This window comes from Rosa rugosa, chromosome 3 (genome assembly GCF_958449725.1).
Source record: "Rosa rugosa chromosome 3, drRosRugo1.1, whole genome shotgun sequence".
Lineage (NCBI taxonomy): Eukaryota > Viridiplantae > Streptophyta > Magnoliopsida > Rosales > Rosaceae > Rosa > Rosa rugosa.
The window spans coordinates 12,119,833-12,252,770 of NC_084822.1; the positions used below are offsets into that span (position 1 = coordinate 12,119,833).

At 39.4% G+C, this 132,938-nt stretch overlaps 11 protein-coding genes and 4 long non-coding RNA genes across 15 annotated transcripts; 10 read left to right on the forward strand and 5 right to left on the reverse strand.

Moving 5' to 3' along the window:
- Nucleotides 1–4,331: 4,331 nt before the first annotated feature.
- LOC133735509 (uncharacterized) lies at nt 4,332–5,131 on the forward strand. Its single transcript, XR_009859072.1, has 2 exons — nt 4,332–4,580; nt 4,678–5,131. It is a non-coding gene; the product is annotated as an uncharacterized LOC133735509 (long non-coding RNA).
- Nucleotides 5,132–6,632: 1,501 nt separating this feature from the next.
- Nucleotides 6,633–11,177, reverse strand: LOC133737238 (uncharacterized). The gene is made up of 3 exons (XM_062164841.1): nt 10,782–11,177; nt 9,746–10,344; nt 6,633–6,678 (listed from the first exon to the last, which is right to left on the reverse strand). Exons 1-3 carry the CDS (start codon nt 11,118–11,120, stop codon nt 6,633–6,635), a joined length of 984 nt encoding a protein of 327 aa, XP_062020825.1. The 5' UTR covers nt 11,121–11,177.
- A 9,148-nt stretch (nt 11,178–20,325) lies between these two features.
- LOC133738838 (uncharacterized) lies at nt 20,326–20,989 on the forward strand. Its single transcript, XM_062166511.1, has 2 exons — nt 20,326–20,575; nt 20,708–20,989. The coding sequence occupies exon 2, from the start codon at nt 20,710–20,712 to the stop codon at nt 20,881–20,883; it is 174 nt and encodes a 57-aa protein (XP_062022495.1). The 5' UTR covers nt 20,326–20,575; nt 20,708–20,709; the 3' UTR covers nt 20,884–20,989.
- A 6,995-nt stretch (nt 20,990–27,984) lies between these two features.
- On the forward strand, nt 27,985–29,544 carry LOC133740391 (uncharacterized). The gene is made up of 2 exons (XR_009861194.1): nt 27,985–28,581; nt 29,198–29,544. It is a non-coding gene; the product is annotated as an uncharacterized LOC133740391 (long non-coding RNA).
- A 5,746-nt stretch (nt 29,545–35,290) lies between these two features.
- Nucleotides 35,291–37,084, reverse strand: LOC133740829 (methyl jasmonate esterase 1-like). Its single transcript, XM_062168768.1, has 3 exons — nt 36,324–37,084; nt 35,871–36,002; nt 35,291–35,784 (listed from the first exon to the last, which is right to left on the reverse strand). Exons 1-3 carry the CDS (start codon nt 36,489–36,491, stop codon nt 35,476–35,478), a joined length of 609 nt encoding a protein of 202 aa, XP_062024752.1. The 5' UTR covers nt 36,492–37,084; the 3' UTR covers nt 35,291–35,475.
- Nucleotides 37,085–44,512: 7,428 nt separating this feature from the next.
- LOC133741015 (uncharacterized) lies at nt 44,513–49,027 on the forward strand. Its single transcript, XM_062168946.1, has 5 exons — nt 44,513–44,639; nt 45,185–46,633; nt 46,727–48,297; nt 48,374–48,451; nt 48,522–49,027. The coding sequence occupies exons 2-3, from the start codon at nt 45,400–45,402 to the stop codon at nt 46,804–46,806; spliced, it is 1,314 nt and encodes a 437-aa protein (XP_062024930.1). The 5' UTR covers nt 44,513–44,639; nt 45,185–45,399; the 3' UTR covers nt 46,807–48,297; nt 48,374–48,451; nt 48,522–49,027.
- A 4,149-nt stretch (nt 49,028–53,176) lies between these two features.
- On the forward strand, nt 53,177–53,701 carry LOC133736056 (uncharacterized). The gene is made up of 2 exons (XR_009859390.1): nt 53,177–53,310; nt 53,421–53,701. It is a non-coding gene; the product is annotated as an uncharacterized LOC133736056 (long non-coding RNA).
- Nucleotides 53,702–58,413: 4,712 nt separating this feature from the next.
- On the forward strand, nt 58,414–59,581 carry LOC133737239 (uncharacterized). The gene is made up of 3 exons (XM_062164842.1): nt 58,414–58,734; nt 59,132–59,302; nt 59,354–59,581. Exons 1-3 carry the CDS (start codon nt 58,414–58,416, stop codon nt 59,579–59,581), a joined length of 720 nt encoding a protein of 239 aa, XP_062020826.1.
- Nucleotides 59,582–63,801: 4,220 nt separating this feature from the next.
- LOC133738949 (MLP-like protein 43) lies at nt 63,802–64,969 on the forward strand. The gene is made up of 2 exons (XM_062166643.1): nt 63,802–64,088; nt 64,494–64,969. Exons 1-2 carry the CDS (start codon nt 63,896–63,898, stop codon nt 64,766–64,768), a joined length of 468 nt encoding a protein of 155 aa, XP_062022627.1. The 5' UTR covers nt 63,802–63,895; the 3' UTR covers nt 64,769–64,969.
- Nucleotides 64,970–66,737: 1,768 nt separating this feature from the next.
- On the reverse strand, nt 66,738–69,243 carry LOC133740929 (uncharacterized). Its single transcript, XR_009861523.1, has 3 exons — nt 68,650–69,243; nt 67,899–67,974; nt 66,738–66,966 (listed from the first exon to the last, which is right to left on the reverse strand). It is a non-coding gene; the product is annotated as an uncharacterized LOC133740929 (long non-coding RNA).
- Nucleotides 69,244–75,495: 6,252 nt separating this feature from the next.
- On the forward strand, nt 75,496–80,284 carry LOC133741306 (MLP-like protein 43). The gene is made up of 3 exons (XM_062169240.1): nt 75,496–75,713; nt 78,659–78,672; nt 79,823–80,284. The coding sequence occupies exons 1-3, from the start codon at nt 75,521–75,523 to the stop codon at nt 80,081–80,083; spliced, it is 468 nt and encodes a 155-aa protein (XP_062025224.1). The 5' UTR covers nt 75,496–75,520; the 3' UTR covers nt 80,084–80,284.
- A 731-nt stretch (nt 80,285–81,015) lies between these two features.
- Nucleotides 81,016–82,094, forward strand: LOC133741307 (mediator of RNA polymerase II transcription subunit 11-like). The gene is made up of 3 exons (XM_062169241.1): nt 81,016–81,176; nt 81,260–81,376; nt 81,583–82,094. Exons 1-3 carry the CDS (start codon nt 81,123–81,125, stop codon nt 81,757–81,759), a joined length of 348 nt encoding a protein of 115 aa, XP_062025225.1. The 5' UTR covers nt 81,016–81,122; the 3' UTR covers nt 81,760–82,094.
- Nucleotides 82,095–100,775: 18,681 nt separating this feature from the next.
- Nucleotides 100,776–102,516, reverse strand: LOC133735781 (protein DMR6-LIKE OXYGENASE 2-like). The gene is made up of 3 exons (XM_062163215.1): nt 101,978–102,516; nt 101,331–101,658; nt 100,776–101,181 (listed from the first exon to the last, which is right to left on the reverse strand). The coding sequence occupies exons 1-3, from the start codon at nt 102,448–102,450 to the stop codon at nt 100,927–100,929; spliced, it is 1,056 nt and encodes a 351-aa protein (XP_062019199.1). The 5' UTR covers nt 102,451–102,516; the 3' UTR covers nt 100,776–100,926.
- An 838-nt stretch (nt 102,517–103,354) lies between these two features.
- On the reverse strand, nt 103,355–111,839 carry LOC133735779 (protein DMR6-LIKE OXYGENASE 2-like). The gene is made up of 4 exons (XM_062163214.1): nt 111,232–111,839; nt 110,835–111,162; nt 110,405–110,669; nt 103,355–103,493 (listed from the first exon to the last, which is right to left on the reverse strand). The coding sequence occupies exons 1-3, from the start codon at nt 111,702–111,704 to the stop codon at nt 110,415–110,417; spliced, it is 1,056 nt and encodes a 351-aa protein (XP_062019198.1). The 5' UTR covers nt 111,705–111,839; the 3' UTR covers nt 103,355–103,493; nt 110,405–110,414.
- Nucleotides 111,840–112,508: 669 nt separating this feature from the next.
- LOC133735778 (jasmonate-induced oxygenase 2-like) lies at nt 112,509–114,403 on the forward strand. The gene is made up of 3 exons (XM_062163213.1): nt 112,509–113,053; nt 113,171–113,498; nt 113,893–114,403. The coding sequence occupies exons 1-3, from the start codon at nt 112,581–112,583 to the stop codon at nt 114,160–114,162; spliced, it is 1,071 nt and encodes a 356-aa protein (XP_062019197.1). The 5' UTR covers nt 112,509–112,580; the 3' UTR covers nt 114,163–114,403.
- The last annotated feature ends 18,535 nt before the right edge of the window (nt 114,404–132,938 follow it).

Consider the following 132,938-nt stretch of genomic DNA (forward strand, 5'->3'; position numbering starts at 1 on the left):
TAGAGACACACACGTTAAAATATTGAGGAAATCATTGCAAGAAGTATGAATGATACAAATTAAACATGAGCCACTAATAAGCCTACTTATAACAAATCATCAAAACAATCCACCAACCAAGTTCATAGACATATCTGCTCTCCTCAAGAACTTGAGATCATATATGCGTCGTAGAGTGAGCCTCTTCCTTATCTTTCTTCTTTCCTAAACTGAGCACTAACCTATAACTACATCGAAATCGAGAGCCAAATGCGGGCTATCTTCACAAGTTCTTTATAACAATTGGTTGGGTGGAGTGTAATGAGTTCTTTCTGGGGTGCAATTAGTTGTGGTCTAACCAAATTAACAAAGTTTTTGTATTAACGAATAAGTTGTACGATATGGACTCTATTATTGGATATCTAACGAATATTAATCATAATTCTTACCTACAACAATACAACATAGAACTTAGGACATCAAAGGCAGAGGAAATACCATTTGATTTCAGGTTTTTCAGGACAGAGAGAAATTAATCAAAATTACAAACGAAACCCCTTCCCGAACTTGAGGTGGCCACTGGGGAGAGCAAAGGTGGAGGCGCCAATGGAGCAACGATGTCGTCCTAAGGGTATATATATGTATGTGTGTGTGTGTGTGTAAATACATATCTATATATATATATATATATATATACAGGCCTGAGAATGATATATCCGCACCTGAGAATGATTCTATATCAGACCTTCTCCACTGCGGACGTCCGTAGTTTTTCATTGGTGCGGATTTCCAGTTTTGACCCACTTTCCGATCATATTTTCACATCTTAACCGTTCAGTTTTTAGGTCCTAATGTATAGATCACCTCTACAAAATTTCAGCCAAATTGGTGATCGTTAAGGCATCCAAAACTGCAATTTACAACAATGTACACGAACGGTTCCGGTTCGGCAGATTCGGTCCGTTCGTGTAAATTGCAGTTTTAGATGCCTTAACGATCACCAATTTGGCTGAAATTTTGTAGAGATGATCTATACATTAGGACCTAAAAACTGAACGGCTAAGATGTGAAAATGTGATCGGAAAGTGGGGAAAAAATGGAAATCCACACCTTTTTTCTTAGGTGCGGATATCCGCACCTGAGAATGATTATATATATATATATATATATATATATATATATATATAGAGAGAGAGAGAGAGAGAGAGAGAGAGAGAGAGAGAGTTCAGGGAGAAGACAGAGAGAGTTGAGGAAGAGAAAATGCGTCTCTTCGGTAAGGTTTTCACAAAGAAAAGTTGAGATTGGGTCATGTAATTTCTTGAAGTTCATGTGGGTACCCATTGGTATTTCAAAAATTTCATTAAACCATTGCTACAGTACGCATATCTGCTCTCCTCAAGAACTTGAGATCATATCTGCATCGTAGAGTAAGCCTTTTCCTTCTTTCTTCTTTCCTAAACTGAGCACTAACCTATAACTACATCAAAATCGAGAGCCAAATGCGGTCTATCTTCACAAGTTCTTTATAACATTTGGTTGGATGGAGTGTAATGAGTTCTATCTGGGGTGCAATTAGTTGTGGTCTAACCAAATTAACAAGATTTTTGTATTAAAGAATAAGTTATACGATTTGTACTCTATTATTGGATATCTAACGAATATGAATCCTAATTCTTACCTACAACAATATAACATAGAACTTAGGACATCAAAGGCAGAGGAAATACCATTTGATTTCAGGTTTTTCAGGACAGAGAGAAATTAAATCAAAATTACAAACAAAACCCTTACCGAACTCGAGGTGGCCACTGGGGAGAGCAAATGTGGAGGCGCCAATGGAGCAACGATGTCGTCCTCAAGGTTTTAAATATCTGCGATTTTTCCGATATCTCCCCCGATATCTCCTTTTTTCGACGGACCGATATATCTAGAGGGGTAAATATCTTATGTTTTACCGTTTCTGCGAAATTTCTCCGACATCGTCAAATATCCCCGATATATTATATATTTGCGATATATCCCCGATAAAGTGAAGAAATATCTGTAAAATTTGAGGTAAAAATAAAAAAAAAAACTCAGTAATTCTCTAAATGAAAATCTGTGTGAAGAGAGATCTCCTAAAGGCAAATCTGAGTGAGGAGAAATCCCCTCAAGGTGAATCTAGGTGAGTAGAAAATCCCCTCAAGGCGAATCTAGGTGAGGAGAAATACCCTCAAGGCGATTTTGGGTGAGAAGTAATTCTCTAAAAGTCTAAATGCAAATCTGTGTGAGGAGAGATTTGGTACTGTGTAGTTTGTGACTATGTCTGTAACTCTGTATGTAATTTGTAATTTACCTGTGGATGGAGGATTCCAATTTATGAATATGGACAACCTTCTGTGGATGGAGGATTCCAATTTACCTGTGAAGGTAATTTTGATCATACCACCCAAGAGGAAGACCACAGAGTGAGAACAGCTGGTCATGGTGCTCAAGAGAATACCCGATATGGGAGGAGGACTAAAGGTGCAACTGATGATCAAAGTACCCCATCTGATATTTTTTTAATCGCCTTAAGTTTTGACTCTATCAGTTTAGGCTCAGAGCGCAGTGGGATCTCAAATGAATCTCATGAAGGCAACAATCAATTTGGTTATGATGCTTATGGATATAATCAATATGGAGAAGTATATGATCAGTCATCCAGTTGGGTTCATCCTTATTATCCCCTTATAGGGGAAACAATCGGCAGCTCTAAAGAGATCTATAACTATCATGTTCCTCACTACAATTCGCACTATATGGGTCATATGTCTTGGTCTGATTATTGCATTTTCGTAGACCAGCGAGCGGCTTTTCAACCGCCTAGAGTCTCTTTTTGGATGTAGATGAAGTTGACATTCATATGTATTTATATGTAGTTCTAAATTTCTAATAAATTGACTTTTTTTCAAAAACGACATTTTGTTACCCTGTATCCCCGATATCTCCCTTTTTCAAAGTACCGATACATATGAAGATACCGATATTTAAAACCTTGGTCGTCCTAAGGGCATATATATATACAGTTCAGAGAGAAGACAGAGAGAGTTGAGGAAGAGAAGATGCGTCTCTTCGGTAAGGTTTTCACGAAGAAGAGCTAAGATTGGGTCATGTAATTTCTTGAAGTTCATGTGGGTACCCATTGTTATTTCAAAAAAAATTCAGGAAACCATTGCTACAGTACGCGCAGGACTTCTACTTCTAAAAGGAAGCCCAGGGCTAGCTGCTCCTGCTTTTGCTTTCAAAAAGCTAAGGTTTCCTACAGACAAGGTTCTTAAAATCGGCATGGGCGGCGCCTAGGCACTAGTCGCCGGTGTACCATTCCAATTTTGGCCTGGGCGAAGGTATTAGGAGCTGGCCTCTTAGGCGCTCGCCTAGGCGAGCTAGGCGGAGGTTAAGCGGCTTGGGCAGAGGCTGGACGCTGGGCGCTTGAATTTTTTTATTTTTTTTATCCTCATTCGTCAAATCAACGATTCTCTTCTCTCATTCTCTTAGTTCACCGACAACCCAGAACTGAAAAATCCATATTCTAAGCTCACAAATCACAATTCAAAATCAAAATCATCTATTTGGGTGCAGAGATAACATGGGATTCTGCTCTTTGGTTCAAGAAAAGCGAAAGCTTCAATCTTTACTATAATCCCCAGTTTTCTTGACACATTTTTTGGGCAACGAAACAGAGAAAGAGAGTAATAGCTTATTGTTAAAGATTGGAAATTAGGTTGAGGTAGGTGGAGATCTTGGAGGTCTCATATAGTCATATCTGTGGTGGCCTTGCTTTGGGTTTTGACGCAGAGAATGGAAGAGAGAGAGAGAGAGAGAGAGGTGGTTGGTTTGGTTTAATTAGTACTTTAGTGGGAGAAGTTGGAATTAAGCCGAATAAGTTGGGATTTTTTTATTTTTTTTTTATTATTTTTTTTAGGAGAAAAATATCAACAAACAAACTAGGTGGAGGCCCAACCCAACTTATTGCTCAATTGACGTCTTTGTCCATGCCATTCTTTCTATTTTCAAACATTATCTATATCTTATATTTTTATTTATATAATTATAGAGTTAATTACTATTTACTCCCTATACTTATAGGGTTTCGTCATTTCAATCCCTGACCTTCGAATTTCACCTAAAAAGTCCTTGAATTCTCAATTTCCTCCCAATCGGTTCCTGCCGTCAACTTCCGTCCAAATTGTCCGTTAAATTGCTGATGTGGCATTCTTTTCAAGTGAAAATGTCTATTATACCCTCACCTACTATTTTTTTAATATATTTATTTATTTTCTTTTCTCTTTTTTTTTTTCTCCTTTTTCTTTTTATGTCTTCTTGCTCTCTTTCTCTCTCTCTCTGTCTCCAGACCTTCGCATCTTCCTTAGGCGCGGCGAGGCCGGGTATTAAGCAAAGTCTTGGCGCCGCCGCGTCTTTGCCTTTCCCTTCCAGATTGGCCATGAGTTGATGACTTCCGACGAAGCTCGTCTTTCAGATTACTGGCCCTCACCATTACCTCCTCAGCCATCATCTTCTTCTTCTCCCTCACTTTCATCTTCACTTCCCCAACCGGATACTCCTCTAATCTCGGCAGCTTGGTAAGTCTTTCTTCTTCTTTTTCGAGTTGCATTTCTTGATCTAAATCGTTGTTGATTCCCAAAGTTTGATTCTTTTGTGGTTGATTTGGGGATTTAGGGTTTCAATTCGGGTTCTTTTGGATTGGGATCCACAAGAAGGTCTGTGCTGGCTCTGAAATCCGACCCGCTAAAGCCCCAACTCGAGAAAGCCAAGTTGGTCAGTAAACCGTCCCGAATTATCTTTCGCCGATGATCTCTTGTTGAACATATTGTTTTGTTCGACCATGGTTGCCTGAATCCGGCTCCTCATGGATTCTCGATCTTCGAGTGCTTCTGCAAAAATACCAACAACAGTCCGATCTGGGTTTTATGAAAATCTAACCTTGTTGCTGATCTGAGTTTTATGATGGTAAATGGTATTGTTGTTCAAATTTGTAGTTGATTTAGGCTTTTTAATTTGTGATGAGGTAGCCTCTTGCAATTGCTCTGTATCTAGTTTCTGTTGTTGTGAGAAAGGCCAGGTTGGAGTTTGTTGACTAATTGCTTGTTTGTTTTGTCAATTTTGAGTTTTAGTTTGTTTGTTGCTTGTTTGGGGTGAATAAAATCTTTAACCTGACATTGAATTCAAATGTGCTAATGGTTTGTTGGAAACGAAAATTGAAAGGAGGATTTTTGCAAAGCCAATGGTATAGTTGTGACTGCCTTCTCCCCATTGGGTGCTATAGGAACTAGTTGGGTTACCAATCATGACAGGGGCTCTGAGGCCACCGCTGAGGGGTTTGGAGGTGTCGAATTCTTTGACGAATTGTTTGGAAACGTCGCCGTTCTGGCGGGCGAGCGTTGGTGTCGTTGAAGGTCTGGAGATGGAGAGAGAGTTGGCTTTGCTTTTGGAAGAAGAAGATGAAGATAAACAGAGGAGGAGAGAGATGGAAGAAGAAAAGGTAAAGAGACAAAAAAACAGAGAGAGAAAATAAAAAAAAGAGTTACTGGGGGTATAATAGGCATTTCGGTGTGTAAGGAATGCAACGTCAGCACTTCACAGACAATTTGGATGGAGGCTTGACGGTAAGGACTGATTGGGAGGAAATTGAGAATTCAGTGACTTTTTAGGTGAAATTCGAAGGTCAGGGACTGAAACGACGAAACCCTATAAGTATAGGGAGTAAGCAGTATTTAATCCATAATTATATGTTATAAAACTAAAAATAAAATATAAAAATAAAAAACCGCCTAGGAGGGGTGCTAGTCCTCGGGTCACGCCCGACTAGCGCCTAGCGTTTTTTAGAACCTTGCCTACAGAAGCAGGTTTATAAAGAGTTTACCTAACACCAAATTGAGCTGTGCTTATAAGCACAAAAGCTTGAAAGCTCCCCCAAACGCACCCCTAGTCACTATTTCAAAGCTAGGACCAAACACCAAGGAAAAAAAACTCATAAAGAAATAGAAATTTACATATAGGAGAACATAAACGACTAAGAAAATTCAAACAGCAAAAGAACACCTTAGAACTAGAACTATAGAGCAAAACCAAAAAGTTGAAGAAGAAGTCATAAGGGGCTACATAATTGTACGAAATGATTGAAGTTTCAATGATCTTTTTTTTTTCTTTTTAAGAAACTAAAGAGTTGGTAGCATCATTTTGAACTCTTTATTATTATGGGCACTTCATTAAATTCAAAGGGGTGTGTTAAGTATTTCATAATGTCAAAATGAGATGTAGTACGACTTCATATGAGGTGCAAATAGTCACACCCTAAATTTTAATCTTAGCGGATTATCCAATAACATTAGCAACTGTTTTTTTTTTAGGGGAATAACCGAATAAATATCCAAAGAGATATTTAAGACTTCACTGAGTCACTGCCAGAATATTACATAGACCAGAGCAAAAGCTCCCGAAGCATAAACCTGCTTTAGTCTATTCGGCCTAACCTGGAAATAGATCTCTAGCAAATAATACTCATTCTAGAACTGCTTGCACTTTTAAGAAAATGAGTATTATCCTACACTAATCAAACTTTGACCAAAATGATGCTACATAAACCAACTAGGAAGCTAGTACTTCCGCCTAATTTAAGACCTCAATTGGGGTATTTCCAAACTAGCCAATGGAATGAACCTGCCACACATGTAGCATCACAAAGACCAAGGTATAACAAAAAGACATAAAGTGCATAGCTGGGCTAAACCCACTGTACCCACTAGAAAAGGTGGTCTTATTGAAAAAAAAAAAAAAAATATATATATATATATATATATATTATATATAAAGTGCATAGCTGGGCTAAACCCACTGTACCCACTAGAAAAGGTGGTCTTATTGAAAAAAAAAAAAAAAAAAATATATATATATATATATATATATATATATATAAAGTGCATAGCTGGGCTAAACCCACTGTACCCACTAGAAAAGGTCGTCTGATTGAAAAAAAAAAAAAAAAAAAAAATATATATATATATATATATATATATATAAAAAGTGCATAGCTGGGCTAAACCCACTGTACCCACTAGAAAAGGTGGTCTTATTGAAAGAAAAAAAAAAAAAAAAAAAAAATATATATATATATATATATATATATATATATATATATATAAAGTGCATAGCTAGGCTAAACCCACTGTACCCACTAGAAAAGGTGGTCTTATTGAAAAAAAAAAAAAAATATATATATATATATATATATATATATATATATATATATATAAAGTGCATAGCTGGGCTAAACCCACTGTACCCACAAGAAAAGGTGGTCTTATTGAAAAAAAAAAAAATATATATATATATATATATATATATATATATATATATATATATATATACAGGCCTTCTCCACTGCGGACGTCCGCAGTTTTTCATTGGTGCGGATTTCCAGTTTTGACCCACTTTCCGATCATATTTTCACATCTTAACCGTTCAGTTTTTAGGTCCTAATGTATAGATCACCTCTACAAAATTTCAGCCAAATTGGTGATCGTTAAGGCATCCAAAACTGCAATTTACAACAATGTACACGAACGGTTCCGGTTCGGCAGATTCGGTCTTCGTGTAAATTGCAGTTTTGGATGCCTTAACGATCACCAATTTGGCTGAAATTTTGTAGAGATGATCTATACATTAGGACCTAAAAACTGAACGGCTAAGATGTGAAAATGTGATCGGAAAGTGAGGAAAAAATGGAAATCCGCACCTTTTTTCTTAGGTGCGGATATCCGCACCTGAGAATGATTCTATATATATATATATATATATATATATATATATATATATATATATATAAAGTGCATAGCTGGGCTAAACCCACTGTACCCACTAGAAAAGGTGGTCTTATTGAAAGAAAAAAAAAAAAATATATATATATATATATATATAAAGTGCATAGCTGGGCTAAACCCACTGTACCCACAAGAAAAGGTGGTCTTATTGAAAAAAAAAAAAAAAAAAAATATATATATATATATATATATATACAGGCCTTCTCCACTGCGGACGTCCGCAGTTTTTCATTGGTGCGGATTTCCAGTTTTGACCCACTTTCCGATCATATTTTCACATCTTAACCGTTCAGTTTTTAGGTCCTAATGTATAGATCACCTCTACAAAATTTCAGCCAAATTGGTGATCGTTAAGGCATCCAAAACTGCAATTTACAACAATGTACACGAACGGTTCCGGTTCGGCAGATTCGGTCTGTTCGTGTAAATTGCAGTTTTGGATGCCTTAACGATCACCAATTTGGCTGAAATTTTGTAGAGATGATCTATACATTAGGACCTAAAAACTGAACGGCTAAGATGTGAAAATGTGATCGGAAAGTGAGGAAAAAATGGAAATCCGCACCTTTTTTCTTAGGTGCGGATATCCGCACCTGAGAATGATTCTATATATATATATATATAAAGTGCATAGCTGGGCTAAACCCACTGTCCCCACTAGAAAAGGTGGTCTTATTGAAAAAAAAAAAAATAAAAAAAAAAAAAAAAATATATATATATATATATATATATATATATATATATATATATATATATATATATATATATATATATATCTTACAGCAACACTTGGCCTAGCCCAACAATGACAGGGCCCAAAGGGGATCCAACAACAACATCCAACATCAGATCCGGACCCTAAACCCTAAACCACCGCCGCCAACGAAATCTGGCATTTCCCCTGCCAGCACAGCGCCTGCCGTACCCCAGACCATGCCATGCCATCAAAGGAAGCACCAACATGGATTCAAAAGAAACAAGGTCGCCAACCCAACCTCCCCTAAGAGCAAGTGCACCCGTAGTCAAGAAAAGGCAAAGTCGAGAAGTCAAGAATTCGACCAGTCAAGCTACTATTCACTGCCACTGGACATGGGTTTGCACCCGTTGTTTTTCTTGCCCGGACAACACTGTTCACTTTTTCACTGTTCACAGTACTGTTCACGTAATTCACTGTTCATTCGTGCTTCACTATTTAAATTTACTGTTTTTGTACTGTTCATAGGTTTTTTAAATTTTTTTTGAAAAATAAAATATATTTAATGATAATAATGAATATTTACGGATAATTAATGTCATAATTATGAAATTTAATATTTAAATTCACTGTTCTTTTTTATGTTTATTATGTGTTATTTATTTGAATATAAGGTGTGTGCTTTAATACATGGAATTTCCAAATACAACTTTTATTTCATTAAATTGTCGCTTACATAAATGAAAAACTAGGAAAAAGTACAATACAATAACAAACATGCATAATAACCTAATTGTTCAAAACATAATCCTCATCCTCTCTAGAAAGGTAATTTGTGTTTGAAGGCTCATCATTAGGGTTAGGGTTAGGGTTGGTGGACTCACCCGTAGAGAAAGGTGAAAATTGTGGTTGTGTAGGATATCCCCCGGGGTAAGGTGGTTGCGGATAGTATCCACCGGGGTAAGGGGGTTGTGGGAATCCACCGGTGAAGGGAGGTGGTGGGAATCCACCGGTTAAGGGAGGTTGTGGGAATGCATCGGGGTAAGGTGGTTGTGGGTATGCACCGGAGTAAGGAGGCGGTGGGTATGCACCACCAAAATTTGGTTGTGGGAATGCACCACCAAAATTGGGTTGCGGATAGTATCCACCCATAGAAGGTGGCGGCTGCTCGTCAAGATCTTCTTTCTCCGTTATCTTCTTTTGTTTTCTTGACCAATAACGCTTTTTATTTGGTGTCATTTTACTTGTATCAATCTCCATAATACGCTCTTCCCTCTCTTTAATACGCTCTTCCATCTCTTTAATTTGATCTTGCCTTTCTTGAAATAGGAGTTGCTCTTTTCGCATTTCGATTTGCAAGAGGATACATGCTCTTTTATCTTCCTCTTGGAGACTTCGAGCGAATTCGTCATCGAGTTTTTTCTTGCCCTTCGTTGCCTCTATTTGGTTGTTCGCTATACTCTCGAGACTGCTTGAGTAAGGACTTCCTTCTTTCGCTGCCTTCTTGGCTTTCCGGATTGCTTCCTTAGCAGCCTTCCTTCCTTGAGGCCTCACATTAGGATCTGCAGTTTCACCTGCAATTACCTCATCTACATCCATGTCCAAGTTGATGGGGGAATTTTCAGCAATTGGTTGTGTGTGCGTATGTTGACTTCCTACATTTGATGTTCCTCCGGATGTATGGCTAGGGATGTCTTTAAATTGTGCAAAGCCCTCCACAACAGCGTAACTATCAAAACTCTGAAACAGGTGTCTTTTGGTCTTCCCTTTTTTCTTCATCCCGTTATGCCACAATTTCTGTGCTTCATCTTGCTACGTAATTTTAAAAAATAATAATAACAAATGCAATTAGTACAAATATAAATATCGTTGTAATTACATCATTATTTATCAACTAATTATTTTAATTATAACGAAAAACAATTATTACAATTAAAACGAGTTTATAATTACTACATTATTTATCATGTAATATTTTACTATAATGTATCAACAAATTAAATGATTTATCAAAAAATATAAAGGTCATAATTTTAATAAGAAAGTATCTCACCGTTTTACAATAAAAATCAATAAGTACAAATATAAATATTGTTGTAATTACATCATTATTTATCAACTAATTATTTTAATTATAACGAAAAACAATTATTACAATTAAAACGAGTTTATAATTACTACATTATTTATCATGTAATATTTTACTATAATGTATCAACAAATTAAATGATTTATCAACAAATACATACCTCATCAACCGCATTCGAACCGCTCTTGTACCAATTTTTCGCTTGCCTTAATGCACAATGCCACTCAAAGAGTTCAACCTTCAAAATTTTCCACCTTCCCTGCAAAGATTGGGTTGATCGGCTCTGCGGCCAATTTGCGTCAAAATGTCGCTTCACGCGCATCCATAAGTCATTTTTTTTCTGATTTGTGCCCACAGCCGGACATTGGCTTACAACTTTCCAAGACTTGCACAATTGAACATCTTCCTCATCCGTCCATCTCCTTTTATCTTGAGTATCTTCACTTTGATCTCCCTCTTGTCCGGCCACTGGACGTGTGTTTCCCCTTTGTTCGGCCATATTGGATAATGAAAATTTTGGATGATGAGAGCTATATGAAGAGGAGGAAGGTGTAACTATGAAATCAGATTTTTTGGGTGTGAGATGTTAGAAAAAATTGTAGGTATTTATAGAAAAAAATTTACAATTTTTTAATTTTTTTTTTGTTACCGTTTCTAACCGTTAAAACCCAATATATGCATATTAATTCCATGACCGTCGGATCTCAACATTAATTGAAACCAACGGCCCAGATTAAAGGACCGTTGGTTTCAAATTTTCCTCTCCTACAGCATATATAATTCCATGACCGTCGGATCTCAACATTAATTGAAACCAACGGCCCAGATTAAAGGACCGTTGGTTTCAAATTTTCCTCTCCTATAACGGCTGCATGCCACGTGTCCCACTCAGCACCACTCAGACATGGTTTGCCAGCTGCCTCTCCCTCATTCGTCCGTGTGCTCCACAAGCCCTCCTTCACGCGTCTGCCGCTATTTCTTCTTTCTTGACGTCAGCCACGTTCTGCTCTGCTCTGATGTGGCAGCTGGGCAAGGCAGGTCATGGTTTTAGTCACAAGCTTGACTAATTCTTTGGCCTCAGTCATGCAAAGCCATCTTTTGGCTGGTCATCATTGGGCCGGTGCAAGTTGAAAAAGACTTCAGCTGGGCAATATTGATATAAAGCTGAGCTGGTGCCCGGTCAAATAGAGACCGGTGGACTTGCTCTAAGAAACACCGTGACTGGAGCAACCGACTGCAGCATCTGCCAGGACCTACAAACATTGATACCAACCACCACGATCTCACCTTCGAGAAAGCTGGATTGCAGAGGCCATCAATCGTCCCAGAAAAAGACCCTGCCCGGCAGACCTACCGCAACTCGACGTGGCTATCGGCCAAACTAGGCATGGGAGTCGCTGGACGAGAAAGGGAGGAAACCCAAAGGAAACCTTAGCCACTGACGAGCACTTTTCTCTCTAGAAGGGAGAGCAACAACAAATTACTGATTGATTAAATCTTAACATCAGCAACTACTTCATCCTTGCAAAACTAGGGGAAAAGAGACTTCTTTGTCATCTCCTTAGTTTCATAATCCAACAATTCTACAAAATTTTGAATTCATTTTACATATTGTTTATTTGTCAACTAATTGCCCTCAAGTTCTGAATGTTCCTCTGCAAATTCTTCAAATTTCCATGAAGCTAGTTCAAGTTTTGCAATACCCAAAATCCCCAATTGTTTTCACCCAAAATTCAATGAATAACTAGAAGGGGGAGGGAGTATGTTCTTGTCTTCATCCAAGATCATGACTTCTTACCAATTTTAAAGAAATTCTATATCGAGTTGAGTAAGTCCCTTTAATATAAGGTCTTTGACCTTATAATCTCTCATCCACCTGAATTTTGAGAAACTCCAACATAATATATTTATGAGAAAATTAGATATAAACCCACTTTTCTAAAGAGGTATTGCGAAAAACCCATGCATATTTTTCTATCAATCTACACCCAGTCCATGTAGAGTATTGATGTATAATTAATATTTTTTCTTGTTTCTATATGCCTGATTTACCCTTGGGCAACCTTCCTTACAGAGTGTTGATGTATAAATTATAACATTTTGAAAAGTATGTGATTTATGGCTTAATTCATGCATGCTTTGATTTCTAATTTTCATTGAGGAAAACTTTTATATATAGCACCATGATTTCAAACTATACAAATACTAGTTCAGTTCCTGTAGACCTTAAGAAAGAAGTTCGAATTTGTTGTTGTGAACTTGTATATCACTTATGCATTTGTGACCATATTGTCTTTCGAAAGTATGGTATCTACCTATAAGGTATGTTATTCATGAGATTTAGTTTTTCAAATCTTTTCTTTTCTCATCATTGTACCTGAATTTTCATATGGTAAAGTATTTTGTTCTAGGTTTGAACTTTTCCTTTTGTATATTGTCATATTAATTTGATCATTGTTCATTCTCAATTGTTATCTAATCGATATATATATGCATAAGGGATAAGTTAGAGTTTTCCAACATAAGAAATATGGTCAATTCGCAATGATAGAATACCTAAGAAAGAGGTTGATATGAAAATTCCTAGAAGTGAGGTTAGCTAAACATATGCGATTACGCGTCTAATCTTTAGGTTGTAATTAAAATAAAAACCTGTTAGATAGGTTAAAAACTTAAACCTCTACCTTTAAGTCAGGTTGCAAGTAAATTGATGAAAAACACAAAATCTACCTATTTTGAAAGTTTAAATTACCAAAAAGTAAATTTCATATTCATTTAAATCTAGCCTTTGAATTCAAAAAAAAAAAAAATGTAAAGAAAGGCTCCATAATTCTAGCAATAATGATGAGTAGAAGGAAAATTACTATAATAATGAGACTAATAAAATATCTACAATTAAGGTATTTAAAGAGAAGATTAATTTTGCTAGTTGATTAATATTTATCAGCTTTAAATAGTGGCAATATGTGTAATTTAGAAAAAAATAAAGACTATATTTTATTCTAGTTGGTAATAATTAAGTGTAAATTGAAAAAAAAAATAGTAGGTGGGTTTTTTAGATGAACTCAACTTATGACATATATTTTTGTATTCACTGTTGTTTTGAACTTAAGCCCTCGACCAAGTTCGGTTGGAGAGAACCACTGCAAGTGGCCTAGTGGTTCTTGCTTAGTTGGGTGTGCTCCCCAACCTAGATTCGAACCCCGAAGCTGTCAAAGTGGCGAGACACTGTGCTGCAATGCACAGTTGGAGCATTTCACATGCGCCGAATGGATTTATTTTGGGCCTAGGAAACCTTTGGGTTCCCCTTGACAAAGTCAAAAAAAAGTTCGGTTGGAGAGAAATATGTACTTATCCATTGAACCAAATCTAAGTTAATTAGGTGAACATATCAAGATTAATCGGTCCATGTAGTTCTCCGACCAAAATGTCATACCCCATTCAATAGTAGTACAACGTAAAACTAGCAAAAGCATATAGGCAATTGCCGCAATTCTATTGCATTCAACGTGGTTATCCAGAACCTCACTTAAAATAGATGATCGATCATTAACCTTTTTCTTTGAATATAGGGAAAATTCTCAAACACCCCAAATCTAGCAAAATACCTCCCATACACCCCACCAACTTATTTCTATTCCCACTCACACAAAACTTTCCACTTTTTCTCCCTACTTTTCAAAACCGCTCACTATTCATCCCACTAATACCCCTCTCCATTTTCTTTTCTCTTTTATCTTAATATTTTAAATTTTGATAAAGCGTGGTGGGCCCATATCTTTAAATTATATGTTTAAATTATAATTGCAGCTAAGCTTCATCTTCTATATTCAAAGGAAAGCAGTTAAATTTTACTATTTATAATATCGATTGTTGACAGACTTGAGTTAAAGGCTATTTGTAAAATTACTAGCAAAGAATTGAAGAAAGAAAAAGAAAAATTGAGAAAATTGAAAGACTTTAGAGAAAGTCTTAAAAGAGAAACTCCCGATTACTGGGATATCATCTTTAGAGTACAAACAAGTATCTATAAGATTGAGCAAGATATTGAAAATCTCTTATATATCCTTAAAGAGGAACAAAAACCTCTTGATTATATGAGCATTGGTTAGATCCGCAAATCACTGGTATCAGAGCTTGTAAAGAGCTCAGCAGGGGAATCCCCAATGGGGACAATGTCTGATTTAATATTAGAGAAGTTGAATTCTCTACTGAAATATTCTGATGAGAAGTATCAGAACCTGCAGAAAGAATTATCTAGATGTCAAGATCATCTAGAAAAACTACCTGCTATAATCCACCAATTAGAAAAATTGGAAAACAAACTGGATTATATCAAGGAACTTCCAAAAACAGAAGAAGAAAAGCTAACAAGTGTTAGTAGAAAAATCACTAAACAGCAAAAAAACACTGGATTCTATGAAAAATATACTGAAGGACAAAAAAGTGCCTACAGTAAAACCAAAGAAGGCTAATGGATTCAAACCATTAGAAAGACCAGAAAAGAATCCTGTTCCAAATATGATTTTTCTGGAACAACCATCAACTAGTTATACTAGTATTCGGTATGAAAATCCGAAAGAAACTCGAGATGTCAAAATGATGAGCATCTTCGGGAAAAACAAAGGAGTACAACTCCTAAATGCTGAAGAATTCGAATATAACGAAATCGAGCATGAGGTAAAAAATGCCTCAATTCCAAACCTAGATTTCAAACAAATCTACAAAAGGGGAACATTTGACCTGATGGATAGCCATCATTTCAAATTACTTGAATTTACAACCCCCTCTACAACAGGAGAAACAGATCTCTTAATGATCACTCCTGATGAAGTTGCCCGAGCAAGAAAAAAGAATTATCAATTTATGCACATTGGAGCAGTCCAAGTAGGCATAAAACTTCTTGCCCGAGAAGGCATAAACTGTTCAGTTCTATGTGTCTTACAAGACAATAGACTAACAGATTTTCAAGCTAGTCTGTTGGGAACACTTGAAGCATCCTTATGCAATCAAGTGGCTTATTTCAACTGCTTCCCAAATTTCTCAACCAGCTTGAAAGATGCAGCTCACTGTCTAAGACTGAGAGTCAAGACAGATGACATATCTATGAAAAACGATATGCAAGAACTCGCAATAGTATACAGAATATACTATAAACTGATGAGTACCACAGTAGAACCCAAGACAAGGATATCCAATATCCTCGGTCTTACTACTGGATTCCTCACCAGTCAAAAGAACCATTCACAACAAATTCAAAAGGTTGCTTGGAATGAAGTAACTTTTCCTATTGAATGGAAATTATCTGGTCCTAAGCTACCAGCAGAAAGTGCAAAAGCCAAAATTTATGAAAGTAGAAAGACTGGAGAAATCAGTCTAAATTTTGACAATCACAGAAAAGGTGATGTCTGTCCTGAGAATATCAGGATAAACAAAAATCTTCTTAGAAGAAGCTACAACACTAGAGAAGCTAGTGTTAGTGGTACCAAACTCTCTGTTGAAGAACCAACAGAGCCAATCACTGAAGAAAAATTAGAAGCTGATCTGAACAGACCAGTTAATATGGTTAGAGCACAAAAGCTCTATGATCTCTATGATGAAGCAGAATCTTGCGAAAAACCTGAACGATTAGAAAAACTAATCGAAGAAATGAAAAAATTCAAACCAGGAAAGGAAAGAAAACTCCTTCCCTATCAAGATATTGAAATGGAAGAAGGAGAAAGCTCCAAAACTTTCATCATTAGAGAAAAGGAAAAACTAAAACTCCCTATATAGAAAGCCCCTACGGGGAAAAATGGAAAAAGAAATTCTCAAAGATTTGTTCCAGAGGACAAGATACCCAGAGTACCAATTTCCAATTATGGTATCTGGCTAGATCTAGACAAAGCTCTAGACAAGAGAAAAACTCTTGACCAATGGGTAGACAGCCTGATGATGGCCTCTGCTCTTACCCTTGGAAAATTTGAAGCTCCAGATCTTCAGATGTATTTTGAGACTACTCTCACCGGAGTAGCAAAAAAGTACTATTTCTCTTTCAAGGAGACAGCCAGAGGAAAAGAATGGCTGGAAGAGATCAAAACTTCGAAATCTCAGTATGATTTTGTAGTACCCTTGTACGATCAGTTCTGTGGAGATCTCTCAAATCTGAGTGAGAAGGCTAAAGAAATGGCCAAATCAAATATCTATGCTCTCAAAATCTGTGACATGAGATATTTTGAAGAATACTTGAATGAATTTCAAGAATATTACTGTACAATTGGTGAACTAGAGAATACTGATCTAGTCAACCTGTTGCACAGAAAACTCCCTGAACCATGGAGAACAGCTGTGAGAGAAAGCATAGCTGAAAAACCAATTGAAAGATTTTTAGTTGGAGGAATTGCCGACAGAATCCGGAAATTACTAAAAGAACAATGCAAAGCCAATCTTAGAGCAAAGATGGCTATGAAACAACTTAAAGGAGTTGAAAATTTCTGTTATGGAATACTAGACATGCCAACCAACTGGAGATGTCATGAATCAAAGTTCCACAGAAAAAGAAAAGAAAAATATTACTCGAAAAAATTCAGAAAGAGTAATAAAAAGAAAGATTGGAAATTCAAGAAGAGTTCCAACTTCAAGAAACAACAGGATGAAGATCCTAAAAAGAAATTCTTCAAGAAAAAGAAGAATCACCATGCCAATCATAAACAACCAAGCAAGAAAGCTTGCAGATGTTGGTTATGCAAAACCGAAGGGCACTATGCCAATGAATGCCTGGAAAATGGTAAAAGATCTACTAAAGCTCTATTTGACGAATATGAGCCCATAGTAGAAACAGCTAATATGAAAGGCTACGAAATAGCCTATTCTGATGATGAAGAAGATGACAGGTCAGTCTACTCTGCCTGGTCTGAAAAAGAAGAATCATCTGACTCTGAGACAGATTCTGAAGTAGAGTACTTAGAATCTAGACAGATGAATGTTCTAAGAGTCAAAAACTGGGAAGAAAGTAAGACAGAAGCATTACTGTCTTCTTATCAGGTGAACCCTGGTACATTCGTTTGTGACTACTGCCTATGTCACGAAAAGGATGGTCTCCCTATGTTTTGTGAAGAGTTAAAAAAGACTTATCACAAAGAGTGCTTCATAGCAGAAGCAAGAAGAAAAACCAAGCATGGCCTTATCAGCCAGTTGGTTGAACAAGAATATGAAGAATATTTCTCTGAGCAAAAAGAGACATGAAGCTGCTGAGGATCCTAAAGAAAAAATCCTCAAAAGGTTTCTGCTAGGTCCAAAAGGACTAGCCCCAACTGATCAATCCCAGGGTAAAGGATTGGCTAGCCCGTCTCAAACGACAGACGGTAAAGGCTCATCAAGACCGTTTATGACTGTTGCTTTGCCAAAAAGCAAACCTACTCCAAGTGGAGTAATAAATGTTTTTAATTATGAACTTCAAACATTTGACGCTCCTGTGTTCAGAACTGGCAGGAGGCTAGCTTACCACCAGAAAGCGATTTTGGATAATCTCCTATTTGCCTTTCAGGAAAGAAGCAGTGGTCTGATGTTCCCAGCTCTCTTCGCCCTTGCTGAGGAACTCTATGAAAATGCTAGACCACAGTTTGAAGAACTTCACACACAGCAGAGTGTTTTTCGAAAAGAAAAAAATTCACTTCCTTGAAGATCTAGAAAGTGCTAGAGTTCCTATCATAGCACTAAAAGAATCAGATTGGTTTGAATTCCATAATCTGATAGGAAGTCATAATTCTGAGGCATGTATTCCTCCAACCCTCTTCATCATTGCAGGACCCTATGTTGAAAGATACTTAGTCAATGTTCAGAGTGAACATCCTCAAGAACACAAGCTTTGGCTTGTTGAAAATGGTTTTGTCCATAACCTTTGGACTAAAACGAATGATGATCTCAAGGGACTGCCCCCTATCATTATCAAGACAGTCAAGAATGTCAGAAAAAATGACTGTATGCTGAGACTGAAGTTCAGATCTACTCCACCAGAATGGATACACAAAGCAAATGGTGAAGTTGAGTACATTTCTCCACATCATTATGTGAGAATTATTCAAAGAAGATATCTTCAGCCCGCCTGTGTTGGATACAATGGCCAGCCAAGTTCAAGCATTCCATGGATGAAGGCTATGTCGCTGGAATACATCAAGAAGATCATCTCTGAAGACACAAAGAATACCTTCCTGGCTGCAGGAGAGAAAACAATAATCACTGCTTACGATCATCCTGACGTAGTCAGTAGTGACCTTTTCCTATCCCTCACAAGAAAGGAGATAGATTCGACACTGGCATGCTTACAGTGGGTGGAAAAACTTGAAACAGACAACCACTACAAAATGTATGTTGATACAGATGTCGAAGACAATGCAACAACTGCTCGAATGGCCCAGGCAGATAACAACTCGTTTGTCATTGGTCACAATTCAGAAACAGATGAGAACGTACATGTGAAACAGCAGGTGTAGAAAGCACCGAAAGTACTTTTGGACTCTTCCCAAAAGCTACTTTTGCTTTTCAGAAAAGAAAAGGTGAAAAACATTTCACCTAAAGGAATCTGCTTTTCCCTTGTCCGACCTCCATCATCAGGAGCACTCAGGAAAGCAGGAAATCACGGAGTTGTGTTGTACATTTTTGTGTTTTGAATTCTGATTTGAGTTCCGCTCCCTATATAAGGAGCTTTAGTTTCAGTTGTTTAGGCATGGAAAAATCTCCCCGCATAAAAACCTTCCACCATCCAACAAATAGTTTAGGAAACTTAAGCAGAAGAGTCTTCTCCTCAAGCAAGAAGAATGTCATCGTAGCAGCTTGATCCTTCTTTCCTGTCTAGTGTGAAGTAGAGTGTTTTCATTACAAGTAAGTATCTGTAATCATTCTTATGGATAGCTAAGCAGCTTCTTAGCTGTTTTCCTGAGAATGAAGCTCTGAATTTTAGTCTGTAAATTATGTTTGAATAAATAATTTCAGATTGCTCATCCACCTTATCATTAGTTCGATGTTTTAATAGTTAATCTATTTCTGCCTTAATTCCTATACTATTTTTAGGCTTAGACTTTCTATTTCTTAGGAAAAATGGACTCAGCTTAAGATAGAAACAAGCAGCAGTGATTCCGCCTGTTAAAGTAACTGTTAGGCAGGAAGCCGTTAGGTGAAAAACTTAGGCATGTTGAAGGCTAGTTTTGTTTTTTTTCAAAAGTATGAACAAGTTTTTCTAGGGAAAAAGTAAAGGTTAAATTCAAAAGTCAGCATAGGACATATTAAACACTAGTTTAGAAAAGACTACCCTCATAGATCTTTTCCCCTAAGATTTGTGTAAATGGGCACAATACAAACTTATTGGTGCAAGTGAGCACAATATCTATGATTTATGGATAAACAAGAATTAACCCTTGAATATATGACTGTATGTGCTACTTTTAATTAGTTGTTGCATTAATTATTGGTTGGAGACTTCAAACTTTGAAGATGCTTTTGTGTGTTGGGTAGATCCTATTGTGGCAAAAATGCATTGGACTCAACGGACCTACATCCACCATTGTTTTTGTTCATGGCCGGACCCATATCATTTTTAAATTTGATAAAGCGACACAATTGGCCATAACCAAATGCAGGTCCTTTTCATCTATGTCTCGAACCCTGTCTCATTCGTACTGTAATGGATAAGATCAGTAGAATGCCATATGGCTTTAAACCCTAGTTTCTTTGCCTTCATAAGGGGATATTTCTTTGTGGTCACTTAGCTAGATATGATCAAACTTCAAACAAAAAGATAGAGATAGAGATAGATACTGAGAGAGATCGAGTGGAGGCAAGTGCCCCCTCAAACCTCCAAAAGCCAGATTAAGGCTCGCTTCAAACTTCTACCTTCCTCTTTCATTAATCCCGATCTACGTATTTCGGTTGGGATAAACTCAGATTACGGGTAATCACTTCTAAATCACGTGTTTTCAGGTAAAGTATCGACTGGTTTTGACCTGTTTATTACTTCTTTATTTGGATGCATAAATACACGTTCGATCACATGGGATGTGGAGAATAGAAAGCGAAGAGGATTATATCATAAAAGCGAAGAGTGTATTGCAGCTATGGTGATTCTGAGGTTGGACATGTGTGTGGAGCTACTGAAGCTGGCCATAGAGTTCGTCATCGTCGTAGCAGAAGCAGTCGAGATAGCTCTTCAGCAGAACTTCCCTCCAAATCTTACAAGTACTTCAGCTTATACCAGCACTCATCTTCCTTTTGTTGGCTTTCTCCCTTGAGATTCTTTGTATAGATTAGCTAGCGCTCATGAGTTTTATATCTGCAAAATTGTACAGTACGTCCAGGTAATCTCTAATGTAAGGCTTCAGGTTCGTTTAAATTCTACTCGGTTGCTTATTCCTTTGGGCCAGAAGAGATTTGTATTATTAGCTCTGCTGGCACCATTGATGCTTGGTAAACAGAGAGCCGATAGCCAATTCACAAAGATCGATGGTTTTGAATTTCCCCATTATTATAATAAAAAGAAAATGGGTACTTTTTTTTTTTTTTTGAATAAACAGAGAAAATGGGTATTCAAGCACTGAAGCGCGATAGATACCTGTCTTTGTGAAATTGGTGTGGATTTTGGTTTGGTTTACCAATTTACACCTGCGGAAAAGCCCGAAAGAACGGGAAAGCCCACCTAGTTCCAGTAGCCTCTGGAATGGTACATTGATACTGTTCGCTCAGTTTCTTTAGGGTCTGTTAGGCCCTGGAATGCTCGACATATAATAAGCTGCTTAATAAATAATTTAACCAGCTACGAGTATTAATGTTAGGTAATCTGGTTGGTCACAATGTAGGCCAAAAACATGTGAATTGCATATTTCATATTAAATTGGATTTGGTTTCCAAAGAAAATAAGAATCTGCTAGCTGGCGAATAGGTTTTGGTGGATAGATGAGGGCAGGAATAGAATGGAGAACAGAGTAAATGTCGCTTCATGCATGTAAGTCCATAGCTTTGCAACAGACGCTAGCAGCTATCTTAAGTTGTGACCTCTGAAAGCGCAGTAGACGGTAGCTCACGCATGCGATAAAGATGGAGGCTTATTTCTGCAATTGAATCGTTGGATGCTTCTGAAATCTGAATTATTGATATTGGACAATAGCATACGTAAAGGAAACAAAGCATAAGTGTCAACTCTAGTCGGCGGAAAGTCTTATCTGTCGGTCGAGTCAGTGGGCTGATTCGAGTGTCGACTATCTAATATCTAAAAATATCTTATCTCAATACTTATTGCATTCCACCATGCAAAGATAAAAAATATCCTTACTTTTGCCGACATGTTCTTTTTGTAATGGTCCATTGGATCAACCTATTGAACTAATCCACCACCGAACAGAAGATTTGTCTAGGGGTGAACTTTGAACCTTCGACCCTTTCCATCTTTTTTTCTTGATACAGACGGCCAACGTTTAATTGTTGTCAAACAAAAATAACGAGATTTTAAAAATATTCTCTTTTAGTCCTTTCTAAAGTTTTCAGACCAATAATTTTTCTCGAAAACACTATTTTGTCATCAGTAAATTAATAAAATTATAATTGTTTAAGGAAAACTGAAATTGGGAGAGAATTGAGTCGTACTTTCATTGATAATAGGAGTATCTTTATATAGAGGATTATAAGACATAGAATTAGAGTTGTACAAGGAAAGATATCGTACAATTAATCGGATATCTATAAATATCTCCGAGAATATCTCTAATTCTAAACCCCATTACAACTAGGTCAAGTAACCTAGAGTTTGGGGCAGACACACACATATTCTGGATTTACTTGAACATTCCCCCTTGTGTCGCCCAAACGTGTTACTCCTCTCGTTGCCTCATTAAAAACCTTGCCGAGTAACAAAAACCCTGTGGGACAAAAATAACCTCGATCGAAGGGAAAAAAGAGCACAACACACCCTTCATGTTTCGAGACCATACTTGTAGACATCTCTCCCTGATGACTACGGTCATGAGAGTTTGGATAACTTCCGCAAACGATGCTACCAACATGTTTCTCGAAAGTAGAATTTAGGCAATGACTTAGTGAGCAAGCCTGCCACACTATCCTCAGATTGAATCTAATTCACTTTGATCTTGAGGAGAGTCTGTTGTTACTGATTATGCTTGGTGTTGTCGCTTTTGATGTAGCCCTGCTTCCTTCAATCAAAACAAGCAGCATTATCCTAAATGCTTGTAGGCTCATTTGTGGTAGACTTCAAACCACAATTGTTCAAACATGCGTAACTATGGATCCAATCCATATACATTCACAAACCACTTCGTGAAGAGCAATAATCTCTGCATTGTTCGAAGATATAGCGACTATAGTCTATTCTGTAGACTTCCAATATATCGCGGTCTTACCCATGGTGAACACTTAACCTGTTTGGGAATGACTTTTGTGTGGGTCAGAGAGATACCCAATATCAGTAAAACTTTCCAAAACACATGTCGTTTTGGGATGGGGATAGTGGACGCAGGCCAGTGTTGGCGGCGTTCCTAGTGTGTGATGGGTCTGAATCCATCATCTCTCTGTAGGGATAGAACAAGACTATATCAATCGTACATCTCAAGTACCGAAAGATATCTTTTACACCAATCCAATGGCGTCGCGTTGGCGCAGAGCTAGAGCTAACTAACAAGTTCACAACATATGAGATGTCCGGTCTTGTGCATTGAGCTAAGTACAATAATGCGCCTATTGTACTCAAGTAAGGTACTTTTGCCTCTAGCACATCTTCGTCATCATCCTTCAAACAAAGAGGATCATTTTCAGGATCAAGACTACGGACGATCATGGTGGTGCTTAAAGGTTTGACATTGTCAAAATGCCTAAGAATCTATCAACACGATGCTCAAGTTTCAAACTGAGACATCATCGTGTTCTCCCAAAATCGTTCATCTCAAAATCGGATTTCAAGTGTTCAGCGGTTTTCCTTAATTCTTTAAGGGCTTCTAATGAAGATAATGTCCAACATGAACCACGATAGAATCCGAAACTTGTTATGGAAACGCGCGGGCATATCGATCCCTTCCCAATCAAGTAGTTACTTTAGTGAGCGTTTCAACCTTATTGTGAACGCGCTCCGTGGTCTAGAGCCACTTGACTTGGGTAAATAAAGTTCACCATGAACGTTCATGTATATTCTCGATCTAGATCCCCATAGAGATACGTAGTGACCACATTTGTAAGCTGCATGTTCAGTTATTCGGAAACTACCAAACTGACAGGGTAGTGGAGTGCAATGACATCCATTACGAGAGAATATGTCTCATCGTAGTCGATTCCAGGGCGTTTTGTGAGAAGCCTTGCACCATAAGGCGAGATTACCATCTCCTTTTCTCATCACGCTTTCTAATGAAGACCCATTAGTCAATAAGTTTTATGTTAGGAGGTGTTGGCGTCACTGGCTCAAAAATCTTCATCTTTATTAGAGAATCCATCTTAACCTGGATCACAGATTTCCATTTAGGCCAAATTTATTTACGTTGACATTCATTCATCAACAGAGCGTGGTTCGATATCATCGGACTCAATAAACTCATGTGCAACTACATCATCAATTATGATGGAGTTTCTATCCCACGTCTCATGTATACTAGTGTAATTTTCAAAGAGCTCTATATTCTCAGGAATAGGTTCTGACGTTGAGGCGTTCCCCAACGATAACCATAACCCTGAAGATTCTCATGAGATGGATTTTGAGTCTTGATGATCAAAGGATCGGAATGTGCCAAAATATCATTTGAATCCACGGGCCTCCCAAGCATCCTAGCTGGGGCCATGGCCTATAACACCAGAGTGCCACTCTCTTTGGCATTAGCGCCATGCCTACTTCCATGTAGGGTGGCGCTACGTCCTCTCATAGGGACGTCCTTCCTTGCAGGCATATTTGCAGCAGATATGTGTGATCTCATCACTTTAACAGGGATCAAGATGAGACATAGTGGGGACAGATCACGACAATTCCTGTCGTTCCTGCTGAACATTCATGTTCTTATCTCCCCCTAACCACAGGAAGACTGTCTCATCAAAGTGACAACCTGCAAATCTAGCAGTAAGGAGATCGCCTTGCAAGAGCATTAAGTGGCGGACGGTGGTTGGAGTCTCAAATCCAACGTAGTTGCCCATTCGTCTATAAGGACCCATCATAGAGCGCTATGGAGGCGCAATTATCACATAAAAGGCATACTTAAATATGCGTAAGTATGATACTTGTACCTAGTCACTAGCTGTAATGCAGAGGTAGATTGAGTGGCGGTGGGTCGTAGACGAATTAGCATAGCTGCATGCGATACTGCATCACTCCAAGCGGATATAAGGAGATCGGTGCGCATTACCAATGTTCGGACTACCATCGTAGTCGTTTTCGCTAGACCAATTGGGTGTGTTCATGGGAATATGATGTCCAACATCAGTCCCAATGTAATAACCATCGAAAGTCTTCGAGGTAAACTCTCTAGCATTGTCAAGTCCAATTGACTAAATAGGATGATCCGGGGAGTGAGCCCGTTGTCATTTGATATGTGCTAGGAGTGTAGCATAAGCAGCATTTACGTGGACAATGACACAATACGTGACCAGCGTGTTTGCATGTCCACCAACATCATGAGATATTTAAACGTCCACAAGTTGGTTGAATTAGTCCACAGAATCCCCATGGATTCTATGTAAGAATAGAATAAGTATTTTCATATCCTTTGCATAGGAAGGTCTGAGTCCTAACTTCCCTAAGGAACATGCTTTGTAAAACGAGCGAGAGGCTTTAGAAACAACCAATGAGGATTTTGGTTGGGCATGAGCGTCTGGAACTCTATTTGAAGCAAAGTTGATGATTGCAGCATCATCTAGGGTGCCATCACCATGATGGGCGCCATCCATGGCGTCATGGATAGGGACTGTGCTAGCCCTAGGCTGGAGGTGGACGGTGGCGGCGCCAGAGCCAGCGGCGGCAGTCACACTTAGTCTAGGAATCAACTTTTGATTCATGCTTCGTTTCGCTCGAGAGAAAGGATGTCGATGTGAAGTCTTTAGTAGACGGATCATCATATCACGACTAGGATGACCTATCTTGTTGTGACAAAGCCAATATGTGTCTAAATCAAAGAGATCTTCTCTCATAACTTTATTGGATTTAATAGCTCGAATAGTGACATAGAGTCCACTAGAGAGACACATAAACTTCTCTAAGATGCGCCTTTTTTCGCAATCATTAGAGGTATTGCAAAGGAACTCATGTCCGTTCTCTACATGCATTTTCGCATGGAATCCGTTGACTATTCATAGGTGCAATTTTCCCTAGGAGCGTAGAGAGTTTCTATGATAGTAATCAAGGTGCCATTTGGCAAGGGGAACTTGGGCTATTCCATGTCCTTGAATTAATACTAATGGCCCAGCCATCGTAGTCACAAAGTAATATGCTCAGAATCAAAATGGAGTCATAATGAAAAGAACTCAAAATTTTATTCATAAGCCAACGGAGTACATCATTGTCTCTTAACCATTAGGAGAATCTAATCCAAATGCTAGCTAATGCAAAACAAAGGTAGTCGTTTGACTTCTTTCGGTAACTGCAAAATAAATATGACCAGGTGTGTAGAGAGATGTCGGTGGAGCAAAGCTCGCTTAAGTACCACTTATCTCAAAAACCTTCCTAGACATCACACTCATTTTGGATGAACCTATGTAAAGAAAAACTAAACCAATAGCATTTACTACAAAGTATATGGCAATTGCCTATTACATCTCTTGGAAAAATAAGACTTAAACAGAATTGGCGATTTATTGTTCCCAGCCAGATTTGTAGTCTTCAACCCTTCACTCTAGATCATCTTCTTGATCTTCTTGTTCCACATAGTGAGCTTCTCTTGCTTCACAATATGCTTTGTAGGCGGTGACAATTTCTTCACGAGCCCTACAAATGTGTGCCCAATGACCGGATACTCCACATCGAGAACATACATTTCTTTGCTCAGACTCCATTGATTGAGGCGCTTTGAAAGCGTCATTTAGATGGCTCTTAATGTTGGTGGCGGCACCAACATGGCTAGAGGCTTTGCCTCCCTCTCTCTTTCCACGTTGACCTCTTCGGTTTCGTGTTCGCATATTTTGGAGATTATCTTCCCAAGTAGAGCGATTATATGGACCAGAACATCCAAAAGTATCCCTGAGATTAGGGTTTCGCTCTTGGCGCCCTCTCTTAGGGGCGCGACTATAATTGGATTCCGGAATATGCTCTGTTTCCACGGATCTCGAATTATAGTTCTTCACAAGGATGTTTTCATGCTTTTCAGGGACATTCATAGCTCCAATGAGCTCATGAAACCTTGTGATCCGTCCTGCAGTAACATCGATTCGATAGTTCTTAGCAACCATCAATGTAGAGATGGGGAAGGTAGAGAGAGTCTTCTCAATCAACATCGCATTTGTGATCTCTTTACCACAGAATTCCATTAAGGATTTAATGCAAAGTGCTTCCGAGTTGTAGTCAAGAACTGACTTGAAATCACAGAATCGAAGGCTATGCCATCTCACTTCTAGGTTAGGAAGCAGGGAGTCACGAACGTTGCCAAATTTTTCTTCGAGTGAGACCCACAACCTTCTTGGGTCTTCTTCATTCATACACTCGTACTGGAGCGAATCATTGATACGCTAAAAGCAAGCGTGCAATTTAACCCTGAAAAATGTCATCGTTAGTATATGGTAAATAAGGATCGTTCTAATCGGGGATTGATGGTACACCTGTCATTGTAAAACAAATAAAAAATTAATGAAAATGCAAAGTATAAATTTACAAAAAGAGTATATACAAGTAACGAAATAAAAGGGGGTTTAGGAAATAGGTTTTCGAAAATTAAAATAAACAAAATAAAGAAAATGTAAAAACAGATGTACAAGAATGAAACGTAAGAAACAAAGATCAAAACCAATTTCATGTAATCAAAGTCGATTCAAACCCTATAATTGATCATCTAAGTTATGAGAAAGAAGTTGATCATGTGAAATATTCGACGCAAATGATTTCCCATATTTTAGTTTCCTTTACTAATTAACCTAAGTGAAAGCACCTAGATCAATTCTATTAAACATGCAATCAAAGTCTAGAAAGCTAGCTAATCAAAACATGTTCAACGCAAGAAGCATAGAGAAAGGTTATCAACTTAAGTGCACAACCTAGTATAAATAAGTTCACCAATTTGCGTCGGCCTTCAATTGCCGTCGCCAATGCCTCCTGTTTTGCGACGGCAAAAACTGAGGGGTCGCGATTGTGCAAAATATTTGCGACGGTAACAACTGCCGTCGCCACTGGGCGTGGCAAACCCAATGGTTTACTTCGGCAAGAGTTTGCGTAGTAAAATACTAAGAGTTTGCGTCGCGTTTCTTCAATTCTTCCCGTAGTATGAAAACCACGACAGTCGCCCTCTGCTCAAAAAGAAAAAAAAAAAAAACCTCTCTCAAAACGGAGGCCGATCTCTTCGTCTCTCTTGTTCTCCCTCTCTCTCCGTCATCGCAAATCCCATCTTCCGCCAATACTTCTGTCTAAGCTCTTCCTTATCGGCAAACCAGATTGGGGAAATCTTTTGGGGGTATCGTTCAGATCTAGATCCCTCACCTGCAAAAGAGTCAATTGGGTCGCATATCGTAAACAACGTCGGTGAGTCCGTTTCAGGGGAGCTCTAGCTGGCTGGAGACCAGAGCTAAGATGGGTTTCAGTTTAGGATTCTTGGTCGGTATCTTTGGAGTTCTAATTCTCTCTCATGCCGCTTAATCAACCGTTCTTATTTTCCTCTCTCTCGGCAACCAAGAGCAGCCTCCATCTCTCTTTTCTTCGAGCAGCCTCCAAACCCAAAACCCAGAGAAGCATTGAGCGAGACCTCCCCAAACCCAAAACCCAAATCACTGTTCGAGCTTCTTCCACTGCCTTCGTCGAGACCTCCCCAGCTGTAAGTATGCTTCTTTTTCAAGCTTGGATTTCAATGCAATCAGTCAAAATTGAAAAACCCAGTTTCAGTTTCAAAGCACTGGGCTTTTGGATTGTGTGTTTAGTCACTTGTTTCAGTAACTTTCTAGTTTCTACTAATGTTTGATGGTTGAGGACTTGAGTCCTACTGTTGGTTTCAAGTTATTGGTTGATTTGGCTTTTTTTTTCCTTCATTCAAATCTGGGAGTTATGTGTTATTGGTTGGTTTCAAGTTTGGAAAGTGACGTTCTGGTTTCAAGTTATTGATCCACTCTGCTGATATTGATCCACTCTGCTTTGGCATCTATAATTAGATGTAGATTTGGTTTTTTGCTTATTTAGATTGAGAAATCTGGTTTTGAAGAATGATGAAGTAGCTCTGGTTGTATATCTTGTTTGATTTTTGAGATCTTAATGAAATGGGTTTTCGAGAGATGATGTTGCCCTCCATGTGTTTGTGAAAATGACTCTTTAAATTGAATGATGCGTTTTGTTTCGATTATCTGCAAATGCAAACTAAATGAAGTACTTGGCTCACATAATTGAGAGCTATGGTAAAATGTTCATAGAATTGAAAGGTGAAACTCATTTGCTTACAGTCATCACACACTTCTCCATCTTCCTCATGTCATCAATTGCTTCATCATTACTGTCCAGTAGCAAATGGAGCTTTCTTTGGTTATAGCAATTACTGAGAGGATCATGAAGGCTCTCAAAGACTAGGACGAAGATGAAATCCCACCTGAAAGTGTCCGTTGCTATGTTCTTTATGAATGCCGCAAGTGGAATCTTGTTTGAACATTTCTTTCTTCCTTATTGTTCAGTTCATGTACCGAATGATCCTGAATATTTCAGGCAGTTCCATTTGCTTTGGATTTTTGTTCCGTTCACAAGCATGATCTGTATTTCAACTTCTCTATAATTGAACTTTATGTTTCAACATTTCCATCAGTTGTCCCAGCATTTTGAAATTACATTTGCTTATGGTTCATTGGCATTTAAATATTCTCTGCCATTAAATTCTCTCATGGGTCCGTTTGCATTTATATTTCCTACAGTTTCACTTTACCATAGTTATATTTGCTTCAGTTTTCACTTTTTGTCTGCTGAAGCATGACAGTTTTGAGTATATTTGTGTTTTTGGCTGTTTGTATCTAATGAACTTTGTATTTGAACAATTTCTATGATAGTAGATTTTCACTTTTATCACATACTCTGCTATTACATTCTATTAAGAGATAGGACTGTGCAACAGTGCAAGTATATGTGTTGAATGCTTGGTGATCAAGTCAAAAAATGATAGGTATGAACAAAAATATCTATAGAGAGTTAATTATGTTTGTTTTGCTTGATGGCTTGATAATGGGGTGTTTTGTAACAGACGTTAAGCCTGCATCTGCGGATTCTCCTTTAGAGGTAGTTTGATTTCGAGAGCTCTATTTTTACTTCATTCTTGATAATTATCATTACTCATTCTGAGTTGGATTCCTTATTAGTGTATAGCCTTTAGATTTTATGTTTATGGATGCATATAACATCAACTTTGATGCAATCAGAAGCCGATGATGGGTATAGGTGGAGTGTGGACTGTATGATGATGATGATGATGATGATGATGGTACGTGCTGGTCTATTAAACTCTTCCCTTCTCCTTTTTGGTATTTCTGTTCAATTTATATCTCTACACTCACTCACAGATAAAACAATGTTGTGCTACTTTTTCTCTTAATAGCCTTCAACTAAGAACTCTTACACTTTCAGTAGGTTCGTTACTATATATAAATTTCTTTGGCATTCCCATGTAGACCAAGACAAGGTAGAAGCTTCTAAGTTATTTTTGCAAAGGTTAATGTGTCAATGTTTATAGTGACAGTGATAATGTTTATAGAATGCGAAAGTTAGTTGGTTTGAATTTAATGTGATTATATCCAACGCAGGGTTTGATGTCATCTTCAGAATCTAGTGAAGATGGAGGAAATGAAGTGTTCTGATTACCAGTTTTCCAGTACATTAACTATATGTAATTTAATTTTGTAAATTTATGTATTTGAACATTGGTGAAGATATATAAAATTGATGTTAAAAAGTAATTTGATGGAACTTTTCCTTTGTATCACTTTCTTCCCTAAAATAAAAATTTTAAAAAATTCTAGCATGCAAATTTTGTATGCTAGATTTTTTTTTAAAATTAATAATTCACATTTTGCGACGGCAATTTGCCGTCGCAAATATCAATGGCGACGCCACCAACGACATCGGCAAAATTGCCGTCGCTTAGCCGTCGCCATTGGTCTTTTGCGACGGCCAATTGGCTTTCCGCGACGGCGTTGCGCCGTGGCAATTTTAATTCTTTTTTGTAGTGTTGTAATCCTCTTCAATTGAATTCGACCTTTGTCCAAAGCCTTTACTACTTGTGATTTAGGTTCACAAAACTATTAGGTGAATCGTTTACCTAAATCTAGCACCACTTACATGCAAATCCTATAAGTGTCGACCCAAATAAGATAAACATATAAAAGTTTTCTATCAAGCAAATTCAATCGAACAAACTCACATAAGCAACTTAGAATCACAATTATGGAATTCAAAAACTTTATTTAAACATAGAAATTGGGCTTAAACTTTGCCCTAAACGTTATTGTTAACTAGAAACAAGTTCATACGAAATCAAACAAGGAAATCAAAAGATTACAAGGAAAAAGAATGAATTATACCGTGAGGGGAGATGGAGATGGAGAGCTTGAACGTTGGATCTTGAATCTTGGAAGCAAGCCTTCAAGGTGGACGATGGAGGTAGATCTTCACGGCTCCTTCTTCTTCTTCCTCTCCTTGCTTGAAAACGCAGAACTTTAAACTAGAGAGTGGAGAGAGAGGGAGAGCTTATGACGTTATGGAGGATTTTCTGAATGAGAATGTATGTGAAGTTGTGTAGCATAGGGGGACGGCCAAGCTTCATGATCCTTCTTTTAATTTCCCAAGGAATTAATCTGATAATGCCACACAGCTTTGACCAATCACGTAGCGCCACGTCAGCTCTGTTGTGTCATCCAACCAATTAAAAAGCTCCAAAATAAGTCCCTAATATATTGTTGCCGAATTTCCAATGATTTAATCTAATTTTATTCATAATTTTCGACCAAATATCTAGGCATGAACCTAGACAATGTATCTGAACGCATTTTGGACCTTTTCTCCCTTAAATCTCTCCATGGCTTTATCCTTAATGTCCTCCCCTTGATTTTCTGTTGATTTTCACATTAATACTGCAGATTTTAATTCCTTAATTTCGGCCAACATATGTTGAGGGAATTGAGGAACGAATCTAGACTTGTTTTGAGCCTTATCTTGTTGCACACACTTCACTCTTCCTTGAAATTCTCCCTTGATATTCTCCATCGTAATCTTTTTTATCATCCTTTGATTTTCACGTTGTCTTTGTGATCTTCTCTTGATAATTCACGGCAATTAAGGATTTATTCTCCGAAAATCCCTCTTTGACGTCCACAAAACCCTAAATCCAATGGGCTTACTCCATTTGCCGAAAATCCAAATTAATCCATAGGATTCTTGGGCCTCCATGTGTCATCTTCAAGACATAAGGTCTCCTAGTGCCTCCAGGAATCTTCTCCCAACACCCTCTAGCTTTTCTTTCTCTTTTTGAGCTCATTTCAGTTTGTTTGCTCCATAGGACCTGAAAATAGAAACTATTACTAAAAATAAAAACTTCCTAAAATAGTAACTTTCCTAAACAAGAAGGATTCATTTAAGGAAATAACTAAGTAAATATGAGGAAATAACAATTAAAATGTCGCATTAAAATGCTCATATCAATCATCCATATGACGAGTCATTAGGATAATGACTTTTGCCTTATTTGCCTCTAAGGCTGCTCTATTTGCTTCCAAAGCTTGAGCTTGCTCAACAGTTAGCACATCCTGGCTAGGCTCGAGAATCGTATCCAGGATTCCATCGGCCTTAAGATGCTGGCGGACATCACGAACCCACCTGTGATATCCAGAGCCAGTTGTTCCCAATGGAGCAAAGTCCAATTTGTTCAGGTTACTCATCCTTAAAAAGGGTTAGTTTCGGAGCGGGAAAAAGCTACCACGAAAACATAAAATTTCTGAGCGTAATCGCTTCCAAGAAATTAGGAATTTCTGAGCGTAATCGCTTCCAAGAAATTCAATTCCAAGAGGAATTGGATTAGATCGAAACAATGATGTGAGTGGTCGATCATAAATTCTCTACATCTCAACAGGCTCCAAGCTTGGAGTGAGCACGAACCCCCACAACTCGGCATAATTAGGTGTCCCCTATGATGAAGAAAGGGGCGTAGAAGAACGGAGTTTGCAAATCCCCGAGACAAAGAAGAGAAAAGAAATAAAAACTTCAAAAACGGGAACTTTTAGTAAAAAAATACCTCGAAATAGGGAGCAGGAAAATTTGGCAGGAAAAGTCGCCGGCGGTGACGTGGCACCGGATTGCTGACGTAGCTGCTGATGATGCTGCTGACGAAGCTGCTGACGTGGCTTGCGTCAGTGGGCTGCGGCTTGGGCTGCCTCCTCCTCCTTTTTTTTTTCTTCTTCTTCTTCTCTTTTATGTCGGTTTTCTGCAAGAAATTTTGGTTGCCAGTTCATTAACTTCTAGACCGGTTTTTGTGCTGTTTCTTCTTGTTCCTGAATTTTCAGATCGAGGGGCTTTTGCTGGCAAAATTTGGTGGAAATTAGAGGTCCGGAAGATGGTGAACCGGTGAAATATTTGCTGCGAGTTGTATGGAGCTTCCGGTGGCCGGTTCGGTAGGTTTCCGGCTGGTTCTAGTGGTTCTGCCGTCGGTTCTGGGTTCTTGGGGTCGGGGGCTTCAAGTTGTGTGGCGGAGGCAGAAAAGGGTTCAAGGTTTTGTATTTGGATTTAAGGTTTTAGCTTCTTGAATCAGGGTTTGGCTATTTGTTTCAGGGTTAGGGCTTCGTGCTGATAACGTATTTAAGGAAAACTGAAATTAAGAGAGAATTGAGTCGTACTTTTATGGTGCGTTTGGATGAGAACATTATAAAATTCGTAGGAATTTATAAATGATGGAATCTTTAACTCCATCAATCTAAAATTCCATTAATTGCAATTTCTATTGTTTGGTTGCATCTATTTAGGATTTGAAATGTGAAATAAATTAAGAAAGTTTAAAACAAATACAAAGATAAAATAGAAAAAAGTCTTGTTTTGGAAATAAAATTGAATACTGCAAAGGAATTCGTAAATGACACCTATTTTGGTGGAAATTGAAGTGAGGAATTTAAATAACGAATTCCTTCGTTTTTTTTTTCACAGAGAAATTTAAAATTTCCAATCTGATAATGCCAAACGAGGGAATTGGCTTTTAGGAATTATGAAATCCTCACTTTCAATTAAATTCCATCATTTTTTCCCTCATCCAAACACACTCTTATTGATAATAGGGGCCTCTTTATATAGAGAATTACAAGACATAGAATCAGAGTTATACAAGGAAAGATAATCGTACAATTAATCGGATATCTATGAATATCTCCGAGAATATCTCTAATTCAAAACCCTATTACAACTAGGTCAAGTAACTTAGAGTTTGGGCCAGACACATATTCTGGATTTACTTGAACAATAATCACATTGATACAATTCAAATTATGTAGATTAGTGCTAGCCTAGCTCCTCGAGAGAGCGACTCAGTCTCCACAATGTTCCTGTTCGGTGGCGGGTGGCTGATGGTAGCGCCGACATAGCTGCGTTGCCGTTGTGTTAGCTACTGGACGGGCAATTTCATTTACCCTGGCTTCTGGGATTGATGGTTTGGCGGCAATTGCTGGGTCTCTCTTGTTCTGGTTCGAAGCTTCTCAGCGCCAAGGTTTTGCTTGACATCGACGCAAGGGCAGTGACGGTTGTGGAGGCCAGATTTGGTGACCGATCCAATTATGGTCCAAGTAGCGGCAGCAGCAGGGCGGTATCGAGGAAGTTGTCTTCAAACTTCGAGCGCGTTGGTTTTTCCCAACTCCGGTTGGATTTGGCCTTTTACATTGGGTTGCAGAGATGTCTTCGTTGCAATGGAGTCGTGACGGCGTGGTCGCAGTCTGTGTGGCATAACGGTGGCGACGGATAGCAGGTGGAGGCGGTGGTGGGGAGCGCGCTTGTGCTGGGAGGTGGTGAATTGGGATCGAGTTTGGGCCCATCCTTTTAGCTCTGGGCTATCTTCCCTTTGGTCCTTGTAGGCTGTTAATTAGATTTTCTTTTTTGTTTATTTCTCTATTTTGTTTAGGGAACCCTATGTTAGTAGTTTGTCTATTTTTAATAATTCTCTAGTGTTTAGAGAGCTATGCACTTTTATGTGCTTTTAGCGAATCTATCTTCTGGATTAGTATCGAAAGAAGAGTCCAACTTTTCGATGTATTTGATGTCTAATGAGTGAACCTAGTTCTACGTACTACTGTGGGCACTAACACATTTTTTTATCTGTCTGTAGGTGGCAACAGAAGGATATGTAATAATCATTCTGATTTGAGATGAATGATATTGCGTCCCTTTATGGGTTTGATTAGCGCGCACATGAGTGAATTGACATTGTTCTCTAACTTCCAAAGACAGTAACAGCACTTTGTCGGGTGATTTATTCAGTAATAATGTTGAAGGCAACCTCCATTAGATATAGTTAAGAGAAAAGACGACTTAAACTAGTATGCTTTATTTTCTGTTGCAGCGGGGAACAAAAGCTGTGGCTACCAATAATTCAAACCAATCCACCACACTAAAGTTCAAGAAAGTGTGCAACTATGCAACCCTTTTTTGAAACATAATTTGTGCTTCTACTGTGCAACCTTGTTGAACTCTCATTGGAAACCATATTCCATGGCTTTTATTTTACAATAATTACTGAATAGTTACGAATAATTTGTAGCAAGGTTTTGAAGAAGCCCCAAAGCTCTAATGGCTTTGACATCATGACCATGTGATCTGATCCTCTCATTTCCACCACACGATTTGGGCGATTTCTCTCAATCACCCACAGTTGAAAATCTTTCCTTCCGACCAAATCTTCATCTGAGATTATGAAAACCCGATTGACCGACCCGTATTTCTCCTTGGACAGCTTTAGTTCCTTAGACATGTCTTCTTCACTAAACAAACGTAGTGGTCTCATTAACATAGTGGCCAGTTCTATATCCTGCAACAAATTACGAGCTCTTGTTAATTACATGAACGGTCGGATTTCATAGGTTCAAGATGATTACATGGTTTTATTTCACTTACCTCTTTACGGCTAAGTTGGTAGACCTTAGTTGCCAAATACACGGGGCCGAAGATGAAAGTTGTTGGAGGGTTGTTTGGCCCTTGGTCATATGTAAATCGGCTGTCCAATTGAGAATCTTGTCGCCGAAATGACTGTAGTTTCATTCAAAATTGAATAAAATATAAGAATCAATTAGGAAAAAGAATTATAAAAAAGGACTGAGAGTAAATTTGTTCAATAGATAACATGACGATACAGTTTTTATTCTTATTCTTATTGTTAATTAATTTTATTGTCTTAACATATTTAGAGACTCTAAAATTATTGATTTTGAATACGTTTGAAAAATTGAACATCTCTTCATGTGAACATGAGTTTATTAGAGTCCGACACAATGTCACACCCGTAAAAAAAAAAAAAAAAAATCCATAAAGAATTTTTGAATTGGCTAGAGTAATATTGCAAGAAAGTACCTCTTGTTGAAGAGTGGAAATGTTGAGGTTCGGACCAGGCATCAAAGCAGCAACAAAAACAGCTACAGAAATCTTACTCGGAAACCTCTCCATGGCTTGAGAAATGGCCAACCCGCCAAGGCTATGACCAACAAGGATGACCCTTTCATGTTGTGGAAGAGCTTCCATGAAATCCCTCAAGGGCTTGAAGTAGTTGGAAATTGAGTGCAGATCATTAGCTTGCTGTGGGTCAACACCAGAAGCAGCTAGGTCTAGAGCAGTGACATTGTGACCAGATGACCTAATTAGGGTTACGATCTTGTACCAGGACCAAGCTCCATGGCATGACCCATGAACTAGCACAAAGTGCTTCTTATCGGACTATGATGATGCTAAGGTCTTGTTTGCCAAACAGAGAAGAGCGATCAGAAATGAAATGGTTGCTGTGATCAAGTGCTGCTTTCTTTGATCCATTTTGTGGCATCAAATTGATTGGGAAGCATGTCAGGGGTTCATCAATTTATAGTCGATAATTCAAGCAAGGAAATTGAAGGTTAGGTTTAGAGTAGAAGTATATATTATTCAATTGTGATGAAAATTCATCAATTTCCCGGTAATAAACTTTGCTATTCAAACGTTCTTTCCCTCTCATTGAATTTTGACTATTGCATTTTAAAATTGTTATCTTCAATTGCTTTGACGACCACGATAGTAGGATGATTTTTTTTTTTTTAATGTACATTCCAATAAGAATTCAACCTAAGAGCAAGTTCACCCGTAGTCAAGAAATGTCAAGGTCGAAAAGTCAAGAATTCGACCAGTCAAGTTACTGTTCATTGCCACTGGACATGAGTTTCCACCCGTTTTTTCTTGCCCGGTCAATACTGTTCATTTTCCACTGTTCATGTAATTTCACTGTTCATTTTTACTGGTCACCCGTCGTTTTTACTGTTCATTTTTAGTGGTTATTAATTGTTTGCCGTTGGATCTTCTTCTTAATTGAAACGGATGGCTGGGATTTCATGACCGTTAGGTCCCTTTTTCAAAATGAGCCAATGGCTCTGTTGCACGTGGAAGTTGTGCGGCCCATGCACAGCCGCTACACGACAAGCGACTGGCCTCACTCCACCTTCCTTTGCGGCGCCACGCGTCAGCCTTGTGTGAGCCAATTTCTGCCTTCAGCGCGTCATGCTTCATGGGAAAGGTGATGACGTCAGCCACGTTATGCCTTGGGCCGAGCTGGCAGCCCCTCACCCCCAGTCAAGAATTTAGTCATTTGGTTGCCTTTTTTTTTTGCCTCAGTCAAGAAAAGCCAACAATTGGCTGGGCAAAGCAAGACCGGTGGAAGCAAAAAATTCAATTACCCGGTCAACACATCAGCAAATCCCTGCTGGTGCCCAGTCAAAGAGCAACCGCTGCACTTGCTCTAAAAACTGTATATTTTTGACTTCTTGAATTGCTTCATTCTTCAACGAAAATCTCTGTTTTTGTGTTTCTAGAAAAGAGAAAGTTTGGTTACTTAAAGAGAAAATGCTACCAACAACATACTCGAGACCACTCTTAGGTTCATTTTCAAGCTATATGTCACACCCCGAATTCTGAATTTAAGTAATTCATATTCGAAGCATGAACCTCAAATACCCTGTTTATAATCTCAGAATTTTTTTCTCAAAATCAACTGCACATTACACCTCTCAATAATTATATAAACCAAATCCTCAAGCTACTTATTACAGTACACTCTCACCAAAACAAATTATAAAGCTCAAGAGAGCACAATTCTCCTCACAAAACAAATGCTATAAATCTAATACTAATACTCTAAACCGCACGATCACTGCCCTGATTCTCCTGACCTGTAGGATTACCCGCTACACATTTTGAATAGTGTACCGGGAGTTGCAACAACACAAAACCCGGTAAGCTTTTGACAGCCCGTATGAGTAAACACGAAAGAACTGTTGATTTATTCAATTATATTTACTATAACTCAAGTAAACAATCAACACACTCACAAGGTAACTCCAAAAATCACAGAAACATATAAGTATATTCTCGATGCTTTCTTTTAAAACTCCACATTTGACTGATCACAACCAACAAATATTGCAACATTAATATGTGAAATAACATTAAAGCAAAGCATGCTTGATTCTCTTTTCACTAACACCTTCACATATTAGCAATATATCACAGATACATATTTGATCAAAATAATATAAGTACACTTTTCATTTTAGTGAATTTTCGGATTAACTGGTAACAAATCACAAATCCACGTACTAGGGTATGTCTACTATACCCAAAATACGGGTAAGCCGCAGCATACTAAGGCTACTTCCAAAGTATGTATACCCAAGGTCGGCTACTTCCTTCCTATGAGTATAATAGTGCACTATCTACAGGGACTAGGGCCCAGGCTTAACGTCTCATAACACCAAAACACATTTACCAGTAATTCATTTAAGCACGGGGTTGTAGGAATCACCCGGCTTCACAACTGTACTTCTCAGACATAATCAAATTCACAAAATACAATCTTTATCATTTATAGATCGTATATATGTATATGTACACCCACATCAAGAGACATATTATTTCAAGATAAATCTTTATTTCTTAAAATAATTTCCACATAATCACATTTGGGCATATAAAATAGCTTTCACACCACATGATCAACATTTCATTATTCAACAATTAAAATGCGAGATTAATAGCTTGAATAATATCCAATTCATTCTCAATCATTTCATCACGCCAATCACACGTCAACCAATATATATATTCCACGTAAATATATATATATATATATACGTAATCATCTGCTCAGGGATGACCACTAATACCAACTATAGTTCAAGCATAAAAACCGTGAAATTCATTTGTATAATAAAATCATTTTACTTACCTATGGACCGTAGTTGATCAAGTCCATATAATTTAAAACAAATATTTATTCCACAAATATTTTCACACAATTGCGACAAAAATAAAGTAATTAAATTTATTCGGTTCGTAATATGAACCACGTGAGGTTTACTCACCTCTAATCCAGCTGCGTCTTCTAAAAAGCCAAATATATCAATCCAAATCGTCCACCAAATCAATCCATCGATCACCTGGAGCTAAGTCTGGTTCGGCCTAGATCGTCCTAGATCAAGCTTGGAAGTCGGATTAATCATGGGGATGATCAGGGGGAGGAGGAGATCACGAAAATGGGAAGGATCGGCCGAGGGGACGCCGGAAAATGGGTTTTCCGGTCGGGTCACCGATCGGAGGCTAGGTGGCTTCGATCCGGGGATAGGGACAGCGGTGGGGCAAGGCGACACCGGAGGGAGGCTGTGCGTGCGACGGCGAGCTCGGGGAAGGCCGGGTCGTGGCCGGAGGACGCCGGAGGACGAAGATGGGTCCGGGTCGGGTCAGTCGGGTCGGCTGCGTAGGGAGGAGAGAGAACGGAGAGTTTGGGGGACCAAATTGCAATTTTGAGAAAATTTCGTCCTTCCGAAAAATTCAGGTTTTCCACCTATTTATAGAAAAATCCCAATTTTAAAATATTCGTAACTTATTCATACGAACTCCGAATATTGCGTTCCACATGTCCACGAACTCGTATCGACGCGCTCTACAACTTTCATGAAGGAAGTTTTCCCAAATTCCATACGTATAAAAAGTCACTTTTTGAGATCCCCTAAATAACGTTCGATTTCGAAAATAAAATCGTTCGAACTACTTCCACAACTTCTCCAAGCTTCGTACTCGCTCCTAATACCGCGAAATCAATTCTAAAAATCCATGGAATTTAATTTGGATTTTTCGGGGTATTACACTATATACCCTCTTCACCCATTGTATATAGTAAAGCCACGCAGAGTGCTTGCCGAAAATAGAACGTACGTTATTTCATGAACGAGAAAGTTTGATACTCAGGTTCTTTAGGAATGAGAATAAGTTCTTTTATACTTAAAAAAATCCGTAAGCAGTGGCAGACCTAAATTTTATTTGTATGGGGGCGTAACAAAAAATAGATAAAAGATTTTTAAACAATAAACTTAAAGATAATTCGCTGTTTAGCACAACTTGTAAACATCCAATATTGTTGTATGGTCTAACTCGATTGGGTGGCTCAAATTTGTTGTAAGGCCCAAGTCAAGTCTACAGCCCAAGTCATGGGACCTTAGGGTGTCCAAAACATTTTGGGTGTCCCAAACAGATTGGGTGTCTAAATTGTGGATTTGGGCCCAAGTCTAGACCAAACAAATGGGCTTCGGCTTACTAGGGTTTCGGTTATGGGATCCAGGTGGAGGTTATGGGGTCATACAGCTTTTTAGCCTTCCATTTAAGTCTTTTATGTACTGTGCCTATCTACCATGCAATTGTTTCAGTCATAGTAAGATAGGCCTGCTTAGAATAAGTGAGCAGGGAATGTTAAATGAGTGGACCTATTTTTATGTACCACCGTGGTACCACCACAACTTTTTATCTGTCTATACTGATGGTAGCGGAAGGGTATGTAATGGTCATTCTGGCTTGAGGCTAGGGGCTAGGACTTGTTCATTTAGTTTGGATAACGTTCCAGAATGTTTTTTCTAGTTGTATTACGATTTGATTGTAATCAACCCTGTTGAGTTATTCCAGAAAGTTATTTATTTGATTCAATGAGTTATTCCAGAAAGTTATTTATTTGATTCAAAAAAAAAAAAAAAAATATCGTAACAATTCGAATAAGTACTTGGCCAAAAAAAACAAAAAATACAACATTAAAATCTTAACAAAAAGAAACAATTGGAGCCCGGTTTAATCACAACGGTCATATTGGTCATATATTATTATTTTTTAGTTACTATAAGGTTATATGCCTTTACGTCTCTATCTCTCATTAAATGTTTATGTTTCTTTTTTATTTAATTGCACCTTGTCCCATAAAAAACCTGTTAGGTTGCTGCACGTTTAATGATGTGTTTTAAAATGTTACTCGCAAGCGCACGAATCAATTGTAGCAAAGAATTGCAAGAGCGAGGTCGAACCCACAGGGACTGTGAAATAGGAAAAACTAATCAAACCGAAATTAACTTAATGCTAACCTAGTTAAATAAAAGTTGGATATGATGTAGTTGAACTAAAATAAAGTAAATAGATAAAAATTACCTTGATGATGAAGTAACTAAGGTATCGGATTCCGCCACATTACTAAATAAATCTCGAAGTATTATCTATCAATTCCCAAACTATGAGTAGCAATCTAGAAATCAATCTACTGCTTGCTCAAGATTTAACAATAACGCATACATGAAAATGATCTAAAGTAGACTCTTCTTCGCTTCTTGATTATGAACACCAAAGCATCACATGTACACAAACTTATTGAAACTACAAAAGATCAAAGTTTGTTCTAAGCATCAAATGTGAAACAAGCTCATTTGAATAACAAGAGATCAAAGGAGTTCATGTCAAATATTTTACTAAGCCAAGCATGGATTAATAAAAGTGACTTCCAAACTACCAAAAATGCATGACATTAAAGGTGAAAGGAACAAATATTTTATTAATGCATTTTGAAGCAAGAGTCGTAGGCATGAAAAACATAATTATGGGAATAGAGATAGATAATTAAACGAAACTTATTTCATAATGTGGTTTAAGGTTAAGGAAATTAGCAATGCATAATACAAATTGAAAACATGCTTAAAACAATACAATTCATCAAACAAAGAGTAACTATTGAAAGGGAAGAGCAAGGATCAAGGGTGTGTCTCCAATTCTCTTCTCTCTACCTCTCCTCCCTTTCTTCCTTCAAGAAAGCTCTATTTATAGGGCAACCTTGGTCTTCATTCCAACTTAATTTCCATGTGAATTGCCTTATAAAAATTATCATGCTTGATACCAAACTTCTCCACTCATAAATGCTTTCACACATAGCATTATCCTGCTTTTTTTTTCATTGGTCATTCTTCATGTATTTTTCCATTTGCTTCAATTGCATGCTTGACTATGAGTAAAAAAAAAAACATAATTTGACTTCAACAATTGATGGCCAATATAACATACTTAATGTAATGATAAAGCATTCCATCAATTTAAAATGTGCATGTATATTACACATGGTGCTACACCTAATGCAAACTATATGACTCAAACTAATAAAAATAAGTTACTAACAAATATAAATTAGAGATATTAATATGATATAAAATGTGCTCATCATTTGACACCAATTTCATCTATATGAATTATCAATTATATATGGGTCCGGATTAAGGGACACATTATTTGACACAATTTTTTACACTTACTTTTATCCCTTAAATCTTAGTTGATCAAATGGTCGTTATTAAATGTGAGTATGATTTGGCAAGTGACATGGCAATAATATTATTTTTCAATCAAAAAGATAATAAATTTAGTTAAACAAAATTCTTTTTATAAAGAAAATCAAAGAAAAAGTTTTACTTGATTGAAGTCAAACTGCAGAAGAAGAATAACAGAGGATAGCAAGAATCCCGGGATTCATTTCGAAGCAAATTCAAAGCAGAAATAGTACGAATCTTAAATCAAAATTGCATAGTAAAAAGAAAAAAAAAAAAAAAGTAAATTCCCGAACACTATACTGTCAACACTCTATTAATTCCATATATGAACACCGCCAACCAGCACAAATGCATGCAGTAGAAATAAAAATTCAAAAAATCCCAGTGGCGGACCTACTTCAAGGCCCGATCGGGTCCGGACCCCCTCAACGTTTGCTATACAATTAACTGAGTTTATCAATATGGCTTCCAAGTTCCAATACAATGGCTTAATTGGACCCTTTCCATTCTTCCAAACTGAAATAAATATTTTTAAGAAACCAAAATAATTTCCTTTGTTGAATTTGATCTTGCAATGAAGTTTGATTGTTATTAAACCAAACTTCATTACTCAGTTCTTTATAGAATCATTATCAAACATTAAATTTGTCATAAACTGTTCTTTACTATTATTGATATTGAGTTCATTTATAAAAAAATTTAAAATCGTTGAGTTAAAAATTAGATCACTATAAATAAAAAAATATTAATTTCACCTATAAAACTTTGTATACATAAATTTTATTTCTCGACCCCCCCCCTCCAAGCTTCAAATCCTAGTTCCGCCCCTTAAAAACCTTCATTCTCAAAACACCCAAGCTGGGTTCATGTCAAAGACGTGTGTTCCCTTTCAAATAAAAACACCACCTCTTCAACAAAAAGGAACACCAAATCTGAGGTCATATCAAATTAAAAATCCACAACTCTTTACCAAAAAAAAAAAAAAAAACCCAAGATCATTTTCTTCTTGCAGAAAGGGAAAAGAAGAGTTTAGACATGGATGTATTTCATTATGAATCATAGTATTTGATTCATTCCTAGATATTCTAAAAGCAAAGAATTAGGATTTGCTAATAAGGTCCCTAATCTCACTGCAAAGATATATATTAACTTGATCGATTGGTTTGCCCATTGGTTAAGGCGTTCAATTAAGAAGATTAATTTGGTTGTTTAAAAAGAAAGATTAGATGTGGATTTTGAATTTGATATGACCCCAGATTGGTGTTTTTATTTGAAAAGGAGCACACCTCTTTGCTATGAACCTGGGTTTTTCTTTTTCTCATTGAACACCCATGTTCTTCTGGAGTTGGATCACGTAAAACATTTTTCTTTGATTTTCTTTATAAAAAAAATTGTTTAACTAAATTTATTTATCTTTTTGGTTGGAGAATAATTTTATTGCCATGTCACTTGTCAAATCATACTCACAATTAATAACAACCATTTGATCAATTTTGATCTAAAGGATAAAATTAAGTGTAAAAAATTGTGTCAAATAATGTGTCCCTTGATCCGGACCATATATATATAGGACTAAATTCAGTTTGCCCCCTCAAACTTTGGGGCAAACATCAGTTTGGTCCCTGACCTTTTTTTTTAATCATGATGGTCCTCTCACTTCTATTTTTCATTACAAGCCTCCAAAATTCAAAAATGGCTCGAAATGTGACGTCTTTGGCTGAGCTGGACCAGACAGCAGGGCCCACGTTTCTGCTTTGTCCCCTTAATTTGGCCGAAATGTCCTAAAAACCCCTTGTGATCGTTTTGACTCAATTACAGATCCATTACACGAGTCAAGACCCGTAAAGGAACACTAAACTTAATCTCTCTCTCTCTCTCTCTTTCTCTCTCCCTCTCTCTTACAGAACTCGAAACCCAGATAAAGAGATTACTGGATTATAGACACGACGTGTTTGGGACATGGCCGCAGCCCCGATAGATGAATGGATACCTCGAATCGAAGCTGGAGGCGATGAAATCCCCAATTACGGTGAGTTAGGGTTTTCAATTTTAATGAATTTATCTGTGGCTTTTACAAGTATTATGGATTTAGGGTTTAGAAGCTTCCAATTTAGGGTTATAGTTGTGGGTTATCAGAGATAGGCTTTAGATTGGGGGTTTCGAGATTTAGGGTTATGTTTTTAATTTTTAAATTCAAAGGGTTTTTCTGTTTCTGGTTGATATTGAATAATGAATGGTGCATGTGCTTGTTGTTGGGTAGCTCAAATAGGAGATTTAATAAAATGCCAGTGATTACAAGTGGTACTGAGGCAGTGTACTTTGTGGTCCTACTGGAGAATTCAATTTTGTTTAGGGTCTTACTGTTATAGCGGTTGGAACCGTTGTGAAATGGGTTGGTGGATAAGGGTTAACCATTTTGTTTAAGCTGCCTTTTTCAGCTACCCTATTTATTGTTTAGGCCTTATTGCTGTATTATGTTGGAACCCTGCTGTCAGCAGCCTTACATTTGTTGTCATGTGTTGATTTGTTTGGCTAGGATATTGAGCTCACTGATTTTGTATTCATGTGTTGCAGTACACCCTGATTATTTTACAATCAAGGTATACCATGGTGGGTACATAGAGCATGAGGATAGCAAGTACATTGGTGGAACTGTCAGCTACTATGATAATGTGGACAAGGATAAAATGTCATTGACTGAGGTGGATGGCATAGTGAGAGGGATCAAGTCTGAGTATGTGAGAACAAGGATTGATTACTGGTACTCTATTGGCAGTGAGTAAGATGCCATGTCTAAGCTGAACAATGACTCGGATGTCATCAGAATGTGTTGCATGGTGCCAGAAATCAGACTGGTTATTCAGTACCTAGACCACTTAGAGCTTGTCCCGGATTATGAAGATTTGGAGGATTTGTTCATGTATGAGGATCAGATACCTAATTGGGGATGCAGTCAAGCTGGATCATCTGGGGTTATAATAGAGGAGCTCCCTGACTCACCAAGGAAGCCAAAATCGGGGGTGAAGATTGAGGAGATTCCTGATTCACCTAAAAGGCATGCTGAGAAAGTAAAACCAGTGACAACACCATCAAGGAGGTATAAACTGTGTGCAAACAGAAAGAAGGCTGTACCTGCTCTACCTGGTGTGAAGATCAATGAGGCTCAAGATGAAGTTCCAACTCAAGCTAGTAGGGCTCCAACTGTTGACCCTAGTGATAAGGGAAAAAAGAAAATGCAGATGGAGGAACTAGTTGAAGAAGATGACAGTGAAGATGACAGGTGGTTTCAAGAAGAAGCTGAAAATGAAGTTGCAGATGATGGATGGTTTCAAGAAGACCTTGAAGATGAGGTAGCTAGTAGGGGTGAAGAAAATTATGTTGAAGCTTCTGATGATGATGATTCAAATGATGATGATTACAACCCTGCAAAAGATGATGATGAGTATGCAGGGTATGGAGTGGATGATGATTTTCTCTTTGACTGGTTAACAAAATCTGAGGTTGTGTCTAATCCAGGGGAGGGCCCTTATGTAGCAGGTAGAGGTCAACAGACTAATGAGGAAAGTTTTGATGATGTAGAAGATAATGAGCAGATGTTTGGGGTAGAGGATTCAGATGAGGAAAGGCTAGGGCCAGAGTATAACTCTGATGATGATGGAGGTGAAGACAGATTCCCTGAGTTTAATCCTAAGGTTGATATGAGGGATCCACACTTCTGCAAAGGGATGAAGTTTGCCACAGCAAAGGTACTCAGAGCTGCCATAAGAGAGAGGGCCATTCAAAATGGTTGGGCAGCTGTTTTTCTGCAGAATGATAGGCTGAGGATTAGAGCCATTTGCAAGGCACCAAACTGTCCCTTTGAGCTGTTTGCATCAAAGATGCAGCATGAGGACACCCTGATGATAAAGACTTACAATGGAGAACACAATTGTCCAAGGATTCTTGATAATAGCATGGTAAAAACACCATACCTTACACAGAAGTTTGCTGAGCAAATCAAGCTGAATCTTGGTATTTCAACACGTATAATCTCTGCAACGCTTTCTTTCCTTTGAATTGTCCTTTGTTTAATATAGTTTGCAATGTGTTTATTTTTGTACTTGTTTGTTGCCACAGAGTCTCTTGCACAGACAATGGCAGCTGGTGTGATGGATTCTTTTTTCAACAAGCTTATAGAACCAAGAAGGCTGCATTGAGTCTGCTTGAGAAGAGCATGAAGGAGCAATATGCTCGAGTACAGGATTATGCACAGGAGCTGAAAAGGGTGGATTCAAACACCACTGTTGATATCAAATATGATTTCAACAACCCTGGTAAGCTCCCTGTTTTTAAGAGAATGTACGTTTGTTTAGGAGCTTTAAAGATGGGGTTCAGAGCTGGATGTAGGCCCATTTTGGGGCTAGATGGTTGCCACTTAAAGAGTGCTTATGGTGGGCAGCTATTATCAGCAGTGGGATTGGATCCAAACAACACAACCTGGGTGGTAGCTTATGATATGGTTGAGATGGAGAGTAAGGATTCATGGGATTGGTTTTTGAGGTTGTTGGTGAAAGATTTGGAGATTACAAGAGATGGCAATGGTTGGACTTTCATATCAGACAAACAGAAGGGACTGCTACCTGCATGTGAAGCTGTGGTGCCTCTTGCAGATCATAGTGTGTTAGACACTTGTGGACCAATTTCAATAAGCTGTTTCCTCGGAAAGTTTTTAAGGACAAGGTCTGGGCAATTACCAAAGCAACAACCATGGCCTACTACACCAAAGAGCTGGTTTTGAGGAAGCAAATGGACCCCAAAGCATATGACTGGTTAACAAGTATTTCAATACTATAACCCTACTGTATTAGTACTTGTGTTATGAAGATGGCAACCTAAGGTTAATTTGGGTTGAATTTCATTTTGTAGATCCTTTGAGGCCCCCAAAGCATTGGTCTAGAGCTCACTTTGGCACCATCCTGAAATGTGATGTTCTTCTTAATAATTTGTGTGAAAGTTTCAATGCTTTTATTTTACCTGCTAGAAGCAAGCCTGTGATTTCATGCTTTGAAGATATTAGGGTCAAGATGATGAAGAGGATTGCAATGAGAAGAGACAAGATGAGCAAAGTTGAAGACCATTTCTGTCCCAAGCCTAGAGAACTCCTAGAGAAGAACAAGATTAAATCTGCAACAGATTGCATACCATATGGCTCTGGCATGTAGAAAGCTTTGGAGGATCTAAGCATGTGGTTGACCTGACTAGGAGGACATGTGCATGTAGGAGATGGGACCTCACAGGCATAACATGCAAGCATGCCATAGCTGCTATCAACTTCATGAGACAAACACCAGAAGACTATGTGGATTCTTGCTACCTCACCAAGACCTACATGGCTGTTTACTCTAACACAGTAAAGCTAGTGAATGGAATGGACTTATGGATCCCTAGTGGTGAACCCCAAATCCTCCCACCTCAGTACAATAGGCATCCTGGTAGGCCAAGAACCAAAAATGATTAAAGATGCATCTGAAAAGGAGTCTGAGGGTCCAAAGCTTGGCAGGGTTCAAAAGAGTTTGAGGTGTAGCAACTGTGGCATACTAGGTCACAATGTGAAGACCTGTCATAGGCATCTTCCCCCCAAGGAAAAAGCAGCTAAGAAGAGGAAACTGAACACTTGAGAAGTTTCATCAACTCAAACTCAAACTCAGGTATTTTCACACTTCGGTTATTAGTTGAACTTGCAAATCATATAGCTGTGGCCACTGACCACATTACTTGCTGCAGGCCAAGGGTAGCAAAAAGCAGCCGAAGACCAAAAATGAGCTTAGAGAATCGGCAAAGAGAAGAGCTGAACAACAGAAGGTAAACTGATGCAACTAGTCATTTGGTTATTGATTGGTTTTCTAAGTTATTTTTCTTCTCATTATTGTAGAAAAAGAGGGATGAAAAGAAGGCAGCAGCAAGGGCATCAAAAGCATCAACAACTACAGCTGCTTCAAGCAAGGGCAGACCTCCAAAAGCTCCTTCAAGCAAGGGAAGACCAGCTGCTTCTTCACAGGCTTCATCAGGGTCATCTGCAAGGATCCGGGCAAATGCAAACAATGGTGGAAAATAGAGCAGGAGCTGTATGGGTTAGCAACCAAGGTTAAGTTATGATTTAGAGATGCATGTAGCAACTTTTTGTGCCAGAAGGTTGCTAGGTCTAATATTTTGTTTAGATTATTAGACCACTACAAAAAAGAATTCCAATGGCTTCACCAATTTGCGTCGGTCTTCAATAGCCATCGCCAAAACCTCCTCTTTCGCGACGGCAAAACCTGAGGGGTCGCGATTGTGCAAAATATTTGCGACGGTAACAACTGCCGTCGCCACTGGGCGTCGCAAACCCAACGACAAAAGGGGCTTTTGCCACGGCATGGCGCCGTGGCTAATGCAATTTTTTTTTTTGTAGTGGACCTATGATTTTGTGCAACAGAGGTTCCAAGCTTTATTTTTTGTTGGTTTGGATGTAAAACACTTTGATGCATCTATTTGGTTGCTACAACAATTTCTGGTAATTTATGCACTCCATTTTATGCTCAGTTTCAGGTTTTGGTACTTTTATAGCCATTTTCTGGTCTTCTTCATGTGTTGGTAGTTTTATAGTCATTTTCTGATCTTGTTCATGTTTTGGTAATTTTCTGGTCTTGTTCATGTGTTGGTTCAGGTTTTGGTACATTTCTGGTCATGTTCATTATTTATTGTTAAGCAGGTTTATTTGGAGGTTTGGACCTCATTTTGGAACCCTTTTTGTGGTTAAAAAGGGTTAGATTATGTAAATTAAATTTTGGAGGGAAAATATTGTGAAATGTCTGTTATGCCCTTTTAGGGGTGATTAAATCTGACAAATGGGGCCCTGCTGTCTGGTCCAGCTCAGCCAATGACGTCACATTTCGAGCCATTTTTAAATTTTGGAGGCTTGTGATGAAAAATAGAAGTGAGAGGACCATCATGATTAAAAAAAAAGGTCAGGGACCAAACTAATGTTTGCCTCAAAGTTTGAGGGGGCAAACTGAATTTAGTATATATATATATATATACACACAGATCCTATCCAGAGCAGAGCTCCGCTTTGAAATTAACGTGTGAAGTTCGAGTTTTGGGTCACGTTTCGGTCGCATATCCACATCTCGACCATTCAGTTTTTGGGTACTAGTGTATAGATCGTCTCTGCAAATTTTTAGCCAAAATGATGATCGTTAAGGTATCTAACTCGCTTAAACCAATAGACGGACTGAATCTGTCAACCTGAACCGTACTAGCTTTAAGGCAATTATCAATGCCTTAACGACCATCATTTTGGCTGAAAATTTGCAGAGACGATCTATACACTAGTACCTAAAAACTGAACGATCGAGATGTGGATATGCGACCGAAAAGTGACCCAAAACTCGAACTTCACACGTAAATTTTCAAAGCGGAGCTCCGCTCTGGATAGGATCTGTATATACACGGAGCCGTTCCAAAGAGGACGTCTTCGCTAAAGTGCGGAAGTCCACTTCAGATCCTTCCTGTATATATATATACAGCAAGGTTCCAAAGAGGACGTCCTTGCTATAGTTAAGTTGCGGATGGGTCAAGCACAGCTGTCCATTGCTTTAAATGAAAAGCAACGGCTCAGATCGATCTCTTCCACAATTGAAACCATCGCGGGTCGAAGTACAAAGACAAAAATGAATTGTAGACTCTCCACTTCGATGAAACCAAAGTCTCTGGTTCTCTTTCTCCACCCAAAATTCAGGTCTTCTCGTCTCCAAATACTAGAAACTCATCTCAGGTTGCACGATTGTTGCAACCGAAGCTTTCTTTTTTCCTTTCTGTCATGAAAATTGTAGCTCTCTTATGGTACCGACCTCCCTTGGAGTTTTCGCGGCAAAAGTTGGAGACTTGGAAGCACAGAAACACATCTAGAGTATGGGTTCTCTCCTTTCTGATGTGTTTGATTTCCAATTACAAAATTTAGGGTTTTTACCATATTTGGGACTTTTCTTCTTTTTGTTTCTGGGTTTCTTTTTTGTTTCGATTGTTGAAGTTATTCATTAATTTGTCTTATATATCTTAATTAGTTTTAGGCAACAATGAAAAGCATTCACCAAATTCATTAATAAATTCTATTTGATGAATTGGTAATAAGGTTGGTATACTACGGTAGCCATTGCCAAGGCCAAGACTACACTAGTGGCCAAGGAGAACTGTACGGCAAATTATCTTTTGCATCCCCCTAATTATTTGAATTGAAGTCAATTTCTTTCATCTTCTCTTTTGGATTTATTATTCTCAATTGTATTGATGGTAACTGTTATGATATGACTATCTCAATGAATGATCAAAACATATTGAAATATGAGTCAATTATATTTGTCATCTCATTTGTGATGTTTCATCCACTCATACGTTCTTTCATGCATTAGCTAGAATTGACGGAAATATGAGATGGAGGACCTCACCACTGAAGACCAGTCTCAGAAATTGGGATATTCCCTGTTGGAATTCTGACTTGGATACACATTTACGCAAGCGTACGTATCATTGTCAAGATAGGGAAATATTATGCCCAAAGTTATCGTACCACGGAGATTAGTGGCTAACCCACAATCCTTGGGTGGTCGGAACTAAAGTCACTAAGCAAACAAAAGCAAAAGAAAAAGAAAATAAATAAAAATGCTATTCTAAGGCACCAAGCCGTAGCAATGCTCGGCTTTGGTTTTCACCAAAGCCTAATCAAAACTAAGAGCCTAGTGATGACTATTTACAATGAGATAGAAATTGTCATTCAAAATTGTGATTGTAATTTTCTAAAAGATTAAGTCAAAAACTAAATTAACAAAAACAATTAAAAACAAAGAAAAAAAATAAAAGAGAGATAGATTTGGGTACTAGGGATCACTCTATAGATTTCAATGCAACGAACACATTTCAAGCAAACAAATAATATATCTTCATGAGAACCAAATCCCGTACTTAATGCCGGTCAAGGCCACTAAGCCGAATTTCCTTAAGTGTATTCACATTTTCGGTTAGGACAAATATGAACTCTCTAACTCAGGAATTAGTACTTTATCAGGGCTACCAAAACATGAACTAAAGGCGTAGAGCTCTAGAAATTAGGGATTTAAGCATGCAATAGTTACAACCTAAAATGTAACGATTACTTAGTTCTCTACCTAATGCCGGTTAAGGCCACTAAGTCAATTTCTCTTATTTGGTATCCATTCTTCCGGTTAAGGCAAGAATGAACTCTCTAACCCTAATCATTATGCCTTGTTAGGGCCACAACGTCTAGGATTAAAGGCGAAGGGCACAAGAAAATAGAAACTTAAGCAATCATTCATTCTCGATTAAGCACTACTTGACACACCACACTAATTACATGAAGCTAGTGAACAAAAGAACCACCAATTGTATCACACATCACAAATCTCAACACATAACAAAGAGAGTGTTTAATTCCCTAAATTCATGCATCAAGAATCAATTGACATAGTAATTAGAGTGCACCCATATGAAAATACGTTATTTATCACTTGAAAAATATGTCAATTACATCAAAATTGAGCTAGAGTTAGAAACCCTAGCTCTCAAAAAGTAACTACTCACAACTCATATTCATGAACATCAAAATTACAAAATTCAAATAGCAAAGAGTAGAGAAGTGTGGGAGAAAACAAGGATAATCACAAATAGCTATGAAGCTAGCATGACTAGCCTTGAATTACAACCCCACAAAATACCCAAATCTTGAATCTTGTAGAAATTGAACCCGTTAATGGATCCTTGAAGCTTTGTGTGAGTAGTCCTTGAAATCTCAAAAGAAATTATAAAGAAAAGAGGAAAAATAGAGGGGAAGGAGGGAGAGGGCAGCAGCCCTCCTCAAAGTTTGCTGTGCGGCGCTACTGTTGAAGGGATGTAAAAATGCCTCTATATAATTAGGTCGTGGTCTATATATAGTATGAAGAGAAAAATGATGTGTGGCTGTGCAGAAGAGGAGAAAGAATGGATAGGGGCACGTGTCACCATTTTGTGGTAAAGTGACCAAAGAAGAAGAAACAAGTTGCACGTGCATGCCTGGGAATAGAGAGAAAGACAAAAATATTTGAGATTAATTATAGCTTAATTAAAGCTATAGCCATGCAGCTCCGTTGTAATCAAATCAATATGGTTTAATTAATATCTAATCAAACCATTGTTCCATTCTCCAATTAAGCCCATGCTTAATTAATTTAATTCAATCTGCCTTCATTTCTTTCTCTCTCTCATTTGTTGGACGAAGGTGACTCATGGTTGACCAATTGACCGGTCGCCTACTTGTCAAAAACTCAAATTTGCTCTAATTTCGCACGATTTTCTTTCGGTTTCTGCAACCCGCTTATTTTCTACATAATAAATAAAAATGGATTAATTACATAATAATTGACTTGAGGATTAACTTATTTCTAGTGTTTTAGATACAATTACATGCATAAAAATGCGTGTAATCAAATTCTGATCCTATTTTCCACCACTCATTGAATTCTAATCCTATTATCCACCTATGAATAATGTGGTAGCTAGTTTTACAGTCAGGTATCATAAAGTTCATGAAGCAAGATTAAATCCTTCACTTCAGCACTCTAAATGATTACATGTCTGAAAGGTGATCTGGGAGATCCAGGCTTGCCAAAATACACTTCTTTGTTTAATTGGTTAGTTGTTTTATTGTTCTTTTTATACCAGATACCACAATTGGGAATTTTCCTTCTTTTTTTTTTATCCCGTTTCTACTAGTGACTCTGGTTTACTCTTAATGTTGCAGCATTGCTGGCATATGCCTCATGTTTACTGGGAACTCGTTTTTTCTGTGGGCTAAAAGGAAAGGAAGGTTCCCTCGACTGTTTATGACTTTGCAAAGGAATTTGATGCAGAGAGGCATATTCATAGTTAGACGAATGTTGGAAGGAATGAAATCATTACATGAATGTTGTATTATATATCCAGCAGGGATTCCATTATAAAAGGCTTTAGTTAATGTTAATTTTGAGTACTGGTCTTGTTCTGGTGGTTTGATGAAATGAAACTATGTTTATCTTATTGGTCCCTATCTTTTTAATTCAATCCCATTCCCTTGTTGGTGTTTATGGTTAAATTTCCTGAAGTTCATCTTGAGTTGGAACTAATTGAATCTTTCTAGCTTCAACTATGTATGTAAAAATGATCTAGATGAGTTGGGAGACTTGATTTTGTCACTACTAGAGAGAAAGGTTGGTTGTATCAGCTTTGCTTTGGAAGCATTTTGTTTTGTTGGTTGTGGTTGTTGTCTACTTTAGCAACAGAATTGAACTTCTGATTTGAACTTCTTGTGATTTATTGGAACATATTAAGTCATTTTACTTCAGATTGGAACATTTTGAGATTTATTGAACTTCTGATTTGAACTTCTTGTGATTTATTGCATATTAAGTCATTTTGCTCAATATTTGAACTTCTGATGCCATGGTTTTGAGTTTAACATTGCATATTAAGTCATTTTGCTCCATATTTTTTTTTCCAGATTTTGAGTCTAACATTGCATATTAAGTCATTTTGCTCCAGATGGGAACATTTTGAGTCTAACATTGCATATTAAGTCATTTCACTCCTCATTTTATGGAATCATTACAAATCAGCAACTTTTGAGTATCCACAATTGAAACCATTACATAATGAATTGACTATGATCCTCACTCTGCCATATAATCTTGAAATGATCCAAAATGTCTTCCCAAACCTGCAGAATCAAAGAGACCACAAAATTGTCTTGCCATAAACTGATCAGTGCATCCAAAACCTGCAGAATCAAACAGACCTCAAACCTACTGCAGACTGATCAGTGCATCCAAAACTTGCAGAATGAAACAGACTCAATAAACTAAAAACCAAACTTGTAAATGAAGATCACAATAGCTGTTTCTCACCAAACTGAAAACGAATCACAATAGCTATTTCTCAACAAAATCAAAACCAGTCACAGTAGCTATTTCTCAACAAACTCAAAACCAATCAACAAATACTATTTCTGAACAAATCAAACACTACCACTGTAGCTATTTCTCAACAAACTCAAAACCAATCACAGTAGCTATTTCTCAACAAATCAAACACAAGCACAGTAGCTATTTCTCAACAAACTCAAAACCAATCACAATAGCTATTTCTCAACAAATCAAACACACCACAAAATCCATATCCCTTAAACTGACCAAATCAGATGCAAAATCTAAAAAGTACCAAATACAGAAAACTCAAAGCTTACCTTAGAGCGCATGTTTTCTGGTAGTGAACTGATCTGTTTGAGACATTATTCTGCCAAATGAGATGATGAAGAACTATCCTCATCCATACTAGTGGAACTTGAATCCCCATCTTCATCAATAGCAGATCTACATAAATACGCAAAAATAAAGTGATAAATATCAATCGATAAAAACGTTGCCATAAATAATAATATCAAACACATGTATCTTACCTTCCATGAAGTGTTGGACAATTTCTTTTGGCAATGGCTACTGTAGTATACCAACCTTATTACCAATTCATCAAATAGAATTTATTAATGAATTTGGTGAATGCTTTTCATTGTTGCCTAAAACTAATTAAGATATATAAGACAAATTAATGAATAACTTCAACAATCGAAACAAAAAAGAAACCCAGAAACAGAAAGAAGAAAAGTCCCAAATATGGTAAAAACCCTAAATTTTGTAATTGGAAATCAAACACATCAGAAAAGAGAGAACCCATACTCTAGATGTGTTTCTGTGCTTCCAAGTCTCCAGCTTTTGTTGCGAAAACTCCAAGGGAGGTCGGTACCATAAGAGAGCTACAATTTTCATGACAGAAAGGAAAAAAGAAAGCTTCGGTTGCAACAATCGTGCAACCTGAGATGAGTTTCTAGTATTTGGAGACGAGAAGACCTGGATTTTGGGTGGAGAAAGAGAACCAGAGACTTTGGTTTCATCGAAGTGGAGAGTCTACAGTTCGTTTTTGTCTTCGTACTTCGACCCGCGATGGTTTCAATTGTGGAAGAGATTGATCTGAGCCGTTGCTTTTCATTTAAAGCAATGGACGGCTGTGCTTGACCCATCCGCAACTTAACTATAGCAAGGACGTCCTCTTTGGAACCTTGCTCTGTGTGTGTGTGTGTATATATATATATATATTATTAAAGTATTAGGCTAAGTGGGGTTATATATGTTAACATTTTGTCTCCTATCTTTATTGGTCATCAATGAAGTATATTGTGCACAAAATCTGAGTAGGCGCGTAAGCCCCCTCTTGCCCCTACCTCAGTCCGCCAGTGTCCGTAAGCCCATATACATTTTTAGAGTTGTCTATCTTATAGTGATTTAGGTAAGTAAACATGGTTAACTCCTAAACTCCAATTTTGTTCTGTACGTTAATCCTTACTCTACCATAGATAAAGACGCAGATATAGTTAAAAACCATTGTGGATCAGTACCCTACCATATGATAAAGATAGAACTCAATAATGGAAATTATCCTACATGCAATAATGGATAAAAAAAAGTTGATCTGCACTTTGCAGAGATACCATTACCAAATCTAGACAATTATAGATGTTGGGCAAGAGGTTAATAATGCGGTGATTTCGATGTTAACTCAATCTGAAATCCGTCTTGATTTGAATTACACCTATGTAGCTCTTATTCCAAAGTTCAAGGAAGTTGTGTCTATGTCTCATCTTCGACCAATTGCTTTATGCAATGTCATTTATAAAATAACATCAAAGGTTATTGCTAATAGACTCAAGAGCTTTTTGCTAGATATTATTTCCCCCCATCAAAGTGCTTTTGTTCATAATCGACTGATTTTTGATAATACTCTGGTAGCGTCAGAACTAGCTCATTACATGCACAAGTTGAGACATGGCTAAGAAGGCTTCTTGGCTCTTAAACTGGATATTAGTATAGCCTACGACAGATTGGAGTGGGGATTCTTGCAGCGTATCATTTAAAATGGGGTTTGCTGAGCAATAGGTGGATCTCATTCTGTCCTGTCTTTCTACGGTACGCTATTCTTTTCTTGTTAATGGCACACCTAGAGGTTATGTTACACCGCAGTGGGGATTGAGGCAAGGAGATCCCTTGTCTCCCTATTTATTCTTATTATGTGCAGAAGGACTCTCTGCCCTTATATTGCATGCGGTGTCTACTGATCAATGGCTGGGGTTACGTATTTATGATATTGCTCCTACTATTAGTCATCTCTTGTTTGCTGATGATAGGATGCTCTATTTGAATGCTTGTAATACCTTGCAAATTTGTGACACAAACTATATGATTAGTTAAGATGAAATTTTTGAGATTAATTCGATAATCATTAAGGGTGCCTAGCACAAAATTTTTCTGAAATTTTCATGAGTGATAATGTCCAATTTGAGGACTGGGTAAGTTGGTATTAAAGTTCCTATCGAGACGAGTCTGTGGAAATTTACGTGAAATTTTTCGGATATACAAGCTATTTATTATTAAAATTTATTTGAAATAAAGGGAATTTAAGTGGTTGAATCTGGATCGTTGTCTATCACCGCTTAATCTTGACCATTGAAATTAAGTATATATAAGTTGAGACCAGCTGAGTAAGGGGGGAGAAGCTTCTTCTCGCTTCGTGAACATACGCACAGTCTCAACTCTATCCACTCACCGACTCACCGACGCCGCCCAAAAACCAATACTATTAATCTCTCTGATTATCATGCGTGAAGGAAGGAGGGAATAGAAAAAAAAAGGACGGAGAAAGACTTGGTCTCTCGGGAACCCTCGAGAAATTCCCCTCTCTCTCTTCTCTTGCAATTTATCATGCCAAGACTGGCATCACCATGTTTGATTCTCGTGAAGAACTCATTAGCTAAGCCATGGTTTGATGAGGAAACGTTGAGGTACACACTCCCTCCTTTTCAACTAGAAGGAAGGCAAGAGCAACGGCTCTGTTAAATTCCCCTGATCAAAGGTAAACTTGTTGAAATTCTAGTAATTTCAATTCGGGTACGGGGTGTTACAATGCTTTACCTCAAGATTGTCTTTTGATTCGAAATTTGCTGAATATTTATGAAAGAGCTTCTGGGCAGCAAGTGAATTTACAGAAGAGTAATGTTGTCTTCAGTGGAAGTGTTTTGCCACATATGAGGGTCAGTATGGCCCAGATTCTGGAAGTTCAGGTGGTGGATAAGCATGAAAAGTATTTAGGGATTCCGACCCTTGTTGGCAGGTCTAGAATTGATACATTTGCCTATATTAAAGATAACTTGTCCAAAAAATTGACAGGTTGGAGATCTAAATTACTCAGTGTTGCAGGCAGAGAAATTCTAATCAAAGTGGTAGCTCAGGCTGTACCGTAGTACACAATGAATTGCTATTTGCTCCCTCAGAATCTCATTCAGAAACTTCACCAGCTGTGTGTCCAATTCTGGTGGGGAAGTACGGAAGAGAAGAAGGCTCTGCATTGGAGGGCTTGGGATGAGCTTTGTAAACCCAAAAGTATGGGAGGTATGGGTTTTCGACATCTTTTTGTCTTCAATTTGGCGATGTTAGCTAAGCAAGGGTGGCAGCTGCTTCGAAGCCCTGATTCTTTGATTGGCCAACTTTTCAAGCTCTATATTTTCCCCTAGTACTTTATGGGAAGCTACATTAGGCACACAACCTTCATACGCTTGGCAGAGTATCTTACAGGGTCGTCACATTCTTAAAGATGGTATTAAACGACATATTGGTAATGGTTTGACCACTAATATATGGCTGGACCCATGACTAATGGATGAGGATTTGAGAACTTTCTTCTCGGACAGAGTGTCTACTATAGTTGATCTTCTTAGTTTTCCAGGTGTGTGGAATTCTCCATTATTATCTGAGCTGTTTCCCGCTCATATTGTTCAGGAGATCCTCTCTATTCCCCTTTGTCCCTGGAATCATGAGGATAGGTGGATTTGGGCTAGCGATAAAAGAGGTCGGTTCACGGTTAAATCAGCCTATCATATTGCTCGAGATCGGATTCTTGAGGATTTAACCACACCTAACCCAAGTGCTGCCCAAGTGCTGCACTTTGGCGTCAGTTGTGGAAAGCACCAGTCCCAGGTAGTGTAAAGATTTGTGCATGGAAAGCAGCCTCCAATGTTCTTCCTACTTGGAGTAGGCTTAGTGAACGTGATATTGATTTAGATACCCAATGCCCACTCTGTGATGAAGAAATAGAGAATCCTCTGCATGCGGTTCGAGATTGTCCCCATGCTACTAGTTTGATTCAGGGTGCCAACCTCCCATTATTCTCGGCCCCTACAAGTGTTGCAGACTGGCTTTTGTTGGCCTCTTCGTCAAGTCCTCAGATTTTGCCTATTTCTTGATGATTTTGTGGGCTACTTGGAGAAATAGAAATGCTAAGGTTTGGGAGGGTGATTTTAAGCAAGTGTCACAGATTGTTCCAATGACTTTGGGTTAGTTGGAAGATTATAAAGCTACTCATTATTCTACACAGTCGGGTTTGGCTGCTAGGTCGGTTCCCAAGTGGAAGAAACCTCCAATGGGCTTCGTAAAACTGAATGTTGATGCTGCCTTTGATCAAGCTTCTGGTCACTCGGGGTTAGGTGGGGTGTTTAGAGAACATGACGGGGCTTTTCTTCATGGGTTTCGGCACTCCATCACAATGGTTCAATCAGCTTGTCATGCGGAGCTGCTAGCTCTGGTTCTAGGGGTGTAGCTGGCTATTGAGAATAATCTTGCTCCATTGATTGTGGAGACGGATTGCTTGGATCTGGTGTCACCATTAGCGTCTGCTGCACTAGATTGGTCGGAACTCGGATTCTTGCTAGAAGATTTGCGAGCTTTGTTGCATAAGGCTTTGGAAGCTCGTGTACTCAAGGTTGGAAGACAGGCTAATGGTGTGGCTCACGTCTTGGCTCAGGAAGCCAAGAATGATGATTTTTAGATAGATTTATTTTCATATATTCCTCTGTATGTGGAAGTTATATTAATCTCCGATTGTAATGATTCTCAATCAATGAATTAGTCTTTCATTCCCCTAAAAAAAAAAAGTTACTAAGTATTTAAAATAGTATTATTAAATAATGGTATACCTAATTTTGTACCACAAAATTATAATAGCATAAGAATTATTTGGTGTGCAGAATGAAGTTATGGAAGATGGGTCCAAGAAGTTCAATGAACATATTCCTACTTTTAGAGCACAATGTTTTTTGTAGTAAATTTGTAATTGTCGTTAAAATGTTATGAATGCATATGAAACAGATAATAACCAAATGATGTGGTAACTGGGATGGTTGAGCTTCTATCATTGCCTTTGGGTGAGCAAGGTTCAAATCTTCGTCTTTGCCAAAAAAAAAAAGGTTCAAATCTTCGTAAGTGACGATAGTACAGGGCTCCCCAAGAAAACAAAAATTTAGGTGATTTTTTCTATTGTTTGATATCCTTGGCAGGGAGTGATGAGGAGAACCTCTAGAGTGGATCTGATGATCCATCATATGCATCTGTACTAATTTATCTAGGGGTGCGGATCCTCTCCTGATCTTTTATTTGCCTAATCTACCTAAGCTTTGAAGAAGATCAAGACACGTGTCGATATTGAATCTAGTTGCCTACAACTAGTTCATGCCTTGTTTTTTCCTTTCATTCCCCATCTGTCTCTTGTCTTTCTCTTAGGCCTGGCCCTGGTACGGTTACCGGGTTTTTGTGGCTGAGCCGACTACCGACCGGAACATGTCGGTTAGCTGAAATGCAGTACCACTACCGTACCAAAACAATTGGTACCGAAACTGTCGGTTACCGAATTTTCGGTTGGTACAATTTCGGTTAAGGCCCAACCGAATTGGATGAATGGGCCTACTATTGATTGGTATTTTTTCAGCCCAATTATTCATTCTTGCCTGTTTTAAGCCCAATTTTTCTGATCAGTTTTTACCACATGCCTAATACTGAATACTCAACTCTTTCAGCAATTTTCTGAATAATACCTCTTCATCAAGTCTATTCCTCACCTTCTTATGGAGATGTGAGTTCTTGACTTGATGTTTTCCTCTTTCAGACTTTCTCCAATAATTAAAAATGTTCCAGTTCTACATGACAATTTACAAGTTCACAAATCATATGCAACTGATTTCTGAGTCTAAAACTACTTAAATATTACATAACTTCAAATAGGAACTAGAAATCTTGAAATAAACAAAAATCTGCATATGGTTTGAACTGGAGGTTTGCACTGCAGCATATCCAAATCTTCAAGTAGACTCCAATCCCTTAACAAAAAAAAAAAAAACCCAGCAACTATATCTTCGGACTGATGCTTGCACTTTGCAGCATCCAAATCTTCAAGCAGCAGTTGTTGTAGAAGAGTTAGCACCTCCCAAATGTAGCCTAGCAGTTTCTGCAAAGTAAAAATCACACAAATAGAAATAAAAATAGCCAAGTCAATAATCAGTATAGTCATAAGTTGATTAATTTACAGAGAATTTATTGAATATTCAGATTAATTAACCACATAAAAAGAAAGTAAAGACAATCCTCAACTCAGGGTAACAATCTTGACGAACAACTGTCTGATTGTTTGTATTCACATACACCTCACACGAAGCTCTTCCCTGATCAAATTGATGATCACAGTTAGAAAATATCAAAACGAAGAAGTAAACCACACCAAAATCACATCACACACAAACTCATCTCACCCTTACTCAACTGCAACATTTCACATGCACCTTATATCAATCAATACATCCATTAGCAGACAGCAATAGATACTTAATTTGTTAGTTATGTGCTTCGTCATTTCTACTTTCTCTATTCTTTCTGCATAAATATCTTACTTCCACAAGCCGCAGCAATGCAATCATCTTTTTTCTCAGACAAATTAGATAAGACTATGAGAAGATAGATTTTACCTAATTCGTTGTGCGAAGGACCATCTTTTCAACACCTTATAAGCCTCTGAGCCACCACTTGAACCAAGGAACTGATCTAGGATTTTTTAGGGTTTTCGAAAAATTTGGGGATTTCGAAAATCAAATGATACGGGTTGAAATTTATGTTATTGACGTTTGCATCTTGCTTAGATTGAGGCTTTGGGATTGGGAATCAACAAATTGGGGCTGGGTTCTGAGAGAAAGAGAGGATGAGAGAATGCTAGAATGGTGTCGCGAGAGAGGGAGAGAGAGTGAGGGTCGAGAGGCTGCTTTCGGGAATGAGATCCCTAACTGACCCCCTTAGGGTTTTCTCACTTTCAACTCAGATCCAACTGCTCAAACTCATTGTTGATATACATCAACGGTTAATAACTCACCTACTAATAAAAATAATAAAAAAATAGTTAAAATCTATTTTATTCGGTCGGTTCGGCATTGCCGAACCTCATCTATTTGCTATACCGCTACCGAGCCGACTATCAACATTCGGTACGGCATTACCGCACCGCACCTCCTGCTGCCGTTTTTGTCGGCGCCGACTCCTCTGGTTCGGCCGGTTTCCGGTTGGTTCCGGCAGGTTCGGCATTTCAAGCCACCCCTACTTTCTCTCTCCTTTGTAGTGATGACTCTTTCAATTCATCTTCATGGAAAACCATCAGTGATTAACCCAAGAAAAGCAAGAATAGATCCAAAATTCGAGAGATGAAGAACAAGCCCAGTAAAGAGGATATAATCAACCAAAATAATTGAAGGAGCTCGAATCTTGGACTGGACCAAAACTCATCCAAGAAGCAGCGCATCATGCATCAGCGTGAGCCATGGAGACTCTAATGCCATCAAACCCAGAAGAAACACAATTGATTGTATACTAGTTCATTCAACACCCTTTACAACACTCTCAAGTAGGTTTCGATGATGTTTTAGAGAAGTGGCAGTGGTGATTGTGCTCATTTTTGAGATTCCATTTTGAAGTTATTGATTTCATTGATATTGCATTCAGATTCATAGATGAACCCAGGTCCTCTACTTAAGAACAGGGGTGAGTGATAGAATATGTGCCTGAGATTTTGGGTACGGAGGAAAAGAAGAACAGAGGGAGGAAAAGAAGAACCAAAGTGAGGAAATGCGAAAATTCTTCAGTGCACGGTGGTGGAACTACACATACAACCTTGATAGACACGTGGTTCAATCTGAGACGTACAATACGTGGGGTCAGTACTTAAGTCATCTGGGCCATTGATTAAAATGACTTTTCTTTTGACAGTCAACGTGGACTGTTAACAAAAAATAGATTGTGCTCTCTGCAGGTAAAAAATTTTAGATGGTAAAAAACAAAGAGGTAAATGGAAAGAATTGTGCGGCAATCCGACCCTGTTGCTGAGACCCTGAGAAGTGAGTATGAATGTACTCTATTGCGACCAGATGGCGTTGAATTCCGGAGGGTTGGCTTATCGATTCTGGTTCTTGTGCCTCTTGGTCTTCTTTGGTTTTGGAAGTCGGAGCGATTCTGAAAGTTGGGAAGAATAGAAGGATGGATCAAATTCTCTCTCTCTCTCTCTCTCTCTCTTCGTCTTCCTCGCTCGTGCTAAAGTGGACGGTGGGAATCCATTGATCTGTCAAGTGGTGGACGACGACAATGAAGGCCACCACCACGGTCACGACGGCGAACGGATGCACAGGGATCAACCAGGGTCGGATCCCAGCTCTGAAGACCAAGCTGCCATAAATCGGAGTCAGGAACTCCGCCGACGACAATGAAGTTGGGGAGGACAGAGCCGAGAAGAGGGTCGATGTGCAAGAAGTGGAGATCGCTTGAGGATTCTGGAGGAAGCATGAGAGGGAGAGAGGGTCGAAGGCCAATCACTGTTGTTCTCGGAGAGAGAGGGTCCAAATCCAATTTGATGGTTTGGTTATGGTCAAACTTTGTTTTACTGCGTTCTCAGTTTTTGGTCGTCCACGATTTTCTTGTTCACTGACGCCGCCCATCAATGTTGGTATCACGTGTGCTGCACATGGCCGTGTACGTACACGACCGTGCACTGAAGACTCTCCGGAGGAAATGAAGTGTAGAGAGAAGAAATAGGGTTGGAAAAAGACAAAATAATACTTAATTAAAAATAAGGGACAAAAATCATGTGAGTTTGTTGTAGAGTTGTAGACTATTGGATCTCATAATAGCCATGTGGCATTACGTCATTAAAAACTTAGGTAGGTTAGGTAGATTGTTGGGTTAGGAGAGGATCCAAGTCCTTTATCTACACTTGTAAACACTATCAGAAAATATATACATTACACTTGATCAAGCTTGATTTCTGCGAGGAGCAAATATGTCGTCGGAGCTGTTTGGTAAGTTGGAGACTGAAGTTGAAATCAACGCTCCGGCTGCCAAGTACCACGAACTCTTCACGCGCCGGCCACACCATCTTTCCAATATCAGTCCCGATAAAATTCAGAGTTGTGAGTTACTTGAAGGTCAATGGGGAGATCTGGGTTCGGTCATCTACTGGAATTATTGCTATGGTATGAACTTACGTTCCTAATTAATCATTTACGAATTTTAGTCTCAATTAATTTGGCCATATACATAGTCGATCATGTGTACAAGAACAATAATTAAAGATTCAAAATCATCTAGTCATTTAGTATAGTAATTATACTGGAAATATTGTTTTCAGCTATTGGTTCGATCAGGTATCTATTTGTTCGCATGTTTAGGGATTTCTTTTGTTTTATGATTGTGTCAAATTTATCTTTACTCTCTCTCGTACATAATTAAACGACGGGATAGAGCACAGTGGCAGGTTGAGATATATAAAATGATCATATTTAGAAAAGAAGAAGGAAGAAAATTCCTCAATATTGGAAGGGGACTGTGTTAATTACTGTAAATATTGGTCTTAATTTTGGTGAAATTAATCTGCACAGATGGGAAAACTACGGTGGCTACAGACTTGATTGAAGCCGTTGACGACGAAAAGAATTCTGTGACCTTCAAAGTCATTGATGGACCTCTTCTGGAGCACTGCAAGAGCTTCAGGCTCATTGTCGAAGCTACTCCGAAAGGTGATCGGAACAGCTTGGTTCATCTGATTGTGGAATATGAAAAGCTTCACGACCAAGTTTCAGACCCGCATAGCTTGCTCCAGTTTGTAGCTGATCTCTCCAAAGATATGGGTGCTCACCTCAGTACTCAACCATAAGCAAACACTTGCATGTACAATGAAATAAGGAATCTGGGTGCTGCCGTAGTTTACTAGCTGCATAATAAAATTAAGACTTGGAGCTAGCTAGTCATGTCCTTCTGTGTCTGTTTCTCATCACAGATCACTGACTACTGTGTATCTCTATATCATGTTTTGAAAATTGGAACTTCTGTCCCTTTTATAATGTGTTTTAGTTCACTTATTTATAAGGCTGGATTGCATTAATAATCATCCTAGACAATGTTTTCAAACACCCGGGCCGTCGACGGATGCCTTCGACATCTGGCCGGTAGGGTGCTAGTTATTAATCATCGGTTCACCACCGCTTCTTTGACAAATGAGATCGACCTTTGTTTTGATATATTAATTATTGATTCTAAATGTAGCGCAAAGTTGTGCGTATCAAGTTAAGGTATGATTTGAATTTTTACTAAAAAAATGACTAATTGCACATGAATTTTCAATTTTCAAATATAATCTATGCCACACTATGTGGATAGTAAACAATTAACTCTAAACTTAAAAATTTCTTTCCACCTTAAAATGTAGATCGAAAATTGATTGATCAAGATACCTATGTGGGTTGGTTCAGTTGGTATGACTTCGGTACTTTGAAAAATGGAGATATCTCCATTCATTGACCACATTATTCTTTGCCTGTTTATCTCGCAACCGCAGTTTCATGTTGTAGTAGCAGTATACAAGCTTTTCCAACTTCTGATATGTCAAACGGTTCCTTTGCTTGGTATGAATAATAGCAAATGTACTCCAATTTCTCTCACACGCAGAAGAAGAAGCCGTTTGTGCCAAAATACGCATTGCAATTTTCTGCATGTTTGGTGCAGAATACCCACATTATGCCCACCAATCAGCTGTAAAGCTACTACAATGAGTTACTGCTATAGTAGATCAACATTTTGTATTAAAGAAATTATATGTGTGTGTGTGTGTGTGTGTTTTAATGTATACATATACCACAAACCTGTTTTTCTGGTTTCTCTTGTTTTTCTTGCTATGGTTGACCCAAATGATTCCTTTACATCTCTAAAGCATACAATCTGCATTAACCATTTGAAAATTGGTCATTTATAATCCCAAACTTTTTTAAGGTTGTCATCAATAAGAAGTTACCTCATCCACAAACGTATTTGCAATTTCTCCATTTATGTTAAATTGTTCGACAACTGTTGCCAGAGAGTTTGTGAAACGTGTGCTATAACCAACATCAGGTCGATAATGAAAATTTGGGTTTAAGAAATGTGCTACAAACAAGAAACCAAAAAGTTATATAGTATAGATCTTCATCTAACTAAGTAATTATCAAGATACAAAAGTATTTCGAGATAGAGAAATAATATCTGCTGCATGCAATGGTTGACTTAATGTGTTATCCCATCGATTATTGATGATTTTAAGCACCCATTTCTTTCCTCTCATCTGTGATATTTGTTGTTTCACTCTTTCAAACATATCATATAATATGGGCATGGTTGGCTGAATTTCTGTGTCAACAATTCGAAGAATCTCATACAATGGCTTATAAATTTTATGGACTGCTTCCATGCCGTCCCAAAATGTCCCATCGAGGATTCTTTTTCTATCATTTTGTCATCTCTGGTCCTACTCGCTGCATTCTCATTCCATGCGCTACTTGTAAACAATTTTCTCAAATCAGATTTCTTCTTCAAGATACTGTCAATGGCAATGTGATTTGTCGCAAATCGAGTTTTACCCGGTCGAATCAAATCTCCCTTCGTGATGCTCCTCATTTCAGCCAGTACCCAACCATGATTGTAGATGTAGTTAGTTACACTTTGAGCCCATATGACGACAGTGGAAACAGTCTCTTGCTTCCCGATATCTTCAAATATCAAATCAATGCAATGGGCAGCACACGGGATCCAGAACTGTCACGCCCCGAATTTTAAATACAATTAAAATCCGAAACATGAATTATACAACTTAATAGAATAAACGTCCTGAATTTTTTTCTCACAAACAACCACACTTCACACCTCTCAATATTACAATAAATCAAATCCTCAAGTTAATTATTACAACACACTCTCACCAAATCAAATTGTAAGGCTCAATGAGCTTAACTCACCTCACTATTACAAATGCTGTAAAACTATAACAAATACTCTAACCCGCTCGATCACCGCCCTGATTCTCCTGACCTGCAGGATTACCCGCTACACCGTTTGAATAGTGTACCGGGATTGCAACAATACAAACCCGGTAAGCTTTTTGCAAAGCTCGTATGAGTAAATGAAAGGATTGCACGATTTAAAGTAACCAAATCAACTCATGCATAAATTTAACTCAAGTATTTTCTTTGCATAATAATTGAAGTGTACAATGTCACTTCAAGCATCAATCAACTCACATCTCAACATGACTACTCAAAAACAAACAACTGTTTACTCAATATATACTCACAGGCTTATGATTTATTTATATAAATCATCCCATGCAGTATATTATACTTACAGGCTTATGATTAATTAGATTAATCACCCCATTCATATATCATACTTACAGGCTTATGATTAATTATATTAATCACCCCATTCAGTATGTCATGTCATACCCAAGGGCATATGATAACTCGTTTATCCCCCAAGCAGTATGATGGCAGACAGACTAGAGCTCTAACTGTATCGTAAAGTGTCACCTGGGCCAAGGTTCACCTTACGAATGACTGCTTTTCTCAATTCACTCGACTCCTCATTTAATTCATCTCAACGACTCAACTATCGCACTTTACTCAATTACCCATTATCATAGACAACACAACATCTAAGATAAATCACATATTCCAAGGGTAATGCTCAAAATATAACTCAGTAAATCACACCATCCAATATATATTCCACGTAAATATATATATACGTAGTCACCCACACAAGAGTGACCACTAATACCAACTATAGTTCACATGCAATAAAATCTAGAAATTCATTTTTATAGTTTAAATACATTTTACTTACCTATGGACCGTAGTCGATCAAGTCCATATAATTTAAAACAAATATTTATTTTCGTAAAACAATTTCCACAATTTCTCAATTAAATAAAATCACCGAATTTCGGTTCGTGAATGAACCATGTGCGATTTACTCACCTCGATATTCCCGCTGCGTCTTCAATTCAACACAATACACACCGAAATCGTTCACCCAAGGGAGACCGTCAATCACCTAATCACACATGACCTTAACTTAGCCAATAGCTCAAAAACATACTCAAACGACAATCCAACGGTCGGATCGAAATTAAATGATGATCCAACGGTCAGATCCTCACGGATCGCCTTTAGGATCACCCCCCAAAAATCATCACGAAGATCCAACGGTCAGATCTTCCTGAATCGTCCTTACTAACATCTTCACAAATTTATACAAAAATCCGACGGACGGATTCTCACGAATCGCCTCCCTAATCACCGTTTTGCATTTATACGAAGATCCAACGGTCGGATCTTCGCCCATGACCACACAAAGCCACTGGGACAGTCATAAGATCATCGTATCAAAACTACAAGTCCATCTGACGGTCCTAACTTCACATATCACAAATCTAACGATCGAAATCGATCGAAACTTAAAAATTCATAACTTCATCATACGATATCCAAAAATTATGAATTATATATGCAAACGATCGTATCGACACGTAGAACACAAAAATGGACAGAAACTGTCCTTGGGGTGTCCGGAGGTCGCCGGAAACCACCATCACAGTGGCGGCACAGCCACCCATCCGAAGTCAAAATTAGACAAAACTCCCAACATCAAAGTCCTTCAACTCAACTCCAATTTCACTTTTCATAACTACACCAAAGTCAGATTATAAGCCAAAAAGTAGAATTTTACCTCGCAAGTTTTGAAACCCGAAGAACCCTAGTTTCCCAATCTTCAAAATTCGATCACCCCGGATCAAATCGCTGCAAGCCTTCTTGGGGATAGCTTCTACTTCCTCTGGGCTAGAAAAGCCCTCAAAGAACTCGAGCTATAGTGGCCGGAGCTGGGAGAACCAAGGTGGCGAAGGAAGACGATTTCCAGCTCGGCTGTGCGGCTTCTCGGTCTTCTAGCGGCCACCACGATGGTTATCTCAAGTCGATGTCTTCTGGAAAGTTGTAGAAAACTTCACGGTGAGAAAAATTGCTTTTGGAATCAGGTCGATCGGAGGCCTGTAGAGGAAGATATGGCCAGACAAAGTAGAGCCCAGAAAAAGTGGGGAAGAGCGATTTCGTCTCCGACGAGGCTCTCTTCTCGACCTTGTAGAGCCTCATACAGCTCGTATTTCACTTCGATTTCTTCTACAAACTCGTAAAGGGGGTCGAGACCAGAAAAACCCACTTTGTTTCACATCAATCGGTGGCCGGATGAGGAAGAACGAAGGTGACGAAGGGAGGGGGTCGCGGCTGGGCTCGGGAGAGAAATGGGGAGAAATTTCTGGAGTTCCAGAAATTCTGTCCTCATTTGCAATATTCGGATTTTTTTTCATATTTATAGAAAATCCCAATTTTCAAATATTCGTAACTTATTCATACGAACTCCGAATATTACGTTCCATATGTCCACGAACTCGTATCGACGCGCTCTACAACTTTCATGAAGGAAGTTTTCCCAATTTCCCAATGTATAAAAAGTCAACTCCTTTGACCCCCCTAAAACGTTCAGTTTTCAAAATAAAATCGCTCGAACTAATTCCACACTCCTCTAAGCTTCGTACTCGTGTCCACGACCACGAAATCATTTCCAAAACGTCATCGGAAATTAACTTGAATTTTTCGGGTATTACAATCCACCCTCCTTAAAGAAATTTCGTCCCGAAATTTAAGCGCAAGTTAATTGCTCTCGATTACGGTTAACCTAACCATCGAATCTCCATCCTTTCCAAAGCTGTAGTAATCTACAAAGCCACAGCCCTTTGTATAAAAATACATTCCTAAGGCCACAAATTCTTTCATCACAAAAGTAAACTCACACAAAATCACCACATGGATCCTCACATAGATCTTCACATAGATCATCTCATAGATCATCACATAGATCTTCACATAGATCATCATCCTGTACTGGCATACAAGCACAGTAAACATTCTCACAAAGCGTTTCGCTACTCAATTAGCATCACGGTAAATCTCTATAGTAAAACTTAAGCATGCACTATTCTACACAACAATAGAGATGCATCACTCAAAACAAATCATCCCCAAAAGCATGCCAATAAAATCTGACACCCAGTGATGATGACTTGGGCTTGCTCAATCCTTGGGCTAAGCATTAGGGCTGGCCAATTGGGCCGAAGAAACCGAACCATCCACATTTCGAACCGGCCCGAACCAATTTGGGTTTAACATTTGGGCCTACCATTTGGGCCGAACAATTGGGCTTAACATTTGGGCCTACCATTCGGGCCGAACAATTGGGCTTACTATTTGTGCCTACCAATCGGCCGAACAATTGGGCTTACTATTTGGGCCTACAAATCGGCCGAACAATTGGGCTTACTATTTGGGCCTACCAATCGGCCGAACCAAACGCATTTTGAATAGGCCCAACCAAATTTGGGCTTACTATTCGGGCCTACTATTCGGCCCACAACTTTTTAGCTCGGCTACGGTATGAAATTGTACATACCGTATATACGTATACATACCGTACAGACCGTATATACGTATGCATACCATACAACTGTATATACTTTTGCATACCGTACAGACCGTATATACGTATGTATACCGTACATACCGTATATACGTCCGTATATCAAGCATATACGAGATCCAAAAATATTTGTAAGAGGTAAGGTTCGAACTCCCGACCTCGAACACGAAGGTTTTGCTCCCAACCACTGAAGCAAGAGCTGCCTTCATTAATATATGCTCACGTGTTATATTTATTATGTCATAAGCGAACATAATAAAAATAAACGAGAGGCAAGGTTCGAACCTCTGACCTCTTGTACAAGAGCCTTGCTCTTCAACCACTAGAGCACCAGCTGCTCTCGTTACTATCCATGCAACTTCTTTCATTTATTCTATCATAAGCGATAGAATAACAACAAACTGTCGGTACACTCCACGTGCCACGACACGTCTCTTCCGTGATTTACGGAAAGCAAATCACTTTCTGCTAAAGCTGTCTGCCACAGCGTCTCGAGGTTCGGCCTGTCCCCTTACACGCTCAACACGCGCCAACAGCTTTTCCGGGTTTCGGGGCGACTTTAATCCAACGCGTGGATTCAAATTCTGAGATCGTTCATCCAACGGTGGAGATCTGCTCACCTTGTTCTATAAATAGGTGCATTCTGGAGACGCGACTGTTCACTCCAAAGGAAAAGAAATTTTCTTCCGAGCTCAAGCCTTTCTCTCTCAACTCTTCAGCCTTTCTCTTCTCAAATCCCCAGTTTTTCACTCTCAGATCTTCAATCACCAGTTCAACAACTCCAATCCTTCTAGCAAAATCTCCCTCAAACACTAAACCATGTATTCCTCGATTTTCACATCCTCTCACTCCATGACCCAAGAGCCACGAACTCTGCAACTAATGGAGCTCCAAACCCCGCAACAAATGGAACCACAACAACAGCAACCAACAGAGGAGGGAGGAAACACCCAAGCAGCTGGAAGTAGTGCCAACATGGATTTCTGGCGAAGCCGTACCAGGTGGATTCCTACTCCAGAACAAATAAGAATCCTCAAGGATCTTTACTACGTCAAGGGATTTAAGTGCCCAACTTCAGAGCACATTCACGAGATCTGCCTCCAGCTGAACCAGTATGGACATGTTGAGGGTAAGAACATTTACTTTTGGTTCCAGAACGTCAGGGCTCGAGAGAAGCAGATGAATAGGTGTAATCAGGCTGCTCCAGTGCCCATGGGAACTAGTTCTCTTGGTACTGGTAGATCCATTGATCTCAATTTTGGGTCCACTGGTGCTGGTGGATCCATCGACATCAATTTTGGGCCAGCTGGTGGATCCATTGACATCAATTTTGGGTCCACTAGTTCTACTGATGATGGTAGATCCATTGATCTCAACTTTGGTTCCACCTATTCTACTGGTAATGAAGGATTTCTTGATTTAAATTTTGTTTCATATTCTTCCTCACACTTCAACACTAATACCAGTACATCTCTTTTGGCACAACAGGAGGACAAACATCCCTGCAACAACGAGGAGGAGATCACCAGGAGGTTCAAACTCTTCCTCTGTTCCCCGTGCATGGCGAGGACGTCTTTGGTAACCTGAAGGCTACTTCCGAGGAAGGTAGCGCTTTTGGTTACTATTCTGGTGGCTCAGGCGGTTACCACAGTGGCTCAAACGTTTCTCTTGAGCTCAGCCTCAACCCATCCGGAGCTGCTGACTAGGCTTAGTATAGCATAGTCCTCGTTTCCCTTTTTGTAATATAAAATCAATAAGATTGTGTGCATGTTTTCTTTTTCTTTTTGTTTAACCACAACAACACCAAGGATCGAACCTTGGTCACTTAATACTCTTTTCAAAACCATCGAGACTCTGCTGCACACATCTTTCAAAATGATTTATCACAAACAATCAATTAAGTTGCACAGAGGTCTAGCTAGCATCCTCTGAGTCAAACCAAACACAGCTTTAGCAGGAAATGAGTACCAAACACATCCTCTGAGTCCAGATTGTTGCCAATAGTTCTCTACCACCTTTTAGTAATGATTTAATTGTGCTTTGTTTTGATCGACTATCTTTTGATGGCATTGCTACTGGAGGCTCAGGAAATGAGTACCGATAGGTTTTTGATCGATCAACTTGTTGCGGTTGTTGACTGCTACTATCGCCTCTCAATTGTTTTTGAAATTGAAATCTTGCACTTCTACTAAACTGAGAGTTCTTATCACGATCTACGGTTGATCGTCTTATTGCAGCACGATAATCTTGTCGTTCTGCAAGGTGCATGTCTGGTGGATACTGAAATCCATCATCATCATCATTGTTGTCATCGTCATTGTACAAACTTGTTTGATTGCCAAGATAATCATTGCGGAGTTCTTCTCTAATATCATCTTAAACTACTGCTTTTTCTTGCTCAATAGATTCTTTTCTCTTTATCCATGCTATCACCTCTGTTTTGATCTCCGGTGGCACCTTATCACATTTCTTTACACTCTTGTGAGGATCATAACCCGATAAATGACTCTTCAATCTTGTAATTCCTCCACTTTTAAAAGTGGCAAAACAAAATATACATGTTGTACCATATTGATTTCCTTCGACGGGAGTTGCGTACTTCCATGCTGGATCATTTCCACCTCCACCGCTGCTTGCCATTTTTAATCTAGCATATAAAAATGTACTAAAACAAGTAAATATTTATTGTAACTTGCAGATTAGATCTAAAACATAACGTGTAATATTAAGAAGAACTATTTATACCAGAAATGTAGAACTTCTTTTCTTTAAAACGACTGCAAGACTACTTCGATGTGTAAATTGAAGTATATGATAAACTCTTATATAGATTCCTCATTTCTTCAAGATGCATAGTCACTCTGTTTTTCATTAATATATTGTTTCTTCTGCAAACTCACTCAGCCAGTCAGCCTCTTTTGAAAATAATTGAACTTGGTCTCTTTTCAAATAATTGAACTTGGCCACTTTTGAATAATTGAGCGGCTTGCTCTGAGTCTCTTTATGCATGTTATTCACCTATTCCATTTGATAGTTACTTTAGCATTTGAACTTTTAGCTTCTTTATACTATTCAACTACAGACTATACACTCACAGACTACACAGTAGCTTCGTTATTCTTCACTTTTTCAAGATGCATAGCCAAAATTTAATACTCCGTACTCATAATTGAACCTTTATGGCTTTATCTTCTTTCTATTATTCAACTACAGAGTTACAAACTACATACAGAGTTACAGACATAGTCACAGACTACACAGTACCAAATCTCTCCTCACACAGATTTGCATTTAGACTTTTAGAGAATAACTTCTCACCCAAAATTGCCTTGAGGGTATTTCTCCTCACCTAGATTCGCCTTGAGGGGATTTTTTTCCTCACCTAGATTTGTCTTGAGGGGATTTTCTACTCACCTAGATTCACCTTGAGGGGATTTCTCCTCACTCAGATTTGCTTTTAGGAGATCTCTCTTCACACAGATTTTCATTTAGAGAATTACTGAGTTTTTATTATTATTTATTTTTACCTCAAATTTTACAGATATTTCTTCAATTTATCGGGGATATATCGCAAATATCTAATATATCGGGGATATTTGACGATGTCGGAGAAATTTCGCAGAAACGGTAAAAGATAAGATATTTATCATCCTAGATATATCGGTCCGTCGAAAAAAGGAGATATCGGAAATATCGCAGATATTTAAAACCTTAGTACCGATACATATGAAGATACCGATATTTAAAACATTGGGTATGAGTGTGCTTGTGGTTGAACTCCAATCCAAACGCGATTCCTACTACCAGCAGTCCTACGTTGGGTAGCACAATATGTAAATCTCCTGCGGAAATCCATACTTCGAAGCCCTTGCAGTCTACACTATTCTTGTAGGCTCTCTTTCACACTCGGCCCAACTTCAAGTTGTCAACTGTCTAATGCAATTCCAACTCTGCAACCCATTAGCCCAACCCAACAGTTGACCCGAACCCGCTTTTCTTTCTTTCTTCTTCTTAGGCCATCTCCCACCATAGGCTATAATCTCATTTATAGCATGCTCCCACCGTAAGCTATTTCCTATGGACCAAGAAAAATTTTGGCCTTCTCAAATTTGCTAGGCCAAATTTGGGCTCAGATTTGGTAAGCCAAATGGTGGGCCCTGCTGACTTTTTGTTTTTGTTTATTTAAGAATATGAATTTTACATTTAAGAAAAATCATTTTTCCTATATACATGGGTTATTTATAATGTGACTAAATATTAAAATTACATCATTGTAAATATCTTGTTGAGATCTTCAATATGAGTCTAATATTTGATATGTTTAGAATTTTTAAAATAAATGTGTAATCATTAATTTTTATGATATACTTATTTTCATTTAACTAAAACGACTAGTTTTATTGATAGCATCGTCAAAACCATACTCGGAAATATATTCTGAGTTGGGAAAAAGAGTACTAGAATGTGAAATACTAAAACATAGCCGTTGGATGTGATGATATTTGATTTTTGGCTTACGGAATTTGGCCTCCGGTTGCAGCACTGCTTTTTGCTGGTAGGCCAAAAAAGCATATTAGAGGAAATATTCTATTTTTGGTAGGCTAAATGGGAGATGCTCATAGCGACTCTGTGCGCTCACTTATTCTTCAATCTCAGTTCGTCTCTGGTTTCTCAATCACACGCCATGGATTTGCAGACCCAGAACACGTCGTTGCAGAGGCTTCAAAATGTGGAGAAGGTAAGGATTACTGAAATTAGATTGTTTTCTTTTTTTGGGCTTTACAGGGGTGGTTGAGCTTCTATCATTGCCTTCGGGTGAGCAAGGTCCAAATCTTCGTAGGTGACGATAACATAGGGCTCCCCAAGAAAATAAAAAATTTGGGTGATTTTTTCTATTATTTGATATCTTTGGCAGGGATTGATGAGGAGAATCTCCAGAGTGGATCCAATGATCCGTCATGTGATCATGTGCATCTGTAGATTCTGTACTAATTTATCTAGACTTGTAAACACAATCAGAAAATATGTATACATTACATTTGATCAAGCTTGATTTCTACGAGGAGCAATTATGTCGTCGGAGCTGTTTGGTAAGTTGGAGACTGAAGTTGAAATCAACGCTCCGGCTGGTAAGTACCACGAACTCTTCACGCGCCGGCCACACCATCTTTCCAATATCAGTCCCGATAAAATTCAGAGCTGTGAGTTACTTGAAGGTCAATGGGGAGATCTGGGTTCGGTCATCTACTGGAATTATTGCTATGGTATGAACTTACGTTCCTAATTAAGCCTTTACGAATTTTAGTCTCAATTAATTTGGCCAAATACATAGTCGATCATGTGTACAAGAACAATAAAGAACCAAAATCATCTGGTCATCAGTATTAATTAAGCAAACAACCCTTAAGGTTAAATTTTCTAAAATCCCAGCAATTGCCCTTCGTTTATTAAACTACTTATTGTTAGAAATTTCATACATAAAGGGTTAAAAAGAGAAATGCACGACGCCCACTTACAGTTAGCGGCAAACCCGGCCACGACCACGTTTTGAGGAAGAAGAAAAGGAGTTACCAACTCCCACTCAAACTCAATTTCTTTTTTCCAAAAACGCGTTCTTCCTTTGTTCTTTTTAATCTCTCCCATTGCAGACTTGCTTAACTGCAACACAGGAAGATCGATAAAATTAAAGCCGGATCAAATGAGGTTCTACAGGTTTAGTTTTTGCCAGTTTTGATTCTTCACAATTGATAATTTATCTAATTAACAAACTTTTCTACACACCAAAATTTTTATGAGGAATTGGTTTATGCAACACAAGAGATGCCCTACACGGTCTTTGAATCTTCATTCAAGTAAGGTAAGTGGTTCCTTTGATCCTGCGTTCCCAATTGATTTATGCTTTCCTACTGTTTTCTCTTCATTAAGGTATGATTTCTCCAACTCTGTATGTTTTTTTCTTTTTAACTGTTCTTATGTGTAACAATGCACTATCTTCGGAACACACTTTTTTTTTTTCCTTCTTTTTTCTCTTTATGGGTCGTAGAAGAATTTTTCTCCTTTCCTACGTTTTCGTGTTTAGTGGCAGCGTCAAGTGCCAGAGTGGAAAACCATCAATGCTGACAATTTGTTTAGGTTTTTCTATTGTTTTTATTTCCTTGGATTGTATTTCCATGTTGATTTTGGGTGTCAATTACAATTGGTTATAGCTATGAACAAGCAATCAAGCATCGAGTATATAGACAAATGAAAGGAAAAGGAAAATAACAAAAGATAACACATTTTACAGTTTGCACAGAAGACTAAAACGAATTGGCGTCCAGCAATTACCACAAATGGAACTTATCTCATGGTTTTGTATGCATGCAATTTTCATTTTGAATTGTATCTGTGTTTTCATATATATTTTTTTCTCTTATTATTCAGAAGTTACAGTTCTGGATCCAATCCCAATCAGGTATGCAATTAATTTGTAGTTCTGTGTTTTATATTTAATGGGTTCGTTTAACTAAGTTATCTTTACTTGAAGAGTGAAGAAAACAGAGTGGCATGGATAAACTTCTCTCCTTCTTCTTTTATTAGTACCTTTTTCTATATTGATTAATTGTTTTAATTCCAAGTTCTAGGTACCATCTCTCTTGGATTTTCGTATGAATTGAATGATTTTCTTTTTCTTTCAGTATAATTTTGTCTATGTTGATGGCTAGAATGATATTTATTTTTATCATCAATTGACCTTCCTGATAGTCTAATCGATCTTTACGTACTCCTTATTTTTGTTCATAAAAAGTTTTCTATTTTAATAGGTTAATTGTTGAAATGAAGCAAAGAAGAATTTTCTCAATCTCAACACTCCTTGACAGAAACGGTTATTTTCTTCTTTCTTCATTGCTTGATTTTCATGTCTGCTCAAGGAAAAAGTAGTGCCATAAGCTGCAATGAAGGGAAAATGCAGGCTGCCGGCCTTTTCTTTAGCAACTTGCAAGAGTGCATAAAAAGCTTAGTCCTTTCACTGTTTGATTGGAGATTGACATAGCCTTCACCAAGTCCATTCAAAGATCAACTTATATCTCTCAAGGTCGGTGAAGTTCTGATATATTTGTGTTAAAAAATTCAATTCTTTTTTGATTATTTCAGATCGAGTTGATCATAGAAAGAAGATTATGGAAGAAGGTACAAAAAGGAACCAAATGAAAGTGTGAGAAGAAACCAAGATAGAATGTAAGGAGGAAGAGAGGGCATTATACTGAGGATGAGAAAGATTTAAGAAGATGGAAAAGGAAAAGCTGGCAGAAAAACAAAGAAAAATAAATAAAAATTAATTGTAATAAGCACATTTTGGACAATGTGCTATGTTATATTTTCTATTGTTGATGATTTCTATATGAACCTCACTTTCATGTGCTTATCATGTTTGTCAGTCTTAATTCTTGCAAAGTTTGATCTGTTAATTCGTTCAGTTTTTATGTGTTATCAACATAACATATATAGGCAACGAGTAGAAAGTTGGCCAACAAATAAAACCTTCAAAATAGGATGCATGCCCAAAGAAGTGAAAAAAAATGATAGTAATAATGATAAAAAAAAAAAATTGAAGAAAATAGAAGTCTTTACGCACGTGTGAATGTGACATTTATGATGTCAGAATCTGTCTCTGGTGTGGAATAACACTGGTGCAGAAGAATATATGTTTTTTTTTTTGGTTGGTCTTTAAAAAACCAACATAACCCGCCTTACATTGACAATTATAACTGTTGTGATTTCCCGAAAATAGAGGAATGATATTTTACAACACATACTGTATCTTTAAAGATAGTCGCACGCGGGAGCGCGGCCTTCCGCACGCGCGTACGCGCGTGCAGGAAGGCTAGTTTCTAATTACTATGATAAATTATAACAACTAGAACGTTAATAAAAATTGAAAATCATTTAGTCATTTATAATTACTATGCCAAGTTATACTAGAAATATTGTTTTCATCTATTTGTTCGCATGTTTAGGGATTTCTTTTGTTTTATGATTGTTTCAAATTTATCTTGACTCTCTCTAGCTCGTACACAATTAAACGACGGGATAGAGCACAGTGGCAGGTTGAGATAAATAAAATGATCTTATTTAGAAAAGAAGAAAGAAGAGAATTCCTCATTGGAAGGGGGACTGTGTTGATTACTGTAAATATTGGTCTTAATTTTGGTGAAATTAATCTGCACAGATGGGAAAACTACAGTGGCTACCTAAGAAGCACCGAAACGGGTACGAGTTTCCGAATACGATACGATCGGAAACGTGGAAACGGCAAATCTTAAATGTAATAGGAAACGGGTACGTGAAGGAAACGCCAATTAAATATATATATATATATATATATATATATATATATATATTATCACAATATCAAATATCAAATATGAATAACAAATCATACCCGACCCAACAGAACAACAAATAACAAATATCACCAAACCCATTTACTTGTCTTGTTTACTTTCTTAGGATCCTAATAGGGCATATTCCATAAAAAAAAAAAAAAAAGATAGGAGGGCACATTCAAGCAGCTAGTGAATTGTTTTCAGGTTTGCATGTATAAATCAGTGGAGGAGCTTCAGGTTTTGAGAAGTTATCGAATTACTAGTCAACCTTAATTGGCCTTCAAACATAGCAAGAAGAGATCAGTTGAATTTAGAGTAACCACACATTCCTTCACAACCTGACATCTAGCAATGGTTACGAATAGCCACATAAACAACAATTCATTTTTACAGAAAATTTCCTAGTGTCTACGTGTTCTAAACTGAAAAGGGGCAACTGGGAAGCTTTTCTTCCTCAATCAGTTTCTAAATTACTAGAAGTCTTCAAATCCCTGTCAAATCACTTACAGTAACCATCCATCTTTCATCTAGGGTCTGTCTGCTTCTTCTGCGATTTGTCTTCTCTCTCTCTCGATCTGGGTCGGTCCGACTTGCGAAGAAGACCAGACGAGAATCAAAGGAACCGAAGAAGACCAGCAACCGAAGCGGCGACTGCGATCTGGGTCGGTCCGACTGCGATTTTTCTTCTCTCTCTCTCGATCTGGGTCTGTCTGCTACTCTGCTTCTTCTGCAATTTGTGCCGAAGCTCTCTCTCGATCTGAGTTTAGTTTTTTTTTTTTTTTTTTTTTTTTTTCTATTTTTGGGGGTAAAAAGTCGGGATTACCCCACGTATCCGATTTATTTACATTCTCACGTATCCGAATAGGATACGCACGTATCCAATCCGTATCCAAATCAGGATACGCGTTTCCGGCCGTTTCTGAGCGTTTCCGACGCGTTTCGTACCCGTTTCCCGTTTTGATACGGGATAGGATACGCGGGCATTTTCGCGTTTCCGTGCATCATAGGTGGCTACAGACTTGATTGAAGCCGTAGACGACGAAAAGAATTCTGTGACCTTCAAAGTCATTGATGGACCTCTTCTGGAGCACTACAAGAGCTTCAGGCTCATTGTCGAAGCTACTCCGAAAGGTGATCGGAACAGCTTGGTTCATCTGATTGTGGAATATGAAAAGCTTCACGACCAAGTTTCAGACCCGCATAGCTTGCTCCAGTTTGTAGCTGATCTCTCCAAAGATATGGGTGCTCACCTCAGTACTCAACCATAAGCAAACACTTGCATGTACAATGAAATAAGGAATCTGGGTGCTGCCGTAGTTTACTAGCTGCATAATAAAATTAAGACTTGGAGCTAGCTAGTCATGTCCTTCTGTGTCTGTTTCTCATCACAGATCACTGACTACTGTGTATCTCTATATCATGTTTTGAAAATTGGAACTTCTGTCCCTTTTATAATGTGTTTTAGTTCACTTATTTATAAGGCTGGATTGCATTAATAATCATCCTAGACAATGTTTTCAAACACCCCGGCCGTCGACGGATGCCTTCGACATCTGGCCGGTAGGGTGCTAGTTATTAATCATCTGTTCACCACCGCTTCTTTGACAAATGAGATCGACCTTTGTTTTGATATATTAATTATTGATTCTAAATGTAGTGCAAAGTTGTGCGTGGTATGATTTGAATTTTTACTAAAAAAATGACTAATTGCACATGAATTTTCAATTTCAAATATAATCTATGCAACACTATGTGGATAGTAAACAATTAACTCTAAACTTAAAAATTTCTTTCCTCCTTGAAATGTAGATCCAAAAATGATTGATCAAGATATCAATGTGGGTTGGTTCAATTGGTATGAGTGTGCTTGTGGTTGAACTCCAATCCAAATCCGATCCCTATTGCCAGCAGTCCCTACGTTGAGTCGCACAATCTGTAAATATCCTGCGGAAATTCATACCTAGAGGCTGTGGTGACAGATATGTGTCCCACGTTAGTTATTTAGGATTGGGGTTGTAGATATGCCTTGACGCGGAGGTGTAGAATAGCCTTCCTCTCTCCAAACTTTTTGTAACAAGAAAAAAATGATAAGGTCTAACCAACAGAACAAGTAACTATTACAGTCTACATACTCTCTTTCACACTCGGCCCAACTTCAAGTTTTCAACTGTCTAATGCAATTCGGGCCCATTAGCCCAATCCAACAGTAGACCCGAACCCGCTTTTCTCTCTTTCTTCTTCTTAGCGACTCTGTGTACTCACTTATTTTTCAATCCCAGTTCTTCTCTGGTTTCTCAATCAAACGCCATGGATTCTCAGACCCAGAACACGTCGTTGCAGAGGCTTCAAAATGTGGAGAAGGTAAGCTTTACTGAAATTAGATTGCTTTCTTTTTTTGGGGCAGAGACTGACTGGGATTCTGAACTTCTGCTTAATTTTGACAGAGAATCGTGAAGGTTTTGGAGCTGGCCGGAAGTGTTATGGACGAGCTTGCAAACCCTACTGGTCCCAGAAGGGAGGCCATCAACAACCATGTTCGCGAGTTCATGCAATTGATCAAGGTACCTCTTCCATACACTGCATCTGAAATTAAAGTAATTATGGAATTTGAGTGGAACCCAAGAATTGAATTGTGAGAAAGTTGCAAACTTGGGTTTTGTAATGTTTATGTTATCAAAAAAAGGAAAATTTAGCACTAGGGTTTTGGGTTATTGTTTTGAAAATTGGGGATGAGGATTTAGGAATATTTGTTTAATTTGTGAATCAGGATATTCAAGTGGCATTGCGGGATGAAATCAAAAGTGCGTGTGATTACCGTCCATTTGAGAAGTGTGATTACAGTTCGAGAATAGCTAACGAGATCTGTTGCAAGAAACTGGAATATGTCATGTCACAGTTGGATGGAATGAAGGAAACAATCGATGATTATCATACTGCGGTTTGAAGATGCGTGGCAGACAATGTAAGATGGTGAGAGTTCCGACTGTCAGGTTTCTCCTCACAAAGGATTGATAAGAAATTAAGATTATCTGGTATTGCTGTTACCAGTAGACATACTTGATTAGCTTAGTCTGAGATAGCTTGTTGGATTTAATTATCTTAGTCTGATGTTTGTGAGATTGAGGCCGAGTAGGTTGATACCTGATAGTCATAGTGTACGACTTTCTGTAGTCATCATAATTGGGTAGGAGTTATGAATTGGTTGTAATTTTTTCCTTTTTTCTTTCTTCCCTCCTGTAATGATGTTATGATTCCTACGAGTAAAAGGTTTTCTCACCAGTCGGCTTGTTTTTGTTCTGTCATCATTTCTTACTATTTGAGAACCATTAGTAATTGGCAAGCAAACCACTTTACTTGGAGGCATCCAGGTGAATCTTTTGCTGTTTCATATAACTTGGAGGCATTCAGTAGCCAAGTTATATGAACAATACCATAAACGAAGCTTAGAGTAGGACATGTTATTGTTGCAGGAAGTAGTCTTTTGAACTAACCTTACAAGCTGTATCCTCTCACTGTAGGATTGTTAGGTGCCTATGTTTTAAAACTACATGTTATCTCACTTCTGTATCCTCTCGCTGGGCGATTAGTTTATGCTGAATCTTTGCACCAGCCTGCTTGTAGTCTTATGTTTTACTTTTACAGACTATAATCACCAACTAAAAATATTGTACAACCATGGTGGTACATGTGATTAAGTTCCATTGATTCTCTTTCTATAGTAGTAATGGATCAAAAGACGAAATATCAAGTATTTGCTACCATGGTAGCAGTCACTCTTAGAAGCTTCAATTGTGACAAAACCATCTTTGGTTGTGGTTTTGTTGCTTGGACCTTGTTTGTTACAACCCTTGGTAATTAGGTGCCTCTGGAGCTCACTGGTCACTAGACCTGCTAATCCTGGGTGAATTCTAGCCAATCAATACTAACTAGGGGTTCTATGGAATCTGCTTCTAGTTTTTGAAGCAAAACATCTGCCCTGTGGATCATTGTATTGCTCATACAATAACTGACTATGTTTCAGAAGTTCTTTACTAGTTACTACTCTATACACCATGAACCTTAATTACATACTATTACTCGGAATGTCTTCTAATTCCACTTGTTCCTATGCTCTGAAATGATGAATTTGGATGTTTTCAGCACTGAGCTCCTTGATTACCAAACGTTCTATCTGCGATAAAAACTTGCCCCAGCTGTCAGGCTTATACTTGAGAGGGATATGTTCATCGGTCAATTCCTCCAAGGGCTTGATTACGGTGCTGGGTTGAGGAAGTATGGAATTGAAAGCCTACTTTCCTTCTTTGAGTCCACTATCACTCTGCGTTCCGTACGGTTGTATTTCTCATTGCTCCAAACCTGCATAACCAAATGCAATTGTTCTCTCGAATCTTGAGGGTATTAAAACCCGAATCAACTCTCCATCTGTTTTTCTCTTCACTTCTAATCCTCCAACATCATCTTGAGCTAGAACGGTAAAGCACCACTATCCTTGTGACCAACACCAAGCGCTGAGGGGAAGGGCAAGGTGGATCCGATTGTACTGGTTTGATCTTTGAAGTAGCTGCTAAACCTGTTTTCTGGTAAACCTAGGCTCAATGCAATAAGTCCCGTCAACTCCATAAATAACACAGAAATCGCATCACACATGTTATCAAACTTCAGTTGAGTAGGAGGCTAATAATATACTGTTACGCAGATTGAGTAAAAAATTCTAGGGTCAAACGAGGAAAGCTTGCAAATTGGAGTATTCACAGAGGGAAAAAAAGACAAAAAAAAAAGAAGAAGAAGGAAAACGACAAAAGAAGAAGAAGACCTAGCTCGATTAACTTCAAGTACATCTTTGAAAAATTCATATTGGAGGGATTGGTGTTGGCAGACAGATAATAATAGACCCCTTGATAACTTGCATGAGTGTAAGATTTTCCTTTCTGGGAAAAGTGACAATTTACCAGAATGTACTCTCTTTTTCTATTATGTATGGCCACATTACTTCGTGTTTTGAGTAACCAGAAAACGTGAGAACTTTGGAAACAGAGATCCTAGTCCATTTGATACGTACATTTACTATGCGTACCAGCAGATTTATATATATGAGGGCCTACGTCTTCTATGGACCGTAAAACATGGTTTACTACATACAGGTATTTTAGAAAGCATTCAACTAAAGTGTAAACTTGCTAAATTATTAAGGGTGTGTTCATCTATTGATGATTAAAACCAAATAAAAATATAAATGCATTTATTTATGCGAGTGCTAGTACAGTAGACTATAGTAAATGGAGATTAACCTTTCGGCTGTCAGTTACTTGGAAAATTCAGTGCAATTTTAGATGTCAGTTACTATGCTAACTTGCAGCAATTCCGACTCCTTAGATGTCCGATATAATACTGAATACAATGCAAAGAATTCCAATCAAATATAACAACTTAACAAGTAATAGAAGTCACTACAATTCTTCCATATGTCTGATCTGTCTGATCAGTTACAAACCCTTAACGGTCACATCCCAACAGCTTGACATTAATTACTTCCGGAGAATGTGAACCGCCATTTTGTTCTTTTTCACCAGCTCGAAAGCACAAACATCTCCAACCACGATTTGGTTATCACTCTCGAACACAGCCCACCCTTTAGGTATGAAGGCTGTTTGACAGGAAGGGACAAGATATTGGTTCCCCCTGAAATCTTCACGAAAGCAACTACATAGTTGCCTGCAGAGAGATGCTTCCTAAGTTCCTATAGAAGGGTCTGGGAACTGAGTGCTGCTAGAGTGACAACCAATCAATAAAATGTAGGTGTGACCGTGTGAGTATCAAATCAGAGCAGAAAGTTCATATAAGTGTTCATAAGTCTTCAAGTAGAATTTGATCGCCTTAGATAGACCCATTGAAGGCTACAATGTGGAATGATCATGCATATCTATTAGATGGCTAACGATTGCTATATTAAACGAAAATGAAAGTGAAGTAAAAGGTTGCTTGCTTACCAGTTACCACACAATATTTTTAATTGATAGATCTTGTGTAGTGAGGAAACTTGGACATGACATATTCAACTATGTTCACGTGCATAGTAAACATCAGAAGTGATAATGAGTTCCAGTAGTAATATGGATCTAGCTAGCTACATCCAACTGCATACCTGAATAATCTTTCCTTGGCCTACCAGGATTCGTTTTAGTACTCTTAGCAGGGGCAGATTCTTCGCGCGGTTCAGTAGTAAGAAAATCGCTTCTCTTGCAACAACTTTTCAAAATTATGTATGCTGAAATGCATACCTCATTCATAGGTGAACACTAGGAAGTCACCTTCCTTCACTGAGTCATTGTTTAAAAACTCCCGCCACCCATCCTTGAAATTAACAAAAAAACCAAGCCAATATGAATTAAAGGTTTAAATACGGCCATTGGTATGCAGATTAAGTGAAAAATGATAGTACGTGTCAAACAAGAAAAGCTTGTATATATATTGAATGGTCTTCAATGCAAAAAGATTATTTGAAAACATATTGGAGTAGATTGGTGTTGGCAGAGAGATAGTAATACACTCCCTTGATGGTCACACTACTGCCCGAATTAACTGAAATTGTGAAAACAAGGACTATTGTGATACATTTAATTCTGATACCATAAGAGTATGGACCATACAGCATGGGTTTCTACAGAAACGTACAGCTATTTTAGAAAGCATTCAACCAAGGGAGTTTTTATAGATAATCTGAACTCCAGGTACCCTATGATAAATTTAAACTACATAATAATCTTGCATGATCTTCATAGCTCTCACTGACTCCAAATAAATCAGCTAGCTCTACACTGCATCTGTTGCCGTAACTTTATACAGATAAAGGCCAACTTTTCTTGGGAAAAATGGCATAACTCTGCTTGCTTGGCTATGCGCATTCTAATCTGTTGTACCATGCATGTACTGACCATCAAAGTTTCAGACCTTGATAGGTTTTTTTTTTTTTCCTATTGGTCTGAACTCTAAAGAAATGAATAATTTCCAACAAAGTTTGGCTGTAAAATTGATTTCAGACACTATTCCTTGGAATGAAAAAACCAATGTTTAACACTAACTACATGACACAAGGTTTACATCTTAGATTATTCAAACAAAGGAAAGAAAAATAGTTGGGTATAACCAACAAATGACGGCTACAAAAGAGAAATTTCTTAACCACTCAACCAATAGCAAGCTCTCTCAAATGCCCGAATGCAACATCCGGATTCCTTGCTGCAAAAAGCTAGCTGGCTATGTATTATGCATCAAACCATGGTGCTAGTTCAGGTAGTTTAAACGAATATCGGCAAAGGGGACAACGAAGATCGATCTCCAGCCACTTAACAATGCAAGGTCCATGAAAAACATGCAAGCATGGCAATCGACTAGTGTTACGTCCAACCTCAAAGCCATCCATACAAATAGCACATGTTCCACGTTTCGTAGCTTGAAAACAATTACGTATGTAGGCTTTAGCGGCTTCACTATAAGGATGGCGCAAAATTTCAATCCCTTCAATTCGTCGCACATCAATGAAATCATTAGGAACCAAGGGAATGGAGCTCTGAACAAGATCAATTATTTTCTCCACAACTTTGGGGACATGTATTTTGTGTTGAGGAGGAAAATGGGTGTCAGTAAAGTCCACAATCCCTGAAGAAGATTGCATAATAGTAGTAGAGTTTGCGTAACTCGGAAGGACGGACCGTAATGACCTCTGTTGTGTTGGGGATCATCCAAATTTCTTGAGTACAACTATCTGGTGCAAGAGTGTGTTTGGTTTCCTTGTACAACATAAATTGGATGCTAAGCGCATCATCATCGCTTGGTCGAATCTGGGACGTGATATCAACAGAACTGCACGGTACACTATTCCAATTCACAGTGCAGTCATCGTAAGCATTGATGTAGAGCGAGCCCATAATTGAGAAATGAAGAATGAATGGCAGGGAGGTTTGTGGTATATATACTGAAATACTGAAACAACTGGGACATCGACTTGGACAAGGCATCCCAAATAGTTTTTCTCTTTCAAGTTTCCTATTTCTACTATTGGACCCGGATTCCATAGTCAGCAACCTCACATAACATCACGTGCGTGGAAGTCAGTTCCAAAAATGTCGGGGCAAGGAAAATTCAATAAAAACTTTTTCATGTACCGTTAGCCACGTCAGCAATGTGACAGAACCAATATATGAAACATCCAACACCTAGTTCTAATTGAAATAACAATTTACACCTCCCTCAATTCAATTTTTTTTTTTTAATCTAATGAAGTGAGCCCGATTTTATAATTCAACAAGCAGTACTAAACGACACATCCTTATAGGATTGACAGAAATATCTGTCATTTAGGACATACAAAATCCTATTATAAAACAAATAGATACCAGCATATCCAAAGTACACCCACTTTTTAGAAAGTCCATGCACCATTATTTTATCAAAGACCTAGATGCTTAGAAGCAGTTTTAAAAGGTTCTAACCAAACATCTTGTCTTTGCGACCAAAACAAAATTTAAACAATACTATGGGCCCTAGAGCCCCAAACTAGCCAACCCCACACAAAAGATGTAGACCAAATTAAGCAGCCCACAGCCCAGTTGGAGTCCCAGATAGCCCAACCTGTCAGACCTTCAAAGGCTAGCCCACAATCACCTCCACCCCTGTGAAGCCCTAGCTCGGAGAGCCCAAAGCAAGGAGCCCAAAAACAGTCTGCCCAACAGGAAGACAAAGCAGCCCAATTAGATTGGATGCCATCTTCAACCTTCCTCACCGCAGATCTTTAGCCAACACCGCCGCTAGTATCTCTATCAAGTGCAGCCCATGCCCAGCGCCGAAACTCTACAAGCACTATTGGCGGAACCTCAACACGATCCTCCAACATCGCTCCTTGCTCCAAAGCCGCCTCAGACACCCGAAATTGGGTCTTGCCAACATACCAACCTCGACGACCACAGTTAGTTCCACAATCAATTCCATCCACCACCAGACTGTTTCCTAATCGGGACGACACCAGGAGCAACCAATGTTTAGCATCCAGCACAACCATTGGACCTAGAAGAAACCGCAAGGAGAAAACAGATGGGCACGTCGGAGAGAACCCCTGCCACCTCGACCCGCGAACCAACCAAACAAACGAAGGGAGGACATCCCCACCATCGTAGTCGAAGAGTAATCGCTGGTGGTCAGATTTGGAAATTTTGTCGAAAACCGTCGCCGTCGAATAAACCCTAGCAGAACTAGGTCGACAAAAAGAACATCAATTCATATTCAAAACCAAATTGCAAGTTTTTTTTTTGGTGCTGTAAAAATAAAATAAAACGGGCGGCAGTCAGCCCAGAAAGGAAACAAATGAAAACAAACTAGCCAACATCACTAGCAGCCGCAGATTCAAGATTTAAAAATATGAATTTTTTTTTCTTTACAAAAGTCACGTAACATTACCTGCTTGACATGAAAGCAAAATGAGTGGGTCTTATTGGACCATAAATGGTAATGGTTTGTGGCATTCACGGCGATCTATGTGCGTGTAAAAATCAGGAAGCGCACGTGTTTTACTTATGTACTGAGGACGGATGATGTGGCAAGATGAGACGTTTCAGACAATTCATGCAACCATAACTTTTGACTCTGTGTTTGTGTGCGGGCCACCCTGCCGGGGCGGGGGAGCCCTTACTCATTGGTGCATGGCTTTCGGAATCAATATATATCATACCTCGATTGTTTTGAATTTCAGATTTAAGTCATTTAACCAGCTAACCTGCTAATTCCACAACTACAGTTATTCCAATTTCGAATGATCATAGATGGAGAAAAAATGAGATCAAGTACAAAAGCAAATGAGAAGCAAATGATCAAATGAGAAGCAACCAAACTGAGAACCAAATGAATGAATGATCAAATGATCAAACTTTCAAAGACTCAAACTCAAAATACCAAGCTGATAAGCAAATTATGAAACTGATAAAGACTCTAAGTACCAAACTGACAAACTGAGAAGCAAATTACATCACCCATCAATCCATCATCCAAGTACCAAATTAAGAACTTGAAACCAGAGAAAAAAAAAACTAAAAAACTAAAACAAGTTAAGCAACTGGCCAATTGCACTCCTAAAAGCAATTCAGCACCACAGTTGCACAACAGGCAGACCAGACCAGCAATTCCATTTCTGCAAAGCAAGGCATGAAAGACCAAACCTGCATAAAAAAAAAAAGGCACAGAATCACATTTTCAAATGCGCATTGAGATGTATGCACTTATGCAGAATCACATTTTCATTTTCAAATCTTCAATTTTAACAATCCACAAATCTGAAATTATGCAATATGATATATATAACAAAGTTGACAAGCTACTTGCACTTTCATTTTCAAATGAAAGACCAAACCACAAATCTGCAAGACTCTGCAAGTTGTTTGATCATTTGATCATACTGTCAAAGACTCAAGACTGCAACCAAATAAGTACCAAACCACAACTTGTTCCAACTTCTAAATTCCAACAACACAAAATTGAGTTAACTAATGGAAGTAACTTTTTGAAGCATCACTAGACTTTAAAACTTTGGAAACCGTTGCAGCCTTTTGGCTTTGGTGAGTGACTTGAGTCTCTTCAACTTCCATTGATGCAGTTGCCTACTCCTTTGCTAGTCTCTCTTCTTCTGCTTGACCTGCATAGAAAATAAAATGAAAAATATTACACATAATTAAATCTAAAAGAAAAGGAGCATAACAATAAAAAGTAAAAAGAAAAAAGAGGCATTGTATACCTCTTTGGCTCTTTCAACATCTTCAAAGAACTGCATTTCCTCAATGGTTGGAATATATTCCAACCCTAATATTGCATCAGACTTCAGCCAGTGTTGGAGGCAGATGAAGGCTTCAACTATTCTAGAGTTAAAGAATTCCTATCTGGATCAATGACCCTCTTCCTGTGCTGAAACTACTCTCACTAGCCACTGTGGAGACTGGGATTGCTAAAACATCATTTGCCACAGATTGCAAGTTAGGATACTTTGCCCCATTAAATTTCCACCAATGTAAAATCTTCTACTCTTTATCTTCTTCAGGCTTCTCAATGGTATCTAGCAAGTATCTCTATCAACCTTCCTCCAATAAATGGACCGGATTTAGAGCGGATCGACCTAAATCCTAATCCGTTTAGTAATGAAAAATTTCAAGTCTACCTGATTCGTTAACCTAGCGGATTGATGGTAGCTCAATTCAAATCCGTATCCGACAGATTAACGGATACCCGATCCGCTAATCTGATCCGTTTATAATAATAAAATATTTTTAAATTTTAATAATAATATTAAATTTTTATCATGATTCTTCATAAAATATCAATAAAATATTTTATATTTATTATTTTATATTTAAAAGTAATAAGTGTTCTCAATACTTGGCTCGTGCGGGTTTGGGTTGTCGACGGTATGCTTGTGGCTGTTCGGATCGTGCGGTGCAGGTCGTGATGGCGTGTTCTGTGGGGTTTTGGGTCGCTGGAAGTGGATCGTGGGGCGCAGATCGGAGCGGTGTTCGTCGTGGCGGCGTACGGCGGGCGGAGCTTGGCTGGCTGGTCTGTGCGACGGGGATGGAGTTTGGCTGGCAGGTGGACTGGACCGGACCAGGCTATTGGGCCTTGGGTGGACCTTTGCTGATGGCATTCTATTTGGGCTTTGAGTTTATGGGCTGGGGCTTGACCCTGGTCTCTCATTTGGGCTAGGGTTTAGGCCATTGGCCCAACTCTATGTTTTTAGCTTTTTATGTCTAATTACACTAAGTTCCCTTGTATTAGGAACCTAACATCCCTATGTGGTAGGGGCCTATATTCTATGTCTCCATTTTATCCATAGTTTATAGGCTCCCTCTAAGTGAGCGGTTAGTTCGAATATAGGTGGTCTATCTCTATGTATCACAGTAGTCTTGCTACAACTTCTTGATCTGTCTAGTTGAAGGCAGCTGAAGGATATGTAATGGTCATCTTGGCATGCGTCAATGAAATCCACATTCCCTTCAAAAAAAAAAAAAATATTTTAGTAACACAAAAATAATACTTTTTTTTTTTTGAAAAGCCACAAAAATAATACTTTATTATTATAAAAGTAGAATGGATCGGATCAACTTTTTTTGTTTTTTTTGACTCTGGATGACAATGTAACTCCCCACCCCACCCTATCCCTGATGTCAGTGAGATTTGAACCCGTGACCTCCACAGTGTTAGTTAGGCTAGCTAACCAACAGGCCACAGCTCATCGACTGGATCGGATCAACTTAAATCCATGTTTGATCCGTTAAATGAACGGATTAACGCATCCGAATCATTAACACATCAACGGATTAAATTTTCAATTCAAACTCGTTCAATAGTCACGGATTTGGAGCAAATATGAATCAAAATCCGGTCCATTTACAGGTCTATGTGCTTTTGTTGGCATTTCCCACCACTTTATTTTTCTTTTGTGCACTCTGATCTCCATTAGAACATGCATAAAGGTCACACAATTTGACCACAAGGTCCTTCACTTCCTCTAATTTTTTATTTCTTCTTAATCTCAATCCTGTCCATGGCAAACATTGTTTCACACACTCTCTCAAAATTGTTTAGTTTATACCTTGGATCCAAGACAAATGCAACAATAAAAAAGCTTATTGATGTATTCTAGGGATCCAAAGTATTTGTTCAACTTGTTCCTTATTTTGTTAACCATTCCAAAAAAAATCTTATCACTCTCACTTGATTGATTGTCTATTGGCTTGTGAAACAGCGAATCTAGCTCTGTTTGTATTGTAACTATGTCATGGAAGGCTTTGTATGATGCAGGCTTCAGTTGTGCACAAATTTCCACTATAACATATCATAGAACACCTTAAGAAACTTCACAAAAGCAGCTGCTTTCTCCCAATAACTGGGGGCCTACCTTTTTCCTAGGCTGTCTTGTTGCCCTACTAATTAAGCCTCTTCAAATTCATCACCCAACTCTTCATCTTCATCAGAATAGCTCAGGTATTTCACATCTTCCTCCTTTGTCAAAAGCCGTCTTTAATTTTAAAGCTGTGTCCAACACAAAGAAGGTGGAATTCCATCTTGTTGGCACATTTAACACGAAGACTTTTTTACGCTCTAACTTCTCTTTCTCAACACAGAGCTTACATCCATCAAGTCTTTAACCTAATCTCCTTACATATCTAACAACATTTCTAATACAAGCCAATGACCTATCCGTTATATGTAGACCAGAGCTCACAATAATGTTTACAATGTGAGCCAAGCATCTCACATGCATAATCCTCATTTCAAACATTGGTTTCCTTGGCCATCCACTCATTTTTTTCTTAAGGTACTCTTTAGCAACCTTGTTTGCTGATGAATTGTCCACTGATATAGTCAATACCCTATTTAAGCTCCACTTAACCAAGCAAGTTTCTGGGATTTTTCCTATGGTATTGCCACTATGGTTTGGTACACCACAAAATTTAAGCACTCTTTTGTGCATACTCCACCCACAGTTTGTCTGTTGTCAAACAGACTTAAAGTGCCCTCAATTCCCTCTTTAGTGTCTTCTTTTTGGCATCATGTATTCGCAAAAAATTCTTAACTACCACATTCCTACAAGGTGCTTCCCACCTTGGTACTGCTACCTTACAAAAATGCCTAAACCTTGGCCTTTCAACAGCATTGAAAGGCAACTCATCCAACACAATCATCACACAAGCAACATCTAGACGTGCTTCTTATAAAATTGCCTTGAAACAAAAGTAGAATTTTGATGTAAGATATCACTATTTAATATTTGTTGACTCTCTTCAAGTGCAGTACCAATCTTTTACTCATAATGCAAAGTTTGGTAGTACTTGGATATGATGCTGCATGGGCTCACTAGTTTAATTATGAAGCATGAATTGCTGCATAGTCACCTATAGTTTGCTTAATTATATGGTGTATTTGTGTGGCTGCTACTCTCCTTTTTTCTTCTCAGCTTTCTTTTCAACTCTTTGGGAGGGGTTTTGGTTGATGTCCCCCTCTCCCTTTTCTGTCTTTTTCCTTTTCTTTTAATAATATTTATAAAAAAAAAAAAAAAAGATTTGTTGACTCTCTTCTAAGTTATTCCTACCAAGGTACCCTTTGCAAACCAGATATGTATGCTTCTTAAGTGAACTAGTACCGTTGTCTCTAGAATCACATGCTAAATGAGTGGTGCAGTACTTACATTGAGCTCGCTTTGTATTGTCGATTACCTTCTCCTTTCCATTAACAATCTCCACTAACGGCTGGTCGAACTTGGTGAAGTGCTCTCACACCATTGACCTCTCTGTCTTCATCTTCTTGTCCCTCTTTCTCTTCTGACTCTTCACAGGCTCAATGTACTTCTTCCCTTTCTGTTTCAAAGAACGGGTTGTCGCTGTTGGACTTGAAGATGGTGTTTCAGCAATTTGTTCATCACCTCCAGGTTGTTCAGCAGTCATAATCTCATTGCCGCTTTCCAGAGAATGACTAGAATCGGAGTTCATTTCTCCAATTGGGGATTTGGGGTTTTTGAATAAGTTTTGTAAATTGGATTGGAGTTTTCAAATATTCTCACCCTCAATTAGAATTAAGGTTTAGAATCGAGTCAAGGAGTTGATGAATTGGGATTAGATTGAAAGAATTTTAAGCTGATTTTAGGGTTTTCGAGCAAGGGTTGCAAGCTGTGAAATTAGGGAAGAATAGATTGTGAGGCTGAGACGCTGAGTTTAGGGTCTTGATTGAAATGGTGAAAGCGGTCTTACTCATAAGCCAATAACAGAAGGACATGAATACTCACAAGCCAATAACAGAAGGACATGTGTTTGGTTTGGGATTTTGTGTTTTTGAATCGCAGGAACAGAAACCGATTTGTTTTAAACTGGTACGGCTAGAGTTGAATTGAAAACATAGTTTTTTTTTTCTTCAAGAACTGCATTGAAACATCAATTTCGGTTTGGTTTGGGGCGATTTCTCAGGTTATTGGGTCTAAAGTCCCAGCCCTACAGTATGGATGGCTGCGTGACGGTAGTGGTTGTATGAAATATTAGGAAAAAAGATTTGAAACAAAAAAATTTGGATGAAAAAATAAAAATGACTAAAAATAATTAAAAGAACGGAGAGTGAGACCCACTGGTCTGACTATTTTTTTGGACCCACACAGACCCCCCAAAACTATAAATATAAAACCTCACTCCGAGTGAGTACTTGTTTTTTCGCTGTTCGGGGTTTAGAAAGAAAGCTTTAAGGTGGCGGACATGACGCTCATCCACCGCCGAGAATGTGCCGGCGAAGGTGACGCCCTAGTCGAAACTGCAAGGTGTAACTGTTGCCGCAAATGGTCATCGGAGAATACTTCAGAGGAGGCGGGGGTTAAATTTAGCCAACATTACTGCCAGAGATTCAAGAAAGACGAAGTCGACCGCTTATCTAAAGCTGCACGCCGTCCCCATTGCCACGATTTCTCATCGGAGACTGGTTTAGAGGAAGAGGACGTTGAATTAGACCAACGATACGGTCGGAGATTCAAGAAACTCATAGAAGAGGGCCTTGGATTCGGCGAAAAGTACCGTCGCACAATCAACAAACCCCGAGATGACAACCATAGTCCTTTTTTCCGGGCCAGAGCTCGGCCGTCAAGGTCATATTCTGATAATTCGAGACTGCAGCCCGACCCGGACAGAGCCAAGCCGGCCAGAACATGTTCTGATAATGGAAGACTTGAAGGTAACTACTGCAAGACTCTTCTAAGGGCAGCAAGCTTGCTAGCACCAAGATCTCAATAGCCAAAGGTTCTTACCTTTCTCACCATGCCGGAGCAACTCCGCAATCCAAGAAGTTCACCGGGGCGGGCACTGACATTTCTCTTTCACGTACGTCTTTCACTTCTCCATGAAGAAGACCCCACGTTGCCGCCACACCTTGCAATCTCAGTTCGCGACTCTCCGCGCAGACCTCCGGTGTTGTCACCGCACTTTCCAATCTCGGTTCGCGACTCTGCGGGCAGACAGCCGGTGATCAAGGTAATATTTTCTATGTTTTTAGTGTCATTTCTCCTACATTTTACTTAGTTATTCCTTTAACAATATCATTTCTAACTTACTTTGTTGTATTTAGGTACAAGTGAGCTTCAAACGCAGGAAATGAGCTAAGAAGAGCAAGAAATGAAGGAAAATGAAGGCAAGGAGGAAATGAGGCGCAGAAATGGGAAAGAAATGGAGAAATGAAGCTTTCCTAATCCTACCAGGAAAAGGAATCCCAGTTGAAGTAGGAATCCTAATGCAACTAGGAGTGAGCTCGGAAAAATGTGCTTGAAAATGAAGAAATGACAGAGTCCTAGTTGGACTAGGAAACCTTATGACACTAGGAGTCTTGGTGGTGCTAGGAGATGCTGTGGCTTCAAGATGACTCAAGAAAGCTCTAGAATATTCTAGAATGAACAAGAAATTTCGGCAATTAGAGGAGTACTGAGCTTTGAAATTGTCCAATTGAGAAGTCTGGCCTAAAGATTGAAGCATGTGACTTGCACATGAGTTTCTTGCCTTCTTGACGTCTTAGAGGAATCCTAAATCAATTATTATTGATTTTTTCCGAAAATAAATAGAAGATTCATGAAGATTTCGGCAAGAGCATATATGGAGAGTTTGGGAGAAATTCTACTTCGTATGCAATCAGGAAAAGAAAAGAAAAATCATTGGAGGTTTCCTGGTTGTATTCTACATGCATGGTGGCCGAATATATCTAATTGAGGAATTTAGGCAGAAGAGAAAGTGACATGTTCTCCAATTCGAATGGAATTTTCTCATTGGTCGGTGATGCAAACAAGGAGAATTCTTAGGGAACTAAACCCTAGGCCATGCACTATATAAAGGAGGGAAACATTGCCGTGAAAATCATCATGAAACCCTGAATCAAAATCGCAAATACCTCCCTTTATTCTCTCAAAGTTTTGGCCTCTCCAATTGTTCAAGACTTTGAAGCCGTGAAGCAGGTTCTTCCTCCATTCTCCATCCTTGCCGTGACTCACCTTGCCGTCCACCACCTTTGAAGGCGTTCTTACGTTCTTGAAGCTTATTTAAAAGTGTAACTATGAACCCTAGAACGTTGTTTTCGGTTTTATTGTTTTGTACTTTAAAAATCAGATTCTCTAGCGTTCTATGTTTTTGGTTTTATTGGATGTTGCGATTTCTTGTTAGATTAAAGTATATGTTTTGATGTTTAAGTTTCCAATCTTGAAGCATGAATTTGTTTTAGGATTTTCAGATTATAGTTTTCGAAATCTTTACCTGTTCGTGAATGTTTGTTGATTTTGTTCTTCAATCCCACCTATCATGTTTTCGATTTCTTTGATGGCCAACTTAGGTTTCGAATTGCATGATTGAATCCATATTAAGGTGCTAGCGTTCTAGGCTTTAATAATTTAAGTGGAAAACCTATAATTACTTAGGTAAATCAACAAAGAGAATTGCATGCTTGATTAGCGTTCTAACTTGTGTGTTTTTCTTAAATCAATCAAACTTTCTAAGTGTTTAATGCGTTGAATATGTGTGTTATTGGATTGATCACTCATTAGCATAACATGTTTAATAGGGTTAACTATGGTGCGTTCATCTAGTTAATTTAACTAAGGAAAGTAAAAAGAACTTATGCATGCGTTCATGGTTTGTTCTTGATTGATTTCATTCAAGTATGTGTTTTGATTCGTAAACTATAATTTGTGATCTTGAATTTGTATTAAAGGTTGTTAACTTCATCACACATTCCCATCCATCCATCTTATCTTGATTCTTGGTTGACTGGTCAATGTAATTAGATAATTAGTTAGTGAATAAACAATTTCGAAATCCCCTCTTTATTTCTTTGTAATTTTCGTACATATTGTATACTTCTAATTAATATTCTTTTATTTGACGTTAAAATGACAGGAGTACCCTCAATCCCCGGATAGAACGATCCCTACTTGCTATATACTAACAATTGTCAACAGAGTTAAATTTGAGAACTCATTTTGAGTCTATCAGCCGGTGCCGAAGAATTGGCTTGCGATAGCAGTGCATGAGTTCCGGCAGCCAAAGACACAGGCGGTTAACTTGATCGAAGCTCTATGCTGGCACGCCGAACTCATATGGAATAAGTCGCTCCGCAGTTTCGCACTGCTGGGTTCTGGTTTTGTGGCAATCACATGGGCCGTAGGTTTTGGATGGCATTACGTCCGGTGCTGCCACCATGGCATATCGTTGAACGGCTGGATTGACATTGGGGCAGCAACGGTGATAGACTAAGCAGTAGGTTCCCTCCCTGTCTCAGCTGGGTTGAAGTTGCTTATGAAGGTTGTGGGTTCAGGAATAATCCGGGTGGGTAAGAAGTTCGCACTCCGTCTTTTAGAGAAGAAGAGAGACACAGTTTTAAGTTAAAAAAGTACTGTAAATATTGTTTCTGGAGACTGTTGTCATGGAGCCGTGGAGGCTGTTTTTCTGAGACGAAAAGGCTAGTCAGTGAGGTTGTTCTTGAGACTAGTCTGTGAGGTTGTTATGAGATAGATTTTTTTTCTTTGTTATTGTTCCATTGCTTCCTCATCCCATTTTAATCAATAAAACACACAGCTTTACATTTTGAGCATTCTCAGTTTGAATGTCCTTGGAAGAATTAGAAAGTGGCAAGTACACAACGTAAACAGTCTGCATTAAACGCTAAAAAATACAACATAAGAAGTGACCACAAATGCAAATGGATGCCATTGAATTTTAATATAAAGTTTCTCCATTCAAGGTTGTATTTTGCGATTGTCCAGACCTGGGAAGCTTGCGGTAACCACAAAAAAACTCACTACATCACACTCCACTCACTTTCTCCATAAATAGCTTTACTTGAATAGAGAGGATTCATCAGCAGAACCGGTTGCATCATGATTCTGGCACCAGAAAATAAAAATAAAAATAAATAATAAATAAATTGTTGAAGCAATATGAGAAGCTCCCAACAATCTGTGCGTCCTTTCAAGTCATGAAAACAAAAAATTACTAAAACAAGTAAAGTAAGTTAGACAGAGGCATTACTTTCAATTAGTGTTCTCAGAGGTATGTTTTACTTTAAGAAACAGACCCCGGTCACTGGGTAACCAAGAAACAAAGGAAAAATAAGAAAATCAGCCGGACAACCAGTTGGAAGTGTATGACCTTCAGCCGACCACCTCGCCTGGAGGCGCGCCACAGTAACACCTCAAACACTGCTTTCAATAGCTTACTAACACCAGGTACCAGGTGGGTTTTAACATATACAGATTATATATATTAACCAAAAGCTTCTAAGTCTCTCAAACCATATTTGCTGTTGTGAACTGACTTGTCACATTAATTATATAATTTCTCCTGTCTTTCAGTGTTGAATTAAGTTTCACGGTAGATGAATATATCAGAAGATAATGCATACCTGTCCATTGTGAATATATACTCCTTGTATGCTTCAAACAGCTATTGCATTAATAACGGACATTGGAGCTGTTACAACCTGGAAAATATGATATAAGACTACAATCAACCAGGGACGGAGCCAGAGATCACAACTAAGGGGGGCCAATACAAGATGGATGAGAAAAAATATATTAAAAAAATATTAAAATATTGTATAATTGTATAATTGATTTGATCAGATTAAACAGGCGTGCTGTAAGGAGGCGTTCTCCATGGTTCAAATACCAATGTGCAACAAGCATGCTCCAAATATTATTTTACTCATGGTTCTGCTTCTAAAATCCAAAAAGTCTTTATTATTTACTATTACTCCAAACTAACCAATCAAAAGATAGGTGAGATATATTATATTTTCATGTGAAGCTAATCACGTGGAGAACTAGGGGGTGCCAATATTAATAATTGTGTGTGTAGAAACTCAAGTCAACTAGATTGCAAGCAACAATTACATATGCAGTCAAAAAGTTAAGGGGTGCCATGGCCCCCTCAGGCCCTTGAGTAGCTCCGTCCCTGCAATCAACACTTCAACAGATACAGTAGATAACTCGGTAAGGATGAGGATGTTAACAATCTCAAAAGTCACTATTGATAGCAAACTGGGTTAATACTTGTACGGGCCGGCCACTAGGGCAGTAAAATCAGCCCAGGGCTATGGGCTGCCCCTGCCTAAGCTAATGGGTGGTAGCCCAACCCATTTTAAATAGGGGAGGATTGGGCTACACTTTTGAAGCTCTAGCCGGCCTAGACCCTGCCCATTCTAATAAAAAACAGGACCGGCCCTGCCCCTTAAGAAAATACAAAATAATCATTTTTGATATAAATTAATTACTTAGAGCATATTATTGTGAATGGTCATCTTTATTGGATTCTGGTAACACTCATTTGAAAAAGTTTGCTCATTTCATGGATGTTAGAGCAAGTTCACCCGTTAGGTCACCAGGTCACCCACTATTCACTGCTTTTTAGTGTTAATTTCACCCTCTGGGTCACGAGCACAGTGTATTTCGTGCCTTGGGTCACCCTGTACAGTGTTCTGGGTCACCATGGTGACCTGCACAGTGTATTTCGTGCCCTGGGTCACGGGCACAGTGTATTTCGTGACCTAGAGAATGAAAATATACACTAAAAAGCAATGAATAGTAGGTAACCCGGTGACCCAACGGGTGAACTTGATCTTAGTGATTCACAGGGGAGTAGAACAAATTTCTTTTTAGATTCTTTTTATTTATTTATAAAGAACGGATTGATTTTTTTCTTCTTCTTTTCTTTATAGAAGCTAACTGGGTTAGAGCTAGAAGAAATGTAACGGTTAGAGCATCCCCATCCTTGTGGTGACCAACACCACGAGCTAAATGAGGGGAAGGACAAACTGTCCTTTACACAGTTTAGTTCACAGGTGTACTAAAGGGTGAAAGCTTTAGGTAAATGACCCTCGATGGGTTCTCAGGCATTGATCACAGGTAATCTATATTTCTTAGCCATTTATTTCATTTTCTGCTTCTTGAAACTTGCTATTGTTATTAGCTAAACGGAATGTATATATTCATCCACTAGTCTGCTACCCTTAGTGATGATTGAGTTAACTGATTTCCGGGGGATACTTGGGCCATTGGTAGTCCATTCATTCTCTTCCTTCTCCTCTAAGGACTAAGGTAGGCTCTTCCACTATTAAATTAAACACCTCCTTCCAGTACTCACTCACATTCTGGGTATTCTCTCTCTCATTAATTGCAACCTATCACGTTTGTTTCATCCCTCCAACTCTTCCTCTTCTCCTCCAAAGGCTGAGCAAAGAACTTCCTAGTAGCAGCCCCAATCTTTGGGAGCTTATCCACCGGCACTCCCTGGTTGATCACTTGGAAGAACCCCCAGTCCTTGCATGGATTTCCTATTCCTCTAACAATTCCTTCAATAGATGCAGATAAAAATTGGAGTCTGGGGAGTTCATTGGAGACAAGTCAATCAATGGTATGCCTTCGACTTCGATGATGGACAGTTTGGGCCTGTGTTCAGGGAGTTTAATGTAAACTTGATCAATTTCTTCCATGGTTGTGATCTTCAAGTACAATTGAAGTATTTTGCTAGCAGGTACATTGCCCCTGTTTTTTAAAATTGGATAAGCAGCAAATGAAAATCTGATTCCTATCACAAATTTCTTGAGTCATGTTGAAATTACCATATATTCCCTCTTTTGTTTCATCAGGCTATTCGATTGGGCTGCCCCTCTCCTTTTTGTAGTTTAGTTCTTGCACTCATTGAACACTTGCCTGTCCTTGTAGTGTTTATAACCTCAAAGCTTTGATCTGTTATTCAGATGAATGTGGATACACTTCATAATGCCAGAAAGTTCCGAGTTGTAAAATCACCCAGTAGCACATCTAATTAAGACTTCATAATGTCTAATTGTTGTAATGGATATGCAAAATTGTGTTGTACTTTGTAGTCCATTTTATTGCTGATTTAGTACAATAACCACAGCATCATATCATGCTCCCAATGTTTCTTACTACTATGGCATTATATACAAATTGGCATTGTTTTCTGGATTTTATGTAAACAGCATGCTATGCACCTGAAGCTGAAATAACATTATTATTACTCGGTAATACTCCCATCACACATACTTGTTCCTATATCCTGAAATCATGAATTTGGATGTTTTCAACATTGAGTTTCTTGAAATTACTCAGCTTTCTGTGAGTCGTAAACTTGCCCCAGCTGTATGGCCTGTACTTTGCAGGATTTTGTTCATTTATCAGCTCTTCCAAGGGCTTTATTATGGTGTAGTGTGCTGGCTCAAGGAAGTACGGGATAGAAAACCTTTCCTTCTCTGAATTCACCATCACCCTGTGTTCTGTACTCTCATATCTCTCATTGCTCCAAACCTGCATAAACATCATTTGTCATTAGAATCATGAAATTAGAAACAACAATACATAAACGATTTATAAGTGATTCTAATATAAGTGTGCTGAAAACAAATTCCAAATTTATATGAACATGGCCAGTTAATATGAGTTATGAAGAGTAGAACCTGAAGAGTGTCGCCAAGATTGATGATATAAGCATTTGGGGTGGGATTTACACTAACCCACTCTCCATCTGTTTTTCTCTTCACTTCCAATCCTCCAACATCATCTTGAGCTAGCACAGTTAGAGCACCACCATCCTTGTGGCGACCAACACCAAGGGCTAACTCCGGGGAAGGGCAAGGTGGATAGTGATTGAGTCTGATACGAGTGGTTTGGTCTTTGAAGTAGCCTTTGAACCTGTCTTCCGGCAAGCCCAGACTTAAGGCAATAAGTCCCATCAACTTTAGAGCTAGCTTTTCAACTTCTCGAGCATATTCTTGACATGCCTCCCTGGTCATGGCAGTCTATTAGATCATATAAATCAGGCTCAGAATATTTGTTTAGCCTATCATGATTCATGCATAGGATCCTTGACAAAAAATTACGTTTCCAAGAGCTAGTGTTTTTGCTTGATACACATTTTATCTCACAGGTGAAGAATATGATGCAAGCTTTTGTGTAATTGAACTTTGATAAGCTCCTAATCATGTTGCTTCAAGGTGAAAAGTAAACTACAGATTTTAAACATTTTTGTTTCATTTTACTTTAATATTATCATTAGCTAACTGTATATATATTCATGTACTATCCTTGGTGATCAATGAGTTACCTCATTTCTGGGGGATACTTAGGCCATTGATTAGTCCACTCAGTCTCTTCGTCGTCCTCAGGATCAGGTGAGGCTGGGACTAAAGTAGGGTCCTCCACATCAAAATCAAACACCTCCTTCCAGTCCCGAATATTCTTGGTGTTCTCAGTGTCAAAGTACCCCAACACATTGTTCAGGTCTCTCCTAATCTTCCTCTTCTCCTCCAAAGGCAGAGCAAAGAACTTTTTAGCAGAAGCCTCAATCTTTTGGAGCTTATCTGATGACACCCCATGATTGATTACTTGGAAGAACCCCCATTCCTTGCATGCATTGCCCACTTCTCTAACAATTCTTTCCATAGCTTCTGGGTCAGAGATGGAGTTTGGAGAGTTTATTGCAGAGAGGTCAATTAATGGTATGCCTTCGGCTTCGATTATGGAGAGTTTGGGCCTGTGTTCAGGGTGTTGGATGAAAGCTGGGTCAACTTCTCCCATGGCTGGTGAACTTAATGCAAGTAATGATCTCTTTTCTAAGAAGAGTTTGTGGAAGAAACAGGAATGATTTGCTTATAATGTAATAAACTTTAGTTTGGGCGGCAGATGCTGATGCCTTTTGGTGCGGCAGATAGAGACTTTACAACTAGTAATGCTGGGATGGAGTCTTCATAGCCAATTAATCAGTGACCAGGTACATAGCCTATTCTCTCTCTTTATTAGCTAATTACAAAGATTTTTGTCTGTTTCATCATTTTGAAATATATTGATAGAACCAAATCACCTGCACGTTTGTCTTCATCTTTTAATATAATCAAAACCAAATTGTATAACAGAGAAATCCATGACTTTTCTTACTTCACTGGAAATCTTGTCACACTGTGTTATTCTGTGTTTCATGTTGTGCTAGTACACCATCTGATTCGTTTATTAAATCATGTTTATATATATTAAGAGTAAACGCTTTTTCTTAAATAATATTACCCTGTGCAGGGTAACCTTCACATATTGAGAACTAAAAACTGAAATTTAGAATTCTTTTATTGCTAATCTGACCTGCTTCTTACCTGTGTTTATATATACCAATTCTTTTTAGTGGATTTGTATTTTTTTTTTCCTGAAATATCATCACTACTTTTGTTTTTTTTCAACCTTTGATAATAGCTAGCTGTAGTGCTGATTGCAATATTTCACCCATTTGACACTCCCTACCACCTAAAGTGCCTATACCCTCAAAGCGTTTTTTGCTCTGTTTTTTAAAAAGAATGAAGACATATTTCCTAACGAATATTTTTGTTTAATCAATTAGTTGCACACATAATTTAATACATAGTATCTAATAAGTTGGAATGGACAATCCTAAAAATAGTTCTGTACAATATTTGTTCAAAGCTTTCAGCAAAACAATGTCTTTGTAATTTTATTGCTAATCCCATACACGAAACGGACCATGCTTCCAAAGTTTCTTACTACCTTATACATAAAGACATTATTTGCTGGATTTGATATAGTGCATGTGATGTACAGGAAGCTTAAATAACATTATTATTGTTGTAAAATGGAAATGTTTCAGAAAATGGAGAGAGTTTTGCTTCAAAGAACTTGAGAGAGAGAGAGAGAGAGTTTTGATGCAGAGAGGGAGTGTAGTATTTTCTGTTTTCTCTATCATCCATGGATGAGAAATGGATTACATATATAGTGGAAGGCAAGGAACATATAGCCTAAAATCCTCCATAAAACAAGGACCCTTAAAGTCCTCCTTAAAACATGGATCCCCTAAAACTAGGAAAGAGGAAAGCATCTTCTAATATACAATAATTTACATGATATATCCATAATAATTTACAACACTCCCCCTTGGATATTTCATGTCAATAGTGTTGCCTAGGCTGTGCGCTTTTAAGTTGTCTCGTCAAAAACCTTGCCAAGTAATAAAAACCCTGTGGGAAAAAACAACCTTGGTCGAAGGAGAAAAAGAGCACAACGCGCATGAGTGTGAAGTAGTAATATCACAGCTTCGGAGATAAGTGGAGTCTTCTTATCAGCATCAGAAGTAAGTAGCATGTCTACGAGAGGGATGCATTTAGAGTTGCTACACCAAAACCTTGCCCGGTAAACCCAGTGGGAAAAACCCGTGGTCGAAGGGAAAAGATGAGCAAATGCATATATGTTGAATCAAAAACATCTTCAGGATGGAGCGACCATACTAAAAATGTGCCTCGTTAAAACCTTGCCAGGTAATAAAACCCAGTGGGACAAAATAACCCTGGACGAAGGACAAAAGAGTACACGATGGTCAAGTGGGTATGCTTCTGGATACTCCCCCTGATTCAACTCCTCCTGAAAATTACATGTTAGGTAATTCAGATAATTTACGTAGACCAATACCTTGTACATGCTTCTGGAATGTAGATTTTGGTAGTGACTTAGTGAAGAGGTCTGCACGATTGTCTTCAGATCGAATCTGCTTGACCTCAATCTTCTGATGCTCCTGTTGTTGCTGATTGAAGAAAAACTTTGGTGCAATATGTTTTGTGTTGTCTCCTTTGATGAAACCTGTCTTCATTTGCTCGATGCAAGCAGCATTATCCTCATGGATAGTGGTTGGTTCATCAGTGGTGGAATGCAGTCCACATGTGCTTTGAACATGCTTTGTGATGGCTCTCAACCATATACATTCACGTACTGCTTCGTGAAGAGCTATAATCTCAGCATGATTCGAAGAGGTAGCAACAAGGGTCTGTTTTGTAGACCTCCAAGAAATTGCCGTATTCCCAATGGTAAAGACATAACCAGTTTGGGAACGTGCCTTGTGTGGGTCTGATAGATAGCCTGCATCAGCATATCCAACAAGGCGAGCATCATTCTGAGGATCAAGGGGGTTTGATCCATTTCTTGATGCATAGGGATAAAATAAGCCCATATCAATCGTACCTCTAAGATAACGAAAAATATCTTTTATACCATTCCAGTGGCGGCGTGTTGGTGCAGAGCTATATCTAGCTAACAAGTTCACAGAAAATGAAATGTCTGGTCTAGTGCATTGAGTCAAGTACAATAATGCGCCTATTGCACTTAGATATGGGACTTCTGGTGCCAATATCTCTTCGTTATTATCTGCGGGACGAAACGGATCTTTCTTAGGATCTAGACTTCGGATGACCATGGGTGTGCTTGAAGGTTTCGCTTTATCCTCATTAAAGCGTCTTAACATCTTCTGGATATAGTTTGATTGATGAAGCAGAATCCCATCAGCACGGTGCTCAAGCTCCAGGCCGAGGCAGTAATTCGTTCTCCCAAGATCTTTCATTTCGAATTCAGACTTCAGGTGCTTGGCGGTTTCTTTGATCTCTTCAGGAGTACCAATCAGATTCATGTCATCGACATAAACTGCCACAATTACAAATCCAGAACTTGTTTTCTTAATAAACACGCATGGGCATAGTTCATTGTTTACATATCCCATCCCAATCAAATATTCACTTAGACGGTTGTACCACATCCGTCCAGATTGTTTCAATCCATAAAGTGAACGCCTCAAACGAATGGAGAGGGTGTTCCGTGGTCTAGAACTATTTGTATCGGGTATCTTAAGTCCTTCAGGAACTTTCATGTATATCTCTGTATCAAGATCCCCATAGAGATAAGCTGTGACCACATCCATTAGCTGCATATTCAGTTTTTCGGAAATTGCCAAACTGATGAGGTAGCGGAACGTTATAACATCCATTACAGGAGAATATGTCTCATCGTAATCAATCCCAGGGCGTTGAGAGAATCCTTGCGCCACTAGACGAGCCTTGTATCTTACAATCTCGTTTTCCTCATTACGCTTCCTTACAAATACCCATTTAAATCCTACAGGTTTAACATGGTGAGGTGTGGGAACGACAGGTCCGAACACTTTTCTCTTTGTCAAGGAATCTATTTCGACCTGGATTGCTTCTTTCCATTTTGGCCAGTCGTCTCTACGTTGACATTCATCAACAGAGCGAGGTTCGACATCATCGCTAGTTATAATTTCAGTAGCTACTGCGAATACAAATATATCATCGATGATAATCTCATTTCGATTCCAAATCTCACTTAAGCATGCATAATTTATCGAGATTTCTCTATTCTCGAGAGTGGGTTCAAACGTTGGAGCGTCCCCCAACGTTGTCTCTTCTAGGACGGACCCATAATCTGGAATTATCTCGTGAGATGGATCAGTTGAGATCGCGATGTCTAGTGGATTCGTTTGTGCTGGTTTTACCCTCTTCCGGGGATAGGAATCCTTCGAACCTAGTGGTCTACCTCGCTTCTGGGCAGGGACATGTGACTGGTTAGCCGCCATGGTCGTACCTCGTCCATCCGGGACAACGCGTCCTACAGGGACATCTATTCTTGCAGGCACATTTGCAGCAGGTATATGTGATCTCGTCACTTTAGCTAGATCAGAGAAAGCGTCTGGCATATTTTGGGCTACACTCTGTAGATCTAGAATTCTTCGCACTTCATTATCGCATTGTGCGGTTCGGGGATCAAGATGAGACATAGTGGGGACATTCCACGTCAATTCACGTCGTTCATCAGGAACGGTAACGTTCTTATCTCCCCCTAACGGCGGGAAGACTGTCTCATCAAAGTGACAATCCGCGAATCTAGCGGTAAAGAGATCGCCTGTCAAGGGCTCTAAAAAGCGTATAATGGATGGGGATTCATAACCGACATATATGCCCATCCTTCGTTGAGGACCCATTTTTATACGTTGTGGCGGCGCAATTGGCACAAAAACTACACACCCAAATACACGTAAGTGCGAAACATCAGGTTCGTACCCAGTCACCAACTGTAACGCGGAATAAGGTTGGGTGGCAATGGGCCTTAGTCGGACCAACATGGCAGCATGCAAAATTGCATAGCCCCACGCAGATACTGGAAGCTTGGTGCGCATTACCAAGGTCCGTGCGATCATTTGTAATCTTTTAATGAATGCTTCTGCGAGACCATTCTGGGTGTGAACATAGGGAACTGGATGCTCAACATTAATCCCGAGGGACATGCAATAATCATCAAAAGATTTTGATATAAACTCTCCGGCATTATCAAGTCTTATGGACTTGATTGGATAATCTGGGTGGTGAGCCCTTAATTTAATGATCTGGGCAAGGAGTTTAGCAAAAGCAGCATTTCTTGTGGACAATAGTGTAACATGTGACCACCTTGTCGATGCATCAACCAAAACCATGAAATATTTAAATGGTCCGCATGGTGGTTGGATAGGTCCACATATATCCCCTTGTATCCGTTGTAGAAAAAGGTTGGAGTCTTTTTCAGTCTTTGCATATGATGGTCTTATATTTAATTTTCCCAATGAGCAAGCTTGGCATAATGTGTTACTGTACACAAGATCCTTATTGGTAAGGGGATGCCCGTGGGATGAATTTAGGATACGGCGCATCATACTTTGACCTGGGTGTCCCAAACGGTCATGCCAAAGCAAGTAGTTGCTCGAATTGGTTAGCTTCTGGCTGGTTATGTGATTCGCCTCAATCGATCTAATGGTAGCCATGTAGAGACCACTCGAGAGGCATTTTAGCTTCTCCAATGTCCGCTTCCGGCCATACAAATTGGAGGTTATGCAAAGATATTCCACTCCTTTTTCCTCAGTGGTTTCAACGTGATAACCATTGGCTCGAATATCCTTAAAACTCAATAACGTTCTTCTGGAACGTGGAGAGTATAGGGCCTCATTAATGGTAAATTCAGTACCATTGGACAACATAAATTGGGCTTTGCCATGGCCCTCTATCAGGTTGGATTGTCCTGATATAGTTGTCACAGAGGTATGAGTAGGCAATAAGTTTAAAAAAAACTTCCTATCTTGGAGTATGGTGTGCGTAGTAGCACTATCAGCCAGACAACAAATTTCTCCACAAGACATGCCTATTCATATATTTAATTCAATGGATCACATGTATGAAAATAAATAATTTTATTGAATTAAACATCCAAACATAACAAAATTATGCAAAACTAATATTCCAAAGATCACCAAAGATAAACTGAAAAATAGAAAGCATTATTCATAACAATAACATAGATATGGCACAAGTGCCTATTATGTCCATGTCCTCGAGTTTTCAATCCTCGATGTATCCATTAGCTGCTTGGAAATCAGTAATCTCCAAGGTGGTATCCATAGGGAAATCAGTAATCTCCAAGGTGGTATCCATAGCTGCTTGGAAATCAGTAATCTCCAAGGTGGTATCCATAGGGACTGACTCTTCCACAAGGTTGGCCTCTTGAGTTCCGCGTCTGGCGTGATACTCTCCTATCTCTTCATCTGTTGCACGACAGGTGCGGGACCAATGGTCAGTGCCTCCACATCTATAACATAGATTATGCTGATTTTGAGGGCGACGGGCCGGACCAGGGTTCTCTCTAATTTGAGCCTGTCGGACTTGGGCATTTCGGTTTCCACCACGTGGGCCTTGTCCACGTCCTCCTCGACCCCTTGGGCCATTGCCTGGGTGGTCGCGGTCATATGGGCCATTTCTGGGTCCATTTCTTCGTCCATGCCTTGGACGTTCAGACCTTCTTCCCCTTCCACGGCCCCGGTTCCTCCTTCCACGATTATTTTCGTGATGGGCAATAATATTTGCTTCAGGCAAAGGAATTGCTCTAGTACCGGTGGGCCTTGCTTGATCATTCCTCAAAAGTAGGTTGTTGTTCTTTTCAGCGAGCAACAGGATGGTGATTAATTCAGAGAATCTAGCAAAGTTTCTTTCCCTGTATTGTTGCTGCAGGACCATACAGGAAGGAGGGAAGGTGGAGAAAGTTTTCTCCAGTAGGTCAGCTTCTGTGAGCTCTTCTCCACAGAATTTTAGGAGTGACCGAATCCGGCAGATTTCAGAGTTATACTCATTGACAGTCTTGAAATCCTGGAAGCGTATGTTCTGCCAATCGTGTCTTGCTTCCGGCAAGTAGATGGCTCTTTGATGGTTGAATCGCTCTTCTAGAGCGACCCAAAGAGATCGTGGGTCCTCTTCAGCTAAATATTCCACCTTGAGTGCTTCTTCCATATGTTTCCTGATGAAAATCATAGCCCTTGCCTTCATGTCTTCAGGGGTGATGTTGTCAGCAATAATCGTTGATCTCATCTTATTTGCAGTCAGATGAAGCTTGACATCTTGGGTCCACTTGAGATAGTTCCTTCCGGAAACTTCCAAAGCAACAAAGTCAAGCTTGTTGAGATTTGACATTCTCTACAAGGATTTAAAGGACAATAGTTAGTGCTATGGGTAATAACTTCCATAAGCAATCAATAAGAACTTCAGGTTCCATAACATGATACTAAAAATCGGATTAAACATGTATAGTGAATTTGTGAAGGAAACTTCAAGTTCCTTTTATGATACATGTGAACTTCTGGTTCAATATTTATGTATGAATTTTTTGGTTCAATGTTTATGTGTGAACTTCCGGTTCATTAAGTACCTACATTCCTCACATATATATTCTTAATGCAAAGAATTTAAGCGGGTAAAATATTTAAATTTAATATGAGCAGGTAACACCACAAAACATTATCATAATAAATAATGAAGGAAAGATGTATCATTATCACAAAGTCCAAACAAGTATATATAGATATTCGTCACAATATACATGAATTGATAGCTAAATTAAAAGCTATTGATTTTCCTCTTTCTTTCCCTTTTTTTTCAATCATGCCAATTATAATGCAAGAGAAATAAGTGTCTCTCATAGAGGATTAAGTTAAACTAGATGCTTCAACAAAAGTCATAAACTGTGACTGCAGTTCCTACTGAACAACAGTCAAAAAACGAACTGAAACACTAAGCAAAACTACCCAGAAAAATATGAAAATTTACAGAGATGTACTAAACATATAAGGACTCCAGCATACAAAATTTGGTGAATTTTGGAGTTGAATTACTATTTTAAATAAATACTGGAACACAGACATCAGAAGGTAAAATGAAACAGCGAAATTGGTTTTTGTTTGGAAAAACCTACTTGGTTGTAGAGCTTGTAGACTGATGTTGATTGAATGATGAACTACCTCTTCTCTGCAACCCAAGAGTTATTCACCTCTTCTCTTATCAATCTGCAATCCGAATCCTAGAGCTATTCGTGCTGATAACGTGTTGTAAAATGGAAATGTTTCAGAAAATGGAGAGAGTTTTGCTTCAAAGAACTTGAGAGAGAGAGAGAGAGAGTTTTGATGCAGAGAGGGAGTGTAGTATTTTCTGTTTTCTCTATCATCCATGGATGAGAAATGGATTACATATATAGTGGAAGGCAAGGAACATATAGCCTAAAATCCTCCATAAAACAAGGACCCTTAAAGTCCTCCTTAAAACATGGATCCCCTAAAACTAGGAAAGAGGAAAGCATCTTCTAATATACAATAATTTACATGATATATCCATAATAATTTACAACAATTATCACTCTTACAACCTAAAATCATATATTTGGATGTTGTCAACACCGAGCTTCTTGAAATTACTGAGTCTTCTGTGAGTCATAAACTTTCCCCAGCTGTAAGGCCTGTACTTGGCAGGGTTTTGTTCATCGATCAGCTCCTCCACAGGCTTCACTAGTGTGTAGTGTGCTGGATTGAAGAAGAAAGGAATGGAAAACCTTTCCTTGTCTGAGTCCACCATCACCCTGTGCTCAACACTCTCATATCTATCATTGCTCCAAACCTGGATAACCATATACATTTGTTACTCGAAACTGGCCACAATATATAACCTCAGAGATTATAGAACATATCTTAAAAAGTAACTGTTATTGGACAAGTTACTATGAACAATTTCCAATAATTTAACACAGCAAGTCGGTATGAAGTTTGATGAGAGTACTGGTACCTGCATAATATCACCAACATTGATGATGTAGGCATTTGGTGTAGGTTTAACCCGAATCCACTCTCCATCTGTCTTTCTCTTCACTTCCAATCCACCAACCTCATCTTGAGCTAGGACGGTTAAAGCACCACCATCCTTGTGGCGACCAACACCAAGAGCTAACTGAGGGGAAGGGCAAGGGGGATAGTGATTGAGTCTGATACGAGTGCTTTGGTCTTTGAAGTAGCTGTTGAACCTGTTTTCTGGCAAGCCTAGGCTCCTGGCTATAAGTCCTAATAACTTTAGAGCAAGCTTCTCTACTTCCTGAGTATATTCTTCACATGCTTCCCTAGTCATGGCATTCTATTAGATCATAGAACCAAAGTTTGAAATACGAGTTTGGGAATCATTAAGTTACCTTAATTCTGGAGGATACTCAGGCCATTGGTTAGTCCATGTTGCCTCTTCCTTGTCCTCGGGATCAGGTGAAGCTGGGACTAAAGTAGTGTCTTCCATTGAGAAATCAAACACCTCCTTCCAGTCTCGGATATTCTTGGTGCTCTCGGTGTCAAAGTACCCCAATGCGTTTCTTTCATCTCTCCTGATCTTCCTCTTATCCTCCAGAGGCTGTGCAAATAACTTCCTAGCAGCAGCCTGAATCCTTTGGAGCTTCTCCAATGGCACCCCATGGTTGATCACTTGGAAGAACCCCCACTCCTTGCATGCATTCCCTATTTCTCTGACAACACCTTCAATGGATTTGGGGTAGGAAATGAAATCTTGCAAGGTTACTGGAGAGAGGTCAATCGATGGTATGCCTTCAGCTTCGATGATGGAGAGTTTCGGCCTATGCTCAGGATCTTGGATGAAAGCTGGATCAACCTCTCCCATAGCTGCTGACCTTGATCTGTGACAAGCTAAGCCAGTATACTACTTGCTGCAAAAATAAAGGCTGGTTTGTAATGTGGGTGGTGGAACATTTGGCTTGAACCTGGACAGCTTTTTGTTAATTGTTGGGTAGAGATTATCAAGTGGGGCACGGTTTTGTTTTGGAAGGTTGTGATTCATGTGACGTTTGTGCTTGCATAAGTCGTCATTTTCTATGTCTTCTACACAGTGCCAAAGGATTTTCATGTCATACAAGTGTTTATAAACTTTATATGAAGAAAATATAATTTATTTTATATGGATTTGATGAGTCATATCGAAGTTTATCACATCTCCTTTTTTGTTGTGCACTCAGTGAAGACTCCCTGGTGCCTTTGCCCTGGAAGCAGTTGACCATACCCTCAATAGTTTTTGCAATTTTTTATTGGGTTAATTTCATTTTTCCTCTCTAACATTTACACGTTAAATCAGTTGTGACCCTGAACTAGACAAAAAGAGTCGGAAGAGTTATCATTTTTATCAGTGGCATCATTCTGTTTTTTCTCCTTTGAGAGGGGAATGAGTAGCGGCCACAACAAGTCCCATCTCACTTATTTAGAATTTTCAATTACCTTCTAAAGTCTGATTAGTCTCAATTACCATATAGATCCAGGTAACCACAAACGTCACAAATCTCATGATCTCAAAACAAGCCGTGCAAGACTTTGTAATCTTCCCAACAATGCATGATAACCTGTCCAGGTGCAAGATAAAAGGTCACGTCCAGGTTCACGATAAAGGTCACTGACATTATTATAAAAGCAACATTTCTTTTAACATATCTAGTATTTTACAAGCTTAGATTGCTACAGACCAACACCAAGATCAAGATTTACGGCCATGGGAGAAGTTGATCCAGCTTTCATCCAAGACCCTGAACACAGACCTAAACTCTCCATCATCGAACCTGAAGGCATACCATTGATAGACCTCTCTCCATTAAGCTCCCCAGACTCCATTTCTGACCCTAAAGCCATTGAAGTGCTTGTTAGAGAAATAGGGAATGCATGCAAGAACTGGGGCTTCTTCCAAGTGATCAACCATGGAGTGCCACTGGAAAAGCGCAAAAAGATTGATACTGCGGCCAGGAAGTTCTTTGCTCAGCCTTTGGAGGAGAAGAGAAAGATTAGGAGGGATGAAAAATGTGTGGTAGGTTACTATGACACTGAGCATACCAAAAATGTTAGAGACTGGAAGGAGGTGTTTGATTTCCTTGTGGAGGAGCCTACATTAGTACCCTCCTCGACTGAGCCTGATGACAAGGAGGAGACACAGTGGTTTAATCAATGGCCTGAGAACCCCCCTGAATTAAGGTAACCTGATCAATACTCAATTGTTTATGATGTGTAACTGTATCAATACCCCATGTCATAAATCATGAATCCGAATTTTATGCTTATTTTCTGCGTTCAAATTGTGGTCATCATCAGGGAGGTGCTTGAAGAATATTCTCAAGAAGTAGAAAAGCTATCTCTAAAGTTGATGGGACTAATTGCGTTGAGCCTAGGCTTGCCAGAAGACAGGTTCAAAGGCTACTTCAAGGACCAAACCAGTTTTATCAGACTCAATCACTATCCACCTTGCCCTTCCCCTCAGTTAGCACTCGGTGTTGGGCGCCACAAGGATGGTGGTGCCTTAACTGTACTGGCTCAAGATGAGGTTGGAGGATTGGAGGTGAAGCGAAAAACAGATGGAGAGTGGATTCGGGTCAGACCTACACCAAATGCCTATATCATCAATGTTGGTGACATAATTCAGGTAAGTAACTCCACACTTCAAACTTCAATCAACTTTTCTATATTCAAACTAATATGAAATTATCTTAATGTTTAGTAGCACAGCTCACTTTCCACTTCTAATAGCTAAGCCTAGTATCTCAGTAGTCAGAACAAAGGAGCATTTACAATATTAATGAAAAAATTTAGTAGAATCAATAAACAGTAATTAAAAGGTTAAAACGAACCAGAACATATGTTTAACTAATGTATTAGAAAAAAAGCAAAAAGATTGATTTATGAACTAGAATAACTTGAAGTTATGTCAAGAAATGGATTCTGCAGCTTATACACTTACACTGTCCAGTATTGAATTCAACCCATTAGTTTATGACACTACTGCAGGTATCTGATAACAAATGGATATGTTTATGCAGGTATGGAGCAACGATAAATATGAGAGTGTGGAACATAGGGTGATGGTAAACTCAGAGAAGGAGAGGTTTTCTGTTCCCTTCTTTCTTAACCCAGCACACTACACAGAAGTGAAGCCTTTGGAGGAGCTCACCAATAAACAAAACCCTGCCAAGTATAGGCCCTATAGCTGGGGCAAGTTTCTGACTCTCAGAAAGCTCAGTAATTTCAAGAAACTCAAAGCTGAAAACATCCAAATCTATCATTTCAGGGTTTCAGATCAAGCGAGTTAGGTGTTTACTGAGCGACAATAATGTCATTTCAGCTTCCTAAATAACGCTGAAACTGAGTGATAACAATGTATGGAGTATATTATCAGTGTAAGAAAATAATGTCATGTTGTATACAGAGTTATACAGACTAGAGTAGTCATAAGATTCTTCACAAACATGGTGTGATTAATGTACCATGTCAGCAATAAAATGTCTAAAAACATATTATTTGTGTCCAAATTTAAGGCCATATTCTAAAGAATCCTGTCAAGCACAAATACAAATGTTTTAGCAATGAACAGTGTACTAGCTACTGATTAATCTTATAAACATGATAATTTTTAGCATTATGAACTATCTCTTCTCTGAAAAGACAAAAAATAAAAAAAGGACAAATTTCATTTTACCTCCTTGATCTTTAAATCCTAAATCATTTGTGCCCCTGCACTTTTAGTTTCATCACCGATGCCAATGAACTTACCAATTTCAATCAATCTTGTCTAACCCTTGGCTTTTTTACCAACTATTGTGTGATGTATTTTGAAATTGTAGTCACATATGATATGATTTTGCATGCAACTTTAGTGAATCATCATCATACAAGGGAGCCCATAAAAGCCACATTTTCAATTTGTAAAAACTTGATAAAAAAAAACTAATTATTGGACATGATTGATTAAATTGGAGAGCATAGTGATACATGTGATGAAATTAAAAGTACAGGGCCACAACTGATTTAACGTGTAAAGGTTATGAAGGTAAAATGAAATTAACCCATTATTATATTACGTGATGAAAGAGATAGACACATAATATATGATTGGTATGTGATCGGTGCTGGATTGTTCACTCTATCAGTTTAGATAACATTTTCCAATGCAATTCATGCAACAATACTTAGATTTGTTGGTGGATTAGTGTTAGTCTGTTGCGCTAACCGTTCTCTATATTTCTAACGTATAGTTGATCATGAATATTTCCATGATACAAAAACAAAACTACGAGAGAAAAACCCTAGTATGCGCCTCTGCGACTTACTCCCTTTTTCAGGGCTGTTTCGCTTGTCCGACTGCGCCGCCATGCTAATCAGGCCTCTAACCTTGCCGGCGTGTGTTGTGCGTGGTCGGACGAGACTAGTTTTATGGATGCTTCTGGATGAGCGGCAAGGCTGCAAGCGTGAAGGAAACCTGAATCGGGTTGGTGACCAGATCGATTCTGATTTGGCTACGGACTGGTGATGGGATCGGAAGCGTTTGGTGGCTACTGGTGGCGGTGTGCAATCTGCTGTGACCTCTAGTTTTGGAAGAAGATGTGGCTCAAATGCAGATGAGATGGTTGCGAGGACGAATTTTACAGGATCCGTTCTGGTGGAGATCTCGTAGTCTGGTTCAGCAGGGTCGTTGGCTTTGGTGTGTTGGTGAGGTGATCAACCAGTGTGCTATGGCGATGGAGACTTCGTTGGATGTCAGTGGCGGCAGCGATTTCAATGGCTGTTAGTGGCGGCGGCGTTGGCGTTTTGGGTCGTGGTACGGGTATCTGCTCGTCACCAATACTTCAAGGCTGGTCCTAGTGGTTGCGGTTAGGCATTTGGGCTGTGTCCTTGGGCCAGGTATGTTGGTCATGTGGGTTGGACATCTGGTGTTAGTTTTCTTGTCTAGCTTTTCTAGTGGTCTTAGTGGCTTCAGCCTATTTCTAGTTTTCTCTAGTTTTTTAGCCTATCAAATGGATTTTAGGTCTTTATCGGTTTAATTCTTAGTTTCTCTAGTTGTATATCAATTGAGGTCTCTAGGCCACTGGTTTTACTATTTTGGAGGAGTTAGGTTGTGAGGGTTTTAATCCTTTGATTTTTAGGATCGAATAAGTGAGCTCATTCTATTTACAATGAGGGTTACCTGTCAATTTGCTTGGCGGCTTGTGCCATCTATGATTTGGTATAACACAGCATTTGATGTACGTGCCTTCTGGTCATGGATAAGTAATGAAATTATCTATTCTCTAAAAAAAAAAATGAATATTTCCATGGTACGGTTTGTTAAACTGAACCGATATTAGTTATAGTTTACCTGCTTGAATTGAATATTCAATTGTCCAAAAATTAACTTAGAGTTGGAAGTTGAGATACAGATTAGTTTTGAAGATGAAAATTTTTATTCTCACATTACAAAATACTAGATACCCATCTCCTACTTAATACACCTTCTATTAAGGGTGTGTCCTGTAACATTTTATGAAATTATTTTCGTAATATTGGATTGTAGAATGAAAACGGGGAATTAAACTATAAATACATGTTCGGTACAAGTATTTCAAAACTTGAAATATTAAAAACATATCTATCATCCCCTTTCAAAAAAAAAAAAAAACATATCTATAGCACTTAGTTTAGTTATTTTGTTTGTATTGATTATGAATCCTTTATTGGTTGTTATGAGAAAAGAAACAGAGTATTGTGAAGGAGATTGAACAAGAAGAATCAAATCCCTCAATTTTGTTTATAAAATATATCATATGAAGTTGCAAGCTCTTGAATCTTTAGTTCAAAAAGATAATTCAATCAAATGTCTCAACCTTAGTTGTTAATTCCTCTTGCCCATGAGATAATCCAATTATATTGAAGCATAAAATACCGAAGCTTTCACTCTAAATCATCAGTATAAATTAGATCTGACACGTGAAAGAGGGATTTTCTAAATCCTTCATTCTTCTCTACTGCATAATTCTGCAAGTTTCAATTGATTGAAAAAGACGGGGAAGAAGAAAGTTCAAACAGCAGATAAAGTAGATGAGATCATGAGAAGAGAGGATAAGTCTCAATGGAAATTGTGGGAAAGAAAGAGAGAAAGATCAAAAGAGAGGAGAAGAGTTTGTGGATCTATGTGCTTAAAAGTAAAAAAATATGTATCACTTTCTCTAATTGCAGGGCAGGTTGTTTTCAGGAAACATTGAAAACGTCAAAAAGTCATTTCCCATATTTATTCATAGTTCTTGTCTTCTTGAATTGTTTCATAAAATTCGTTTTTCTTGTTTTTCAAATTTAATGCACCAAACGCAAATTACATAAGTTTTTGAATTCGTAAAACAAAAAACAGTATCGCAAAATGATACCGAACGGGCCCTAACTTTTTTATTTTTTCATTTTATTAGAAACACATCCCCAAACTTCCTTAACTATCCTCATTCACAATACACCATACCTATTTACTAAATACACATCCTTTTTATATATATACCACCTTAACTAGAAAAGAAAAGAAAAAACAACTTCGATAAGAACAAGTTCTTCCTTAGTTGATGTTGAAGATTAGCATTTAATGTCTTACGGCATAAACCTGCGCGTCTTCTCATTTTCTGTCTTGAGTCTATCTTTGGAACCAAATGAAATCACTTGAACTCAAGTCTTTGACTGGAGTTCAACGATATGATGTATGCAAAGGTGAAGCATTGCTGAAGAAATGGAGATGCATGAATACATTACTTCCAAGATCTGTACTTACATAAGCATTTGCCAAACATAATTAGCTATAATGAGCCACGCTCATACTACCGCCAGCGGTACCAACAACTACTAACGGTGTGACCTACGGAAACACAGCCAAGCAGGCTATCACCTGAGCCCCGGCTCACCCCCAGATCACCGCTGACGCGCCGCCACACGCCGCGCCAATATCGCCTCACTGAAGCATCAGAAGCTGGGAACTGAAGCATATCAGTCCCACATCGAAAACAAGGAAGAGGTCAGCCTCTTCCCCACCTATAAAAGGTCCACTCCTCTCTCCTCATTAATCACGCATTTACTACTTACCTACTGTTATTCTGTCAACATAAATACATTGACTAACTTAGACATCGGAGAAGAGAAGACCGGTAACCGCGGTCTCCCTCTGACGCCCTTTGTATTTCATTTGACAGGTAATGGGAACAATAAGAATATCACAAGTAGCGGTTCGCCCCTCGAACAAGAGTTAACCAAGGTTTAGCTACCGCTGAATCTTAGACATTAATATTGGCGCTGTCTGTGGGAATCCTTGAGCAAAAGGCCATCCCACCACAACAATCACCATGACTAATAGTAGCGGGGGAAACGCCGAAGAGCAAGTGGACCAGTCCGTCAACCCCCAACCCACCAACCCAGCGGATAACGTTAACTCAGCGGCTAACGTTAACCGCGCCTTATTTAACACTCCAATCAATCCCAGTGTGGAGCCCCAGGCCACCCCCCAAATCCAACAAACCCAGGTCTCAGCGGAGGCTCATCCGGGCAGCAGTCGTCGCCCACTGGGCCAAGACCTTGCCGCTATTTATGAGTTGGCATTAGCAGACCTCCACAAAGCAAATAGGGAGCGCGAACAAGAGCGCAAGGAAAAGGCCGAGGCCTAGAAGCAAGTGGCCAGGCTGATGTCGAAGTTCGACGAACTGAAAAGGGCGTTGGAGGTAAACGCTAACCCAGCATAGAGCGAGCAATCACAAAGCACCAGGCATAGCCTACCCAACGCCAGACGATTAGTACCCGCACCAGTAATGCATATGCAGGTACCGCTGAACCCGTCTGAGCTGTTGGGAAAGGGTCATCCACCCCCACCAAGATTGATGTTGGAGCGAGAAGCGGAATCACAACCGCTCCGCAACTAGGGCAAGAACCGAGGGCAATCCACATGTCCCTAGGCGGGAGTTATCTCAGCCGAACCTCCAGGCAGGATCCGCTGCCGACGCAACCGCCCTAATCTTGGAGGGATGCAACAATTGGAACAAAGGCTAATCCGAGCAGAGGCAGGCCCCCCAACACCAATTTAGAATCCTCTCTTTGCGTCAAGACCAGGGCCATTCACCGCCAGGATCCTGCAGCCTGCAGGCCGTCAGGCCAGCACATGTAAAAATGCCAAAGATGCCGCAATACAGCGGCCTGACTGACCCTTTCATCCATATGGACACCTTCAAGAAGGTTACTAACAACAAGGGATTCGACGACGCCACCCTTTGCCATTTGTTCAGCGAAACGTTAGATAGTGAGGCAATGAGCTGGTTCTTTGAATGCCCGTCGAGATCCATCGAATCATTCCATGCACTATCAAACGCTTTCCTGTCGCAGTTCATCCTGTTGGCCACCAGACATCACAACACAAGCCAGTTGTTCAACGTCAGGCAGGGCGAAGAGGAAACACTGAAGGCATTTGTCACCAGATGGAGAGCAGCGGCATCTCGGTGCTGCAATCTTGATAAAACAATGGCACTGGCAGCCTTTAAGCAAGGACTCCTGAAGGGACCATTTCTCTATCATCTCAACTACAATCATCCAAATGCCGCGTATGACCACGTCATGAGCCAGGTCGTCCTCCAAGCGCAGGCAGAATTCATCACATATGGAGAAACCCCACCACACCGCCAACGCCAGCAAAGTCCACTCAACCCTTCTCTAGCCAGCAGGAGACCGCTAACAAAACCTCTGCTACGCCGCCAACTGAAGAAAAGAGAGAGTGGCAACAGGGCAACTACCAAAGCAAGCGGCAAAAGGACTAGCATTACCACAAGAGCAACCGCTCGTCCCATCGGGATAACCGTAACAAACATACAGAGTCTTCCCAGCGGTATGAAGTCCTCACGGCCTCGTATGAAGAGATATACAATCAGTGCAAGGACCAGATCCCACCACCACCTCCAAGAAAGTACCCAAGAGTGGGCAAACCAAGGAACACTGACAAGTGGTGCAAGTACCACGAAGACAATGGTCACAACACCAACAATTGCAACGCTCTTAAAACGGCAATAGAGACTTCGTATCGTGAGGGCAAGTTGGAACAGTTCAAGGTACGACAACCACCGCCGGTGGTAGCCAATATCGAGCCCATGCGCCGTATTAACACAATGAACGGCGGTGCTCCTATCACCAACATGTCCCATAGAGCAAGAAAGCATTATGCACGCGCTAACCACCCCAAGGAAATTTGCAACATCCGCTATGACAGATCCCCTAAACTACCAAAATCTGGGTGGGAACCCATTACCTTCTCTGAAGAAGAAGAGTGCGGAGCACATCTCCCCCACGACGATCCATTATTGATCGACGCCATGCTCGATAAATGGTCCGTGGGAAGGGTCCTCGTTGACAGCGGATCCGCTGTGAATGTCATCTTCAATGGTTGCTACAATCAACTCTAGCGGAACAGAAAATTACTCCAAGATCACGAACCTTTGCTCAACTTCTCCTGTGACGTCACACAACTGCTAGGTTCAGATTACATGCACCTGGCCATCGGCGTTAGCCCATGCACATGGGAGTTACATACAGAATTTATTGTCGTCGATCGCTTCAGTTCCTACAATGCCATCATCGGCCGCCCGACGCTCAATAAACTGAAGTGCATTGTTGTCGGGTCTATGCTTCTCATGAAGTTCCCCACACCAAACTGCACAGGCTGTGTGAAAGGAAGCCAATAGTTAGCTCGAAAGTGCTACTCAACAACGGTTGCACGGTCCACTCGCCGCCATGAGATCCTAACGGTGGGAAATCATGTACCGCTGACGGATACAATGGAAGATCCTCAAGACGACGAGGAGAAGTATGTGAAAAAGGAACCTATCAACCCGGAAACCTCCCTACAGGTCGTCAGTATCTCAGATGAGCACCCTGAGAGGACGGTCCGCATCGACGCTCAGCTCGCCCCCGAGATAGCGGCAGAACTCACACAGTTTCTATGAGATAACGCCGCCGTCTTTGCATGGTCCTACGCTGACATGCCAGGCATCTCCCCTGACATCATCATGTACAAGCTAAGCATCAAACCATCTTTCTATCCGGTCAAACAGAAGAGAAAGGCCTTCGACGAAGAAATATATCGTGCAATAGGGGAAGAGGTCGCCAAGCTACAAGGCATTGGGTTCATCTGCCAAGTCAATTATCCTAAATGGATTTCCAACTTGGTCATGGTAAAGAAGCCTAGCGGTAAGTGGCGAATGTGTGTGGACTTCAAGGGCCTTAACAAAGCATGCCCAAAGGACAGTTTCCTGCTGCCCCGTATTGACCAACTGGTTGACGCTACAGCAGGACATGAGCTCCTCAGCATGATGGACGCTTTTTCCGGGTATAATCAAATCAAGATGCACCCCGGCGACCAAGAATGCACCACCTTCACAACCGACAAGGGCCTATACTGCTACAATGTCATGCCTTTCAGATTGAAGAACTGGGGCAACATATTAGCGATTGATGAACGCTATGTTGGCTGAACACCTTGGCAAAATAATAGAGGTTTACGTGGACGATATGCTGGTCAAAAGCATCAAAGCCGCCGGACACGTGGAAAACCTCCGCATCATATTCGCCATTCTCTTGGCCTAGGGTATGTGCCTCAACCCTGAGAAGTGTTTTTTCGGCGTCACCGCTAGCAAGTTTCTGGGATTCATAGTTAGCAAAAGAGGCATAGAGGCTAACCCTGACAAGGTTCAAGCCATCATTAACATGAAGTCTACGGTGTGGAAAGTGCACGTTCAGAGCCTCCAAGGCAAGCTAACCGCCCTTTCTCGGTTCATCTCCAAGCTCACCGACAGATGTCTCCCATTCTTCAAGGCTATGAAGAGGACCCATAAGAAAGAAATTGTGAGGCGGCATTCCAAAGTTTGAAGGAGTACTTAGCGGCAGTCCCACTTCTCTCCATTCCTGTACAGGGTGAAATACTCTACATCTACCTAGCGGAAACACATTGTGAGAAGGAACTCTTGTCCATTCTCACAATGTGTTTCCACATGAAAACCATTGGCTCTTATATCTTTGAAGTAATAAAGTCGAAAAATATGTCCAAGACATGAGATAAAATAAATCGATACTTTATTAATAATAGCCAATGATTACATCAAAGTTTCGTGACCAAAATCTAATCCAATATAAAAATCAAATCGTAGACAAATCGTAGTCACTCTATCCGTTTGGTAACTCTAATCAAATATGATCAGGGAAGTAGAGAGATGTCGGTGGAGCGAGGCTCTCTTAAGTACCACTAATCTCAATTACTTTCCTAGACATCATACTTAATTGAGTACGCCTAGAGGAAAAGAGATAATACAATAAGTCATTTTATTGATTAAGGCATAATTGCCATTACATAATTCTTGGAAATTAAAAGACTATTCTAAATAAAAATCTACGGCATTCTATCTTCATCGCTAGATTTAAAGTCTTTTATAGCTCGATATCTTGATTACCATTGATCAGGTACTCCATAAAATACCATGAAGAGGATGCTCTCTTGATTGAGATGTATTGACACAATACATATGGTCCCTAGGACCAATGGCATTGGAAATAGTACTACCATGGCCAAAAGTGGCGCCATGGTGTCCAACCTTATACCCTCAACGTCATGACTCATATGGTCATGTTAGGGTTTTCTCAATCAATTTGTTCTTTTGTGTTTTTCACAATCATGCATAAATAATATGATGCAGAGAGCCTCTGAACAATATTTCATAACTCTTTCAAAGTTTAGAGAAGCGGATATTATTCCATCATGCTTCTAAGTTCGGAAAATTGTGAATGTTACTAAAACGTTCACGAGGCGCAACCCAAAGGTTGTTAGTGTTATCCTCATTCATGTACTCAAACTGGAGGGCCATCTTCATGTGGCGCTTCATCAGGGTAAATGCCCTGGAATTATCTATCTCAGTTTGAGGGCCTTGAGTGGTTCTTTTAGAACAAGACTCCGGGATTGTAGGCAATAAATCAAGGGCAATTAGGTGGAGCTCAACATTATGAGCCCACATGAAAATTCCGTGCCCGTAGAATCCAATGGAGTAAAATTGAGCTCGTTCAAGTCTTACATCCTGAAAAGGAAAGCAAGAACGTATTAGTTTCGGAGTCAATGCTTCCACGAAAACTAATATAAGATTTCTGAGCCTTAATGCTACCAAGAAATCGATTTCCAAGAATATTTGGATTAGACCGAAACAATGATGTTTAGATGGTCATAAATCGATGCTTATGGACGCTCTTAGTCCGAAGTCTTACGAACGCTCTTAGTTCGTTAATAGCGTGAATCCCCACGATTCCGCTTTCTCAAAGAATCGAACCCACGTTACAGAAATGTGGGATGAAGAAGAAGGGAGGTTGCAAGTCCCCGAAGAAAAGAAGGAGGAAATATAAATTTCGAAAGCGGGAACTTTAATGTAAATACTTACTTGGTTAATTGAAGCTTGAAACCTTGATTCTTGAACTTGTAGTTGATGTAGGTCGAATATAGAGAACTAGGTGGGCTTGGGGATGTATGGCAGCTGCGAAGATGGTTGCTGCGTGGACTGCTGAAGGTAGGAAAGCCGAGATGGCTTTGGAGGTGCGGCAGGTAGGTCGGCCAAGAAGGCTGCAAGTGCAACTGGCGAAGAGGTGCTTGGCGGAGACGCTGCAGGGGCAGCAGATGTGCGGCAGGGCTGCAGTGGCAACAGCAGAGATGGGCGTAGGGGCGCGCTAGCAGGTATGCGCGCGGGCTGGCAGGTATGCTGGCCAAAAAGGGCTGCAGGAGCAGGCAGGCTAGCAAGGGGCTAGGTGCAGGGATGCTTCGGTGGTAGCAAGCTGGAACGCAGGGCTGCAGGGAGGGGGCAACAGGCAGCGACGCAGGGGCGCGCAAGTGGGCAGCAGGGGCTGCGGTGCAAGGCTCGGCTAGCACGGGCTAGGGGCTTCGGTGGTGAAGAAAGATTTTCAGGTTTTTGGTTTTTGGCTTTTGTGGTTAGAACTCGTGCTGATAACGTGTTTAAGTAAAATAGATTCGAGAGAGAATTGTTGGGAGAATTGTGTCTTATTATTGAGAATAGGAGCCCTATATATAGGGATTACAAAGTACATATTCTAATGTTACAAGGAATACTAATCCGACTAGGATTAGGAAATCTAGAACCTTCTCTCCTATTACTACTCCTAGTTTGATAAGGCACACTAAGTCGATTTTCCTTCAACAAAATCTTATTTTTGGTTTCCTCTACAATATTACCCGAATTTGATGAATTAGACCTCTCAACCACAATCACACAATTGTTTTTCTTTCCCATTGGATGGATCCATTAAAGTAAAGGTGGTTCTAGTTGGACCTCCAAATTTGCTATTTGGACCTCTCATACTTAGTATACCTCTAATTTACTTTTTAGAATACTTAAAAGGCTAAGTAGACCTCTTTATTTTTACCAAAACACCCTTGAACATAAGATACAACAATATGTTACTCTACTTTTTATCTCTATCTTCAACATGAGAAGAAGAATGAATCAAAATCACATGATATTGCTCTCTTATGAGTAGGTCTCTCCTCCACCAAAATTAATCAGAGGTTCTCGATCTTGATATGTTGCTGGGATCCTTTTGAATTTGCTAAAAGAAGGAATTTCAATGGTTTTGAGTTCGAAAATCGAGTAATAACTATATCATAATACTCAATGAATTTAGTTTAAGGAAATTCCAAATCAAATTGTTTTGAATTTATTTTTGTATTAAATGATGGGCCATTTATAGAAATTATTGTTTTTACTTAATTATTTTAGGTAAATTTTAAAACAATATGTCAATATAAGGAAATTCCGGAAAAATAAAAAAATTCAATTTAATTGAATGTTATATTTAGGGAGGTAATTTAAGAAGAGTATTTTTTTTTTATTTTTTTTTTTCAATTTTCTCTCTTTGTCCTTATTTGTCTTTTCATATGACTTGACAAAGTATATTAATAATTGAAAAAAGTTGGAGGTCCAAATATCAAATTTGGAGGTCCAACTAGAATCACTCTTAAAGTAATGCAGCCTTACTTTCAAATATCTGTACAAAGCAACACATTTAATTTGTAATCCAACTTAAATAAGGTCCATTAATGATTTAAATAAAACTGAATGAAATATTACCGGTGCGTTGTGAACTCATTGGTATAATTATGTGAACATTCTACTCTGATTCCTTTGATGCATCACCATGTTGGATTTCAGCCTAAGATTTACAAAAGTTAAATTAAGTGAAGAGTTTAAATTCTTCTTAAAAATGCAAGAACATAGTTTATGACAAGTTGAAAACCCAAAACATGTAAAAAATAAGCCTTCTCTATTGAATTCCCTTTTATGTAAAATAAGTCCTAACCATTAGAATTCGCAGGGGCAAACTGATCCTTACAAACCTTTGACTGTATGACAAACGTAGAGGCAAGGATTGCTAGCAATTGTACCAACATCAACAAACTTAACATAGTTATTTTCATTCTTAACAAAATAATATGCACAATTTATATTTTCTCAACGAAACAATAACGAAGCATGTCTATGTTCTCCTATTCTTCTTATCACTACAGACCTTTTCACAAGTTTATGACAAGATGAGAACTCAAAACTTGTGAAAAATAAGTGAGACAGACGCACCAATTTCTGGTATTTTCAAAAACCTTGTACTGCTGTTGCCTCTGAAAATCACCTCGGCTAGAAAGCCGAGAGATCAAGGAACAAATGTCCTTCTTGGTGAGTAGATTGCGGGGCGTGCCAGCACACGGCCAGAAGGCCAAGTGTGCAATTGTAGTTGTAGTAGATGTAGTTCTGATTTATCAAGCAATTGTTGGCCGAGGAAGGAACTGATTCTCGGCCGATAGTTCGCTGCCTTTGGATCAAGGACTTGATGGCTGAAGGTCGGGTGAATTGGGTGTGGTTGTGAGAGTGTGAGTGAATATGAATTGTCTGGTCACAGGGCTTAAGTCAATTGGATCCAAATAATAACAACTGTAAAGGTGAACTCGTAACGAATGAAATCTTCAAGATTAATAGCTACTATGCGACTACGAACAATAAATAACATGATCAAACAAGTAAAGCATAAAGACAATAAGGAAATAGAAAGCAGATTAAAGACAAGACTAGTAAACTGAAATATAGAATGGCTAAACAAATAAACGAAGCAAACCGAAAATTATTAACTATTGCTTGAAAGAGAACAATGAAAATAATTCAAAATTGATACTAGGCTACAAGAAAGGTAAAGTAACTGAAATTGCAACTAGCAGAGCAAATAAACTAGGGAAACAGACGGAACTTCTACCTAAGCAAAAGGTAATACGAAAATAAGAAAAGCTTGATGGCTTGAGTTTCTGGAGTTGTGTGTGTTGTCTTCTGTCGATGCTTCTTTATATATTGGCTGCTTTGTGACTTGAACTGATCTCTTGGCTCTTTGAAGTTGAGTGGAATTCGGCCTCCTTCTGGCTCAGTGACTCTATCATACTTTGGCTTCAATACTTATCGTCGGCTGACTTGACGTTGGACTCTATCTGGATCGGCTCTGATGGTCGTCATCAACGGCTGCAATTAATCTTGAAGAAGACTATCTTGGATTGAACTCTCCTTATCGGCTAATGAACTTCAATTCGATTGAAATACTAGATTCCACCTCATCTTTATCATTTATTAGCTTCTCTGACAATCGGCCATTATCTTTCTAAGTTGAGTTCGGGTTGGAAACCAATTAGAGCATTGGCCAATGGGCTTTTAGACAATAAACCAATGACCACGTGCCGGCCGATAACCAAAGGCCTAGCTTCGTCTGACTCATCTTGGACCAACTGAAGTATCCACTTACTCATCGGCCACCATTTCTTGCTATCAGCCCAAATTACTTGTTGAGCAGCTCATTGTAATTAGAAGCCATTCAAAAACTATGCACATTAGCTACGTCGAAGTGGACATGCAAATGTGGGTACAAACAACTGCATACACGCCACATTTATTGTGTCGGTACTTGAAGCTTATGGCTGGCTATCTTGGTTACTCTAATGCTGCTAAACCCTGTTGCCTATTACTGTAGCCTTAGTTATATGGTTGTTTGTTTCTGGGATAGTAAATCTCAATAATAATAGACATTGGAACTGAGCAAGTATATGAATTGAAAAGCACTTTAATCACATCCTTGTACAGCACAGAATATTTGATCATGTAGTGATCTCGTGGATAGATATGAGTTGCGTATGCTTTTTATATAAAACGTTAGTAAAGTTGTATCAGCAATGCACTATGCACTAAAGATCCAACACCTAACTTAGAATTAGCTAGCATCATGTCTCCTGTACTGATCATTTAAGAGAAACATTGATTACTGAGTGTAACTAACAAAGGAAACCAGAAGAAAATCTCCAAGGACAAGAAATCTCCAGTCACGCACTTCCTGGAAAGAAAAGACTTGGTGCTCGTTGCAATTTGACAAAAGGCGTACTTCCTCCATGTCTTATGAAATATATCACAGCTCTTTAGTTCCAATAACGATAACAAACCTAGCCATTAAACTAATTAGCCCAAATAGTAATTGCAATTGAAAATCTAAATTTTGTAGTAGATAAAATTCAATCAAAGATGGAGAAGTCATACCTCAATTAAGGGTTGAGAAATACCAATACCAGAATCCATTACACTTGTACATACCTCCAATAATATGGAGTATTTACTACGTCACCAAGCATAAGTAACACCCACTTTGGAACATCCACAAGACATGGCAAGGCCCAACCAAGACATGCATCGTGTAGCCCTATGTTCAGGCTACGCGGCGGTATCCGGAAGTAGCAAATCCGCCACCGGGAAGCCACCTTCCCGCCCTTGCCAACATGCCTCCATAACATAGCTTTTTACATGTTAAATAGACTAGAAATATGTGGAAACTTGTCCCACATCGAAGAATAAGTAGAGGAAGGGCATTCCTTCATCTATAAAAGGAATGCCTCCTCCCACAACTCAACACATTCATTACATCTCTTGTAATCTTGTTAGGCCGCAAGGCTCGACACACTAGTATAGCTTTCAAGTGGACGTAGTCTCCCGCTCATGCGGAGGCGAACCACTATACATCTTGTGTCAATCTCTCTCTCTCTCTCTCTTTATTTATAGCTAACTAGAGATCCCCACGGATCACTAACGTTAACATCGGGCGGCAAAAATTTCTCTGGGCACCCAGACATTTTTTCTGGACACCCTTGCAACTTCTTCTTCGTCGCTGCGTTGCCTCCTGCCTCCCCTGCAACTTCGCCGTCCAACTTGCAGTTCCGCCCAACTTGTAGCTCCGCCAGCTGCAACTCCGGCGCTTCCTCCGCCCAGCGACACTGCAGCAACCCTCTACACTGGCCATCAAACCACCGCTGCACTCCAGGGCTCTGCCGGACTTCTCAGCTGGCCGAGCTCCGCTCCGCCGGTCAAGAGCTCTGCCATCCATCTTCTTCAGCGGCACTTTGCGCTTCCGCCGAACTCGGAGCCTCCGCCGAGTCCGCTCCGCCACACATCCCTCTGCCCAGTTCTCCAAGTTGACAGCTCGGACTCCGCTGAGTTCCGCACTGCTCCGCCCAACTTGCATCTCCGCCGAACTCCGCTAAGCAAACGCTCCACCGACCGCCGCTGGTCTTCACCGCCCGGTCCCCCAACCGCTCCGCCCAGCGCTCCGGACCCAACCGCTCCACTGCGCTCGAGGCACCGCTCCGCCGGACCACAGCAAGCGACTGCAACACCGTTGGACAACTCTCCCCCCGCCGGCCACATCCCCTGCTGGCACCATCTCTGACCCGGCGACCCAGGCTGCAGCTCTCCTGCATTCAGCAGCTCCAGCAAGCCTCCGTCGAGCGGACTGTACACCGCTAGGCAGCGGACTGTACACCGATAGGGACCGCCGCTGGTCACCACCGCCAGCAGGCCGGTACACTGCGCTGGCAAGCTTTGCCGGATAGCCTCACCGCTGGCCTAACCTTCCTCCGCCTAGCTATGTCGGCAGCAGCACCAAAATTCTTCCGCCGAACTCCGTCAGCGGCTCCGCTCCGCCAGCCCCGCGTAGCCTCCGCCAGATCCTACCAGCATTAAAGCCAGCACCTCTGCTGATGTTGCACCGCCAGGCCTTACCCACCAAGTCTCCGTTGCACCAACAGCAGCCAAGCACCACCGCTAGCCCGAGCTCCTTCCGCTAGCCACCTCCGCCGGAAAGAGCTCCGCCAGCCACAACTCTGACGAGCTACCGCTGACCAGAAGCTCTGTTGCAGGCTAAAACTCAACAAGCACCTAGTGCAACGAGTGCCAACACCAACTCCGCTGGGAGCGACAACTAGCAACCTCCGCTCCTCCACACTTCTTCAGCGGCACACCTCCGCCGAGCTTTTCCGCTGTGCTTCACCGCTGGCCACCTCCGCTAGCAAAAACCACACTCTGCCGGCACTCCGCTGACCAAGAGCACCACTGACGGCCCCATACTTTCGATTTCTTGATGCATCTCCTCACCCAGGCGTCGATCGGAGATGGAGCTCAGCGCTTTCTTTCTGAAAAGCTGGAAAACAGATAAGTTTTTCTTTCTGTGCTGCAAAGCTAAATTGCGAAAGCATGCATATGTCTATTATAATCATCCAAGGCATATATAGTATAATATATTCTCATCACTTTGCTACACGTCCATGACCAAACATATATATATTATATTCTCCTTGCTGCAAAAGCATACACATGCCATGCATTTAAAGGTCGGCAGCTCATGATGCCACGCATACGTCCACAACTCTACATATTATAAGCACATGCCATCTGTTAAGCATTCTTATAAGACAAACAGTGCTATATGACACCACGGCCATAGCTTAATTGCTAGACACATGCTACCATGCTCATAATATTATGAACACGTTCAAATGGGCTTTTGCTTATTTCTCCCATACAATTGAGTTGTTCACTCCAAACTTCACATTTCATGGTAGAAGCCCACAAATGAAACAACATTGCTTATACACTTTGCTTACAATTTTTGTCAAAGTACATATGCAAAATACTAGTCTTGATTTTACATATTCATGTACTAATCACCCACTTTGTTTCAAGGAGATATAACCACCGATCACTTCTCCAATCAGCGAGATTATAATCCTTCCACTAGGATGTTCCGCCAAGGCAGTGGACCGTCATGCTTGGACAACTCCAACTTCAACTCGCTCCAAATCGGCACAAGATAAGTCACTATCTTATCTCTTACGCTCTTGCAATTTGAGCTCCCGCCGATGCCATGACTAAACATGTCTCCATGACCCTTAAGCATGCCTACGACATGTTTTTGGCCACTTTACTACTTGTACATGCTTGCTCTATGTGTTTGTCATTTTTTCATGCAAATACATACTTTACACATCCACGGTCTACGACCAAAACCGCCAAGCGGTCAGGCAACGCCTCATAATAGCCATTGATCCGGCAGCAAGGGACTAGTTAACACAGCCTACGGCAGCCATTGATCCGGCAGTTAACCCCGACGCTTGGGTACCAAAGATTGGGATCGCTTCCCAACACCCTCTGCTCCGTGCAGCTCCCCCTCAACAAACATGGCTGGGGAGTCGGGGACTCTCTAGCGGGCCTAGCAGGGGCCCAACCCTTGAGCTTCCGCTCACGAGCTTCCCGCTCATGCCTTCCCGGCAACCATTGAGCTTCCGCTCACGAACTTCCCGCTCATGCCTTCCCGGCAACCCTTGAGCTTCCGCTCACGAGCTTCCGCTCATGCCTTCCCGGCAACCCTTGAGCTACCGCTCACGAGCTTCCGCTCATGCCTTCCCGGCACCCCATTGAGCTTCCGCTCACGAGCTTCCGCTCATGCCTTCCCGGCACCCCCTTGAGCTTCCGCTCATGCCTTCCCGGCACCCCATTGAGCTTCCGCTCATGCCTTCCCGGCAACCCTTGAGCTTCCGCTCACGAGCTTCCGCTCATGCCTTCCCGGCACCCCATTGAGCTTCCGCTCACGAGCTTCCCGCTCATGCCTTCCCGGCAATCCTTGAGCTTCCGCTCACGAGCTTCCGCTCATGCCTTCCCGGCACCCCATTGAGCTTCCGCTCACGAGCTTCCGCTCATGCCTTCCCGGCACCCCCTTGAGCTTCCGCTCATGCCTTCCCGGCACCCCATTGAGCTTCCGCTCACGAGCTTCCGCTCATGCCTTCCCGGCAACCCTTGAGCTTCCGCTCATGCCTTCCCGGCACCCCATTGAGCTTCCGCTCACGAGCTTCCCGCTCATGCCTTCCCGGCAACCCTTGAGCTTCCGCTCATGCCTTCCCGGCACCCCATTGAGCTTCCGCTCACGAGCTTCCCGCTCATGCCTTCCCGGCAACCCCATTGAGCTTCCGCTCACGAGCTTCCGCTCATGCCTTCCCGGCACCCCATTGAGCTTCCCGCTCATGCCTTCCCGGCATCCCATTGAGCTTCCGCTCATCCCACCACACATTAATGGAACATGGAATTTTTCTACCATTTGTCGCCCGCGACAAATCAAATTCTTTTTGCGTTCCATTAATACAAGCGACAACCAAACAAACGCTTACCTTCGCAGCGCTCATACAACTTCCATTTATCATATGCAATCCATATGCTCACACGGCCATACGCGCTCTCGAGTTTGTACGTCATAACCGATCGTACTCGACGCCATTCGCGTGTATACATCAACATGTATCACGCACCTCATACGTTTATATATGCCAACGCATATCAATGCAACTCACATTTTTTGCCCAATGCAAACGAGCATTCTACGTATGCCTGCTTTTTGTTTTTGTTGTGCAGGTTAACGAGTCCCTTCTTGCTTACGGAGTTCGGGGACTTGTGGGCTCCGTACCGCCCGGTTACTTATGCTTGATGACTTCATGATTTGAACTCCCCAACCAAGAAGCTCCTCTTACTTGGGGACTTCGGGGACTTGTACATACCTCCAATAATATGGAGTATTTACTACGTCACCAAGCATAAGTAACACCCACTTTGGGACATCCACAAGACATGGCAAGGCCCAACCAAGACATGCATCGTGTAGCCCTATGTTCAGGCTACGCGGCGGTATCCGGAAGTCGCAAATCCGCCACCGGGAAGCCACCTTCCCGCCCTTGCCAACATGCCTCCATAACATAGCTTTTTACATGTTAAATAGACTAGAAATATGTGGAAACTTGTCCCACATCGAAGAATAAGTAGAGGAAGGGCATTCCTTCATCTATAAAAGGAATGCCTCCTCCCACAACTCAACACATTCATTACATCTCTTGTAATCTTGTTAGGCCGCAAGGCTCGACACACTAGTATAGCTTTCAAGTGGACGTAGTCTCCCGCTCATGCGGAGGTGAACCACTATACATCTTGTGTCAATCTCTCTCTCTCTCTCTCTTTATTTATAGCTAACTAGAGATCCCCACGGATCACTAACGTTAACAACACTGTTGATAATTTTCTTTAGAACTAGGGATGTTCATCGATCAGTGTCGTTAACTATTTCTAACTGGGGTGAAGTTTGCATCGTCATTCACGTCGAGGAGAAGAAAACTCTAAAACGGGATAGTATGTTCCAACTTTTTGATAACTTCTCATAATCAGCTTTAGAGAAAACTTATTTGGACCAAAAGCAGCTTTAGAAAATTTTACCAAACACCCTACTCTAAGCCCAAAAGCAGAAGTAGCCCAAAAAGCAGCTCAGGAATCAATCCCAATTGCTGGGCCTATGTTTCTTTATTTTTGATATAAATGTATGTTTTGGTAATTTAACATATCCATAAAATCTGAGGTGATCTGATAACTAAACAACTTGTTCTAGTTTCAAAACAAAGGAGCCATAGGAGAGCATCCAACGACATGAAATTTTGTATCACATAACAATAATAAAAAACCCTAGGAGAGTTTTCCTCTCAATCTAGTTCTTTCTATGGCACCCTAGCCTCGCTATCGCTTCCTTGCCTCTCCATCCCTCCATGGCCTCCATAGATGTTGTCACAGCAAGTTTTGCTGCTTCTCTTGCTCTCGCTGCGGGTGGTAGCACCCTGATCCTGGGTAAG

Bases quoted from the DNA above. Each gene is read 5' to 3' on its own strand.
- LOC133737238 (XM_062164841.1), bottom strand. From the start codon at position 11,120: ATGGCCGAACAAAGGGGAAACACACGTCCAGTGGCCGGACAAGAGGGA. The intron at 10,345-10,781 runs GTATGTATTTGT...AAAATTACGTAG, and splicing joins GTTCGAATGCGGTTGATGAG to CAAGATGAAGCACAGAAATT. The intron at 6,679-9,745 runs GTCAAGAAAACA...CATGTGTGGCAG, and splicing joins CCAAATAAAAAGCGTTATTG to GTTCATTCCATTGGCTAGTT.
- LOC133738838 (XM_062166511.1), top strand. From the start codon at position 20,710: ATGGTGATTCTGAGGTTGGACATGTGTGTGGAGCTACTGAAGCTGGCC.
- LOC133740829 (XM_062168768.1), bottom strand. From the start codon at position 36,491: ATGGAAGCTCTTCCACAACATGAAAGGGTCATCCTTGTTGGTCATAGC. The intron at 36,003-36,323 runs GTACTTTCTTGC...ATGAAACTACAG, and splicing joins TTTCCACTCTTCAACAAGAG to TCATTTCGGCGACAAGATTC. The intron at 35,785-35,870 runs GTAAGTGAAATA...AATTTGTTGCAG, and splicing joins ACCAACTTAGCCGTAAAGAG to GATATAGAACTGGCCACTAT.
- LOC133741015 (XM_062168946.1), top strand. From the start codon at position 45,400: ATGTCTAAGCTGAACAATGACTCGGATGTCATCAGAATGTGTTGCATG. The intron at 46,634-46,726 runs GTATAATCTCTG...TTGTTGCCACAG, and splicing joins GAATCTTGGTATTTCAACAC to AGTCTCTTGCACAGACAATG.
- LOC133737239 (XM_062164842.1), top strand. From the start codon at position 58,414: ATGGATGAGGATTTGAGAACTTTCTTCTCGGACAGAGTGTCTACTATA. The intron at 58,735-59,131 runs GTAGTGTAAAGA...TATTCTACACAG, and splicing joins GTGGAAAGCACCAGTCCCAG to TCGGGTTTGGCTGCTAGGTC. The intron at 59,303-59,353 runs GTTCAATCAGCT...CTAGGGGTGTAG, and splicing joins TTCGGCACTCCATCACAATG to CTGGCTATTGAGAATAATCT.
- LOC133738949 (XM_062166643.1), top strand. From the start codon at position 63,896: ATGTCGTCGGAGCTGTTTGGTAAGTTGGAGACTGAAGTTGAAATCAAC. The intron at 64,089-64,493 runs GTATGAACTTAC...TAATCTGCACAG, and splicing joins CTACTGGAATTATTGCTATG to ATGGGAAAACTACGGTGGCT.
- LOC133741306 (XM_062169240.1), top strand. From the start codon at position 75,521: ATGTCGTCGGAGCTGTTTGGTAAGTTGGAGACTGAAGTTGAAATCAAC.
- LOC133741307 (XM_062169241.1), top strand. From the start codon at position 81,123: ATGGATTCTCAGACCCAGAACACGTCGTTGCAGAGGCTTCAAAATGTG. The intron at 81,177-81,259 runs GTAAGCTTTACT...TAATTTTGACAG, and splicing joins GGCTTCAAAATGTGGAGAAG to AGAATCGTGAAGGTTTTGGA. The intron at 81,377-81,582 runs GTACCTCTTCCA...TTTGTGAATCAG, and splicing joins AGTTCATGCAATTGATCAAG to GATATTCAAGTGGCATTGCG.
- LOC133735781 (XM_062163215.1), bottom strand. From the start codon at position 102,450: ATGGGAGAAGTTGACCCAGCTTTCATCCAACACCCTGAACACAGGCCC. The intron at 101,659-101,977 runs GTAACTCATTGA...TGCCATGACCAG, and splicing joins AAGTATCCCCCAGAAATGAG to GGAGGCATGTCAAGAATATG. The intron at 101,182-101,330 runs GTTCTACTCTTC...ATGTTTATGCAG, and splicing joins ATCTTGGCGACACTCTTCAG to GTTTGGAGCAATGAGAGATA.
- LOC133735779 (XM_062163214.1), bottom strand. From the start codon at position 111,704: ATGGGAGAGGTTGATCCAGCTTTCATCCAAGATCCTGAGCATAGGCCG. The intron at 111,163-111,231 runs GTAACTTAATGA...TGCCATGACTAG, and splicing joins GAGTATCCTCCAGAATTAAG to GGAAGCATGTGAAGAATATA. The intron at 110,670-110,834 runs GTACCAGTACTC...ATGGTTATCCAG, and splicing joins ATGTTGGTGATATTATGCAG to GTTTGGAGCAATGATAGATA.
- LOC133735778 (XM_062163213.1), top strand. From the start codon at position 112,581: ATGGGAGAAGTTGATCCAGCTTTCATCCAAGACCCTGAACACAGACCT. The intron at 113,054-113,170 runs GTAACCTGATCA...GGTCATCATCAG, and splicing joins GAGAACCCCCCTGAATTAAG to GGAGGTGCTTGAAGAATATT. The intron at 113,499-113,892 runs GTAAGTAACTCC...ATGTTTATGCAG, and splicing joins ATGTTGGTGACATAATTCAG to GTATGGAGCAACGATAAATA.